Source organism: Trichomonas vaginalis, chromosome IV (genome assembly GCF_026262505.1).
Source record: "Trichomonas vaginalis G3 chromosome IV, whole genome shotgun sequence".
Taxonomy (NCBI): Eukaryota; Parabasalia; order Trichomonadida; family Trichomonadidae; genus Trichomonas; species Trichomonas vaginalis.
The window spans coordinates 14,663,772-14,768,633 of record NC_067206.1 but is presented as its reverse complement, the minus strand read 5'-3'; the positions used below and the strand labels follow the sequence as shown (position 1 = coordinate 14,768,633).

The following is a 104,862-nucleotide window of genomic DNA, read 5'->3' as shown; positions in this document are numbered from 1 at the left end:
TATTTCATTTTCTCATTTCAATTTCGAAAATTTACAAAAATGTCAAAAAATTGAAGCTGTCACTTTGATGGTAATTTCGTATATTACACTGATCGATTTAGCTAAGTTTTATCTTATATTTTACATAAGAATCTTTAAAAAGGGGCGGCGACAAAATTTTTTGCCAGCCAGTAAAGTATTCATTTTTTTTGCATTTTTCTTTAAAGCTTCTATAACATTAAAAAATCATGGGAATTCTCAAAGCGACAAAAGTAGCAATACACAATGTAAAGCTTAAAGGAAAGATAATTCTATTAATACCTTAATTTTTAGTACTTACGCATTTAGGTTTGCAAATTTAAAACATTCTAATACAAATAGAGGCAGTTTCCAAAAAGTAGCATACAGCATGTAAAAGCTAAAGAAAGATAATTCAAATTAATACCTTTAAAGTTTAAAAAATCTTGATTTTTTCTTTAAAAATCACAATAATTTATTAACTTTAATACCCATTAAACAGCTTAAAACCTTATTACTTGTTTTCTCTTGTGAGAAAGCAATCTAAAAGCTAACAAATCCTAAAAAATAAAGAATTAAAATAATAATTTTAATCTAACAAATTTTCTTCTTTATCCTTTGCACTCATTATATTGCAACTCAAATCCATCATTAATTAATATTCCTATAATACTCTTGCCTCAAACAATTGACGAACAAACTTGCTTATTCTTCATTTAATTACAGACCAAAATCTATTCAAATTTCTGAATTTTTAATTTTCATTTCAATCTTCAATGGAATTAGAAGGAAGAAACTATCTTTACTTGTTATGGATCTTTTGTATAAATTTGGAGTGTAAACAAGAAAACAAGCACAGTATGGATAATTGGTGAACGTGATCAGGAAAAGAAAAGATCTCAGATTTCATTCCACGGCAGAATATTCCAAACAATGTCCTGCAACATTTTTTAATTGTTGCAATTCCTTGGAAATTCAAAAATAAATACAAAACTAATCAAAATATTTGAAGAACATGATCATTCCGCCCCAAATGACAAAAGTCAAATTCGTCTGTCTTTATCGCAAATATTTTAGAAACTTACTTCCAAACAGATGACAATCCAAAGACGCGAGTAGCAACAGCCTTAAATGGCATTCACAAGGATCTTGAAATACTCCTTCTTACAGTCCGTCATTCCAGCAGATGTACGCTCAAAAACCAACATAGCAATCAAACGATTTGCAGAGAGAATACATGCTCTTTCAAACTAGAATATTCTCCTGACAATGTTGTTCATTGCAATCTTTGTTCAGCACAGTATACAAGAAGAACATTCTCCAGATTGATCTCATTGCAAATTTGAAGTCTCAGACAATAATTATTGTGTTTCTATTACGCGCCGTTTGAAGGCAAAAGCTTATTGCGCATAGTATTCAAGACCATTTCATATAGACAGCACCTATAAATTGTTGCGATCAAACATTCCATTAGTATGCATTACGGCAATTAATCAAAGATTTTCACATTTTCCCTTTTTTATATTTCTTTTGTCCAGTCAGACAACTTATCAAAACATTTCAAGTATTGCGTGTGGCCTATCTCAGGACGGGTAACAATTGACCAGAATTACATTAGCATGGACTGTGCTCCACAGATAGTCAAGAATAGAAGAAAAGATTCCACAAGCTCAAATACTTTTTTAGTGCGGAGTAACATATTCTTCGTGCAATTTCTTCGCAACCAATTCAAATAAGGTTTTCTTCTCAAGAAAATTTGAACAATTCTATAAATTTTGATTGAAGGATTTTAGTCTTCAAATTACGGATGCAGAACATTGAGGAAGAAGCAATGCTGCCTATGATCAAGTTCTGAGTTGCTCGACACAGAATCCAACAGCATCTCAATACTTTAACAGACAATGGACGTTACAACATATCAAAGATGGATTGTCGTGACAGGCGTAAGGCGACGCAAACTAACAATTATTGCCGAAGCTCATTTTAGAACACTCAAAACATGACTATTTTCCTGATACGAAAAAATCTTCAGAATGATGATGTTATTATAGAAATTATATACAAAAGTGATACCATCTTTTCGTTATCAAACTCAAAATTGATCCAAAAAATTCCAGCAGATGACCGTAGTTATGTAGGGATTCATTGGAAAAAGGCAACTAACGCAGAATATTGATACTCTTGTAAAAGGAACAAAAAAAATTCCGAGAGTATTCAGATGCTCAATAGATTGCTCAATGCTGTTAGTTTGATGACCTCAATAGATCCCACTAAAATATTATCCGCCTTGAAAAGTATTATTACAAAGAACTCATTTTATTTTAATTTTTGATTTTAATTTTAGATTAAATTATTAAATATTTAATTCTTTATTTTAAGGATTGTTAGCTTTTGTTAATGATTGCTTTCTCACAGAGAAAACAAGTATAACGGTTTAAGCTGTATGTATTCAAAGTTATAAAATTGGATTTTTTAAAAAAATCAAGATTTTAAACGTTTAAAGGTATGTAATGGATGATTATCTTTCTGAGCTACGATGCGTGTATGTACTTTTTGGAACTGCTCTAGTGGATTAGAATGTTTTTAAATTTTGCACGCTAAAAAATGCCGTGAATACTAAAATTAAGGTGATAATTATGATTTACGTTCGTTTAGACTTTACATGCTGTATGCTACTTTTGGTCTTTGAGAACATTCCATGATTTTAAGTTAAGAAAGCTTTAAAAAAAATGCAAAAAAAAAAAATGTAATAAAATTAAAAAAATTTTTTAGTATCGATAAATCGCGAGAATATGTTGTTTTACTTAAGGCCGCTCGCTTCGCTCGGCGGCGTTTAGGTATTAGTTTTTACAACGTGTTTTTCGAAATCTTGTTCTTTTTTTAAGCCGCGAAGCGGAGCGGCAGTTGGCTTTAGTTTCGTAATTTCATACAAATTATTTTCGAATTTTGTTCTTTTTGTCAACGCGAGCAGAAAGCGAGTGGCTTTTTTATTTTTTAAAAAATTTTTTCTTTCTTTTCTTACTTCTTTTTCCCTTACTTACAAAAAATTTGATATTAATTACCAAATCCTCTATCATATAATTAAGAATAAATTAATCCATTTTTTGTTTTAAATCCGACACTTTACATTCTGACATGCTAAACTTGTCAGACTTCACTTCACCCTCACATGGGCAAGTCTTGTGCCCCCTCTCTTTAAAATATAATATTTAATCACTCAACAATTTTAAATGTTTATTTTTGCCGAAGTTAGGCTAGGCTTGCCTTCGGGCAAAGCCACATTCCGTAGCCAACTGAGTCCCGAAATTTTATATTAATGAGTCAACATTTTGATATTTCTTCACCTATAATACAATTGTTCTTGCAATGATATATATACATTTCACCCTACAGATTATTACACTTTAATTTAATTCATTTTCTGATCACAAAAAGCTTCGCCATGACATCCCTGTATATATTAATTCCGAAATTGATGTTGATATAATTAAACAATAACATCTGTTAAGAGAAACAAAATGCTTATTTAACATCTATTTCAATGAATACAAACAGGAACAGAATTGGTAAATTATTTTTAATGCAGATATGGATATACGAAAAATCCTTACATGTCACACAAACAATATCACACAATGGCGATTAATGACAAAGAACAATATAAAAGAAATATATTCCAATAGAATTAATCTGAAGTTGCAATTATCTTATTACAATTTAAGATCATGTATGAAGTATATTGCTGCTTTGTGAATTGGTGGTGATATACAAGTGAATATCATTAAAAAGTAGGACATTAGCTTTAACATTAATTATAATGCATGAATTGGGAAAACATTATATATTTCATGAATATAAGGAATAAAATCCAATTAAATCTGGTAAATTGATTAAAAAATCTATAATAATAACAACAGTTTTCTTACTGATATTGTAAATGCTCGAAAACCACTTTATTTTTAAGTCGAAAAATTTGAAAACAAAAAGAAAAATTTTATTATTTTTTGTCAAGACCACGTGGTGCATGTCAAATAACGAACCCATTATCTCAAGAAACTATAAAAAAAAGGCTCAATATATATATTGTTGTGCATGAAAATCGGTTCACTTCACTTTCTGACAAAAAGTGGACAAGTTTTACATGACAAAAATAGTTACATGGTCAAAAATATATAGGGTATTTTTTAAAAGCAGTTATCTTTATATATAAAAATAAAACTTTTGATATATTTTGAAGTAAATGATTTATTAATTAATTTACTCTTTTTTTAAATTCACCAATCATATAAATACCGTCCATAAAATATAACCTCAATCTATAATAGTGAAATAGAGACAAGAGATTAATTATGACTGATTACAATTGTAGACGAGAGCATAAAAGTTAGATAAATTAATAAAATTAGTGTGGAATCAGACAAAGTTTCCCGCGTTGCGAAGTAATTGTTGCATGATGTACTGATTCATGATCGTGCCATCATAGCCAACCAATTCCTTATACAAAGTTTTCAAAACTAATTTTCCATTTTGGCAGATCCACTTCTTGTTCTTTCCATTTTTTTTTTTGAAATCAATTTATACAAATAAAACATTATAAACACAAAAATTATTATTTTATAATATAATTACAATATAGATAAATACATCCGATATGTAAATTGACAAAAATGAATGAACCGAATTTTCATGCATTTTACAAAAGGTTCTCAATTTTGGTATATGTATTTATTAATATGAATCTAGTAAGGGTCAGGTAAGTGCGGGCTTCCAGGCGCGTTTGCGCCCTCTAGTGTAATAAACAGAAATTTCATCAACAAAAAGTGGAACAGCTCTCAATTTTGACATTTGTAAATTCTAAATTGAATTGAGAAAAATGGAAATAATACTAAGCATAATACAAATCTAGATTTAATTTATTAATTAGAAAAAGTTAGTTTTGAGGAGTACTTTTTCCATAGGCATATAGGAATGAAATTCTTTCTGAAAAAAAAAAAAATAATATCACATAAACTCATATTATTTTTCTAATATATAAACTATTTTATATAAAAATCAAAGTCAATGATCTTAAAAAGCGGAAGGATAAACCTCAAAAATTTACGAATATAATGAGTGGGAATATAATGCTTATCTATTCATAAAACCATATGAAATATCAATTTTTGCTTTTACGCTAATTTTTGACGACAATTAGCAAAAAATGGTTTAAAATGTTAACTCTCAGTTCCATTTGAATATGAAAAATAAAATTGATTTTGATTAAATGTTTTTATTTATCATGCAATTCTTCTTTGCGCCAAAGATTTGAATAAAAGTTCAAAAAATAGATTAAGCTTAAAAATAATATACGGTTAGTGTTTACTAATAGATGAATAGAAAAAAAAAAAAAAAAAAAAAAAAAAAGGTAATTGGGGTCCAGGCACTGTCAGTCCTTCTAGCCCTGAAGATGATTAATTATAAATGAAGTTTGTTATTCGTGGAAAATTGTATAGTCTTCTGGGTCGAAAACATTATATATAATGTGTCACTTTTCACAAATTATATTTATGTTCATGTTTTTTGTGTCAAAACATGGAACGTACATGTTTTGTTCAAGACTTCTTCTAAATGTTTGGTCAAGACTTCTTTCGTAAATGGTTTTGTCCAAACCATGAACGTACAATGTTTGTGTCAAGGACTTCATCGTAATGAGTGGTTAAACAGGACCCAAAAAATAATGTTTAGTTGAAAGAGGTGAGATCTCACCCCGTTTTTTCACCTGTTTTTCTCACCCTCTTGAATTTGGTTCAATGATTTCATCGTAAACTGTTTGTCAAGACTTCTTTCTTCGTAATGAGGTGTAAAGGACCCAAAAATATAATTTAGGGTAAGAAAGGTTAGATCTAAACCTCTTTTCTTAAACCTCTTTTCTACCCTCTTGAATTTTCATGATTTCTTCGTAAATGTTTTGTCACTTTTCTGTCACTTCTTCAGGTAAAAACATTTTATTATATTGCTATATAAAATGAATTTTTACAAATACCAGACGTTACCCGTCTCTTTGGAAATAAGAGTAGATGCTATAAGATATTCATATTGCAGAGAACTTTAAGAAACTACCGAGAATGGTCTAACGATTTTGTAGATTTGTTCGCGTTGGAAGTTTTATATATCTCATTTTGTGCCATACTCTGATTTTCCTAGACTCAAAGATTATATGCAATGACTTCGACACTATATGAACCGTCTCAAAACAATACCAGACACCAAACAAATATTGACATAGAGGTTAAAAGAAAAGATACCTATAGGGAAGATGGAACGTATATCCATTTAGAATAAAAAAAATACTTGAAGTCAAGAGAGCGCTTTTGAAAAAAGCAGAGTATATATAGACTGCCCGCATAGCTATATCATTACTAAGACTATTTTATAGTGGTTCTATAAGAGGTTCCATTGACATTGAAAAACACTTGATGTCAAAGTTTTTATATCTTAACTATACAAAGTGTTTTCAAAGAGACATAGAAAATCATACTTGAGCGCGATTAGAGTTTGTGCAGATGTCAATTTGGACAGGTTTTGTATGAAAAATTTAAAGGACAAGGAAATGCTTTTCTTTATAGTGACCCGACCGTTCTATAACACAATGGATTTTCAATTACAAGTAGACTGGACCTTAGCAGACTCTTTAGAAACATTTAGACGTTTACATAACATCCATGCTTTACTGTTACATCCGATAAAAAGTTGGTGTGGAAAAACCCGTGTCATTGAGATGGTTAGAGGGAATACTATGACTATGAGTTGTTAATCGACAAGATAGAATATGAGAGATGTGGTCTTGTCACCTGAACCCGAAAAGTGTCAACAATAAAGAAATTTTATTCCGTAAGTAAAATGTGGTTTTGAAAATAGGACTATACTTCTGTTTTAGGTTTTTTCCATTTGTGCTCATTTATTCTTTGACGTGGAGAAATTACAGAGGATATGAGGATGAACCAATCCATGCAATATGATTCAGCATATGTACTCGTAAGAGATATTTTTATCTAATATTAAATGGACGCCACAGAACTTAGGCGAACATGCACAAGCAACGCTGCGAAGACCAAACCAGAGAATTATTCCAAATGAGTTAGAATACAAACTGCAATGGCAAGACTATGGTAAGCTGCCAACAATGTACCAATCTGGCAAACTGCCATGTCAAATGACCGTGCTTAGGCTTTCCACCATGGTATGCAAATATGAGATGGGAAAGAGTTTTATACAAACCCTGAAGTGCGGATATAAACAACTTTGCCCAGATGACGCCGAACACAGGAGTTGACCCAGAGATATGTTTTCTACCAGATGGAGAAATCAGAATGTATGAGCCCAGTTAAGAAGAATGCTATGGAACTTCAGAAGGAAACGTAAGAGACTAGGCGGACATTAGATTTTTACACGTAGTAACTGGGTTTTCTTCAGTAAATAGGAAACTTTCTTTCGAAAATGTTGGAAGAGGTATATGGAATGGAAATAAATCTGTCGGAAGAGGAGTATGGAACGGTGTCAAAAATATTGGTAAAAGCAGTAGGTCAGTTTGTGTATTATACCTAAAAGGACCCTGAACCAGAAGAGCCAAGCTCCTGTTTATACAATAGCCTGAAACCTTGCACCACAGTCTAGTTGGCCAACAAAATCCAACACCTCAACCGTATTAAAAAAAGTTATATTTACCGTTCGATAGTAGTTGTATATGAAACTAAGTTTAAAGTAAAACGCATGGTATAATGGAATTATTCTTTTTCTTTCCATCTGTAGTAAAAACCATACTTGAAAGTCTGAAGACTTCCACTTGTGGTTCGATGTGAATTCTTTACTGTATCGTTGTATGGATCAGGAATCTTTGTCGTCGGGGTATGAGACATAATATTAATATTGGGCGTATCGATAATGCAGCAAATAGTGAGAGTTTTGTACGTGAGGCGGCTGCATGTGCGATGGATAATACTGTACGCATGAACAATAATAGCATCTTGGTCGAAAACATTTTCATATGTTCATAGGGTTTCGACTTATTAAAAAAGTCGGGAGTGTACTTGGATATGTGCAGGTGATTTAAACATCCTCAGAAATCGTATACCATTGCCAAAGTTGTTATATTTTGTAGAAATATTAAAGTTTTCTCCAAGGTCTTCTATTTTTATGATTTTAACAGTTGCATTTTTCCTGTCATAAATAATTATCGTATGATTGGTATCTCCTTCGTCAATGTGTTATACTGGTTTGCAAATTTCGATATAGATATCGTTTATTTTTTCTTGAAAAAGCATGAAGAAGTTGTTTCTAAGGTTTACAAGCAAACTAACTTGTAAAAGTTTTCCCTTGTTCAAATTTTACTCATACATACGTTTTTCTTATGCCTAACACCTAAATAACGCATCTAATTCAAAACCGACGTAAATGGGAAACCAAAATTGTATGGCTTCTGAAATGAACTTCATTCTACGAAATGCCAATAGCTTTTGTGACGGATGGGTCTTCTTAACCATCTTTAATGGGTAGTTCAAAACGATAGCCTTCATGCTTTACGGTCTCTGTCTCAAACTTTTGACCGACATTAGTAAAAAAGTTTCATCTAATGTTTAGTTGTAGCAACTCTTGAATTTTCTTTTTCTATGAAAAGCATATTTTATCTAGGAATAAATGTCGAAAGATATTGCTTTCCATGAAGAGAAATACCAAACACAACCGACAACTCATTATGCAAGCTCTTAAATAAGACACAACAAACTTTTCAAACTATTTCTAAAAGATTTATCTGAGTCACTTTGAAAGAAAGAAATTTAAACTGACATTAACCCCAATGACAGATGAGTTTCTGTTTCAAGGACAATAAGAACCATACTGTCTGTATAAATCCAACCAAATAGGAACTTTAAAGAAAACCTATTAAATGAACTTTCTTTTTTGAAAACAGATTGTTGGACAAACCAAAGCTGACAAAGAATATGTAGACGTGCAATAGCAAAAGAAGAAGAAAGAGCTAACAAAGCTTAAGCAACAAAAGAACATACTCATCTCCTGAAATAGCAGACAAAACATATTTTTGAAATAAAATGTCAAGTGAAGTGACGAGAGCTTGAAACACGAATTATTCTAAAAAGACTCATACACATTCTATATCTGAAATAACAGACTTACAAGAAAACCAATTAAACAGTAAAAGTTCCGTTGGGACATTACACATACCATTGCAAATATTACAAAACTTACAAGAAACCTTAAACAGGAAAAGTGCCGTTGGACATACCATTACATCTTCTGAAATTAAACAGACTTAAACGTTACCTTTGAAAATAAACAGCAGATAAAAACATTATGTCAATGAAATTATACCAAAGTTTTGATAGGAACAAAAAATATTGAAAACTATTGTTGGTGGAACTTTTCTGTCAAATGAAGAAAATAAATATTTTTAGATGGCAGTTTGTTACAGTCCTTAGAAAAATGGGTTACACGGTATAAACTCAATTCCCGAAAAAATAAACCAATGAAATGTATGTAAGCTTAAAAGAATGATGGTACACAAGTTAAAGTTCCATTAGAACAACAATGCTACTTAAACTTAATTGGAGACGAACAAAAGAAAATATTTTAAGAGTTTTTGAAATGACAGATATGACATTTGCCTGACCAGCTCCAGCACCATATTATTATGGGACTATGAGATGACGTTCAGAACAACCACATGTAGATTGAACAAAAGCTTACATTATATTTAGGATTATTATAGATATTAAAGATATAATGCAATAGAAAAACTGAGAATAGTATACTATTATGAAGATGACAGAAATTAAAATATTATATGTCAAGATTTTACCTACCCGAAAACATAAGATTATATTATAAAAAATACTGACACAAACCCAGAAGGAAAACCTGAAATAGTTGCACTATATTTTTAAGTTCAAAAGAGACAATTCCTATAATGTCTCATTATTGTCTTAATTTTAATGAACCCAGTAGGGTTCTATTTAGTACAAATCTATGGACAAGCAAGAGGTCGTCAAGTAATGTTTGGTGTTGGTGCGATGGGAACAATATAGTCGACCCAGGTTTTGGTATTGTGCAAACTCTGTCAAAAGAAAACCAAGGGTGGAAGTAAAACAGATTTCAGGTGAAAATTTTAACCTGCCACACAGTCACTACAGTAAGATAAGTACATCTCAAGCAGGTTCGGCATAAGCATTAAGATATTTGGGGATTGGTCAGGAATTGACCAAAAAAGGTAAAGGATTGATGATAAAGACGACGTTAAAGTTTGCTAAAATTGTTACTGGAGTGACACTCAGGTGGAGAAGGATAACCATACACATATTTCAGTTTCAGGAATATACAGCAAACAAGGGACAACAGTAAAGAAACATGCCCACCTTACATGGACAGTTTTACGCATTGGGTTATAGAATTGCGTTAGGTCTTCATTTTTTCAACTTCTTTAGCAGTATTCGTCAGAGTTGTCTTATATTCGTTAGGGAACTGTCATTTGATGAAGTGATACCACCTTGAACTTTGACCAAGTTTGAAACGATAGGTCTGCAATAGAGTTTATTTCTTGCTGCGAGTCTGTACATTTTTGCCCATGTTTGCCTAAAACTTCATTAATATTCTCTTGTATTACTTTCTTCTATTATGAACACGAATAGTGAGTACCTGTCGGGTTCCCCATTGTTGTCATAGTCAATTGTATTTTCATATGGGTCGCGTTTAGTATTTCTATTGGTTACTTGTCACCTTTCTGAAGTTTGAAGCCCGGCATTCCTTTTCTGTTTGTCCTCTTTTGACTAAATTAATTAAATATATAGTCTTTCTCTAAGTCAGGAGTTGTTTTTCATTCTTCGGGGAGTGGTTTTCCCAAAACCTTTTGTGTTTACGGCTATTGTAATATTTAAAACTTGTTCATCTTTGCCATGGAGAAGTGTCTATATGTTGTCGTCATTATGACATTTCATTTGCTTCACCCACCTTGTGGTTGGTTTTAAGTCTCTTAACATTTTTATACAACCCGTTCAATGACACCAAGAGCAGAATGGTTTTGTCGACAAATGAAATATTGGTTTACATTTTTTTGAATCGCATTAGTTTTTACATTCATCTTGATTTGAAAGGAACTGTCACAGTCAGATGTCAGTTTTTGGATGGTATTTGTCAACGTAATATTGTCCAAAGCTGCTTAAGATATCTAAAAATTAGCTTTGGCTGTAACTGGTATGGGCTTCACAGTATCTTTGTGTTTGACAACAAATATTAGCCAGTTATTGGAGGTCCATCTTACTCATATACTCGGAATGTTTTCCAGATATCCATAAACCAAGATTTGGTGTTGAACTAAAGATTTTTATTCATAGTGCTTTCTTTGTCGCTTTAGAACATAGGGGTCTATGTTGGATCGTCAGTTTTTACCCTATAAGAAATGGGTTTATTTGGGCGGCATTAGCAGGTTTGCATCTAGCAGTTATTTACCCGCAGTGGAACAATTAGCCAAGAGGTGTATTTGGAGTTGGAAGGAAGAGTTGAGTACATTAGGTATACTTAAAGAGAAGAAAGCACAACCTATTATACAAAACTGTACAGAAAGGTTTGGGAAGTAAGCACGAGATTGCAACCAAATCTTATTCCAAATCTGAAACAAGAGGGAAAAGTTCAAGGGATGGTATGGATCAAATGTTAGGGAAGCCAAGTCAGGAAACTATGTATAACAAAGCAATATGACTACTATAACCAAGCAGGGAACACTATATGGGACCAAGGTGAAAAGATTCTTTAAAAGAGGATAATAACCATGACAAACAAAACAGTGGAGTAACAGATAAACCAACCTCAACCGCCTCAAACGGTTGGGGAATGTAAAGTTTTTTACTGAGAGTAAGATGAACAATGACAGCATGAGTACAAAATGGGTTCAAGATTGGATGTGTTCGACTTCCACAAGTTATCACCACGTGGTTTGTCAGTTCTTCCTATACCGTCAGGAAGTTTAGACGACTTAAAAAACAATACAACAAACTAGTTGAAAACGAAACCAAAACTAAATTTTTACTGAGATGAAATGACCGAAGAAGTTGAAAACGGTTAGATTTGACACCACCAAACAAAAAGTCAGAACCATTGTCAAAACTCGGTCAAAGAACTTACAGATGAAGAGAAAAATTCAATTAATAGAAAGAGTGCCAAGCACGTCTGAAATTACAAACCCTAACTATAAAGTCACTTTTGGAAATGGAACGGCTAGTATCTCAAAAAAGAAACAGACCTCTTCACAAATTAAATATTGAAGTCTGAAGGAGCTTTCAGACAACAGAATGGAAAAGTTTTACTTCACTGACCAACAGTTCATTATAGAACATCTCATTGACTTAGAGTCGAAATATTCTAAACTTTACAACCAAACACAAAAAGTTGAAAGGAAAACAAAACAAATGGCATATGATATTTATGAAGATGTTGACGAACAACTGTTCCTGCAGGTGGAAGTTAAAGTCAGAGGAACCGAAAAGTGACGAAAAACCGAATAGAAGAAGAGAAACCAAAAACTGAAGATTAAACCAAAACAAAGTTTAGTCCAAACTTAAACCCAAGTCAAACCTTTATTGGCTGGTATGGGTTGGCGTCAAAGACTTATGGGGCAGCAGGCCTGGTTATGTAAAGTAAGAAAAAAATATTTTTTTATTTTTATAAAAATGCCCCCATATAGAATGGGATAGGAAAGTCTGCTAGAATAAAAGCAGAGTTTACAAGATATGGTTGGAGGATTTCGAAGAAGTTTAAATTATAGGAAGGGAAAGACCCATAAAGTCTTATGACCAAAACTGGCTGGTCTTTTTCGCAACGAGAATGGGATTTGGAAACAGCACGTGGCCAAATTATCCAAACAGGACTAGAGAGGTTAGAAGAAGAAACGTTCTTATGGACATGCCTTTCGATGTTATGAACCTCAAGTGAAGGACACGACGGGCTTTGCCAGATTCTACTTGGAAAACATTGGACGAAACAATTGCATCCTTTGAGAAGGGAAAACAGGCTAGTGCAGAGGATGGTCCATGCTCCCATGGAAAGAACAAGATATGGCATATGAAAAGTATCGTGAAATTTAGAAGTCAAATTAATCTTAAAACCTACAGTTAAACTTTGACGAAGGAAAGAACAAAGAAGGCTTCATGGGTGTACTTGCTGCCATACAAGACGGAAATAAGAAAGGACACAATTTTCAGAATTGACCATAACGGATTTGGATGGTCACATTTACCTATGCAAATGGCAATGACAAAACAGCTGCAAAACTTCTTGACGCTTTCAAGACTACAAAGAGAGAACAAATGGTTGACTCCGACTCAGACATTTTGAATTGCAATTGAAGGAATTGCAAGTGTCAAGTTCGAATGGTACCAACTAACCCTCAAGCAGTCAGACAACATGCTGGATACTTTCCGTTCATAAATAAGTCTGACATTGACTTTGACAAGGTATGGAATTTACAATTCAATTGAAACAATTGTCAATGAACCTTGCATTCTTACATGTCTCAGGAACTCTGGTCTTTGTTTCAGAAGAGAAGATGAAGTATCTTGATCATGTGTGAAGACAAGGTACATTCTCAGAGGTCAATTGGCAAAATTGCACCGTTGGCAAATGTCAATATCCGAGTCAACATACCTACAGCTAAAGGTTCTTCACATGACGACTATGTTGTTGAGTTCAAATTTACCATGGTTGAAGATTGTAATTGTCACACAACCACTTTCAATGATTGAACGAAAGTACTTAACAAAACCCATTTGTTCGGAAAACAAAAAGGCAAGTGCAAACATGTCAAAGCTGTAAACATTCTTTCGAGAAAGGTTTGTTATATGAACCAATTCCAGATGCACAAGCTGACAGAAACTTTGTACCAAAAGGACGAAACAAACTTTATCACTGTTAGCAAGACCAAAAGTTGTTCCAGACAAAGTTCTTAGTACAAAAAGAAGTACACAATTCCAAAAGGAGTGAGATTGTTCGGATTACCAACCTGAACCAGAAAGAACTTCCAACATAGAGGATATGCAAGAACTTCAAGATGCTATAAACAACTTCCATTAGAGACATCCAATTGACGTCAAATTGTATTGGAGAGCATCTGAGTTAGTGTCAGAAGGTTTTATATGAAACAGGTTGCTTCGACGATGTTTATGAGATAACACAGCGGAGAAGTTTCTCAGAAGATAAGAGACTCACTTGAATTTCCACAAACTGGACCAATTGGTTGCGACAAGTTCGACTCAGATGAAAAGATATACTATGTCGACCTTAACGCTGCATACATGAGTTGTCCAATATATTCCGACTGGAATTCCAAACGAAGATGGTGAGTTCCGGGAAGAACTAACAGTTGGAAAAGTCATACAACAAACTGTATGATATTAGGCGAAAGCTTCAAACCCCCAAACTTGCAATGACACTCAAATTGCTTATGAATTCGACATGGAATATTCCATTAAGAAACCTCAAGAGATGAAGAGTAAACATTTATGAGAAGGTCGACAACTTTTTGAAAGGTTTTTTCCCTTTTGTTTTGAAGTACGAATTCACTCAAGGTCAAAGTGCTTAGTAACCACATTAAAACCTATTGTCGAACATTGGTCTTACCCTCAGTTCGCAAAAGCAGTCCTTGACAACTACAACAAATTCTTCTCCGAAGTCAAATCCAAAGTTGTGGTTTACTATGAGAACATTGACGCACTCATGACGAACGAAGAAGGGTACAACAAACTCATTGAAATGGGTATGGTCAGTGAAAAGATGGGCTGTTTTAAGCTAGATAAGGTATTTTCCGAAGTTCATGTCCTCTCCAAGCGTAAGTACTGGGGCATACTTGAAGACGGCACAGAAATAAACATTGCATGAAATAAAAAATTTTTATTCGAATTTGAATTAAAATGTGGGAATTCTTGGGAAACGGGAAAGGCTTATTTACTTGAGGAACAGGTAAAGGTGGTGGAGGTGGAGGTGGTGGCAACCAGTCCATTTTATATTACCTTCCTAGCTAATTTCCGTTTAATTTCATGGTCGCCCTCGGAGTCTTTGAATCGGACAGTGTCGAGTTACACCATTCTTTGTCTCAAACTCATATATAACCTGTTTTGTCTGTATTTTCGTCGACTATGGCACGAGACACAAACATTGACCAAACGGACAAAAAGTGTCATTTCGGATGGTCACGCAGCCAATCGCATTCGAGCACTTCGAAAAGCCTTACGTTCCAAGGGAGAGGGTGTTCTGTGCAAGGCCGAGGTCATGAAACTCTACGAGCAGTACATCCTCAATGCCTGGAGGACAAATCGTCCTTGGATTGGCAATTCTACCACAACTCCTCTGGGACGACCTCCTACGCAACTGGATAACGAAAGAGCCCAATTCAAAAGGTCGGAAACTAATTTTGCAAATTACCCTTAATTTAACATACTTATCCACAATAAACACCTAAATTTACTTGGGGTTTCCACCTAAATAAAATTTTTTTACTCTTAGAACCACTCGAGGTTCTCCTTACGGTTGTTGAGGTTGTCACCGTCAATGTTCTGACCCTCGTCTTCTTGTCTGGATTTGAACCCATTGCATACGACAAGCCTTCCCATGGAAATTGAACCGTAATTTCGAAGGTTAGGTTCAAGTGTCCCAAGTTGTTGAGGACTGGGTAAGAACCTTGCCTGTCTCCTTGTGCGGATTTGGTATGGGTAGGGCTGGGAAATTTCGTAAACGTCATCGGCAACAAGGGTTGCCCAAACTTCCTTTTCTTCGTGTTTCTCTTCTTCTTCCTCTTCTTCCTCTTCTTCCTCTTCTTGATAATACCTTCGGCAATTCTGTGTTCACGAAGTACGGTGTTGCATGTTCTGTCCTTTCCGAAGTACCTTCCAGATGGCGTCTATTCTCTTCGAAGAAACGGTAGATGGATCGGGCAAGGTTTTGGTTCTATAGTGCGTATTGGCGCAAGGTTCGCGAAATCGTTCAGGACTTTCTCATTGGAAGCTTGGTTCGTGAGGACATTGGCTTTGAGATTGGTCATCTCTGTCATAAAGACTACTTTGGAGAGTCTTAATGGTGTTGTCAGATGAGCTTTCAATTGGCAATTTGAATTTGAACTGGGCGCTTGTCTGACAACCTTGAAAACATCTGCCATTGATTTGCGTTCGGTGCTTGTTCGGACATCGAAAAATGAAGTGGTTTGAATGACGTTTTTACTTCAAAAAGAACTTGTTATGACAGTTATGTCATACAACAAGTTTAAAATAATATCTTGTTCTTCTTCTGAAAGTTTGTTGTCTCTTCCGATAAAAGTTTGGAACATGGAACCAAAAAACGTTTTTGAGATGCGGAAGAGTTCAAGCAAACGTTCATATTCTGGATATGTGGGAGCAGTTCAAAACATTCTGGCTGACTTTCGACAAAATTGGAGACAAAGTCAACAAATTTCATCTTTTGGTCGGACTGCTTTGAAGGTAAGGTCCTTACATTGTAAGTAGCTCTGGTAAAGTCTTCTCATCTCTGCAATAACTTCTGGTAGTATAGCTTCGTAATTTAAGAGTTTTAATTTTTAATTGTCCTTATTCCTCTCTTGACATCTAAACGTAACTATCCATGAGTCAAGAGTAGCTTTGGTTAGCTTTAAGTGGGCTTACTGTTCCTTGACTACCATGCAAATTTTGGTTGCAATTGGTGATTTGGAGCTCCTTCAAGTTCGCCGTTCCCTATGTCGTTCTCAACGTCCTTCAACTCCTATGGCTTGAAAACCCTCGTTTCCTCGTCCATTGAGATTTGGTGTTCGGTACCAAAAGGAAAGGAAAAGAACTATAAGTATATGATTTATACTGAAGAGATGGAAAATGAAGAAGATAAAGATATGGTTATGTTGCATTTAGTCAGAAGAAACAACAAAAGCTTTTACGACCTTGCTAAGATTTACAAATCTGACAGAAATTGGTTCTATCGCGAAAACTTACCGATTTCAATGACACCGAATGAAGATGTGAAACAAATAGTTCAAGATACTTTACCTCAAACACACTATGATATGAAAGGTTGTACAATACTTACCTTCAAAGAAGATTTGCCATTGTTAAAGGAAAAAATAACAGAGTATTTTGACAACTTCAAACAAGCAGAGTAAATGAACCATTTATTTTTCAAGCTTGACACCAAAGATGGCTCATGTAGCTCTAGATGGTAAATTGTCTTGTCAAATCCTTCTGGCATTCCGATACCAAACATACAGACAGAAAAAGTTTTTCCTTCCGACAGAAAAAGTTTTTCCATCCGACAAGAAAAAATTTTCCCGACAACTGGAAAAAATTTTCCTGTTGTCCGTCCGTAAACCATTCAAATTTTCGAAAATTGAGAACTTTTTTCCCGACAACTGGAAAAATTTTTCCTTCCAACAAAAAAAATTTTTCCTTCCGACAGGAAAAGTTTTTCCCGACAACTGGAAAAGTTCTTCCTTCCGACAGGACACAAACGAATGTCCGACGTACCACCAACCGAGTCCATTCCAAAGCCAGAAGAACCGACAGCCCCAGCACCACAACAGACTTACTAAGACTAAACACTTACATTTTTCAAGCTTGACTTTTTACAATTTGAACTTTGTTTGCGTAGATATGAATTCTGAAAGAAGTATGAGGGTCTTGTATGACTTTATACTTCTCCCATAGTTCATGTCTGTCAAACTTACCTGCCATGGACTCTTTCATAAGTTCCATGAAATCGTCTTCGGACAATCCGGGAAAAAGTATTATGTCAGTAAGTATTCTTTTAACATCCTTACTTAAACTCTTTGCTGTCTGTACACAAATGACAACTGAGATGTTAAAGTGTCTGAGCTTCTTAAGAATTCGACACATATCTTGTTCTCTGTTCTTTAACAAAGGATGAGAGGCGAAATCATCTAAGATAAGAAGACATCTGTGAGGGTAAGTCTTCCAATCGTAAGATTGCAATTTCTTCGAAATGTATTCTATCTCTTTCTGTTTGTTTCTGAAGTGTTTCTTCTCTAATATTCTCTGCATTTCCTCATTTGGGTCTTTGAACTTAGAATTTATATACTCATTTATAGCATTGTACTTCAAAACTCTTCTTTGGTACTTCTTTATCCAATCTAACAACTCAGAGTCTTTTATACATACTAACTTAGACTTCTTTATAATATCTTTGAACGAATTGACGGTTTGGTCAAATTGACCAGAAGTACTACAAATGACTACTAACTCATAGAATGGGTTCTTCTCATCTAGTTCTTGTTGTTGTGCAGCCATTTTAAGATAAGTGAAAGTCTTACCCGACCCAGGTGGTGCGATTAGACCTGTTATACCATTCTGAGCAAATAGGAACTTGTCATGTATGGGTTTTATCTGAGCATTTTCCAACTTCCTCTTGTTCTTATTTAAAACATTCTCAAATTTCTTGTCAATGTCAGCAAACTTTTTTTCTAACATATTTTTAGAAAAATTAAAATTTTTATCTTTTTGAAAATGTCTAGCGATTTCGCTATCTATATTCGAGACAAGCTTTTTGACAGCAAAACATCTGTCGACCATAAAATCTTACATAGTGTAAACAAGAAAGGTGAATTTGTTCTAAAGTTCTGTTTCTGGGAATATGACAAGAACCATAAAACATTAGGCAGAGAAGTCTTTAAGTTTGTCAATGACAGACTTGTTGACAGAGATGACGCCTCTTGGAGAGATGAAGTCCAACAAAAGTTCTTAGAATGCAAAGAAGACACATGCGCTGTTCTTGAAGATGAAATAGGAAACAGAATAGAAGAGCTATTAAAGGACAAAGAACTTTTACATAAATATGGTTCTGAGAAATTTGACATAACTCCACCAGAAAAGAAGAAGAAGAGAGAAAAGAAAGAAAAGAAAGTAGAAGAAAAGAAAGTAGAAGAGAAGAAAGAACCTGAACCAGTTCCAGAGAAGGTGAGATATGACATGTAAAAATAAAATTTTATTTTTAGAACATTTCTGGGTCAATGTCAATGTTCTCTTCCTCTTTAGGAGCAAACACTGGCTTAGACTCTAAAATCTTTTTACCCAATTTACCTTGAACTTCAACTATCTTAGACTCATAATATTCATAGTCGTCTGCTTTCTTTGGTTCATAAGGTATAACAAGTTTGTATGCTTTACCTTCTTCGAGTTTTGAGAACTTTCTGTCAAAATTTTCTTTGACTGTCAACAAACCTTCTATGTCTAAGTCTTCAAAAGTTGCACCACTTTTTCTAACAACAGCAAACTTAACTGGTGCAATGTTCCAAACTTTGTCAAATGTAGACTTTTCAAAATTATAGAAGTAAACATTCAAATATGCGAATGGAGCTAACTTATCTTTGACTTCTGTCATGTACTTATTTACTGAGATGAATTTTGCCATCTTTTCTATCGGATAAAAAAAATATTTTTTTAAAAATTTACTCAGAAAAATTATTTCTTTCTATATTTGCCATTCCGAACTTCGAAAAGATGTTTTATACCAGCATAGAATTTTTCTCTAGAGCTTGGTCTTATATCGTTTTCATGACAATATTTTCTATATTCTTCATATAAAGCCTTTTTTTCATACATTTCATAAGGACAATCTAACCAGAATAGCGCATATCCGTTATTTTGCTCCCATCCGCTTAAAACTCTTTTTGTCTCTTTGTTTCTGACTTCAAATGACTCACAACAGTGAATTTCATATTTCTCATCTAACAAACAAGTTTCCCAACGGTCTTCTCCAACAAACTCAGCGTACATTTCAAATAAAATAAAAAAATATTTTTTTTAAATTTACTCAGAAAAATTTTTCTTTGTATATACGCCGTTCTGTACATCCAAAAGATTTTTGACATTTGCCAAGAATGTTCGTTTAGACGCTGCCATATAACCATACTCTTGACAATACTGTTTATATTCATCGTACAATGACCTTTCATCTAATGACACAAAGTCAGTTTCATCTATAAACAGTTCATATACACTCTTGTTTGCTTCTAACAATGTTTGTCTTTCTTCGGTATGTGGAATTTGTCTTGGATTGAACTTTGAAATATCTAATGTCATGAAATATGAGAACAAGTGGTTGTAAAAGTTAGGTGTCAAAGTTTCTGCTAAGTCGTCAAAATATTCTGTATCTTGCATATGAGAATCTGACGTTCTGACAACTACATATCTTCTGTCAGAACTTTCTAACTTCATCGGAACAACATTGTTTGAAACCATGATGAAATTTGCAACATTTTCACAAACTCTTTGGTCTTTATATTTTCTTTCAACAACTCCAACTTTGTCTGTTATAAGACTCTTCAAAGCATCTGAGTTTAAAACCTTTGTTGTATCTATACTTTGAAGTTCGTTACATACTATAAGTTTCATATTCTCTATTGAAGAGTTAAATTTACCGCAGATGTTTTCTAAGTTTGTCATATTAGGGTTCGAATAGCCCTCTAACAGTTTGCACAAAATATCTGTAAAGAATGTGTTCTTACCAGTTCCTTGTTTTCCAATTATAATGAGAGCAGTTTCATTTTTAGCACTTGGATATTGTAAGATGTTTGCAAACCAACATAAGATATACTCATAGACTCTTTCGTTTCCATTGCATATAATTTCTTTGACATGGTCTAACCAAGCTTCTATAACATTTTCTTTCCATTCTACTTGTTCGTATTTATATCCAGTGAAGATAGAATAGAAGTTTGGAGATGGTGTATAGAACTTTATACCACGAACTGAAAAATCTTCTAACTTTGACAATAAGATATCCCAAGCATCTAACATCTTCATACCAACTTGTACGACTTTTATTTTCTTAAGTTTCTGTCTACATTCTTGTTCTGAAACTATTGTTGCTCTTGGTTTGTTAAAGACAACATCCCATTCTTTCATGACATAACATTCTGGGGCAGAGTCGACATAAATAACTAAACGTTTCAAATTCTCGACTGCTTTGTTATAGTCTCTAAATGGACACATATTTCTGAACGCTTGGAAGTCATAAAAATCTGAAACGTCTATTCTGTACATTTTTATAAAAATAAAAAAAAATATTTTTTTTATTCTTGACTTTGTTGTTGCATTTGTTGCATTTGTTCCATTTGTTGTTCTTGAGCTATTTGTTGTTGAAGTTGTTCTTGTAGTACAATACTTTCACCAGTTGCATCTTCCAATTCGAAACTTTCTGCCGTCATTGACAAATACATAGGACATAAAAGTTTTACAGGAACAAAGTTTGCGTCGACTAAGGTTAAGTTTATGTTTGCTAAAGTGTTTGAGTTTACTAAAGCTGAAAACTCTGCATTCGAATGAACAATAGGCAAACCAGCAGAGAAAGTGTTGTTTATACGCATGAGTATCTTTTGGTCATAGTAGTTTCTGTCAACATTCGAATAGCACTTTGAACCTAAGTTTGAAACAAATATATAAATAGGTGTGCTTAATGTCAATGGAATAGACATTCCTTGTATGACACCTTTTCCTGTTATAGGAAATTGTTGGTAGTAAAAACCAGATATAAGTTTTGTATTATAGCTCATATCGTTTATAGTAAACTCAGTCGGACATCCAAACATAATGAAACCTGCTCTAGTTGCAGCACATGTTACATCCGTCCTTAAAGTATTAAATAAGTCAACAAAACCTGTTGGTGGTATATCTGAGTAAGTATCTTCAAAGAAGTATTTTTTACCATTCACAACAACAAAGTCTTCTGTGTCAAAAGAGCAAAACATTTAGTCGTCATTGTGTTTAAAGTTAGTTTACAATATCGTCCTTGAGGACTTTGTAAGTTTGTTGTTATAGAATTATATGACTCAGGGTTTTTTAGTCGTAATAGTATAAACCACTATGTCTTCTGCCATTTACTTAGCAACTAAATTTTAATGAAATGTTGTGGTCGTCAAATATTTTTATAACGTCTGGGAAATATATTTTAAGTTCAACGTTTCACCTCCTTTCATAACGTATATCTTGTCAATGACATTATATGAAACACCACAGCAAGCAATGTCGGGTTCTATTTCTTTGATGTTTATATCGTCTGCCTCTGTCAAAAGTTTCAATAGTTCTTTCAAAACTTCATGAGGTGCGATGACATAGGAGCTCACCTTTACAGGGTTGTGTTCGACCAAGTTTAACATTAGACCTAAAGCTTGACAAATCTTCTCCTGAGTTTTAAGTTTGTCTTTAAGTTGTTGGTAGTCATTTCGAATATCTGCAACAGAACTTAAGTCTCTGCTAACTTCAGGGTATGTTGGTTGTTCTTTTACAGGAACTATTGTTATACCATCTTGGTCTTCGTATGGTTTCCCCACTTCAACATCTCTTTCTTTGACATTGACAACAACACTTTGACTGTTTGTTTGAGTTGGTGAATTTAACTTCACATCTGCCACCGCCATTAAACCTTTTGAAACACTCACGCTTCTATTTTTCGGAAATGACATTTTACTTAGAATAAAAAGATGGACGTATTCGAGTATCTCTTCGAATTGAAGCAGAACAAAGTTTACACACACAAACAATACAAGTTCATTGACAGAATAGTTCTTTACACAAACAATGGAAAATGTTATAGAATAGCAGTCTTTGCTGAACCAAAATATTTTCATAAAGCAAAGAAAGTTGGTATAACCGAGATGGTGAAAGTTCTTGAAGCAGACAAAAATATAACAACAAAACTTACAGATATTTCTAAAGGTAAGTTTATAATACAATTTTATGTCAAAACTGGCGTACTGTCAATATTTGACGGAGAGAAGTCAGTTCAAGAACAACTTACTGACCTGCTGCCAAAATCTGCTCGATGGAAGCTGTCGTTATGCCAATCTGAGGAGCCCCAGCAGGTTTCATCGAACGAATCTTCAAAAGAGCATCTTCCGTGAAAAGTGCTATTGGTTTTGTAAACTTCTTTGCTCTCAGTTCATCTGGACCGTCTCTGTCACCAGTATATTGTATTTGTACAGTACCAACAGTTGAAATACCACCCATAAAGTCTTCTGAGTCAGCAAATGGAATGCCAAGCCAAAAGTTTGAACGGTCTCCATTTGTATATTGAGTTTTTTGACCTCCTGTATGAGTCCATACTTTCACATATGGCATAATAGAACTTTGCATTTCAGGGTTAATGGTTGTTGTGAAGTTGTTGTTAAAGTTCATAGCATCTAATGTCAAGTTGTATGACCTCATATCCTCAACTGTAGAATATTCTTCTCTTGGATAGTATTTGCCATCTATGTTTATATGATATTTAATACCAGGGTTGTAGAAGCAAGAATAGTCATTTATAGTTCGTCTGAACAGTACAAACATAGTATCTGCATGTTTCATTGCAGTTGTTAAGGCAATATCTGTTCTTGCACCTGGGTCAGCACTTTGGTTTCCAACTTCACCTGCAAAGTCTTTGACAGATATTTGGTGTATAGGGAACATAAGTGGAACTGCAATATATTTGGCAGCTAAAGCATTTGAAATATCTGGGTCCAACATATAGACTGCAAGTCTGCTTTCTATTCTCTTGCATTCAAACTTTTCGCATGTAAACTTAACTGGGTCCCAAGCAGTTCCAGCAGCATTGAAATAATAGTTTACTTCAGTGTTGAGGTTTGAGAAACCAAAGTCTAAGTCAACTTTGTCTTTGCAAAAGTCGGCGAATGACATTTTATTTGTTCCCACTACTTCTGTAATAGTGAATGGGTCTTGTGTTGGTGCAATGACTAAGTTATTTTTGCTTGGAGTAAGTTCAATAGAAATTTTTCCTGCCCAGTTTGGCAAGTATCTTAAAAACCTGAAGATGAGGAAAGATGACAAAGGAACTCTAAGTTTCAGTTTTACTTTAGTGACAGCATTTCCATCTGAACCAGAAAGGTTAACATAAACTCCTGGAACGTTAGGGTCAAGTCTTCTTATTTTCTCAATAGTTGCATACTGGTCTGTTTGTTCTCTAGCTTGTGGTTGTACTGAGTTTCTCAAAGCGAACCATTCATAGTTTGCCCATGTTACTGTTTGAACTAAGTCAGAGTTAGAATATATCTTATATCCCATGAAAACTTCTGGAGCATATTGGTATCCGACATAGAAAATTCCATTGCAACCTTTCTTGTCAGACAACTTGGCAGAAGGTTTTATTTCAATGTCTTGTTCCACGTATAAGAATGAGTTGTCAATAGAAATAATATGAAACCTGTCGCAAGCAATATCTACTGTTGTTGAAGAACCTTCTCCAAACTCACCTACGTTTCCATAAGAAACAGCAGTTGTATATTCGTAAGTTCCAGGAACTATTTCTGACCTTCTAATGGCATTGTCGCATTCGTTATACCATTCGGAAACATTTCCATTCATAGCATCCAAAACTGTTGGCGTTATATTCTGAGCGGCGTACATTTCATATGAGTAAAAATATAGAATAGTTGGATTTATATGTCATAATAGAACCCACGTGGACCAAGCTTTACTTTCTTCCTGACTGAGTTTTTAACTCTTCTTTTTCCTTCATTGCCCTCTGCTTGAAGTTGTTGCATCTTTGCATTATGTTCATCTAGTATGTTGCAAATTTCCCATGTCCTTTTTGCCTTTTGGCTCTGGTCGCCCATCTCAGGTAACCTATATCCTAGAAAGATTTTGTCATAGTTTGTATTTGAGTCGTCGCTTATTGTTTGCATGACTCTGTCCTGAGTTTCTGGTTCAAGCTCTTCAAACAGTGCCTGTCCATATGGAATATGCTCGTTTCCAAATATATGTTTTTGTAGCCATTCTGGTTTTCTTTCCATGTTACCAACAATATCTTTTGTGAATGGGAAAGCTTTTACCCAATCTTTCAGTCTTGCGTCGTTTATTTCTGTAGTTGGTTTTATTTTGTCAAGGAACATGTTTTTCAATACTAACATTTCATTTGGTACTGTCCATTTGAGTTTTCTTAAATATTCATCCCTTCTCAGTTCATTGTCTGCAAAGTAAGTTTTTATGACATTTTGCAAACTTTCGTTTGCAAGGTCATGTACAATAGGTTCTCTTCCTTCGCTCTCCCTAACTTTCTTTCTAAACTCTTCACCAAATATACCATCTCTATGGTTCTGTGTAGTTCTTTGAGATAAATGTTCTAGAACGTCAGGTGTTATATTTCCATCAGCCATGTTCATTTCATACTGGTTCAAAATATCTGCATCTTTCATATCTTTCAATGGCATTAAAGCCGCGCTGAAAATACCAGCTACATCTGGTTCACCATTCACTTCCATTGCGTCTACAACTTCTTGGAATTGAGGTTGTAAGTTTATGAACCACCTATCTGGATTAGCTTTATGACCCCATCTCATTGTAGTTCCATCGTCTGCAGAAACAAAAGTAGGTTTGTTTCCATCTTGGCTAGGTTCTGAATGAACTTTAAACAATGTTTCATTTCTATATGTTTTCTTGAAATTTAACCTTTTATTTTCACCGAGTTCATCCGAAGATTGAACGTTAAATGCTCGTAAGTAAAAAGGGTTGTTGTATTTGTGTACATTTTTTTTCAGTTCTTCCATTCTATGCTGAATATTTTCATCTGGTGTTGGAGTCTTTTGTATGTCGGCAAACATTTTTCGATATTCTTCTACTATGTCAGCCGAATTTTTTTTAGACTCTTGGAAATATTCCATATTCTCCGCATACTCTTGTTGAGGGTCAAGATTTTTCGGCTGTTCCAAATCTTCATCTAGTTCTGTGAGGTTAGTTTCCAAAGGAGCGACTTGTTCGTTTCCTTCAGGCTCTTCTAGCTGTTGTTGCTGAACTATTTCTTCCATGTCTGGTTGTATCTGAACTTCTTCCTGTGGAGTTTCTTGTACCTCATCTGCTGGCATTTCATATATTCCGAGACCGTTTTTAACAAGTTCCCTATTTAAGTCATCTGCATTCATAAGCCTTTCTTCTTTCGTTCCGTCTCTATTTTTTACGCGTTTCATGAAGATAGTTGAATCATCATTTATCTCTGACATAAAATATCTCGGAGTAAATTCAGTCATGTCATTTGGACGATATGCTATTAAATCATATCCCTTAGCGAGCTTGTATTTTCCAGGTTTGAAATTATATCCGATTTTATGCTGAGCCATAAAGCTAAATAGGTTCGGGTCAGTATTTTCTTCCTTGAACTTTCTAATAGCTTCTTTATATCTGTCACTAAAGTCAATAGTATCTGGGTAACCATATTTTTCCTTTAGCATTTTTAAGAATTCTTGGTTTCCTTGTTCTCTACTTCTTTTATGTCCTTGCTCTGTTTGTGGTTGTGGTGCAGTGTTTTGAACTGTTGGTTGTGGTGCAGTGTTTTGAACTGTTGGTTGTGGTGCAGTGTTTTGAACTGTTGGTTGTTGTGCAGTGTTTTGAACTGTTGGTTGTTGTGTTGGTTGTTGTGTTGGTTTTGGTGCATGCCTGTGTCTGTGTCCATGTGACGATGTAAATGTTTTAGGTAGTCCTGGTGCAGGTGCTTCTCTTGGAGGGTTTGGTGGTATATAAGTTCCACCAACTGGCACATATGTTCCATCTGCAGCGTAATGTCCTACCTGACTTTTCGTTCTTAAGAAAGCATTTACTAGGTCTGTTTTGGTCTGTTGTAACTCTTTTTCTTGACTTTTCACAACAGTTGCTCTAACGGCGTCATAGGCACTTTGAACTGCCTGTCTTGTTGCTGCATCTGTTATTTTCGTCATATTTTGTGCTACTTCTCTTAACTCGTTGTCGAAACCTTCAGACTTCAGTTTCTTTCCAGATGAGAAGTCGTTCACTTGTTTCACCTTACTATGAAGAGCTTCGAAGGCGTTCTTAAAGTCAGCATTCATTAAAGCTTCATTTGAACTGTCTTCATCCGCTTGTATTTTTGTCCTTATTGACCCTATAAGTTGGGCTGCTTTAGCGTTGGCTTGGGCATCTAACCAGTCATTGTTAGCTTTTATATATTCTGCGCTTTTCATTGCCTTTTGCATAGCCGCGTCGTTATTTTTACTTTCTTGTGCTAAGTTTTCATACTGTACGGTTTGGTTTTGCAACTGTAAAAGTTTTTCTGCCTTTACATTTGCTTCAACTTCTTTTTTATACTCATCGCTATCCATATATGTCTTCAGGGCTTTTTGTTTTATCTCTTCATCTTTCAGTACTTTATATTGAGTAGTATGGTTTTTCAAATTTATAACATCTTGTTCCATTTTTGCTACTTCTGCTGCTTTTTCTGACACTTTTTTTGCATATTCCTCTGTACTTAGTTCTTTCAGTTGTTCTTCTTTCTTCTTTTTCTCTACGTTTAACTCATTGAGTTTCTTTGTGTGTCTGTCATATTCTAGTTTCTTTTCGTTTTCACTTATTTGTTTCTGTATGTCTATGTTTGACTTTTTGACATCTGTTATTTGATTTTTGAGTGAACTCAAATTCATTTGACTTTGAGGGTTATAAGCTGTTCCGTCTGCAGCTCCACCATAGCCTGCCATTTTCGCTAAAAGTGCCGCTCTTAAACCTCCACTCTGTGCACCAACAACTCGGTTTAAAAGCATAGGATTGCTTGACATTTGTTGCAACATAGTGGGGTCATTCAGCATTTGTTGTTGCAACTGTTGTTGTGGTGTCAGTTTTACTATTGGATGTTTCAATGCTCTCTTCCTCTTACGTATATTCTTACGTAGCTTACGTGGCATTTTAAGTGAAGTTAAAAAGCGGTTTTTGACAGATGGAACACATACTTTTTCAGTAAGGACATATGGGGTAGAAATGAGGGTAGAAAACGGGGTAGATATACCCTTCTACCCTAAAATATATTTTTATTGAATTCTGAGTAAAATGACTCGGTCAAAGTGTTGTCAGTTTTGTAAAATAACCGTCTTATCTCCGTGCCTATGACGAAGAAATCTTGACAAAACATTTACGATGAAATCTTGACAAAACATTTACGAAGAAGTCTTGACAAAACATTTACGAAGAAGTCTTGACAAAACATTTACGATGAAGTCTTGACAAAACATTTACGAAGAAGTCTTGACAAAACATTTACGAAGAAGTCTTGACAAAACATTTACGAAGAAGTCTTGACAAAACATTTACGAAGAAGTCTTGACAAAACATTTACGATGAAGTCTTGACAAAACATTTACGATGAAGTCTTGACAAAACATTTACGAAGAAGTCTTGACAAAACATTTACGAAGAAGTCTTGACAAAACATTTACGATGAAGTCTTGACAAAACATTTACGAAGAAGTCTTGACAAAACATTTACGAAGAAGTCTTGACAAAACATGAAAACATATATAATTTGTGAAAAGCGACACATTATATATAATGTTTTCGACCCAGAAGACTAACAATTTTTCCGAATAAAAACTTCATTTTTTACTAAACATCTTCGGGGGCTAGAAGGCACGAAGTGCCTGGAAGCCATCCCCCAAGAAAAAAAAAACTTCATTATACTCATTCATCCTCAGGGCTAGAAGGCACGAAGTGCCTGGAAGCCCCGCTTCCTTTTTTTTTTTTTTTTTTTTTTTTTTATTTCATTTTTCTCATTCAATTTAGAATTTACAAATGTCAAAAAATTGAGAGCTGTCACTTTTGATGAATTTCTGTTTCTTACAAAACAAATCAAGAAATACGAGAAGAACGCAGAGAAATAATCAACAAGAAGAAATTTACGAAAAAGGTTAAAAAGAAACCAATAAAATATGATTATTCCGATTATGATATATCTGATGACGAATTAATCGAAAGAGCTATTATGAGAAGGAGATCAGAAGATTCAGATTCGAAGGAAGATACAGTTCAGGAAGTATATAATGACTGTTATATTGTAATGAGTCGAATTCGTCAAAATGTTGAACAATATTTAGTAAAAGACTATGATAATGGCATAAGTCAGTGGAAAACTATAGATGAATTAAAAGTTATGAAAGATTACAAAAATATTATTTCTCTTTTCAAGAAAACTGAAATAAAAGAAACAAATCTCCGCGAAGAAGAAAAACCAGTAGCTATATCGTTCAGACCTGACAAGTATTTACTGTACAGAGTATTCTATGACTATTTATACTGGGAAAAAGTTTCAGATGATGAATTTGAAAATTTTGTATCAAATATGAAGAGTTTTACATATAAAAATGATAAAATTACACTCAATTTACAAGAATCCAATGAATTATTGCAGAAATTCGTGAATATAAACAATGAAAATCGTTCGGGAATTTTATATGACTCTTTATCAACGCAGAAATATAATTTAGTTACTCGATTCTTAAATACTGCAACAGATAATGGTTGTGGACCGTTTTTGGTTGTCACAACTAAAGAAAATTATTCAAATTGGTATAATTTTTTAGAAAATACAAAATTAGTAACAATTGATTATAGTTGTGATCCTTTAGAACGAAATATAATTCGAGACTACTGCTTTAATAGCTTAGATGAGTTCGGATCCCCTTATCAAAACAAATTTTCTTTTAATGTCATAGTTACAACATATGGAATACTGAAATATGATCTTAATTCATTTGAAAATATTCCATTCCATACAGTTATCTATGACGAACCTACTTTTTCCGAAGAAATTGATTTTCATATTTTTCCAAGAGCATTTTTCTGTTTAAAGTATCTAGAGCTTGAGAAAAATAGCACATACAAGAGTTTGTTATCATTGGTTAATGCTCCTTCTGAAATTTCTTCCGTAGATTTTTCAAATAATTTTGTTATTTCAATAAAACAAACAGTAGCCAACAGAAATCATAATGAAATAGTTAGTCTTAAGCCAACAAACAGTCAGGATGACTGCTTGAGAATGCATCATTTAGATTTACTCCAAAAAATCACAAATCGATACTCTTCTAAATCCCCAGAGGCCATTGAGCAAGAAATATTGAATAACCCAACACAGTTACTGGGATTGAACGAGTATTATTCAAAAATCTTTAAATCAAATGATGATTTTCTTTTGAAGCTTTCCTCTAAGTTCCAATTTATCAAATACCTTGTTAAAACTGTTTACTCAGCCCAGTCAATACTAATTGTTACCAGTAATTATCAAAATATGCAGAGTTTATACTTATTATTCAATCAATATTCGAAATGTTTCAAAATTAATGGGAAAACAAATATTGAAAAACTGCAGAAGACATTTAAAGATCAAAGACAGGAAAGATTCATCATTATTTATCAATATTCCAGCCAAGAAATAGATTTATCTTTTGTTTCAGTAATAATTTATTTAGAACCACAAGAAAATTATCAGGATATCAATATAAAGGTCAATATTTACAATAGCCTTGAAGAAATTCATATTTATCATTTAATTTGCACAGATTTTGAGAAAACTCAACTTTTGGAACAAATTAAAAGAAGAGAAGAAAAAGAAAACTATTTAAGTGTAAGAACAGTATCGTATTTACTTGAAAATACCCAAAATCTCTCTTTTCCTTTGATTGAATCGATTTCTGACTATAATTCATCAAATCCTGATGATATAAAGTGCAGAGAATTGAAATATGATGAATCAGAAACTGATTTCATAGCAAGAATGACATTTAACGTTCAAACTGACGAAGATGAAAAATTAATGTCAGTTGATGAGTCATATTTATGCGTTTATTTCCTGGATTTGTTGGGATTTGGTCAATGGAAACAAATTGGTCTCTCTATTAAGGCTTCTGTTCCTCAAGTTAAAGATTTATGCATGTCTTTGATAAATTATTGCCTTTCGAAGCTTTCGGATACACAAATATCCGATTTACCACATTTGTTAGCGGTTTTATCCAAACTTTCACCAACTTTTTCCCTTGAAAATATTCATACAATTGAAATTGACTTCAGATTGCTAAGATTAGCAAGACATGCCTTCAATAGTTTATGGATAAACGAATACCGTTTCCTTAAAACCATAGAATTGAGGCTTTGCGCAAGAAAATTTTTGAAAAGGCAAATCTCGGTTCAATTTGATATCAAAAAGGATCTTGAGGATTTCGGAAAATTCGGAAAAGTTGATAGGAATGTTTACACTCCTCTTTCTGACTTCAAAATCGCAAATTTCGAACCATCTCAAATTGAAATTGCTGCAATGGGCGATTTGATATACGGGAACCACATAGATCCATTATCACCGATGCAACAATACCTAGAAGAGATGATGAACCGACAATTTTTAGAAAATGATGAAATTATTTTCCATATGAAATGGAATTCGTCAGAATTATACAAGCTTTTCACAGCTCTGAAGAATTTCCCTAACGATGAAAACTTTTATTCCAAGGCTGCAATTGTTACAAAAACAAAAGCTGATATCAAAAACAAAATAGATGAAATAATGGCCAAAAGTTCTAAAAACAAAGATAAAGAGGCCATTATTAAGTATCAAAACCTGTTTTCTTTGATGAAAGAATTTATTAAAGCAAATCCTCCCCAAAATAATATAATTGAATGGACAAACTCTACAATTAGCAAGTTCTTTGAACTTGTTATGATATTCGGACTCAACAGATTTAGAGAAATCCTTCTTGATTCAAGATTTAAATTTGTAAATCTTCTTTCTCAGGAAGAGATCCTTTTATTAAGAAAGAGATCTAGAAATATCCCTAATTCAACTCACTCTTCCTTCTTAACAGTCCGTGGAATCATGGATTTCTTAGGATTGAAAAATTAGTTCACCAATAATATTTTACTTTGTTGTTTATGTTATTTTATCAATAAATGTGTTTATATGTTTTGTACTTTTAATCAAGATAATAATCATTTTCACAAATTGAAACACAAAAATGAAATTGTCCTCTTATAGGTTGTATTCTTGATATAATTCATATATTTGAACATACTCATCTATTTCAAAACAATTTCTACGGCGTTATAAGCAGATTCATATTAGGTATCGAATTAACTAGAAGAGGAACATTCAAAATACTTCATAGATGGATATGAAGTATCGACAATTTATTACCTGGTGCATTAAATTAGCTGTTATAGCTCAAGTAAGTGAAGATACATTATTCGTATAGCTAATGAATTTATCAAGACATAACACACAAGACATATCGTCATTTGTCACAGTTTTTATATTTGAAAAAAAACGTAATCTAAAATATGAATTTATGATTTTTTTTTTGTTTATGCATTATCAGGTTCGATATCATTATCACTATCGCTTTTGCCACCTTTCTTCTTTGATACACACAAAACAATACCTAATATTATGCAACCAATAATAGCAAGGACAGCAATAGTTATTAAAACAGCTACCAAAATTTTCATGTTCTTCAATGCTTGGATGAGATTGTAACTATCAGGAATCTTGTTGTTACAATCAGTTCTTATGATGTTCTTCTGGAATGCAAGCAAATAAGGATATTTATCAGTTACAAAGATTTGTTTTGCATTAACTGAAGAAGTCTGGAAAACATCACCTTCATAACAAAGATTGTATAAGTACTGACAATTTTCAAATGCTCGTAATTCGACACTCTTGACAGAAGAAGGGATAATTACTGTTGTTGTTCCTAATTCGGTTGGATATTCAAGTTCTTCATCTTTGATTGCATTTGAGTTAATGGAGAGCTTGCCAATCACTTCGACAGATGATGGAATTTTGTATTCTTGAGGAAGTTTCCCAAATGTCAAAACCAATTTCTTTGTTGGTTTATAGATTAATGCTTGACCATCGACCATAAATTTATTAGTTTGAGGATTTACAATCTCTATTTTAAGATTGTTAGAATACTGAAATGCATCTGTTTCTATGGAAATAACAGAATCATAAATCTTAAAATGAGAAATTGATGTGTTGTATAATATTTTAGAGTTGATTTTTGTTACACTAGAAGAAAATTCGCATGATGACAAATCTTTACAACTATGGAATGCGTAACTATCTACTTTCTTGCATGAGTTTGGAATAGTAATTGATTTTAATCCAGCACTTGCAAATGCAGATTCTCCAATTGAAACTAATTGCTCGGAAAGAACAACTGAAGACAATTCACAGCAGCTTTGAAAAGCATAATAAGGTATAATTTCTACCTTTGATAAGTTTATTTCTTTGAGTTTGATGCATCCAAAGAAGCAATATTCACCAATTAATGAACATGAAGATAAATCAATTTCTTTGAGTTTGACACATCCAGCAAAACAAAAAATTCCAAGTGAATATACAGGCGACAAGAATTTGATTGATTTAAGAGATATACAATTATAAAAAGTAAAAGATCCGAATGAAATCTGAGCGTTTGTTTCTAATATAAATTTTACAAGGGAATAACAAAAATAGAAGGCATAATTTGAAACTTCAATATAGTGATTTAAATTTATTTTCTTTAATTTTGTTGAAAACGCAAATGCATGTTGATATATTTGTGTTACATCATTTGGTATTGTATATTCTTCGATGTTTGTTGCTGGTGGAAATGCAATTAAAGTGCTTTTATCTTTAGACATCAAAATACCATCGTTATAAACCATGTTTTCGTTATTTTCACACACAAATGATGCCAAATTAGAGCAATTAAAGAAAGGATATAATGAAAATTGATCTACATTTTGGCCGATTATTATCTTTTCAAGCTTATTGCACTCAATGAAGCATTTTTCATCAAAATAAATGTTTGTGTTGATTGTAAGAGATTTCATTTGACATTTTGCAAATGCATGTTTATAAATTGTATTTATTTTATTAAGATCAAAATTGTCTGGCAAATGACATCCTTCAAAAGCATTATAGCCAATAATATTTATATTATCAGTGAATTGAATTGTTTTCAGGTTAGTGCAGTTCATAAAGCAGTAAGGGCCAATTTCCTGAAGCAAACTTATGGAATCAAAAGATACAGCTTTGAGACCTAAACATCCTGCGAACGATCCTTCAGCGAGATTTTGGCAGCTAATTGTAATCGATTCAATTTTTGAACATCCTAAGAAAGCATATTGTTCAAGTGTATATTTTGAATATAGTTTTTCAATTTTGAGAGATGTACAATATGAAAATGAGTTCGATCCAAATGCAATGTGAGTAGTTGTTGACAATTTACTTATATCTTTCAAGGATGAACAAAACGAAAATGAATATTCCTTAATCTTTGAAACATGATCAAATGGGAACGAAGAAAGTTTAATGCAACAATAAAATGCATATGCTCCAATTTCTTCAATCCCTGATCCTTCAACTTTGACTAAATTTGAACAATTTGAAAATGTAGCTTTTGGAATTACTTTAACTTCTAAAGGAAGTTTGATTGATTCAAGACTTACACATGACCCAAATATATTGCTTCCATGAGAATTGAACTTGACATTTTCTGGGATGATAATTGATTTCAAATAAATGCAATTTTTGCAAATATATTCAGGAATTAATAGTTCTGCAGATCTCTCAGCAAATGTAAGTTTTTCAAGTTTGGATTGATAAAACGCATACCCACCAAGAGTAGTAATTGTTGCATCTATTATAAATTCCTTCAAACCTGTATATTCAAATGCATTTGAATCAATTGTATCAATAGAAGCACCTCCTTTATCAAAATTTTTGCGAGAAAGACAACCAGAGAATGCATAAGAATTAATTTTAGTTATCTTACTTCCAAGTTTAACAGAAGTAAGTGATAAACAGTCTTGAAAAGCACTCATTGCAACTTCAATGACTTTATCATTAAAAGTAAAACTTTCTACACCACTTTCGCTAAAGGCATATTCTGATATATTAACAGCTGCTGCCAAATTTATCTTTGTAAGCCGAGAACATGATGAAAAGGCTTCTACACCAACAACTTCTACACTTTCTAGATTAATATCCTTCAAACCAGAATTCTTGAAAGCTGACTGTCCAATTGTCTTTATATTTGAACTCAATTTTACTGTTTCTAGATGTATGCAGTTTTCAAAGCAATCATTTGGTATTGTGTAAACGTTTTTAGCTTCAATATCAACATTGGTAATCATAGGTAATCCGGAAATAGAGAGAATTGATGTAATGTTATCCCCTTTGAAGATTATTTTGCTGATGTTGTTTTTGATTATCAATATTTTTGTAGATGGATCTTCAATATCTTTTTGCTCGGTGATTGTGATCTCTTTTCCATTGATTTGCGGTGCTCGGTTTATAAATACTCTATTTTGAAGCAATGATTGAATAACAGTAAGTTGGCAGAGCATTAAAAAATTTGAATAAAAAGCAATAATATTTGAAAGGATCTAACAATTGAATTAACAAAGAAAAATCGCAATTCAATCTTTTCTTCTGAGGAAAACAAAATGACAATCTGAGTACAATAATGCAAATTAGGACAAAATAAAATGAGATGACTTTTTCAATAGGAGCTAAGCCACATAATTATTGTTATATGATACCAGTAGAAATCATTTTATTTTGGAAGATATTGTCTAACAATGCATAATAGATTATCAATCATCGATTATAATATACGAAAACACTTCATTAAAAGAAGAACTAAATGAATTTTGGTATATGATATCTGCACACACCATTTCTGAAGTAAAATATATAATAAAGAAAGTATAATAAACATCAGGTTTCAAAACATGACGTTTTTTCAATGTTTCGCTTCAAATTAAAGGAGACTCAAAACAAAAAACCATTCAACCACATTCATCATTAATCGGAAATTGAATGATCAATTAGTTCAGTTTGAACTTCAAACAGATAAACATCATTCAATTTTACCATTTATTTTTCAGTTCAGAATAAGCATATGCAATTTTAAGCAGTTATTTTCTCTATTAAGTCAACTTTTTTGAATTGGTCATGTTATGGAAGCATTGATTTACGAATTGAATGTATTTTAAGACTCATAATGAAACTTTTCACTCAATTCATGTATTCTTCTCCAGCATATCTTAGTTTACATGAGTTCTGTAGTTCTCGAAGATTCTTTAATATCAAATCGAGCGAAATTTTCAAATAATGAAATATTTATAAAACAATTGCAAATGAAAATTGACTATTTGCAAAAATAACAACAAAAAAGAACAATAAAAGATGAAATTATTTTGGTGACTTAGAATAACTGCCTTTAACTGGGCTTTGGGTAGGCGATATAGAAATTGAACTATATGATCGAGGATTTACATACTTTGCGTATAATTCATTTAGTTCTTCTTTTAATGACGTGTTTTCTTGAGTAATAGTATTAATAGCTTCTTTAGCGGCTTTTTCAGAGTTTTCTCTTTCTTCTCTTAACTGCCTGATCATTTCTTGAATTTGCCTCAAATTTTTATAAATGCTGTTGGGATCGAAATCTTGTAATTCTGGTGTAATGTTTTGATTTTGCTGACCATCTCCAGTTCCATTTCGTTTGTAACATTCGACTAGTTTCTGTCTCAATTCCATAATTTCTTTTGTTTCTTCAACATGCAACAATAAAAGTTGCTCAACAATTTGTTTAAGAATATATTCATTGGCTGTCATACTGCTTTGGTCCCATTCTATGGCATCAAGCTGTGCTTTAATATCTTCCATATTTTTAAACGGTCACTTTTGGGAGTCTTCTTTCATAAATCTCGAATTTCTAAATGTTCTAATGGAATTTATGAATCCAAACTTTGAAATAAGGCATTAAATGCTATTAGGATGTATTGACGGCTCTAGCCAAAGACAATACAAAGTTATTAATGCCCAATATAGCGAGATATGCTCATCTTTATATTAATCCTTTTCCTTTCTTCTTACATTATCTTTTTCACATTACATTTCTATTGTCCCTTTTATTTGTTGGTTTCTTTTTGATAATAACAATCAATAACTTTGTTGTTCAATTATATGACAGACACACATAACATATAACATATATTATTTCACTGTTAAATGATTTTGTGGCTATTACAATATCATTTTCTTTTTTAGGAACCAATTCTAACATTCCAGAATGATCATTGTATTTTATCATTTGAATTATTCTGGACACTATTCCAGTAGATGTGTTTATTCATTTAATGATTAACTGTATTGCTTGAGAAAAAATTTTAACAAAAATTAAATTCTCTAAATTTTAAATAAATCTAGTTCCATTCAGAACCTTGAGATGGTGTCTATCACTTGTTTGAAAGGCTGTGGAAAAAGCTCTGAAGTACCTTTCTTATTTATAATCTTGTTAATTTTGAATCCTGAATTGAAACAATTTTATGCTTTTTCAGTTATACTTTTCATCATTGACTGGTATTACTTAAAGTAATCATTCCAATCAGTGAGAACTTTCTTGATATCACTTTAATAAAGTTATCTTTTGATTTTTTTAATAGATAATCATCAAAATGACTTCAGAATCGCCGAACATATAATTTTGGGTAACAAATAATCTTTATTTAAAGATACCAACTCAATGAAAATGTTTTGAGCCATAAAAACTCAAATGCAATGTTAAAATGTAAATAAATAAAGCCTGTTACTTATCAAGGCATATACGTTTTATTTTATACTAATCTATCTCAAGAACAATGAAAAAAAAATTAATGGGTCTTTTGTTGTGTTGACTGAACTTTGTATCTCTCTACCCATTCAGGGAGTGGCCTACCGTAGCTTTCTAAATGTTGTACAATAGTATCAGTAACTTCGCCTAAATTATCTATACAATAAATTCCGGGTACATTCTTGTTGTATTTTAACCATGATGAGCACCACGATTTTTGTGGTTGAAATAGAGCTAAAATTCCGTTGAAAGAGTTGCTTACCCATGAATCAATTTCAGTAGCGGTCCATCCACAGTTTGGACATGTAGTTTCATGCTTCCAGACGTCTCTATCTTGGATCAAGCCACAGCCTATGCAGGCAGCCATAGACCTGGATTTCTTTGGGAGAGTAACTGAACGGTCTTCAGCCATATGAATAAATAATATGTCACTTTTGATATGAAATCATGATAGACATTTTAATGATATTATGACACTGTACATCATGGTGATTCTAAATTTTTATAAAATGTTCAATTGCTCTATTTGTTTTGTGAAAATTGATATCAAACTCAGATTGTACAGCCATTCTACAAATCTCATATTTAAAAATTGTTATGAAGAACATATAAATAAGACAAATTCAATGATTATTTAAATTTCATCTAATTTTTTTATTGACCCCTGTAATCCAGAAGTGCATCTTCTAACTATTAAATATGACCACATTGCAGATCCAAAATATTACTTTTCGCTTAAGAAACACTTAATCTGTTTCAATAAGTTCTATAGCTAAACATAACAATCCATACTATATACACAGATAAGATTTACACTCTTATACATAATTTGATCATCAGATGAAGCAAATTAATGATATAGTTGCTTGACGATACAGGAAGTTTGGTTGAAGGACGTTATTTTTTTTTCTATTTCAAGTTTTGTTTAATTATAAAGAATTCATTAATAAGCAAAAGGAAGATTGGCAAAGAGAGGTTATAGACATCTTCAGACTCTTTGATACAAATTGTGAGGGCCAATTACCTCGCGAAGATGCTGTTCGTGTTTTGGAATTGATTAGCATTCCAGGCAATGAATATTTTCATCCATCAAAGAAAATAGTAGCAATCCAACAACTAATTGATGCTATTACAGAACAAAGAAAAAGTATCGCAGAAAATAGTGAAAAGAGATGGAAATATATTTTCCATCTTATTGCGGGTAATAATGATAGCGACACAATAACTGTTGAAAAATTACAGAAATTCTTTGGTAAATTCGGTCATGTTCCACATGCTCGCTTTTGCGAAGATTTTATCGATGAATTTGATAGGAACTGGCTTACAAAAACAGAAATTACTCTTGATGATTGGTTAATGTTTTGCAAAATTCATAGACTTCCATTCTAATTCCATTTTTGTTCTTTAATTGACCCTCAGTAATTAATGAAGTATCAAATAAGTCCCTTATACCATTTGTTCATGGTATGAATCCATAAATTTAAATACAAACAGAATAATTTCTGAAAATATCGAAATACTTGAAAAAATATGTGTGAATTAGTTGTATAGCTTATGTACAATCCAGCTCAATTAAATATTTGTGTTTATTATATTAAATATTACATTTTTCCACATTTGGAATTGGTATTTTGGAATATATTGATAAGATATTAGAAGAAAAATCAAACCTGAAAGATGTTCTTAATTTAATAAAATATGCAAATAAATTTATTGAAAAATCAATTATAACAGTAAATATGTTATAAACATCATATCATCTCATACAGATATCATAGTGGGTTAGCAGTTTATATAGAAAAGTCTTTTGTAGGGAGTTAAACCAAAGATTTATGAAATTTCGTCCAATAAAACAATATTCTTTCAATTTTTCTCATTTACTAAGAGACCTCGGAAGATATTCGTCTAAAAGTATTCATGATATTGCTCCAATATTCAGATTTTAGAAAAAACAAGATTATCAATTTCATTTCTTAGAAATTTTCTAACAAAGGCCTATGAAGGTCAATCGAGGAATAAACTGTATAGTATGAAATTTCTCATTTTCAAATTGAAGAACTTTGTTTGAATTTAGATGAGGAAAACTTCTTATGCTAGTCAAAAGGAGATCTCCGCATCATTTGGTTCAGAACAAAAGCCATTCGCAATATGTCAAACATGCTTCAGACCAATATACGATGAATATATTGTTCAGTGCACACGATGTCATGGATTTATTCAGTGTTTAGAGTGCTTTTCTGAGGGCGCTGAGAAAGGCTGCCACATCAGAGAGCATCCATTCATTGTTGTGAGAACACAGTTACCAGAAATTTTCTCAAAAGGATGGGCTGGAAATGAAGAAATGAAATTATTGCGCGCAATTGAAGAATCAGGCCTTGGAAATTGGAGAGACATAGCTGTAGATATGAATACCAAAACTCCTGAAGAATGTGAGAATCATTTTTTCTCAACTTATCATTCAGCACTAAATGCTCCAGTTCCTGAACAAAAAGTTAAAGAAGATCCACCAACTCCTGCACCATGGCCTGATGAAGATGCAAAACCCGTCGAATCTCATCCAAGTGACGGTGCAGAAATTATTATGCGTCAAAAGGGACATTATGATAAAGTTACGCCAGCGGAATACAACGGATACATGCCCCGCAGAGGTGAATTCGAAACTGAATTATACGATAACGCCGAGGAACTCATAAATGGAATTAATTTCGACGAAATGCTGACGAAAGAGTACTCATCACCCCAGGAATTGGAAGATGAATTCCAAACCCATATCAACCACCTACAAGCCTATAACACAATCATAGAAGAAAGAGAATATCGACACGAAATTCTCAAAGACTACGGACTTCTCGAAGGTCCTTTCAAAGGATTTAGGAAGAACCCTACAGCTGCTGAACAGGAACAAGAACAAACTCTACTTACGCTTGCTCCTTTCGTAAAATTCCAAAATTTACAAAAAATTACGGAGTTGGTTGATAAAAAAGACCAGCTACAACAGATCATACATGAAAAGGAGTACTGGCAACAGATAGGAATCGATAACGAAAGCCAAGGAAAAGCATTCGACCAATTAACCGAAACTTTTCAAAGATCTCGACAAATTACAGAACAACATGTGAAGACATGGAACTCTCTCGTTGATTCTTTGACTACTTGTGGAGATACTCAGTTGGAATACTTCAAAATGCTTAATTCTGATGAAGCTGATATCTGTAATAAGTTCAATATGCATCCAAAGACTTATTTGAATATAAAAGACCTTCTTTTAAGAGAATTCGATGCAAGATCCGAATTATCTCTTCAAGATGCTATTAATTTCATTCCAGATCAAGCTGAACTAGTAACTTCTATATATAATTACATGAAAACAGCTGGATGGCTGCAATAATAATTTTTATTTTTTATTTGTTTGATTTTATATTAGTCTTATAAAATGTTTGTTATTTTTATGCAAAATATACATGAAAATGTTTTCAGATGTGAACGAGAAAAGTTTTTTTTTTGTAAATAAATTCTTATGAAATGAGATTATGAAAGTAAATTGTAGCAATAAAGTAAGCTATAGTAAAATGATGATAGAGGCATATTGCGCAAAAGAATTAAAAAAATTTTTTGTAATGTGAAAAATGGGGAGGTTTTTTGTGATATGGAAAAATGTTCGTTGCTCAATTATCTCACTATTGGATGGACTTTTATCGAGCGAAATTTTGGCTGTAAAGACAATTCTGATATTGGCAACATGGTGATAAGAACAAATAGTCAGTTTGCGTGGTTTATGATGAGATAATTTCGATTTAAAAAAAAACATAAAAATTGATTTTAATGAGCGATTATATTTGAATATGCTCTCCTAATTTGAAGGAACTGGTTAAATCATGAATTGATCATGAATAATTTTTTTTCAAAATAACAATTATAATTTCATATTCATTATAAGTTGAAAATATATCATAAAGACTTTATGAATGATAAATTCCTAAAAAACAAGTTAGTTTGTTTCTGAAAATAATAATAATAAAAACCAATTTAGACCCAATAATTTTTGGCGGGATAATTGAGATGTTTAACAAAAACTGAAAGGTGTCATTATTATCTATGACCAACAAGCAACTGACCTAGTCTGGATTACAATATTCGGTTCATCAAACCGCCAATTTGATGAATCAAGCCAAATTGTAACTGACCTAGTCTGGATTACAATATTCGGTTCATCAAACCGCCAATTTGATGAATCAAGCCAAATTGTAACAAACCAGTTGTTGATTGCATGGTATTATTCATCGAACTGCCAATTTGATGAATTACATTTCTTAGTCATCAAAATAGTGGTCATGTTGTAAACGAAAACGATAAAAACGGCTTGACAGTAAAGTGACACTTTACATGGCAAAAAATAGAGCCTTACTTTTGAGATACTTGAGATTGAAACTGAATCTTATGAGGCGGTGATCTTGAATCACTACCTCATAAGGTTCAGTTTCATATAAAATTTGTTGCAATTTGTTATTCTTTTGCAATTATTTCTTATAAGATTTTACATCTTTTAGCGGGGAATGTTTGTTATCATGTATATATTATAAATATCTACACGATAACGAACATTCCTCGCTAAATTGCTGAGAAACTTTGAGGAAATGTCGAACAATTTCCTCAAAGTTTCTCAGATTTATATAGATCACTAGAGTCCCCTAGGCACTGATTCTGGTTCAGTACCTAGGAGGCTCTAGTTCTCTAACGAACTGATAAAATGTTTTTAAATTTTTGGATATTGCTACCTGTGAAGCACTGACTTCAAGTCAGTACCTCACAGGTAGCAATTACATTGAAAGATGGGAGAAACTTTGTCCGAATGTTAAACTATTCGGACAAAGTTTCTCCATTTGTAGTGGAGATGGAAGGCTTTGAGGTATATTATATTAATATATACCCCAAAGTCTTCCATCTCCACTTGAAAGTTCCAAAACTTTGGGTTAATAGTTTGCAATTAAAAAGAACTTTCTAGAAGGAATTGCAGGGTAAGAGGTACATATTCATACTATGTACCTCTTACCCTCCAATTCCTTCCTTAACATAAACAAATTTGGAGTTAATTGTTTGCAATTAACTCCGGGTTTGTTGACCTCCAAATGAAAATGAAAGGGTAAGAGGTATATAGTGACCCTATATGCCTCTTACCCTTTCATTCTCATTAATTATGGGAGAAACTTTGGCCGAATGTTAAATTATTCGACCAAAGTTTCTCCCATTTTTTGAAGGGATTGGAGGCTATGAGATACTGATGCAATGTCAGTACCTCATGGCCTCCAATTCCATCCTGAAACTGATCAAATTGGACCTTACATGCATTTGAAATTTGCCATGTAAAGTCCACTTTTTGAGAGAGAGGATTTGACTGCGTCAAATTCTCTTTTTCGTTTACGAGAGTCATGTTACTATTCGTTAGGTTAAATTACTTTTAATGCCCATTCAAGGAAGTACATGTCAGTTACAGGGTTTATAGTTTTACTCGAATTGAGTAAACCTCTTGGAAGCAATTACCACAAGAGCCAAGACTTCTCGTTTACAGACTTTGAAAGCCAGGAAGGAGCCAGGTAACAATAATGGGCTCTCTTATGATATTTTGGGATATTTATCAACAATTTGAGTTTCTACCTATTGTCTTCAATGAGGATTTTTTAGGCCAGAAGTACAATACCTGTACAGTCTAACTACTAGGGCAATGTAGTCAAACTGTGCACGTATTGAACTTCTAAGGCTATTATTTATCTGCTATTGACATCATTCTTTTACATTACCGTCCTCTGGTCCTTAGAGGACCATAGATTCTGAAATTACTTGTGCAGAGCAAAGTTCTTCCGAGATCTCTCTATCCTTCGTAGATCTCGGAAAAACTTTGCCTTAAACTACTGCATTAATGTTTCCTAGTATTCAAAGAGCTATGAATTCTATAGTTGATCTTATAAGGTAGAGTTTTTCCTAACTTTCTCATTCGTTGAAAGGTTTTCAACAAAGCTATACCTTAAAAATCTGTGCTTGTTATATCTGATCATTTGTGTGTTAGGGGAGGTAAATTTATTCCACTAGAGCAAATTTTTTCCGAGGTTTCTCATCGAATGAGAAACCTCGGAACAACTCTTCAATAGTGTAATGAATTTGTGGTATTTGTCCTGCAAACAGCGAGAGAACTTGTCTGTAATTCGTTTATGATGAAGTTATCTGGATGTCTCTCAGATGAGGAAGGAAGTCCAGAAAACTTCACCATAAGTTAATACTTGTGTATTTCTATGACTCTCTTCACGTCAGAGAATGTAAATTTACTCGAATAGGGCAAAGTTCTGCTCAAGTTTCTCATTTGATGAGAAACCTCGGAAGAACTTTGCCCTAAGGTAATGTATATGTGATTGTTGGCCCGCAGAGAAACAAGGAATCTGTTTGTATTTCGTTTATGGTGAAGTTCTCGGATGTTCTCTCAAATTATATGGAAAATCAAGATAACTTCACCATAATTTGTTGTAGTTGTGATTCTCTGGCTCTTTGCCGGCCAGAAAACTAGAAAATAGTTTATAGTGGGAGTATGCTCGATGAATACCTACTCACTAAAAATATACGTTATTTTTTGTTTTCCTATGGGAAAATAGTTTTGATTTTTATACTATCGTATGCTTTGTTATTGCATGAATTGTCTATTTTCTTAATAAAAACTCATTTTTCCGTGTGATTCTGAATCAATGCATTCCAAAAAAGCGTTTTCCGAGTAGGTGCCAAAAGTGCTTACTCTTAAACAACCGTCGGATTTCCGGGTGAAATCGTGACACACTTTCGTCTTTCGTAGGCGGTGGTGGTTGTTACAAAAGGTAACTTCGAATGTAGCGTGAAATCTGCAAAAAAAATTCTGAAATTTGAATGGAGAACACAAAAATTGAATAGTTTACGTCAATAAAAAAGAGAAAAATGAAGTCAATGTGTCTCGAACCTAGGACTTAGAGCAGCAATCACAATGTTTATCTCATTACACTACATGCATCTCTCACCTCAGTCAATGAGGTCAAGTATATGATAACTTTTTCCCCATTATATTCTTGTGGAAAAGTGACAAATAGCAACTTTGACCCTCTCTCAGCGTTTTCCGCCTTTGAAACGTGAAAACACACATTGCATGAAGAATCAGAGAAGATTTTCTAACTCGAAGAATTCCAAAAAAAACCAATTATAGTTTTTTTATCGTGAAAAATTTACTTTTTAACTACGAAATTTTTAAAACGCGATTTTTTTGGAGATTTTTAGAAAATTCAAATATGATAGGCATGTGTTATTTTATGTGCTCTATGAGCTTATCAGCTTAATTTGGAGTTATTATCAAATTTCAATAAGTCTAAAAAATTGAAAGATAGAAAATCTTCTCTGATTCTTCATGCAATGTGTGTTTTCACGTTTCAAAGGCGGAAAACGCTTTTTTGGAATGCATTGATTCAGAATCACACGGAAAAATGAGTTTTTATTAAGAAAATAGACAATTCATGCAATAACAAAGCATACGATAGTATAAAAATCAAAACTATTTTCCCATAGGAAAACAAAAAATAACGTATATTTTTAGTGAGTAGGTATTCATCGAGCATACTCCCACTATAAACTATTTTCTAGTTTTCTGGCCGGCAAAGAGCCAGAGAATCACAACTACAACAAATTATGGTGAAGTTATCTTGATTTTCCATATAATTTGAGAGAACATCCGAGAACTTCACCATAAACGAAATACAAACAGATTCCTTGTTTCTCTGCGGGCCAACAATCACATATACATTACCTTAGGGCAAAGTTCTTCCGAGGTTTCTCATCAAATGAGAAACTTGAGCAGAACTTTGCCCTATTCGAGTAAATTTACATTCTCTGACGTGAAGAGAGTCATAGAAATACACAAGTATTAACTTATGGTGAAGTTTTCTGGACTTCCTTCCTCATCTGAGAGACATCCAGATAACTTCATCATAAACGAATTACAGACAAGTTCTCTCGCTGTTTGCAGGACAAATACCACAAATTCATTACACTATTGAAGAGTTGTTCCGAGGTTTCTCATCGAATGAGAAACCTCGGAAAAAATTTGCTCTAGTGGAATAAATTTACCTCCCCTAACACACAAATGATCAGATATAACAAGCACAGATTTTTAAGGTATAGCTTTGTTGAAAACCTTTCAAATAAAGAGAAATTTAAGGAGAAATTTGCCCGTTTGATGTATGGTGAGAAGCATATTTGAGAGTTTGGAGAGGCAAAGTGCAATCACCTATCAATATTGCACTTTGCTTGTAAAAAGTTCTTCGCATCTCTTGAGGTGTGAGGAAGTTTCTCGACAGAGGAAACTTTCATATCGAATGTTGCCTCTGTCGAGATGTATGTGACAGGCAAAGTGCAATCACCTATCAATATTGCACTTTGCCTGTCAAAAGTTCTTCGCATCTCTTGAGGTGTGAGGAAGTTTCTCGACAGAGGAAACTTTCATATCGAATGTTGCCTCTGTCGAGATGTATGTGACAGGCAAAGTGCAATCACCTATCAATATTGCACTTTGCCTGTCAAAAGTTCTTCGCATCTCTTGAGGTGTGAGGAAGTTTCTCGACAGAGGAAACTTTCATATCGAATGTTGCCTCTGTCGAGATGTATGTGACAGGCAAAGTGCAATCACCTATCAATATTGCACTTTGCCTGTCAAAAGTTCTTCGCATCTCTTGAGGTGTGAGGAAGTTTCTCGACAGAGGAAACTTTCATATCGAATGTTGCCTCTGTCGAGATGTATGTGACAGGCAAAGTGCAATCACCTATCAATATTGCACTTTGCCTGTCAAAAGTTCTTCGCATCTCTTGAGGTGTGAGGAAGTTTCTCGACAGAGGAAACTTTCATATCGAATGTTGCCTCTGTCGAGATGTATGTGACAGGCAAAGTGCAATCACCTATCAATATTGCACTTTGCCTGTCAAAAGTTCTTCGCATCTCTTGAGGTGTGAGGAAGTTTCTCGACAGAGGAAACTTTCATATCGAATGTTGCCTCTGTCGAGATGTATGTGACAGGCAGAGTGCAATCACCTATCAATATTGCACTTTGCCTGTCAAAAGTTCTTCGCATCTCTTGAGGTGTGAGGAAGTTTCTCGACAGAGGAAACTTTCATATCGAATGTTGCCTCTGTCGAGATGTATGTGACAGGCAAAGTGCAATCACCTATCAATATTGCACTTTGCCTGTCAAAAGTTCTTCGCATCTCTTGAGGTGTGAGGAAGTTTCTCGACAGAGGAAACTTTCATATCGAATGTTGCCTCTGTCGAGATGTATGTGACAGGCAGAGTGCAATCACCTATCAATATTGCACTTTGCCTGTCAAAAGTTCTTCGCATCTCTTGAGGTGTGAGGAAGTTTCTCGACAGAGGAAACTTTCATATCGAATGTTGCCTCTCTCGAGATGTATTACAAATAAAAAAGAATTCCATCCCAATTACACTCTATAATACAACACTATCAATATGATCAAATCACCTCAATATTAAAAAAATTTTTTTCTGAGTTCTGATGAGTTGGTTGAGGAAGATCTGAGTTCTGATGAGTTGGTTGAGGAAGATCTGAGTTCTGATGAGTTGGTTGAGGAAGATCTGAGTTCTGATGAGTTGGTTGAGGAAGATCTGAGTTCTGATGAGTTGGTTGAGAGAGATCTGAGTTCTGATGAGTTGGTTGAGGAAGATCTGAGTTCTGATGAATTGGTTGAGGGAGATTTGAATTGGTTGAGGGAGATTTGAATTGATTGATAGGTGATTGCACTTTGCCTGTCACATACATCTCGACAGAGGCAACATTCGATATGAAAGTTTCCTCTGTCGAGAAACTTCCTCACACCTCAAGAGATGCGAAGAACTTTTGACAGGCAAAGTGCAATATTGATAGGTGATTGCACTCTGCCTGTCACATACATCTCGACAGAGGCAACATTCGATATGAAAGTTTCCTCTGTCGAGAAACTTCCTCACACCTCAAGAGATGCGAAGAACTTTTGACAGGCAAAGTGCAATATTGATAGGTGATTGCACTTTGCCTGTCACATACATCTCGACAGAGGCAACATTCGATATGAAAGTTTCCTCTGTCGAGAAACTTCCTCACACCTCAAGAGATGCGAAGAACTTTTGACAGGCAAAGTGCAATATTGATAGGTGATTGCACTTTGCCTGTCACATACATCTCGACAGAGGCAACATTCGATATGAAAGTTTCCTCTGTCGAGAAACTTCCTCACACCTCAAGAGATGCGAAGAACTTTTGACAGGCAAAGTGCAATATTGATAGGTGATTGCACTTTGCCTGTCACATACATCTCGACAGAGGCAACATTCGATATGAAAGTTTCCTCTGTCGAGAAACTTCCTCACACCTCAAGAGATGCGAAGAACTTTTGACAGGCAAAGTGCAATATTGATAGGTGATTGCACTTTGCCTGTCACATACATCTCGACAGAGGCAACATTCGATATGAAAGTTTCCTCTGTCGAGAAACTTCCTCACACCTCAAGAGATGCGAAGAACTTTTGACAGGCAAAGTGCAATATTGATAGGTGATTGCACTTTGCCTGTCACATACATCTCGACAGAGGCAACATTCGATATGAAAGTTTCCTCTGTCGAGAAACTTCCTCACACCTCAAGAGATGCGAAGAACTTTTGACAGGCAAAGTGCAATATTGATAGGTGATTGCACTCTGCCTGTCACATACATCTCGACAGAGGCAACATTCGATATGAAAGTTTCCTCTGTCGAGAAACTTCCTCGAAACTCCAATTTTTCTTTAGAACTACAATATCTTAACAATTAGCTCATCAAAACACAACCTATAAACTTTAATTTTTACTTTTGTTTTTTTCAATATATGAACTAATTTTTTTTTTTCAAATTACTCCCACACTGGGAAAAGTATTTTAACTCAGATGTTGCCAGCCTCTTCATCATTGCATTAACAAGTGCTTTGACTCAGAGGTTGCCAACCTCTTCATCATTGCATTAACAAGTGCTTTGACTCAGAGGTTGCCAGCCTCTTCATCATTGCATTAACAAGTGCTTTGACTCAGAGGTTGCCAGCCTCTTCATCATTGTAAAAATGTATTACCGCTTTTTTTTTAATTCAATCGTAACATCTCAATTATCCCGCCAAAAATTATTGGGTCTAAATTGGTTTTTATTATTATTATTTTCAGAAACAAACTAACTTGTTTTTTAGGAATTTATCATTCATAAAGTCTTTATGATATATTTTCAACTTATAATGAATATGAAATTATAATTGTTATTTTGAAAAAAAATTATTCATGATCAATTCATGATTTAACCAGTTCCTTCAAATTAGGAGAGCATATTCAAATATAATCGCTCATTAAAATCAATTTTTATGTTTTTTTTTAAATCGAAATTATCTCATCATAAACCATGCAAACTGACTATTTGTTCTTATCACCATGTTACCAATATCAGAATTGTCTTTACAGCCAAAATTTCGCTCGATAAAAGTCCATCCAATAGTGAGATAATTGAGCAACGAACATTTTTCCATATCACAAAAACCTCCGCCGTGAAAAATATACAAACAATAGTTTAAACGTTTCATGAGATTAATTGGGATGAATCATATAATTAAGCAGCATTTTGATTTTTCAACTTCGTTCTTTTCTTCGACATTCGGATTTGTAGTTTGTTGATTTTGAGGAAGCTCTGGATTTAATCCAATTTCTCCGCTTACAATTGGTACAAAGCCTTCTTCTTGCGGTTCGTCACTCATTAGTTCGATTTTTGAAGATGGATCTGGTTTTTTCTTTTCTTCTTCGTGAGATTTATTTTGTTTTAGAGAAGAAGATTCGCTTGAGCTCTCTTCCACTTCCTCTATGACTTCTACAGGCTCGTCTTCAATTTTGAGTCTTTCTTCAGTCATTTTTTTTCCCCAATTTTTAAGGGTCCATTGTAAAAATTGAAAGTCTCTCAAAATTGAGAGGCGATTTGCAATTAATCGTTATCGTCTTTTTTCGAAAATCCACTTTTCCTAGTGTTCTGATTAATATTTTGTGAATGTAACAATGAAGTATATGTTTTAGTAAGATGATAATATATTCTATCACTTCAAATCACATAAAAATTGCAAAATCAGCGAGTATTATAAGAAAATGATTTTTTCGAATTTTTTCGCTTCTGGATGCGTGTTTTGAAAAATAGATATTTTCGAATTTTGATTTTAATTTAAGTATAAATTTTATATTAGGAATTTTTTGACCTATTTCCAATCATTAATTCCTAAGTTTTTCTAGGAATTTAATTGAGAAGAAATTAGGAAATTCGCTTTAATGCCATTACATCCTAATATTGTGATGCATGTAGTTTATATTTATTGAGGCTAATGCCGGAATATCGTGCATTTTATAAAAAATTCAAAGAATTGACAATTGGATAGCACAAATTTAATTCTCTAGACAAAGTATTATTGTTTATATATTCAAAGCATTATCCTTAGTTTTGAAATGTTGGACAAAAATTTTCGTGTTATTTTTTGTGTTTCAGCATAAATTATGTATTGACTTATGAAAGATAAGCATTTTATTCATTATCATAAAGATATACCAAAACAAATTGATAAAATTTTAAAAAAATGTGTATTTTAGTGGGTATTATTCTGGCTAATGCCCATTTCTAAACGATTTAATATTGACCATATCAATAGACGACTCAATGTAAAAATTTAGATATTATTTTTTTTCATTATTCAAACTTTGATAAATTTTAGTATAATGAATGATTTTGTTTCGTGTATGATACAGAAATGAAAAGCTTAATTAATATCATTTTGCATTTTTTCAAGAATGTTAGAGTACATCTACATTAAAAAATCGGATTCGAATTGCAATACTGCATCAAATTGTTGCACATCTGATAAGGATCTCAAAAGAGTAAAGTTAATTTTTTGTGTTTTTTAAGTTTTGGGCCTTAGTAAAAACACCCTCTTGAGCAATATTTTTGAGACGACGATAGGCCTTATTTGGCCTTACAGTGGACCCTTAAAAAACAAATTTTATTAGAAATAATGTTGAAATTATCTGAGCATAAAAGAAAACAATAGGAGCCTATGGGGCTTCAATACAGAATCAGTGATTTGTAGGTTCATATGCCTAATATGAAGTTCGATGCATTTGTGCCAAAGTTTTTCAACTTTCTTGAGAAAATTAAAGGATGAGAGATATATGGTATATCTATATTTAATTCCAACTCTAAAAAGGTATAACATACAAGTAAAATTTCTCCCATTTAGGGATGGAATAGGAGTCTACGAGGAACCAATATAGAATCAGTGCTTTTTATGCTCCTATTGTTAATAGAAAGTTCGAAAATTTTGTTGCAAATGCTTCTGATTTGAATCGTTGGAGATTAACCAATGAATTTTCTATATTTTTGACTTTGTAAAATTCGAAATGTATTATCCTTAATCAGGGCAACATTTCAATCTGTCTAAAATTAAATTGTTTTATTAAAAAATAAACTAGTATAATGTAAAATAATATAAATGATTAATGCCTGCTACGACGGAATGATCTTCTCATTCCTGGGCGATTTTCACGCTTCGGCTTTATATTCAAATTACGTCCACTAAATAGATGATTATTAAGACTATCTATTGCTAACTGAGCAGCTTCTTTTGAATCAAATTCAATATATGCATATTTAGGAGCGTGTGGATTTTGCTTTGTAGGGATTGTCAACTTTTTAATTTTACCACAGCAGCTAAAATGGTTTTCGAGCTTTTCTTGCGTTACCGAAGCATCAAGATTACCTACCCAAATTGAATTTTCATCTTTTGGTTTTTCAACTTCAGCATTTTCTGCTTCTGCGGTGTTTTGAGCTTGTGGAACAACAGGAACTATTGGAGCTTGATCCTCTTCCTTTTTATTATTTTGAACAATTGCGTCCAATCTCTTACGGAGCTCAGCAATTGCGTCAGCCATTTATTGGCGGGATATTTGAAACACACTCTTTCAATTTTTAAAATCATTTTCGCTTTTGCTGATAAAATGCCTAATCTCATTCACTTTGAATATCCAGGACTTCAAAATAGCATTAGATAGAGGTGTTCTAAATTCTCCTTGTGATCTAAAATAAAAAATGAAACAGATGAGTTAAATCATGTCAAGAACAATTCGTTGGCATTTTCAAAGCAATAATTTGTGAAACGGATGAGATAGTATATCATCTAAAGAACAAAAAATGATATATCACAATTGATTGCAAATTTAGTTTTGAAATAACAGCTGATGTGAGATCAATTTTAATGTCCAAGCCATATGTTTGAAAATTCAAAATCAGGAAATTGTATTTGATAGCACGTTATTCAAGAATAAAGATATTGATTATCTGCAATACACTTTGAGGATGAATTCTTTTGTACAAATGGATCAAAAGCAATTTTCGTGTGATCTGTTGTTTCAACAATAATAAATTATGAATATCAAATACATACGAATTAATAATATAGTATTTACATGAACACAATGAGTTTTAATGAGCATAGGTCAGTAATTCACAATCTGAAGTTTTACGAAGTTCCAAAACCTTGATAATTTTAAGGATTTTGAAGAAAGTTTTTTAGCTTTCTCGTGGGACTTGCTCCTTATGAGGTATATCGTGACAACATATACCTCATAAGGAACAATTCCCTACCAGAATCGAGAAACATTGTTCTAAATGTCAAAGAATGTCGAAAAAGTTTTCTTGTTTTTGGTAAGAAACCAAAGGATGTTGGTTACTTATAATATGCTTGTGCCTCACAGCCTTTGGTTTCCTATTTATATAGAATTGTTTGTTGATCGACTGAAATCTTTCTTTTCATAGCAATCATCAATTTATTTCACCATAATGGTCTCATCAAAATAGATAAACAACTTCAAATAAGATATTATTTATCGAATGATAGAACTTTACATATTTCAAGTTTAATTATGACAACATTACCTTTTTTAGTCCTAAATGATAACACAAAATTAATACATATTTAAATAAAATATAAAATATAAAATTAAACTTCTTGGTTAAATCCTGGGAACATAGCGCAAACATAGTATTTCTTTTCGTCGTTATAAAGATCAAGCCAAACAAAGCCCTGATCAAGTAATGTTTGAAGTGCCGCTTCAAAACGCTTTTGAGACATTCCACTTGCATCTTTCTCAGTGAAATATCCCTTGCCTTCTGCCAAAGCAAGAAGTGTTGTCTGGTCTTCGTCGATATCAAAAGATGTTGTCTTCATGAACTTCTTTTTACCAATTTCGACAATACAGTAGCCCGATCCCAAAACCTTGAGATTTTTAAGAGCTTGTTCAATGTCTTTTGTATTCATCTTTGGTGGATTTTTATATGTTGCTTGAACTTGTTTCAAAACGTCTTCTATAGGAAGAATGCCACCGTTAGCTTTCTTTTGCTTTAAGCAAACATCAATAACTTTGATAGATAATTCGTGATAAAAATCGCCGACACCAAGAATTGAAGACCAAAAGCCTTTTGTAGATTGAAGAGGATCGACACCAAGGTTAAGACACATGTTATTAAAACTTGATCTGAACTCTGGATCATCTTTAAGATCCTTCTTATGGTTGATAGCGAATTTTTCAAGGGCTTCCTTAAAAACTCTCATTTGTTCTTTAGCTGCTTCATTTCTAGTATTTTCGATAAGATCACGAGCTTGTTCGAGATATTCTGCACGAGCTTGATTCGCTTGGATAGCGCCTAAACCTTGCATTTTTTATTGATGTTGATTTCACCGGACTGTCACTTTTGTTATAAAAGTGACACTATCATGATAGAAAATTACTATCTAAATATAGACAAACAGGGCAAAAAGTGTAAACCTCGTTATTTAGGAGCCAATATTAATATCATTAGTATACCAAATGTTCTTGAACGAAGGATCCGCTAGATATGTAGCAAACAATATGGCTGTTATGCTTTCCTGCTATGAAAATAAAGATATATCGATTTTTTATGATCATGTCAGGAAGTGGTAAGTGCACCCTTAAGAAAAAGTACAAAAATTTATTTTGCTAACAGATGACTTCTTTTAGTTACTTTTGAGCATGACTATTGATTTCACTGATATATTTCTGTTTGTATTGATTTGAAAATTCAATTCATTATCACCAAAGTATTGGAACAAAATTGTATTAAAGCATGGCATTATCTAATTAATATCTTTTCTATGAAACACATTTGCAAATACAATCTATATTATTAAATTTTATATAACTAATCTAATTAAAATCTAATCTAAAATAAGATAAAACATGTCAAAAAAATAATAGTGTACCATAAATCTCAAACAATCTGCATTAGATTCCAGTTCTATGTCTCTTATGATCGCGATGCTTCCGAGATTCCCTTTCAGAGTTATCATCGCGAGACTTTCTACTTCTTTCCTTTTCTTCATAATATCTGCTGTCTTCGTAGCGTCTTCTTTCATCGCGATCACGATGATGGTTATGTCTTTCATGTCTTTGTTCACTTGATTTGTGGTGAGAAGAGTGTGGTGTAGGATCTCTTGTAGTTTCTGATGATGCTTTATGCGTGTCTTTTGGATCTTGAGGTGGTAAAATTTGTTCTTGTGGAGGCCGGTATAATTCGATTGGAGGTGGCTTTGGAATTGTAATTTGTGGTGGATCTTGTGGTGTTTTTGGCCTTGGAACGTGAATTGCGTTTGGATCGGAAGACATTTGAGATCTTCTTGGATATTTAACGTAAGCTGGAGGTTCTAAGCCTTCTTCTCGACCAATGATATCATCTTGTTCTTCATATAATAAGTTCTTTCGGACTCTTTGAAATTCTGATTCTTCAAATTGCGTTACAACAAGGATTTTATCACCAAATCTCTTTCCATGTAATGATCTTATTGCTAATTGTGCTGATTCTTTTCGTGCATATTGAATGAAAATTTTATCTTTTCGAAAACCTCCTTTTGTTGTTGCAATATCTATATCAATAATACTTCCATACTTGCAAAAAGTGTCCTTGATTTCCTTTTCACTCATTCTTTCATCAAGATGCTGCACAACTATTCGAGATTGATTTGCATCACTCAGCATCTTTTGAAATGTTTTGATATTTAAAAGAATAATTCATAATGACATAAACAATTACTATCAAATTTTAGTGCAAATGAAATTCACTATGTAATATGGAATTAAATTCGCTGAAATTATAAGATATAAACTTTTAAGTAGAAGAAATGATATTGGTAGAAGATTGTGAGATAAGGCTATTATGAGTATTTAAAATATATCGTATTTTTTATATTTGGAATTTTATGTAAAACGAAAATATAAGATGAGAGTAAGGATATGGTTGGTAGTGTATGGGTTGTTAATGAGTTCATTGTAAGTAAATGAAAATAAACAAATGTAAAAAATATAAAATTTTTATTATTAATTTTAGAAATTGTATTTGTAGGTGTGTTATTATTTTGGGGGTGTATTGCCATTTCATAATTTGAGGTGGCCATATTCCTCAAAAAATGTTGGGAACAAAAGGAAAGCGAGATATGAGAAATTGGGAAAATTAACGTATATAAATAAAAGTGCCGAGAACCATTCAATTGGTCATAGGATATTTTGAGAGGACTTTTCAAAGAACAAAAAAGTGAGGCCCTAATTTTTCAGGTTTATAAAGGGCTCGCGTGTTATTGGCGTGTTGACGTAAAGTACTCAATATTGAATACTTTATGGCGTCACATGCCAAAAAATTCAATACCGAGGCGTCATAATTTACAAAGTAATTTACTTGTCAGATTTTTATTGTTTTATCTTTTCACTCCTTCGGGCGCCAGGGAGCCCCTTCCCGGTCTATCTGGGACAATTTGGTTCTCATTGCGAGTGTCTGCTGCGAATCTCGGCCAGAGCAGCAGACACTCACAATTGTAGGTCGCAGTAAGTGCTCCTGCTGTGCCAGAATGCACTTGCCGCGACATTTGCTTAATGCAAAGATGATGCCGGAAGGAGCGGTAATTCTGGTAAGAGCCACTCCTTCCGGCGCCAGAAAGACCAGAAATGGAATTAGGCATTAGCCAGTATTTCCCAGGGAATTACTATCGCTGACAAGAGAAAAAAAATTGACACTTTATATGTGACACGGCCCTTCTCAATTTTCGCCAATATGACGCGAGGTTTATTCAAAATTGAGAAGTTTACACTAAAAATTGAATAGTTTACGTGACACGCCACTGTGACGCCAATTTTTCACTAGCCCTAATTTTTCGGGAACAGGACAAATTTGCCACACGGCACTTTTTTAAAAAAATTAATGGAGCGGAGCGATACTCTGCTGCAGGAACCCCAAGGCTCCCAATCATTACGAAAGGGAGCCTCAGGGCTCCTGAGAAACCATCAGCAGAGGCCTTTTCATTTGGCCTCTGCTGATCAAAGATTCGGCGAAGCCATTCTTCGTCTCAGGAGCCCCAAGGCTCCCAATCATTACGAAAGGGAGCCTCAGGGCTCCTGAGAAACCTCTTTGAGAAGGTTTTCTTAAAGAAAACCTTCTCAAAGATGATTGTCAGCATTCACTCAAAATCTACCAAGAGTTTCAAAGTTTCAAATCTATCTGAAATGAAGCTTTGAATCTCTTGTATATCTAATTGTAGAGGTACCTTTTCAAAAATGTCTTCTATTGATTAAATTTAATCAGTAAAAGTCATTTTGAAAAGGTACATCTCTATAATTGCTATTGAGCATTCACTCTTGGAACCTTGGAGCTCTTGTGTAGTGCATGAAAACTCCAAGATTCTAGCATAAAACATATATCATAGACATAATTTCTTCAAATATAATTTAAGGTTATTTTAAAAAATTAGAAAAGCGTAATTTAAGGTTATTGAAAAAGTGACACTTGGCAAATTTGTCCCGCACTCTAATTTTTCCACGGTTAACCTTTATTTCGTGAAATGTAGAAATAGAATCAAATATGTGATAAAATGCAATAAATATTAAGCCAAAAAATTATATAAATAAACTTCTCAATCTGGAAAAAGAGTCATTTTGTTTTGCGCGAAAATACGAATCTGTACTTGCGAGTGGTCTCAGAAGTAGGGACAACTTTTTTAGGAAAGAAGTTTGGCATTGTTGGGGCTAGGAAGCCTTCAGGCAAGTTAAGAACTGCTTCCCGTAAAGGTTTAGCTTTCACGACATTCTCGAACTCGTAACTCATTGTAGAAAATGAAAATAAAATGGCGGGGATTTTAAATAAATTAATGTTTAATAATATAGATAGAATGTTTCTTTATGCATCTTTTTTATATATTGACAAAAAATTAATGGTCTCACGTAAATCATTCAATTTTGTGGAGTTAAAACATAAAATTCAATGAGATATTATCGTTATCGTTCAAAAAAATCTACTCTCCCGCTTCTCTTCTTTTGCGTTCCCCTTTTTATTTAGAGAGGCCTCGAGTGGGAAGAAATGGGGAAGAGAAGAGAAGTAGGAGCTCGAGGTCTCTATTTTATATAAAATAAAATTTACAAAATTGTCAGCCTTCACTGCTGTGAAAGCCGTCGCGACGGGCAGTTTTAGTAATATATGCGTTTTGAACTCCAAATTGCAATTATTAAAAAATCTTTTCGCATAAAATTACAAGAAATTGATAGAAATTGAACGGCTTTCATTTTTGTGAAAGCCGTCGCGACGGGCGGTTTTAGTAATAGCAATTCTATAAAGTTTTTTCGTTTTGTTGCATTAAAAATTATTTTTGTGAAAGTTTGTTTGGTCTAATTCATTTTTAGGTTTCACTCATGCCATTCCCGTAAAATCACGTTGATTAATAGAATTAACATGTTCACCAATTGGATAAGAATAGAACCACTTTCAAAAGTGATTTTTTCCATGAATTGAGCACCTCAAAAGTTAGTTGATCCAGAATACTGCAGCATACTGTAGCATGTTATTTTGGTATGTCTCTTATGCTTACGATGAAACATTCTAACTTTTCAATAGAATATTACTCAAAATTGTACTCGAATCAAGTCAAAAGAGTATATAAGAATTTCCGAAAAAGTGACACACAAAAAGTGACACTTTCAATAGGGGGTAACACTTAAAAAGTGACAATTTAAAATTCACAATAAATAAAAATAATAAATTTTTTAGTCTATTATTTTCCATATTAAGTTCTGTCAAAATGTAAGCTATTCAATTCTATCGTCGGGGGAAGTATCACAAATCTATCAATTTTTTTTGTAAAAGTATACAAAAACATATGGTGTTCAATTAGTTTATAATAATATAAATATTAAGATTATCCAAAATAAGAAAAACTAGGTTTTGAGAACACTTTTGAGATGATAATCAAAATATTTTGATTGAAAAATAATATATTATGTATCAGATATAGAATGGATTTTTTCAAATTTAAAAATTCTGAAAAATAAACAGTTTTGTAAAGTAAAAAAATGAACGAAAACTCGAGACCTCGTATTCCAAATGAATGGGTAAGATATATGTATGAAAAACTTGAAAGTGGTGAGTAAGGATGTCAATTTGGAAGAAAAGTGAGAAAATTCCTAAAATGCTAAAAATGAATTTTCCAAACGTATTTTTTTATCTCATTTTTTTGATTTTGAAAAAAATTTGGAGAGAAGAACTCTTCGTTTTTGAATTTTATCACGATGGTTTTAAAGTATATTAGACACATGTATTGATATTACTATTTTTGTATATTTTGAGAGAAAATCCCTAAAAAGTGAGAAAATCTAAGACGGTTTGAGAAAATATATAAACTATTGAAAATTTGAATTAAACTTCTAATTTGGAAAAAAGAAATTTGGAAAGAAGAAAATTCAAAAATCGAGATTTAGACTCAGCATCAAATGGAGAACAAAATGTTTCTTCATATGAAGGAAAAAAATTTTCTTGTGAAGAAATAGAGTTTTGAAAATTTTATTGTATGTAATGAAATAAACAAATATTAAAATTATTTTTTGATAACAAGAAAATTCCCAATAGAAAATTGTTATAGACCGAAAATAGATTTTTTCGGTTTTCTCTTCAAATAATTGAAAGAATGATACTATTATAGGTTTATTATATTATATAGCATATAATCATGCTATAGCCGAAAATTATAAGTTTTGAGAAGATTGAATATAACACAAATAAATTTGAATGTAGGTTAAATTGCTTGTTGTTTTTAATATCTATTTAATGAGAAATCCAATATTGCAAAATTCAAATTGAATGATTGAAAGAACAGAAAAAGTCATTCTTTTCAATTTCGAATATGTTTCATTGTATTTATAATTATATGGCAAATAAGATATTTAAACTTGATTTTTGAAGGAAAATTCACAAAATTGAATAAATTCAAATAATTTTTATTCAAAAATAAACTAGTTATTTGAGTTTAATACAAATTATCTATTCAAACTACAAAGTTTGTAATTTAAAATATTTTGTGAGATCAGATTGAATTAATTCAAGGTTCTTTTCAATTAATATTCATGACCATATTACGCATTTTCGAACATTCTAAACCAAATATATAAAAATGGGAGACGAATGTTAAATTTGCTAGACATGGGGGAGTTGTCTGCAAAGTTTTAGCTCTTATCTCTAACAAAAAATTAATTTTTAAAAAAAAAGACCGAATACGTTTCACAGCGAGAAAAAAATAAAAGGCAAGATAGAATTTTCTAGACATAAAGAAGTTGTTTACCGAGTTTTAGCTCTTATCTCTAACAAAAAATTAATTTTTAAAAAAATGACCGAATACGTTTCACAGCGAGAAAAAAATAAAAGGCAAGATAGAATTTTCTAGACATAAAGAAGTTGTTTACCGAGTTTTAGCTCTTATCTCTAACAAAAAATTAATTTTTAAAAAAAGACCGAATACGTTTCACAGCGAGAAAAAAATAAAAGGCAAGATAGAATTTTCTAGACATAAAGAAGTTGTTTACCGAGTTTTAGCTCTTATCTCTAACAAAAAATTAATTTTTAAAAAAATGACCGAATACGTTTCACAGCGAGAAAAAAATAAAACTGTACACTGATTTTAATTTTCATTTCCAGTCACTTTACTTATTATTTTTTCTTTTTTTCATTTTAATTATAAATTATTTCATAATACGTTTATTTACGTTACCATTTTCTTTATTCTTTTGAATTCCATACTAGACACTTATAGAATATTTTGATTGTTAACGTACTTCATTAGAATGAATCCTTACAAAGGGTATGTCGATCGAATTTACCTAATTGGTATTTCCAATCAGATTGAAGAAGGTAAAATGACATGGGAAGAAGCTTGCACCCATGTTCCCATCACCCCAACCCTTCAATCAAATGATTTCAAATATTTAGATGTTTCAAAATCTTTTTTACAAAATCAATTTAGCTTACAGAATATCCCATTGCCTAAAGGCAAGAAAGGTCGTAGGGTCAATCCCTACGACCAAATCAAAGCTCTTGCTGTGATACATGACCACTGGGCCTTTCCCTGTGGTCAAACAAAACAATGGAAACGTTTGAAATTACAACAAATTGATGTATCTTATAGAGAAGTACGCAGATACTTCAAATAAAATCATTTCACCAAGACGCGATTAGAGCATGCCGGGCCAGAAACAGCAGTAAGATATTGGGCGCTTTCCCCCAATCTTATCTGGCACGCAGATGTTCATTATTTTAGGGGTGTTCGTGGCCAGTATATTTATGGCATATTCGACGATTTTAGCCGCAAAGTCCTAGCGTGTATACAAATACCAGATATGCTGGCAGCGACGACAGCGAACGTTGCGGCTTCCGCCTTCATTGAATTTGGCGCCCCTTATTGTTTCTGGACCGACAACGGTTCAGAAATAGGGGCGCCTTTCAAGATCTACTTGATCTTTGGGGCGTCCAATGGCGGCATACAGACTCTCATTCTCCCTACCAAAATGGGAAGATTGAGAGATTCTGGCCGACATTGGAGCGCTGCCAAAGCATTCAGGCTATTCCTGCCTTTATTTGGGAGTACAATAATAACACACCGCATGAAGATCTCCCAATTAATCCATTAACTGGAACAAATTACACGCCAAATCAAATGTATCAGCTGAAACCGAAATACACAAATGCAGATACAGAAAGGTTGTGGCAAATATGGGATACAGATACAGGCATGACCGCTGTTGACACATTCACAGCGTAATAATAAACATAATTTTTTAATTTCATTTTTAACAAGTTTTTTTAAATGTATGTAATGAATAATTCATTAGAATATGATAATGCACATTGTAACAGAATAGAACAATCACCAAATTTTTTTTTTTGAAATTAAAAAATAAAAGTAAAAAGTATAAAGTAATCTAACCAAAAAAGATATTTAAAGAATTTTGGAAAAAACAGAATAAGGATAATGATATTATTTTAGATACACAATCGATGTACTGAAGAATAATCCGGTAAAATGATGATATAAAATTAGAATATTTTACAAGTAGCTAAAAGAATAAAACTATAATATAAAATAAATGAAGTTTAATGAAACAATAAAGGTTAAATAAATAATAAAGATTTTTATTTTATATCAGTATTGAGAAGAAGTAACAGCTGACACTTGGTAGACAACTTCTTTATGTCTAGAAAATTCTATCTTGCCTTTTATTTTTTTCTCGCTGTGAAACGTATTCGGTCATTTTTTTAAAAATTAATTTTTTGTTAGAGATAAGAGCTAAAACTCGGTAAACAACTTCTTTATGTCTAGAAAATTCTATCTTGCCTTTTATTTTTTTCTCGCTGTGAAACGTATTCGGTCATTTTTTAAAAATTAATTTTTTGTTAGAGATAAGAGCTAAAACTCGGTAAACAACTTCTTTATGTCTAGAAAATTCTATCTTGCCTTTTATTTTTTTCTCGCTGTGAAACGTATTCGGTCATTTTTTAAAAATTAATTTTTTGTTAGAGATAAGAGCTAAAACTCGGTAAACAACTTCTTTATGTCTAGAAAATTCTATCTTGCCTTTTATTTTTTTCTCGCTGTGAAACGTATTCGGTCTTTTTTTTAAAAATTAATTTTTTGTTAGAGATAAGAGCTAAAACTTTGCAGACAACTCCCCCATGTCTAGCAAATTTAACATTCGTCTCCCATTTTTATATATTTGGTTTAGAATGTTCGAAAATGCGTAATATGGTCATGAATATTAATTGAAAAGAACCTTGAATTAATTCAATCTGATCTCACAAAATATTTTAAATTACAAACTTTGTAGTTTGAATAGATAATTTGTATTAAACTCAAATAACTAGTTTATTTTTGAATAAAAATTATTTGAATTTATTCAATTTTGTGAATTTTCCTTCAAAAATCAAGTTTAAATATCTTATTTGCCATATAATTATAAATACAATGAAACATATTCGAAATTGAAAAGAATGACTTTTTCTGTTCTTTCAATCATTCAATTTGAATTTTGCAATATTGGATTTCTCATTAAATAGATATTAAAAACAACAAGCAATTTAACCTACATTCAAATTTATTTGTGTTATATTCAATCTTCTCAAAACTTATAATTTTCGGCTATAGCATGATTATATGCTATATAATATAATAAACCTATAATAGTATCATTCTTTCAATTATTTGAAGAGAAAACCGAAAAAATCTATTTTCGGTCTATAACATTCCCAATAGAAAATATTTGAGAGAAAGAAAAAAAGAAAATTGAAAAATATTACTCTCCTTTATATTTCATGAGATTTTAAATTTATTCTCATAAAATTGACAATTTTATACGTTTAGATGAAAATAAGTGATTTTGGTTGAAATAGAAATTATTATTTGCTTACAGCTATCAAATAGATTTTTGCTATTTTGATTAAAATTTGTTAATCAAATTAATAAATTTTTTCTAAATATCTTAAATATCTGGATCACTCACATATACAATGAATTGAACGATAAAAATAATACAAACTCAACTAAGTTTCCTGTCTTTCAACTAAAAAAATTATGCAAATTAAATTAAATTGTTTATTCAAATATAAAACAAAGATGAAGTAATTACAGTTATCATAAACTTTATGAATAACTCTGTAATTGGTTCAGATTTTCGTAAAATATTTTTATTAATATCGATAAGAATACGTTTACCTACTATCACAACATATCGATAAACAAGAGTAGAGTGATTTTTTCATCGAAAATTTTTAAAAGCTGTAAGCTGGAAGTAAAAATCTTGTTTTTTCTGAGTTAGTTGTAGAAACTATTGATGCACGAGTTATCATTGTGATGTAGAAGGATGTCAATGTACTGACTGAAGGATATGAAGTGAATTGAATTTCATTGAATTTCAATTTGATCAAAATTTGTTGAAATGATATGAATGTGTCAACATCTGTATCACTCTCTTTCACTCCTTCCCTATTCTTTCGAGAACGAAGCTAGCTCAGCTTTCGCTGAGCGAATTGACACTTTTGATGTCCTAAGCGTACATGCTCTCAAATTTATCGAAAAAAATTATACCACCTAAACCAGTATATTCTTATTTTAAATATGATATTATCCTTAGAATCCACACTAGAATATATTTAAATCAACTTTTAAAAAAGTTTCGAATCCTGCGCGTGTCACTTTTTAAATTTTCGAAAAGGAAAATTATATTCTCCTAAATGAAACAATTTTCCGAATTGACATCCTTATAGTGAGTTAACATACGCAACAGTTTTGAAAAAAGTTCCATATTCTTATCAAAATGTTACAATTTCAAACAAATTTCAAGAAATACTCTCAAAAAAGCATTCAAAGAAATCGGTGGTACACCAAAAATTAAAAGTGGTCCTCCACAAGAGGAATTAACTCCAGAATTAATTTTGAAGGTTCAGAATTCTTATGAAAATTACAAATGTGGGGTTCAAAAATTGTATTGGACTCTCAATATGAATCCAAAACAATTTCAAATCAGTTACAATGCAGTTATTAAGGCAGCAAAATTTCTGGGAATTTACAAAGAAAAAGATAAAAGTAATCCAAAAGCATATTATGTGGATTATGAAGCAATTCTTCCAAATACAATCTGGCATGTGGATATTCATTTTTTGAAAGAACCAGAAACTTTACCGGTTTATGGAATAATTGATGACAAAAGTCGTTATTTGTTAGCATTGAAATTGCTTCGTAACAAAAGTTCAACAGAAACTTCAAAAGTGGCAATTGCAACAGTTCAAAAATATGGAGCACCTTTCTGTTTCTGGTCAGATAACGGTAAAGAAAATGAGGGAGAGTTCACAAAATTTTTGAGTACTTATGACATTCAAATCAGAAAATCAGCTCCATACATGCCACGTCAAAATGGCAAAATTGAACGCCTCTGGCCATCACTGGACAAAAATGCTCCAAAGTCTTCAGAATTTGAGAGCATCAATCAGGAATTGGAAGAATTCAGGCAAAAATACAATGACATGCCACATGGCGCTCATCCAAAAATTGGAGTTCGACCATACACTCCAAGAGAGGTTTACAACAAATTTAAGAAATGGACCAAGGATGATAAACCGCTCTGGAAAAAATGTGTTAATAAGCAGTGGGAAGTTGAAGAGATTCCAAACTATTGAAATATTCTATATTTTTTCAAAAATTCTCATTCAAATTTGAATTTGGTTTTCAAAATTATGAATAAACATTATTTTTATTAAACTTGATTTTTAGCTCTGAAGAATCAAAAGAATTTAGCGAGAAAGAATATGCAGCTCACATAGGGGTAGATAAAGATATATCTCGAAAAAAATTGAATTTATTGTAAAGAATGAAGAAGTTCATTTTAAGATTGAGTTGATTTTCAACCAAAACGAGAGAGCATGCAGGCAAATGAAATTCGAAAAGTGAAAGGAATGACATATGCAAAAGAAAAGATTCAAATAACGCAAGCGAAATATAGATCAGTTAAAATCAGAATAAAATTTCGATCTTTTCTACAGGGAACTAAAGGCTATGAGGCACTGATATAAGGTCAGTGCCTCATAGCCTTTAGTTCCCTACTGTTGTAAGACGAGTTACGGAAAGTGAGGTGAACCGAAAAAGTGACACTTATTTGGTCGGATAAATTCCCTATATATTTACTTGTCAAAAAAATCAGACTTTTTTTGCTTTAAAAAATTTATAAGTTAATTATTGAGAACGAAGGTGAAAGGAAATGGATATCTCTTACCTTTCATTCCCTCGAGAAAGTTCAAAAACTTGGGTGCAATCAGTTCTGATTGCACCCAAGTTTTTGAACTTTGTATAAGGAATTGTTGGCTATGATGCACTGATCATGAATCAGTACATCATAGCCAACAATTCCTTCGCAAACAGCGGGAAACTTTGTCTGAATAGTTTAACATTCAGACAAAGTTTCCGCTGTCAGAGAGGGAATGGAAGGGTAAGAGGTATATATTCATAATGTATACCTCTTACCCTTTCATTCCCTCGAGAAAGTTCAAAAACTTGGGTGCAATCAGTTCTGATTGCACCCAAGTTTTTGAACTTTGTATAAGGAATTGTTGGCTATGATGTACTGATCATGAATCAGTACATCATAGCCAACAATTCCTTCGCAAACAGCGGGAAACTTTGTCTGAATAGTTTAACATTCAGACAAAGTTTCCCGCTGTCAGAGAGGGAATGGAAGGGTAAGAGGTATATATTCATAATGTATACCTCTTACCCTTTCATTCCCTCGAGAAAGTTCAAAAACTTGGGTGCAATCAGAACTGATTGCACCCAAGTTTTTGAACTTTGTATAAGGAATTGTTGGCTATGATGCACTGATCATGAATCAGTACATCATAGCCAACAATTCCTTCGCAAACAGCGGGAAGCTTTGTCTGAATAGTTTAACATTCAGACAAAGTTTCCCGCTGTCAGAGAGGGAATGGAAGGGTAAGAGGTATATATTCATAATGTATACCTCTTACCCTTTCATTCCCTCGAGAAAGTTCAAAAACTTGGGTGCAATCAGTTCTGATTGCACCCAAGCTTTTGAACTTTGTATAAGGAATTGTTGGCTATGATGTACTGATCATGAATCAGTACATCATAGCCAACAATTCCTTCGCAAACAGCGGGAAACTTTGTCTGAATAGTTTAACATTTTGGAGAACGGTTTCGACGTTAATACCGCTTTGAATAGTTTAACATTTTGGAGAACTTATACAAAGTTCAAAAACTTTGTCTGAAGAATTCTTCCATCTGTTAAAGGGACATTTTGGAGAACGGTTTCGACGTTAATACCGCTTTGAATTTGTTGATTAGCTTGATTTAACCATTCTAAATCAATTAAATCGAAGATTCTACCACTCATTGGAAAATTATAAGTTTTGAAAAAAACCGTAAATCATTATTGAATCTAAAAATATTTATGTACAAAAAGTCGGTATATATTCTATAATTATTTAAAATAATGAAAAAGTTGATTTGTGAATCATTGAAATATTAATGCTGTTATATATATATCAGATGATATAAGATGATTTTTTTAAATAAAAAATAAAATTTAATTTTTTAATTGTTAAAATAAGAATAGTAAGCTTGACAAGTAATTTAAGTTTTTGCTTTGTAAAGTTATTTGGTTGGCAAATGCATTGTGTCACTTTTTGTTTGAGTTCACTTTCCGTAATTTGTCTTATGATATTATGATGCATACATTATAAATATATACATCATAAGGAACAATTCCCTCTAGATAGCTAGGAAACCCTAAATTAACTATTAATCTTTGAGATATTTTTATTGAGGTTAATACGTTTTTCTAAATAATTAAAATGTAAAATTTTGATTGTGAACTCATCTCTAATATTTTGGCTCCTTAATATATTTGAATCATGATCTTTGAGAAGAGTTCTCAAAAGTATTCACAAAAGCTATTTTTCCTTGAAATTTAAAAATCCTGTTTATCATATATTACCGAATTCAATTCCCTACATATTTCAAAATATTCTATGAACATTTCAATTTTTGAAAAAAACATATTTTTTCCAAATATATTTATTATCATATTTCTAATAATATTTCCTAAAGCGTCACTTTTTACTTCCTCGACGATTATTTCCCTCTCAAAAAATTCAATAGCTTACATTTTGACAGAACTTAATATGTAACAATTAAATTATTCTTTTCTTTGAAATCCTCCAAAAATTCTTCGAAATGTTCTAAAATATAATCTGGAGAATTATAACAAAATTCATTAATTTCTAACATATACGTATCTAACAATTCATTTGGAATTTCAAACGATCTTAAATATGTAATTGAATTTTGTATCTTCTCATTTATTTGAGAAAGTTTTTCTTCAGCATTTTCCAATAAAAATCTTAATGGATTCAAATTGGCTTCTTGATTCTGAACAAAATTTAATACTTGGTATAAACGTGATTGAACTTCTCTTTTCAATTTTGTTTTATAATCTGTCAATCAAGGCTCGCGAATTCTAATTGAAGGAATAAAACCTGTTTGAAGTAAATCGTTTTTAATACGATAAAAGTAATTGGGTGCAACTTCTTCTAAAAGATTTTTTCTCGTAAACGAAAAAAGGGATTTGACGGAGTCAAATCCCCACTCACAAAAAGTGGACTTTACATGTCAAATTTTATATGCATGTAATGTCCACTTTTATAAGTTTTAGGAAGGAATTGGAAGCCATGAGTTACTGACATTGCATCAGTATCTCATAGCCTCCAATTCCTTCAAAAATGGGAGAAACTTTGTCCGAATAGTTTAACATTCGGACAAAGTTTCTCCCATTTTAAGAAGGAATTGGAGGGTAAGAGGTACATAGTATGAATATGTACCTCTTACCCTGCAATTCCTTCTAGAAAGTGTCCAAACTTTGGGTTAATTGCAAACTATTAACCCAAAGTTTGGACACTTTCAAGTGGAGATGGAAGGCTTTGGGGTATATATTAATACAATATACCTCAAAGCCTTCCATCTCCACTACAAATGGGAGAAACTTTGTCCGAATAGTTTAACATTCGGACAAAGTTTCTCCCATCTTTCAATGTAATTGCTACCTGTGAGGTACTGACTTGAAGTCAGTGCTTCACAGGTAGCAATATCCAAAAATTTAAAAACATTTTATCAGTTCGTTAGAGAACTAGAGCCTCCTAGGTACTGAACCAGAATCAGTGCCTAGGGGACTCTAGTGATCTATATAAATCTGAGAAACTTTGAGGAAATTGTTCGACATTTCCTCAAAGTTTCTCAGCAATTTAGCGAGGAATGTTCGTTATCGTGTAGATATTTATAATATATACATGATAACAAACATTCCCCGCTAAAAGATGTAAAATCTTATAAGAAATAATTGCAAAAGAATAACAAATTGCAACAAATTTTATATGAAACTGAACCTTATGAGGTAGTGATTCAAGATCACCGCCTCATAAGATTCAGTTTCAATCTCAAGTATCTCAAAAGTAAGGCTCTGTTTTTTGCCATGTAAAGTGTCACTTTTTCTGTCAAACCGTTTTTATCGTTTTCGTTTACAACATTTTGACAAAAACATCAATTCTTTGATTTTTAACGCAGCCAAAATCGTGATATTTTATCTTTTTAAATAAAGATTCAGAAACGTTATTCACAACGGTTAATTCATTTGGTCTGGCAGCGGCTATCCACTGTTGTTTATGAATGTCCCACTGACGTGTAAAGTATTGATTAAATTCCAATTGATCTTGAATTTTATCAATAATGTGCTCTTTATACATTTTTGCAGCATCTTCTTCTGTGCAATCACGATAATAACATAAAATGTTCATAAATTTTTCGACTTCTGATCTAATCTCTTCATCATTTATCTTTGAGAGATTCTTTTTAAGTGCGCGTATTACATGTAGCGCGCACCAAAAGATATTGCACTCCGGAAATGAATTCCTAATCCCATTGAAAATGTTTAGTGCACAGTCAGACATGATAAATTCAGGTTCTGTGTGAGTTGTTTCAAAATATTTACTTAAGCAAAAAGAAATATTTTCACTATTATCTGGATATATTATAAAATAACACAAAGGGATAGAATGAGTATTAGCAAATTTGGTAGCTAATACATAAAAAGGAAATCCATGAATAATTAATTTAAACGTAGAGTCTAAGTGATAAATTGGTGGTTTTTCATGAATTTGAGAGATCATATCATTATCAGAGTAAATAAAAACCAATTTGTCTGGAAAATCAGTATCTTCACCTTGAATGTCAAAATAAATAAGGTCATCATGTTGATCTTCCCATTGATTAACATAGTTTTGTAAAGATTGAAATTGATTTAAAGATATGTCTGGTAAAGATCTCATAAGATCTTTTTGTTGTAAATAATATTTCAATTGATTGATTGCAGTTTGTTTCATAGTCATGTGAATACAAGTATGATCTTTAGGTATTTCAAGCGTTTTGTTGACTTCTTGTGTTGCATTAAGTGGACTTCCGTGATTCATGAGAAATTTTTTAATCCAAGCACGGTAAGTACCACTTGTAGGTGTATTTTTATGTTGTGGTGGTGGTCCTGAGTGAATATGAGTTAAGTTTGCAGATTTAAAAATGTAATTGTCGAAATTTTTAATAAATTTAAAGCCTGCTGGGCAGCCTTCGTATTCGCATCGGTGGTAGATTAATACTCCTGTTCCAATTGATAGTTTTTGTGGGTCTTTGACAAATCTTATGTTACCATGCAGCTCTGCAGCTATAACAAAACGAGAATATTCTAAATATCCTATGGCTTGATCAACCTCGCATGGAGGATCGGGTGGAGGATGTTGCATTGAGCAGCAAAAAGGAAAAATAAAATTGAAAACTCACATTGAAAAAATAACGGTTTAATAGAAAATATTTTTTTTCTTCTGAAAAAGAATTATCTTTGAGTATCTAAATTGGGATAAAGGATATAGAATAGATAACTAGTACTTAATATATGATACATGTACACGAAATGGAAGAATGTGTACTAAAAGAAAGAGAAATTTTAGCTTAATATTTTACATACGAATCAATTATCTTTGGTTAAAAGGTAGAATTGTTGGCTATGATGTACTGATTCATGATCAGTACATCATAGCCAACAATTCCTTATACAAAATTCAAAAACTTGGGTGCAATCAGTTCTGATTGCACCCAAGTTTTTGAACTTTCTTGAGGGAATGAAAGGGTAAGAGGTATACATTATGAATATATACCTCTTACCCTTCCATTCCCTCTCTGACAGCGGGAAACTTTGTCTGAATGTTAAACTATTCAGACAAAGTTTCCCGCTGTCAGCGAAAGAATTGTTCCATCTGGTGCATAGAGTGTGAATCTATGCACCAAATGGAGCAAGTCCCTCGCGAAATTGCCAAACTTGCGTCGCATTTCAAAGATTGCGACCCAAATTTTGGCGATTTCTAGTAGAGATGGAGTATTTTGAGTCACTGACCTATATGCAGTGGCTCAAAGGGCTCCATCTCTACTTTGAAGCAAGGAAAACTTTCCTCGAAATTTTGATAATTTGAAGAAAGTTTTCAAGCAATTAACAAAGGATTACTCGCTATGAGGTAAAAATTCTAGATTTTCACCTCATAGCGAGAGCTTCCCTTTCATTGCTTGAAAACTTTCCCCAGCTTCAAAATTGGGGAAAGGGCTGTAAAGTCGACTCCGATACCAGCAGGTACCAGAGTATTTAAAAGAGAAGCCCTCGTACGAGTTTCTATGAAGACCTTCTCATTCAAGAAGATCTTAATAGAAAATCGTACGAGGGCATTGGAAACTCGCGTCTGGTACATGTTGGTACCAGAGTGTTTGAGATTTGAAGACTCTGGTACTAACATGTACCAGAATTTATGATGAATTTAAGATGGACCATTATAAAATGGTAGCGGTTTGTTTCAAAAAAATTTAGATGAGATTTGCATAGATAGAGATTATATGATTTATACATATGAAAAATAATATATAAAAATATAATTTTGAGATAATTATGTAAATAATATTTTAAATATTTGAATTTGAGGTATAATTTTATAGTAAAATATATTATAAAGAGTATTTATATAAATATTGTAAGATAATATAAGTAATAAAAATTGAGACCCCTCTCAGTTTTTGATGTTTTGTCACTTTTTCGGTAATTCTTATTGTTTCTGTTATTTTGGTATGTCTCTTATGCTTACGATGAAACATTCTAACTTTTCAATAGAATATTACTCAAAATTGTACTCGAATCAAGTCAAAACTCCAATAGCTTAGTACCATTTAACTTTTTATCATAAGACGAAATGGTGGAAGTGAACTCAAAATAAGAGTAATTAGGTTATTTTGCCGACCAAATATATTTACAAGGCAAAATATCATATTACATGTCAACCTATTATCAGTATGTTTTGATAAAAAATTTTTATCAAATATCATATTAAAATTAACATCTATATCTATATCAATATCTACACTATAAATTTTTTTATTCAATATCATAGATTTCAAAAATTTATTTCAATTTTAAATTAATTTATGGTTTTCATCAAAATTGTTTTTTATTAAAAAGCATGTTTCACAATTTTTACGGTTTCTTTCAAAAGTTATAAAAAGAGAGTCAATAAGAAATTTCAACGCTTCAAGAAGGAATCAAAGAAATTGACGAAGTTCCAGAATTTTATTCAACAATTCTTAATCAATTAACAAAAACTATACCGAAACTTATCTTACCATCCAAATCAAATCACATTGTTGCATGCTAAGTTCGGTCAACGATAGAAATTGAGTGGAAATTAATCGTCGAGGAAGTACGATTATGTAAAGTAAAAAATGTTGTGGGATTTTTAATATTATATATTATTTTATAATAAATTTTTTGAGTCATTTTAAGAAGCACATATAATTTTTTGAATTTAAAAATTAAAGTAGTGTCAAACGAATTTATCACTTAATTTAATACTCAGATTTCTTAAAATTAATGAAAAAAAGGTTTTCTGAGAACTTTTGAGAATGGTTTTCAAATTCCATTATTGAAAAAAAAAAAAAAAAAAAAAAAAAGGTAGTGGGGCTTCCAGGCACTTCGTGCCTTCTAGCCCATAAGAAATTTTTCCCAAGACCCAAGAGGAGGACCGAACCCCAGCCGACCAGCCGTTGACTTTTTTGTCAAGACTTCTTCGTAAATGTTTTGTCAAGACTTCTTCATCGTATATGATTTGTCATGATTTCTTCGTAATGAGCGTAAATGACCCAAAAATAATGTTTATGTTAGAATGTTAGATCTAACACCTTTTCTAACATGTTTTCTAACCTCATGAATTTGTCAAGACTTCTTCGTAAATGTTTTGTCAAACATGAACGTATATGTTTTGTCAAGACTTCTTCGTAATGAGCGTAAATGACCCAAAAATAATGTTTATGTTAGAATGTTAGATCTAACCTCTTTTCTAACCTCTTTTCTAACCTCATGAATTTGTCAAGACTTCTTCGTAAATGTTTTGTCAAGACTTCTTCGTAATGAGCGTAAATGACCCAAAAATAATGTTTATGTTAGAATGTTAGATCTAACACGTTTTCTAACATGTTTTCTAACATCGTAGAAAACTCATGATTTCATCGTAAATGCTTTGTCAAGACTTCTTCGTAAATGTTTTGTCAAGACTTCTTCGTAAATGTTTTGTCAAGACTTCTTCGTAAAATCAGACAAAAATAATGTTTATGTTAGAATGTTAGATCTAACCTCTTTTCTAACCTCTTTTCTAACCTCATGAATTTTCATGAACTTTCTTTACAAAGTCTTTACGATGAAGAACTTTACAAAGTCTCAACAAAACATTGACAAGAAAGTTCATGAGAAAGACTTTACAAAGTCTTTACGATGAAGAACTTTACGAAGAAATCTCAACAAAGTCTTTACGAAGAAGTCTTGACAAAACATTTACGATGAAATCATGAAAATTCAAGAGGGTAGAAAACATGTTAGAAAAGAGGTTAGATCTAACATTCTAACATAAACATTATTTTTGCTGAATTCCGTATGAAATTTCATGAGTTTTGTATGTTTTAGACCATGTTAGAAAACATGTTAGAAAACATGTTAGAAAAGAGGTTAGATCTAACATTCTAACATAAACATTATTTTTATTGAATTCCGTATGAAATTTCATGAGTTTTGTATGTTTTAGACCATGTTAGAAAACATGTTAGAAAACATGTTAGATCTAACATTCTAACATAAACATTATTTTTGGGTCATTTACACTCATTACGATGAAGAAGTCTTAACAAAGTCTTTACGAAGAAGTCACAATAAAGTCTTTATGAAGAAGTCTTGACAAAACATTTATGAAGAAATCTCAACAAAGTCTTTACGAAGAAGTCACAACAAAACATCTGTCAAAAACCGCTTTTTAACTTCACTTAAAATGCCACGTAAGCTACGTAAGAATATACGTAAGAGGAAGAGAGCATTGAAACATCCAATAGTAAAACTGACACCACAACAACAGTTGCAACAACAAATGCTGAATGACCCCACTATGTTGCAACAAATGTCAAGCAATCCTATGCTTTTAAACCGAGTTGTTGGTGCACAGAGTGGAGGTTTAAGAGCGGCACTTTAGCGAAAATGGCAGGCTATGGTGGAGCTGCAGACGGAACAGCTTATAACCCTCAAAGTCAAATGAATTTGAGTTCACTCAAAAATCAAATAACAGATGTCAAAAAGTCAAACATAGACATACAGAAGCAAATAAGTGAAAACGAAAAGAAACTAGAATATGACAGACACACAAAGAAACTCAATGAGTTAAACGTAGAGAAAAAAAGAAGAAAGAAGAACAACTGAAAGAACTAAGTACAGAGGAATATGCAAAAAAAGTGTCAGAAAAAGCAGCAGAAGTAGCAAAAATGGAACAAGATGTCATAAATTTGAAAAACCATACTACTCAATATAAAAGTACTGAAAGATGAAGAGATAAAACAAAAAAGCCCTGAAGACATATATGGATAGCGATGAGTATAAAAAAGAAGTTGAAGCAAATGTAAAGGCAGAAAAACTTTTACAGTTGCAAAACCAAACCGTACAGTATGAAAACTTAGCACAAGAAAGTAAAAATAACGACGCAGCCATGCAAAAGGCAATGAAAAGCGCAGAATATATAAAAGCTAACAATGACTGGTTAGATGCCCAAGCCAACGCTAAAGCAGCCCAACTCATAGGGTCAATAAGGACAAAAATACAAGCGGATGAAGATAGTTCAAATGAAGCTTTAACAAATGCTGACTTTAAGAACGCTTTCGAAGCTCTTCATAGTAAGGTGAAACAAGTGAACGACTTCTCATCTGGAAAGAAACTGAAGTCTGAAGGTTTCGACAAAGAGTTAAAGAAGTAGCACAAAATATGACGAAAATAACAGATGCAGCAACGAGACAGGCAGTTCAAAGTGCCTATGACGCCGTTAGAGCAACTGTTGTGAAAAGTCAAGAAAAAGAGTTACAACAGACCAAAACAGACCTAGTAAATGCTTTCTTAAAAACGAAAAGTCAGGTAGGACATTACGCTGCAGATGGAACATATGTGCCAGCTGGTGGAACTTATATACCACCAAACCCTCCAAGAGAAGCACCTGCACCAGACTACCTAAAACATTTACATCGTCACATGGACACAGACACAGGCATGCACCAAAACCAAACACAACAACAAACAAACCAGCACAACAACCAACACAACAACCAGCACAGCAACAACCACAAACAGAGCAAGGACATAAAAGAAGTAGAGAACAAGGAAACCAAGAATTCTTAAAAATGCTTAAAGAAGAGTGTGGTTTCCCAGATAGTATTGACTTTAGTGACAGATATAAAGAAGCTATTGGAAAGTTCAAGGATGGAAATACTGACCCGAACCTATTTAGCTTTATGGCTCAGCACCAAAACGGATATAATCTCAAACCTGGAAAATACAAGCTCGCTAAGGGATATGATTTAATAGCATATCATCCAAATGACATGGATGAATTTACTCCGAGATATTTGATGTCAGAGCTAAATGACAATTCAACTTTCGTCATGAAACGCGTAAAAATAGAGACGGAACGAAAGAACAAAAGCTTATGAATGCGGATGACGTAGATAGGGAAATTGTTGAAACGGTCTCGGAATATATGAAATGCCAGCAGATGAGGTACAGAAACTCCACAGGAAGAAGTTCAGATACAACCAGACATGGAAGAAATAGTTCAGCAACAACAGCTAGAAGAGCCTGAAGGAAACGAACAAGTCCTTCCTTTGGAAACTAACTTCACAGAACTAGATGAAGATTTGGAACAGCCGAAAAATTTGACCCTCAACCAAGAGTATGCGGAGAATATGGAATATTTCCAAGAGTCTAAAAAAAATTCGGCTGACATAGTAGAAGAATATCGAAAAATGTTTGCCGACATAAAAAGACTCCAACACCAGATGAAAATATTCAGCATAGAATGGAAGTACTGAAAGAAAATGTACACAAATACAACAACCCTTTTTACTTACGAGCATTTAACGTTCATCTTCGGATGAACTCGGTGAAAATAAAAGGTTAAATTTCAAGAAAAACATATAGAAATGAAACATTGTTTAAAAGTTCATTCAGAACCTAACCAAGATGGAAACAAACCTACTTTTGTTTCTGCAGACGATGGAACTACAATGAGATGGGGTCATAAAGCTAATCCGGATAGGTGGTTCATAAACTTACAACCTCAATTCCAAGAAGTTGTAGACGCAATGGAAGCGAATGGTGAACGAGAATAGCTGGTATTTTCAGCGCGGCTTTAATGCCATTGAAAGATATGAAACATGCAGATATTTTGGACCAGTATGAAATGAACATGGCTGATGGAAATATAACACCTGACGTTCTAGAACATTTATCTCAAAGACTACACAGAACCATAGAGATGGTATATTTGGTGAAGAGTTTAGAAAGAAAGTTAGGGAGAGCGAAGGAAGAGAACCTATTGTACATGACCTTGCAAACGAAAGTTTACAAAAGTCATAAAAACTTTACTTTGCAGACAATGAACCGAGAAGGGATGAATATTTAAGAAAACTCAAATGGACAGTACCAAATGAAAATGTTAGTATTGAAAAACATGTTCCTTGACAAAATAAAACCAACTACAGAAATAAACGACGCAAGACTGAAAGATTGGTAGAAGCTTTCCCATTCACAAAAGATATAGTTGGTAACATGGAAAGAAAACCAGAATGCTACAAAAACATATATTGGAAACGAGCATATTCCATATGGACAGGCACTGTTTGAAGAGCTTGAACCGGAAACTCAGGAAAGAGTCATGCAAACAATACGCGAAGACTCAAATACAGACTATGACAAACTCTTTCTAGGATATAGGTTACCTGAGATGGGCGACCAGAGCCAAAAGGCAAAAAGGACATGGGAAATTTACAACATACTAGGTGAACATGAGGCAAAGATGCAACAACTTGAAGCAGAGGGCAATGAAGGAAAAAAAGTTAAAAACTCAGTCAGAAGAAAGTAAAGCTTGGTCCACGTGGGTTCTATTATGACATATAAATCCAACTATTCTATATTTTACTCATATGAAAGTACGCCGCTCAGAATATAACGCCAACAGTTTTGGATGCTATGAATGGAAATGTTTCCGAATGGTATAACGAATGCGACAATGCCATTAGAAGGTCAGAAATAGTTCCTGGAACTTACGAAATACAACTGCTGTTTCTTATGGAAACGTAGGTGAGTTTGGAGAAGGTTCAACAACAGTAGATATTGCTTGCGACAGGTTCATATAATTTCTATTGACAACTCTTTCTTATACGTGGAACAAGACATTGAAATAAAACCTTCGCCAAGTTGTCTGACAAGAAAGGTTGCAATGGAATTTCTATGTCGGATACCAATATGCTCCAGAAGTTTTCATGGATATAAGATATATTCTAACTCTGACTTAGTTCAAACAGTAACATGGGCAAACTATGAATGGTTCGCTTTGAGAAACTCAGTACAACCACAAGCTAGAGAACAAACAGACCAGTATGCAACTATTGAGAAAATAAGAAAACTTGACCCTAACGTCCAGGAGTTTATGTTAACCTTTCTGGACAAACTGCAGCAGCAGTAACCAAAGTAAAATTGAAACTTAGAGTTCCTTTGTCATCTTTCCTCATCTTCAGGTTTTTAAATACTTGCCAAACTGGGCAGGAAAAATTCTATCGAACTTACTCCAAGCAAAAATAACTTAGTCATTGCACCAACACAAGACCATTCACTCTTACAGAAGTAGTGGGAACAAATAAAATGTCATTCGCCGACTTTTGCAAAAACAAAGTTGACTTAGACTTTGGTTTCTCAAACCTCAACACTGAAGTAAACTATTATTTCAATGCTGCTGGAGATGCTTGGGACCCAGTTAAGTTCACAATGCGAAAAATTTGAATGCAAGAGAATAGAAAGCACTTGCAGTCTATATGTTGGACCCAGATATTTCAAATGCTTTAGCTGCCAAATATATTGCAGTTCCACTTATGTCCCTATACACCAAATATCTGTCAAAGACTTTGCAGGTGAAGTTGGAAACCAAAGTGCTGACCCAGGTGCAAGAACAGATATTGCTTTAACAACTGCAATGAAACATGCAGATACTAGTTTGTACTGTTCAGAACGAACTATAAATGACTATTCTGTTTCTACAACCCGGTATTAAATATCATATAAACATAGATGGCAAATATTATCCAAGAGAAGAATATTCTAACAGTTGAGGATATAGGTCATACAACTTGACATAGATGCTATGAACTTTAACAACAACTTCACAACAACCATTAACCCTGAAATGCAAAGTTCTATTATGCCATATGTGAAAGTATGGACTCATACAGGAGGTCAAAAAACTCAATATACAAATGGAGACCGTTCAAACTTTTGGCTTGGCATTCCATTTGCTGACTCAGAAGACTTTATGGGTGGTATTTCAACTGTTGGTACTGTACAAATACAATATACTGGTGACAGAGACGGTCCAGATGAACTGAGAGCAAAGAAGTTTACAAAACCAATAGCACTTTTCACGGAAGATGCTCTTTTGAAGATTCGTTCGATGAAACCTGCTGGGGCTCCTCAGATTGGCATAACGACAGCTTCCATCGAGCAGATTTTGGCAGCAGGTCAGTAAGTTGTTCTTGAACTGACTTCTCTCCGTCAAATATTGACAGTACGCCAGTTTTGACATAATATTGTAAGATAAACTTACCTTTAGAAATATCTGTAAGTTTTGTTGTTATATTTTTGTCAACGTCAAGAACTTTCACCATTTCAGTTATACCAACTTTCTTTGCTTTATGAAAATATTTTGGTTCAGCAAAGACTGCTATTCTATAACATTTACCATTGTTTGTATAAAGAACTATTCTGTCAATGTATTTGTATTGTTTGTGTGTGTAAACTTTGTTCTGCTTCAATTCAATAAGATACTCGAATACGTCCATCTTTTTATTCTAAGTAAAATGTCATTTCCGAAAAATAAAAGCGTAAGTGTTTCAAAAGGTTTAATGGCGGTGGCAGATGTGAAGTTAAATTCACCAACTCAAACAAACAGTCAAAGTATTGTTGTCAATGTCAAAGACAGAGATGTTGAAGTGGGGAAACCATACGAAGACGAAGATGGTATAACAATAGTTCCTGTAAAAGAACAACCAACATACCCTGAAGTTAGCAGAGACTTAAGTTCTGTTGCAGATATTCGAAACGACTACCAACAACTTAAAGACAAACTTAAAACTCAGGAGAAGATTTGTCAGGCTTTGGGTATAATGTTAAACTTGGTTGAGCACAACCCTGTAAAAGTGAACTCATATGTCATCGCACCTCATGAAATTTTGAAAGAACTATTGAAACTTTTGACAGAGGCAGACGATATAAACATCAAAGAAATAGAACCTGACATTGCTTGCTGTGGTGTTTCATATAATGTCATTGACAAGATATACGTTATGAAAGGAGGTGAAACGTTGAACTTAAAATATAGTTTCCCAGACGTCATAAAAATATTTGACGACCACAACATTTCATTAAAATTTAGTTGCTAAGTAAATGGCAGAAGACATAGTGGTTTATACTATTACGACTAAAAACCCTGAGTCATATAATTCTATAACAACAAACTTACAAAGTCCTCAAGGACGGTATTGTAAACTAACTTTAAACACAATGACGACTAAAGCCTGTTTTGCTCTTTTGACACCAGAAGACTTTGTTGTTGTGAATGGTAAAAAATACTTCTTTGAAGATACTTACTCAGATATACCACCAACAGGTTTTGTTGACTTATTTAATACTTTAAGGACGGATGTAACATGTGCTGCAACTAGAGCAGGTTTCATTATGTTTGGATGTCCGACTGAGTTTACTATAAACAATATGAGCTATAATACAAAACTTATATCTGGTTTTTACTACCAACAGTTTCCTATAACAGGAAAAGGTGTCATACAAGGTCTATCTGTTCCATTGACTTTAAGCACACCTATTTTATATATTGTTTCAAACTTAGGTTCAAAGTGCTATTCGAATGTCGACAGAAACTACTATGACCAAAAGATACTCATGCGTATAAACAACACTTTCTCTGCTGGTTTGCCTATTGTTCATTCGAATGCAGAGTTTTCAGCTTTAGTAAACTCAAACACTTTAGCAAACATAAACTTAACCTTAGTCGACGCAAACTTTGTTCCTGTAAAACTTTTATGTCCTATGTATTTGTCAATGACGGCAGAAAGTTTCGAATTGGAAGATGCAACTGGTGAAAGTATTGTACTACAAGAACAACTTCAACAACAAATAGCTCAAGAACAACAAATGCAACAAATGGAACAAATGCAACAACAAAGTCAAGAATAAAAAAATATTTTTTTTTATTTTTATAAAAATGTACAGAATAGACGTTTCAGATTTTTATGACTTCCAAGCCTTCAGAAATATGTGTCCATTTAGAGACTATAACAAAGCAGTCGAGAATTTGAAACGTTTAGTCATTTATGTTGACTCTGCCCCAGAATGTTATGTCATGAAAGAATGGGATGTTGTCTTTAACAAACCAAGAGCAACAATAGTTTCAGAACAAGAATGTAAACAGAAACTTAAGAAAATAAAAGTCGTACAAGTTGGTATGAAGATGTTAGATGCTTGGGATATCTTATTGTCAAAACTTGAAGATTTTTCAGTTCGTGGTATAAAGTTCTATACACCTTCTCCAAACTTCTATTCTATCTTCACTGGATATAAATACGAACAAGTAGAATGGAAGGAAGATGTTATAGAAGCTTGGTTAGACCATGTCAAAGAAATTATATGCAATGGAAACGAAAGAGTCTATGAGTATATCTTATGTTGGTTTGCAAACATCTTACAACATCCAAGTGCTAAAAATGAAACTGCTCTCATCATAATTGGAAAACAAGGAACAGGTAAGAACACTTTCTTTACAGATATCTTATGCAAACTGTTAGAAGGCTATTCGAACCCGAATATGACAAACTTAGAAAACATCTGCGGTAAATTTAACTCTTCAATAGAGAATATGAAACTTATAGTATGTAACGAACTTCAAAGTATAGATACAACAAAAGTTTTGAACTCAGATGCTTTGAAGAGTCTTATAACAGACAAAGTTGGAGTTGTTGAAAGAAAGTATAGAGACCAAAGAGTTTGTGAAAATGTTGCAAACTTCGTCATGGTTTCAAACAACGCCGTTCCGATGAAGTTAGAAAGTTCTGACAGAAGATATGTAGTTGTCAGAACGTCAGAAGCTCATATGCAAGATACAGAATATTTTGACGACTTAGCAGAAACTTTGACACCTAACTTTTACAACCACTTGTTCTCATATTTCATGACATTAGATATTTCAAAGTTCAATCCAAGACAAATTCCACATACCGAAGAGAGACAAACATTGTTAGAAGCAAACAAGAGTGTATATGAACTGTTTATAGATGAGACTAACTTTGAGTGTTTAGATGAAAGGTCATTGTACGATTCGTATAAACAATATTGTCAAGAGTATGGTTATATGACAGCGTCTAAACGAACATTCTTGGCAAATGTCAAAAATCTTTTAGATGTTCAGAATGGTGTATATACAAAGAAAAATTTTTCTGAGTAAATTTTAAAAAAAAATATTTTTTTATTTTATTTGAAATGTACGCTGAGTTTGTTGGAAAAGACCGTTGGGAAACTTGTTTGTTAGATGAGAAATATGAAATTCACTGTTGTGAGTCATTTGAAGTCAGAAACAAAGAGACAAAAAGAGTTTTAAGCGGATGGGAGGGAAATAAAGGATATGCTATTATGAGGATGAGTGGGAAACGCTATTTTAAACATGTTGTCATTGCAACTCATTTTATACCGAACCCTAACAATTTACCTTTTGTAGACCATATAAACCGTATAAGAAACGACAATAGACTTGAGAACTTACGTTGGGTTACTCGTTCTGAAAACAATAAGAACAGAGGCAAATTTGGAGATATAGTATTCGAATTTGTCGACGAACTAGAAGATGAAGCAATTGAAATTACAGACTATGGTAAGCATACGTTTGAGTTTTACTACTATAGCGAAGAACAAGACTCTTTCTACTTTTATACCGGTGTAAACTATAGAAAATTACAAGTATATTTTACTAAGGCGGACTATGCTTATGTAAACGCTAGAGATACAGATGGAAAATACGTTCAAATACTTCTTAACAAATTCAAGAAGCTATATGGCATACCATTTTAAAACGTTTTAAAAAAAATATTTTTTTATCCGATAGAAAAGATGACGAAATATATTTCAGTCAACAAATATATGTCAGGACTTAAAGAAGAACTAGACCCATTCGCTTATTTGAATGTTTACTTCTACCATTTTGAAAAGTCTACATTTGACAAAGTTTGGAACATCGAACCAGTTAAGTTTGCTATTGTGACTAAAAATGGTGCGAAATTTGAAGACTTAGACATAGAAGGTTTGTTAGCAGTCAAAGAAAATTTTGACAGAAGGTTCTCAACCTTAAAGAAGGCAAAGCATACAAACTTGTTATACCTTATGAACCAAAGAAAGCAGACGACTATGAATATTATGAGTCTAAGATAGTTGAAGTTCAAGGTAAATTGGGTAAAAAGATTTTAGAGTCTAAGCCAGTGTTTGCCCCTAAAGAGGAAGAGAACATTGACATTGACCCAGAAATGTTCTAAAAATAAAATTTTATTTTTACATGTCAAATTTCTTTTTCTCTGGAACTGGTTCTTTCTTCTCTTCTTCTACTTTCTTTTCTTTCTTTTCTTTCTTTTCTCTCTTCTTCTTCTTTTCTGGTGGAGTTATGTCAAATTTCTCAGAACCATATTTATGTAAAAGTTCTTTGTCCTTTAATAGCTCTTCTATTCTGTTTTCTATTTCATCTTCAAGAACAGCGCATGTGCCTTCTTTGCATTCTAAGAACTTTTGTTGGACTTCATCTTTCCAATCGGCGTCATCTCTGTCAACAAGTCTGTCATTGACAAACTTAAAGACTTCTCTGCTTAATGTTTTATGGTTCTTGTCATATTCCCAGAAACAGAACTTTAGAACAAATTCACCTTTCTTGTTTACACTATGTAAGATTTTATGGTCGACAGAAGTTTTGCTGTCGAAAAGCTTGTCTCGAATATAGATAGCGAAATCGCTAGACATTTTCAAAAAGATAAAAATTTTAATTTTTCTAAAAATATGTTAGAAAAAAAGTTTGCTGACATTGACAAGAAATTTGAGAATGTTTTAAACAAGAACAAGAGGAAGTTAGAAAATGCTCAGATAAAACCTATACATGACAAGTTCTTATTTGCTCAGAATGGTATAACAGGTCTAATTGCACCACCTGGGTCGGGTAAGACTTTCACTTATCTTAAAATGGCTGCACAACAACAAGAACTAGATGAGAAGAACCCATTCTATGAGTTAGTAGTCATTTGTAGTACTTCGGGTCAATTTGACCAAACCGTCAATTCGTTCAAAGATATTATAAAGAAGTCTAAGTTAGTATGTATAAAAGACTCTGAGTTGTTAGATTGGATAAAGAAGTACCAAAGAAGAGTTTTGAAGTACAATGCTATAAATGAGTATATAAATTCGAAGTTTAAAGACCCAAATGAGGAAATGCAGAGAATATTAGAGAAGAAACACTTCAGAAACAAACAGAAAGAGATAGAATACATTTCGAAGAAATTGCAATCTTACGATTGGAAGACTTACCCTCATAGATGTCTTCTTATCTTAGATGACTTTGCTTCTCATCCTTTGTTAAAGAATAGAGAACAAGACATGTGTCGAATTCTTAAGAAGCTCAGACACTTTAACATCTCTGTTGTCATTTGTGTACAGACAGCAAAGAGTTTAAGTAAGGATGTTAAAAGAATACTTACTGATATCATACTTTTCCCCGGATTGTCCGAAGACGATTTCATGGAACTTATGAAAGAGTCCATGGCAGGTAAGTTTGACAGACATGAACTATGGGAGAAGTACAAAGTCATACAAGACCCTCATACTTCTTTCAGAATTCATATCTACGCAAACAAAGTTCAAATTGTAAAAAGTCAATAAAAATAAATGGTTCATTTACCCTACTTGTTTGAAGTTGTCAAAATACTCTGTTATTTTTCACGATTTTCATGAGTTTTAGGCTAGACCGGTAAAAGTCGGTCTAGAGAAATTTCATGAAATTTCATACGGAATTCAGCAAAAATAATGTTTATGTTAGAATGTTAGATCTAACATGTTTTCTAACATGTTTTCTAACATGGTCTAAAACATACAAAACTCATGAAATTTCATACGGAATTCAATAAAAATAATGTTTATGTTAGAATGTTAGATCTAACATGTTTTCTAACATGTTTTCTAACATAACTATTTACAAGCGTTTTACATGGTATATGTTGCGATGGTTCATGACTCTAAACAATTTCGTAGCTTCTATTTCTTCTGTCAGTATGTCAAAAGTTTTAACGATACCGAAAGTTTCTTTATACTTCTTCTTGACATCTGAAAGAAGGAAATCGTTAGCGGTTGGATAGTTTTTGTTTAGAAATGTCAACATGTCCATTTTATCTTCTGCTGGCTTTTCTGCTTCTTTCTTTAAGTCAGCATAGTCGTTTCGCATACGTTCTATCTCTTTGACGGAGTAGTTATATTTCCTCATTGCTGCTTTACATTTAGAACATTGTGGGTTCATTTTTGCGTTATATTCTGAAACCTTACCTGCTAGTATGACTAAGGCGTCAATGGTTTTCTTCATCTCGAACATAGCGGGTTTTATTTGTTCGTTCCATACCTTACCCCTACTATCTTTATCTCTTATTTCCCAAACACATTTTGCAACTAACGAAACAAAGTTGTCGTAGGTCTTAAATTCTTCGGATTTGTAAAGGTCAGAGATGTTCTTATATACCATGTCGCAATCTTTGTCCATAACCTTATGGTTGCAATGAAAACCAAGGAATTCATAATTTACCTTTCGTATGAACTTCTTTATTTCTACTGAGTCAGTTGCTTTGACTTTTATTTCGTCAAATTCGGGAATGGTTAGTTTTTGTTGTTGGATTTCAGGCAATTTGGGTAAATGGTCAATAATGTCCTGCATTTCATAAAGATACTGTTCATTTGTTTCATCTTTCGCACTACAGTCTAAATTACTTGTTAAAAGTTCTTGCTTTATCTTCTGGATTTTTGTTTCGAAAGTATATGAAGAAGGAATGAAGCTTTTCATCTCTACTAACATTGAAGTTGGGTTCATAACTAGCGAGTTTGGTGCTGTAGTTGCTAACATGTTCTTACAATAAAAATAAAAAAATATTTTTTTAAAAAAACCAACTTTATTTTTTATTTCGGGAAAATTCATGAAAATTCAAGAGTTTTAGACCATGTTAGAAAACGTGTTAGAAAACATGTTAGATCTAACATTCTAACATAAACATTATTTTTGGTGTAAATTTCATGAAAATTCAAATTGTAAACGGTTTAATAGAAAAAGTGTCATTTTTTCATGTCCGAAGACTCGAAGGTGCAACACTTCCAAAATACCGACGAACTCAGAAGAGCAGCATGGCAGTATGTTCTTGACAACTTCTTTGAGTTCTCCAGGAACACCTTGGAAAATGCTGAAGAACTCCGACACAGAGAATTTGGAGAAATTGCACTCCAATACTACCTTGACAAACAAAGGGTAAACAAAGGGTAAAATAAGACTAAAAACTTAACGTTTAAAAAGTGACATTTTTAATGAGCTCCGAGTCACCGAGAAAACTTGGTCAGATGTTAGCAGCTTACTTCCCTGAGGAGGATGGAAGCGTTACATACGTAAGGTTCAAAAACAACGAACCTGGAATTGCGTACCAAATTCGCAATTACATGACCATGGAAGAGTACGAAAGGTTTCTACAAGAGAAACCAGCTCTAAACAACTCAGAAAAGAAAGAGTAAAAAGTTTAACTCGTAATTGTTTATTTTTTTACTTGTATGGGCAAGCTGCAAGAATGAAGTCAACTATCTCCGTCTTTGTCTTGACCAGTTGGACTGCTCTTGCGAGTACGTCTGTTTTGCGGTCTCCAGCTGGTGTCTGACCTTCGTAATTGCGCATGTTCTTGAGAGCTCCAACTGTAAATGGTTGTAGGATGAAGAGTCTCTCAGACTGCTTGAGGTAGTCTTCACGGTCACGAACCGAATCTGTGGTACGAGTCGAATCGGTCGACTTTAGGGAAGAGACTGAAAGCCTGTCATCTTCCATAGGGGCTGTGGCATACTCTTTGCGTAAACGGTTCAGACCTTCCTCGAACTCTTGGTCTCTCTTGGATTGAGATTGGAATTGGAATTGGGGTGGAGGGTTTGACATGAACATCCAAGGGTTAGGGCAGTAAGGCATAGGCTGAGGAGGGTAGTTCGGGAAGCCTTGTGGTGGGTAGTAACATTGAGGTGGAAATTGGTAGTAATTTGGTGGAGGTACTTGCTGGAACTGAGGTTGCTGAGGTGCAGGGGCTGGTGCTTTAGGTTCCTCTGGCTTGGGAATGGACTCGGTTGGTGGTACGTCGGACATTGTCTTGAAACAATAAAAGACTTGTCTTGAAAAAGTAAAAGACTTGTCTTGAAAAAGTAAAAGACTTGTCTTGAAAAAGTAAAAGACTTGTCTTGAAAAAGTAAAAGACTTGTCTTGAAAAAGTAAAAGACTTGTCTTGAAAAAGTAAAAGACTTGTCTTGAAAAAGTAAAAGACTTGTCTTGAAAAAGTACGGGTATCGTCTTCAATCAAGACCACTGTTCTCAAATTTGAGAACTTTACACCAAAAAATTTCTTGAAAAATTACGGGTCTTGTCTTGAAAAAGTAAAAGACTTGTCTTGAAAAAGTAAAAGACTTGTCTTGAAAAAGTAAAAGACTTGTCTTGAAAAAGTAAAAGACTCGTCTTGAAAAAGTAAAAGACTTGTCTTGAAAATAAAAGACTTGAAAAAGTAAAAGACTTGTCTTGAAACAATGACCGACATAGACCCAGCAGATGAGGCAATCTACCTTATAGAGATAAATGAGCTAGTTAGGAACTACCTGAGCCATCTGAAGTCAAACAAGACCATTGCAGGCTGGGTGTCTGGAAGAAGTGCGCTTAAAATTGAAATTGACACTGGAATTGTCCTGCAAATACCAGAAAACACTCCTTTCGACGACATAAAAGAGATGAAGAAAGAAGTCCTCTTGAAGTTCTTTGCCAAGCGTCCTTGGATACTACTTCCAAACAGAGAGAACCCAACTGTACGAATTGCCCAAATTCTCAGAGGACTCTTACACTTCTCGGGTCGGGCGTTCTTCATAAACACAGAAGGCGACATCGTACCTTTACAGTAAACATCTCATTTTAACTTCACTTTTTTATGTTTTTACTCACACTCGTACTCAACAGGTTGTGTACAACTATTCAACTGTGAACCTTGTATTGACCGGTCTTCCTGCAAATGCAAGTTCGGTCAATACACAATTTATGGTGGCAAGAAAGACAGTGGGGAATGTTATTCTGACATCTGTTGTTGCGCTCGAGAGAGAATTGAAATTCCAGACCCAACTCCAACACCAACACTCAAGTTGCCAAAGACTCATGTGAAGAAGAAGCCTTCTGGTAAGTTTCTTATAGCCATATACATGGCACGCTTTGAGTAAAAACATTTTTTTCATTTTTTGAATGAAGCAAGTTAAATTCGTCCCACACCAATCTCAATGGACCGATGAAGAGTTTCAAGCTATGGTTGAAGGTTGAGAACGACATAGACGGCGAACTTGAAGGAGCTCAAACCACAATTGCAACCAAAATTGCACAAGTCAAAGAAGAGATAGCTCCACTTAAAGCTACCAAAGCTACTCTTGACCTCATGGATAGTTACCGTTTAGATGTAAGAGTGGAATAAGACAATTAAAATTAAAACTCTAAATACGAAGCTATACTCCAAAAGTTAGCAGAAATGAGAAGACTTTACCAGAGCTACTTACATGTAAGGGACTTACCTTCAAGCAGTCCGACCAAAGATGAATTTTCTGACATTGTCCCAATTTTGTCCGAAAGTCAGCTCAGATGTTTCGAACTGCTCCCAACATATCCAGAATATGAACGTTTGCCTGAACTCTTCCGCAATCTCAAAAAACGTTTTTTGGTTCTCATGTTCGAAACTTTTATCGGAAGAGACAACAAACGTTCAGAAGAAGAACAAGATATTATTTTAAACTTGTTGTATGACTTAACCGTCATAACAAGCTTTTTGAAGTAAAACCGTCATTCTCAAACCACTTCATTTTTTCGATGTCCGAACAAGCACCGAAGCCGAACACAATGGCAGATGTCCTTTCAATGTTGCCAGACAAGCGCCCAGTTCAAATTCAAATTTTGAATTTGAAAGCTCATCTGACAAACACCGTTAAGACTCTCCAAAGTAGTCTTATGGAAGAGATGAAGGGACTTAAAGGTGAGTTCCTCATGAACCAAGCTTCCAATGAGAAATGCCTGAATGATTTGACGGAAACCTTGCGCATTTACGCGAGAGAGAACCGAGACCTTGCCAGACTCATCTACCGTTTCTTCGAAGAGATAGACGCCATCTGGAAGGTACTCGGAAAGGACAGAACATGCAACACCGTAATTCGTGAGCACCAAATTGAAGAAGGAATTTCGAGGAAGAAGAAGGAACACGAAGAAGAAGAGGAAGAAGAAGAGAAACACGAAGAAAGGAAGTTTGGGCAACCCTTGTTGCCGATGACACTTACGAAATTTCCCAACCCTACCCATACCAAATCCGCAACAGGAGACCGGCAAGGTTCTTACCCCAGTCCTCAACAACTTGGGACACTTGAACCTTACCTTCGGAATCGCGTTCAATTTCCATGGGCAAGCTTGTCGCAATTCAATGGGTTCCAAATCCAGACAAGAAGACGAGGTCAGACACATTGACGGTGACAAGCTCAACAACCGTAAGGAGAACCTCGAGTGGTTCTAAGAGTAAAAAAATTTTATTTTAGGGGGAAACCCCAGTAAATTTAGGTGTTTAGTTGCGTAAGCGGCTTAAATTAAGGTAATTTGGACAAGTAGTTCCTGACCTCTGAATTGGACTCTTTCGTCATCCCAGTTGCGTAGGAGGTCGTCCCAGAGGAGTTGGTAGAATTGCCATTCCAAGGACGATTTGTCCTCCCAGGCATTGAGGATGTACTGCTCGTAGAGTCTCATGACCTCTGCCTTGCACCAGACACCCTCTCCCTTGGAACGTAAGGCTTCTTCGAAGTGCTCGAATGCGATTGGCTGCTTGACCATCTGAAATGACACTTTTTGTCCGTTTGGTCAATGTTTGTGTCTCGTGCCATAGTCGACGAAAATACAAACAAACAGGTTATATATGAGTTTGAGACCAAGAATGGTGTAACTCGACCTGTCCGATTCAAATTCGAATAAAAATTTTTTACTTCATGCAATGTTTAACTATTTCACCATCTTCTTTAACACCCCAGTACTTCCTTTTCGATATTACATGAACTTCGGTGAAAATTTTGTCCAATTTGAATTGACCCATCTTTTCACCAACTAAACCCATTTCAATGAGTTTGTTGTACCCTTCTTCGTTCGTCATGAGTGCGTCAATGTTCTCATAGTAAACCTTCACTTTGGATTTGACTTCGGAGAAGAATTTGTTGTAGTTGTCAAGGACTGCCTTTGCGAACTGAGGGTAAGACCAATGTTCGACAATAGGTTTTAATGTGGTTACTAAGCCACTTTGACCTTGAGTGAATTCGTACTTCAAAACAAAAGGAGAAAACCTTTCAACAAAGTTGTCGACCTTCTCATAGTGTTTACTCTTCATCTCTTGAGGTTTTTTAATGGAATACCCCCATGTCGAATTCATAAGCAATTTGAGTGTCATCGCAAGTTTGGGGTTTGAAGCTTTCCTAATATCATACAGTTGTTGTATGACTTTTCCAACTGTATAGTTCCTTCCTGGGAACTCACCATCTTCGTTTGGAATTCCAGTCGGGATATATTGGACAAACCTCATGTACGCAGCGTTAAGGTCGACATAGTATATTTTTTCATCTGAGTCGAACTTGTCGCAACCAATGGGTCCAGTTTGTGGAAATTCAAGTGAGTCTCTTATCTTCTGAGAAACTTCTCCTGTTATCTCATAAACATCGTCAAAGCAACCTGTTTCATATAAAACCTTCTGACCTAACTCAGATGCTCTCCAATACAATTTGACGTCAATTGGATGTCTCAATGGAAGTTTGTTTATAGCATCTTGAAGTTCTTGCAACCTCATTGGAAGTTCTTCTGGTTCAGGTTGGTATCCGAACAATCCAACTCCTTTTGGAATTGTGTACTTCTTTTGTACTAGAACTTTGTCTGGAACAACTTTTGGTCTTGCTAACAATGAAAAGTTTGTTTCGTCTTTTGGTACAAAAGTTTCTGTCAGCTTGTCATCTGGAATTGGTTCCAACAAACCTTTCTCGAAAAGAATGTTTACAGCTCTGACAATGTTGCACTTGCCTTTTCCGAACAATGGGTTTGTAAGACTTTCGTTCAACATGAAGTGGTTGTGGACAATTGCAATCTTCAACCATGGTAAGTCTTTGTCAACAACATAGTCGTCATGTGAAGAACCTTTAGCTGTAGGTATGTTGACTCGGATATAGACATTTGCCAACGGTGCAATTTTTGCAATTGACCTCTGAGAATGTACCTTGTCTTCACACATGACTCAAGATACTTCATCTTCTCATCTGTAACAAGACCAGAGTTCCTGAGACATGTAAGAATACAAGGTTCATTGACAATTGTTTCAATTGAATTGTAAATTCCATACCTTGTCAAGTCAATGTCAGACTTATTTATGAACGGGAAGTATCCAGCATGTTGTCTGACTGCTTGAGGGTTAGGTTGGTACCATTCGAACTTACACTTGCAATTCCTTCAATTGCATTCAAAATGTCTGAGTCGGAGTCAACCATTTGTTCTCTCTTTGTAGTCTTGAAAGCGTCAAGAAGTTTTGCAGCTGTTTGACATTGCCATTGCATAGTAAATATGACCATCAAATCTGTTATGGTCAATCTGAGATTGTATCCTTTCTTATTTCCGTCTTGAATTCAAGTACTCCCATGAAGCCTTCTTTGTTCTTTCCTTCGTCAAAGTTTACTGTAAAGGTTCGACCAGATGTAATTTGACTTCTAACTTCACGATACTTTCATATGCATATCTTGTTCTTTCCATGGGAGCATGCGTCTTCACCTTTTCCTTTTTTCCTTCTCAAAGGATGCAATTGTTCGTCATGTTTCCAGTAGAATCTGGCAAAGCCGTCGTGTCCTTCAACTTGAGGCTCACTAACATTGAAAGGCAAGTTCATAAGACGTTCTTCTTCTAACCTCTCTAGTCTGTTTGGATAATTTGCACGTGCTGTTTCCAAGTCCATTTCGTAGCGAAGACCAGACAATTTGTCATAGACTTTTATGGGTCTTCCCTTCCTATATTTAAACTTCTTCGAAACTCTCCAACCATATCTTTGCAACTCTGCTTTTATTCTAGCAGATTTTCTATCCATTCTATATGGGGGCATTTTTATAAAAAGAAAAAAATATGTTTTTCTTTACTTTACATAACCGCCTGCTGCCATAAGTCTTTGACGCCAACCCATACCAGCTAATGAAGGTTGACATGGTTTAGTTTGGAAACTAAACTTTGGTTTTGGTTTATCTTCAGTTTTTGGTTTTTCTTCTTCTATCGGTTTTTCGTCACTTTTCGGTTCCTCTGACTTTACTTCACTTGCAGGAACAGTTGTGTCGTCAACATCTTCATAAATATCATATGCCATTTGTTTTTGTTTTCCTTTCAACTTTTTGTGTTTGTTGTAAAGTTTAGAATATTTCGACTCTAAGTCAATGAGATGTTCTATAATGAACTGTTGGTCAGTGAAGTAAACTTTTCCATCTGTTGTCTCGAAAGCTCCTTCAGACTTCAATATTTTATTTGTGAGAGTCTGTTTCTTTTTTGAGATACTAGCCGTTCCATTTCTATGAAAAGTGACTTTGTAGTTAGGGTTTGTATTTCCAGACCTGGCACTTTCTATTATTGAATTTTTCTCTTCATCTGTAAGTTCTTTGACGGGTTTTGACAATGGTTCTGAACTTTTTGTTTGTGGTGTCAAATCTACCGTTTCAACTTCTTCGGTCATTTCATCTCAGTAAAAAATTTTAGTTTGGTTTGTTTTCAACTGGTTGTTGTTGTTTTAAGTCGGTCTAAAACTTCCTGAGGTATAGGAAGAACTTGACAAACACGTTGTGTAACTGCTGGAAGCCGACAAATCCATCTTGAACCCATTTGTCTCAATGCTGTATTGTTCATTTCATCTCAGTAAAAAAACTTTACATTCCCCACGTTTGAGGCGGTTGAGGTTGGTTATTGTTTACCCATTGTTGTGCATGGTTATATCCTCTGTTAAAGAATCTTTCACCTTGGTCCATATAGTGTCCTGCTTGGTTATAGTAGTCATTTGCTTTGTTATATAGTTTCCTGCTTGTCTTCCTACATTGTCCATCCATCCTTGAACTTTTCCTCTTGTTTCAGGATTTGGAATAAGATTTGTTGCATCTCGTGCTACATCCCAACCTTTCTGTACAGTTTGTATAATAGGTTGTGCTTTCTCTTTAAGTATACCTAATGTACTCAAAATCTTCCTTCCAACTCCAAATACACCTCTGGCTATTGTTCCCACTGCGGGTAAAAATCTAGATGCAACTCCTGCTAATGCGCCAAATAAACCCATTTCTTATGGGTTAAAAAATGACGAATCCAAACAAGGACCCCTATGTTTCTAAAGCGACAAAGAAAGCACTCATGATAAAAATCTTTAGTTCAACACCAAATGCTTGGTTTATGGATATCTTGGAAAACATTCCGAGGTATAGAGAAGATGGACCACCATACTGGCTAATATTTGTCGGTCAAAACACAAGATACTGTGAAGCCATACCATTATGGTCCAAAAATATTTTAGATGTGAAAACTGCTTTGACAATATTCGTTGACAAATACCATCCAACAAAACTGACATCTGACTGTGAAAGTTCTTTCAAATCAGATGATATTAAAAACTATCTGCGTTCAAAAAATGTAAACCAATATTTCATTGTCGACCAAAACCATTCTGCTCTTGGTGTCATTGACGGTTGTATAAAAATGTTAAGAGACTTAAACCAACCACAAGGTTGAGGTAGATGAAATGTCATATGACGACAAATATAGACACTTCTCCATGGCAAAGATGAGACAAGTTTTAAATATTTACAACAACCGTAAACAAAAAGGTTTGGGAAACCACTCCCCCGAAGAAATGAAAAACAACCCTGACTTAGAGAAAGACTATATATTTAATAATTTAGTCAAAAGAGACAAACAAGAAAGAATGCCGGGCTTCAAACTTCAGAAAGGTGACAAAGTAAAAATAGAAATACCTAAACGCGACCCATATGAAAATACTATTGACTATGACAACAATGGGAACTCGACAGGTACTCGCATTCGTGTTCGTAAAAATAGAAGAAAGTATACAAGAGAATATTATGAAGTTTTAGGCAAACATGGCAAAATGTACAAACTGCAAGCAGAAGATAAAACTACTATTGTCAGACCTCGTTTCAAACTTGTTAAGGTTCAAGGTGGTATACTTTCAAAGACAGTTCCTAACAAATATAAGACAACTCCTGACGAATATGCTAAAGAAGTTGAAAATGACGACTAAGCAATTCTATACCATGCGTAAACTGTCATGTAAGGTGGCATGTAGTCTTTACTTTGTCCTGTTGTTTGCGTATACCCTGAAACGCGATGTGAATGGATTCCTCCTACATCAGTGTTATCCCAGTAACAATTTATAGCAAACTTAACGTCCTCTTTAACATCATATCCTTTACCTTTTGTCATTGCTGACCAATCCCAAAATCTATGACTATGCAAACCTGCTTCAGATGTACTTAAATTTACGTAGTGACTGTGCGCAGGTAAATTTGCACCTGAAATCGTTTTACTTCCACCTGTTTCCTTTGAAGAGTTTGCACAATACAAAAACCTGTCGACTATTTGAGTCCAAGTTCCAAAACCCAGAACTGTTTCTGGTTTGGTAGAGTTCATTGACGTGTAAATAGAACCTATAGGATATAGTGTTTGAAGTATTTCTGTCTTTAATGTTTGAAGCTCTGTTTTGTCAGCTTTTTTATCATATAAATCTTGAGCAGTGAATTTAACTTTTTTTCATCCTCCATGACATAGACATTTCTACATTTAATGTCTTTCATCGTTGTTATGTCATCCTCCGATGTTAAACCTTGTGGAAAGTTAGGAGGTTTCCAATTTAATACATCCCCAGTTTCTTCAACCGTTCCTTCAATATTTTCTATACCAACAGTTGCGAAGAAATCGTGTGTATGGTTCTTATCTGCCTTCTTTTCAAGGCTAACGTTTAAGTCTGTTATTTCAGAAGATGTATGTGTATGTCCAACGTCACTTTTCCTGTTTAAGGTTTCTTGTAAGTTTGTAATATTTGCAATGGTATGTGTATGTCCAACGTCACTTTTCCTGTTTAAGGTTTCTTGTAAGTTTGTAATATTTGCAATGGTATGTGTATGTCCAACGTCACTTTTCCTGTTTAAGGTTTCTTGTAAGTTTGTAATATTTGCAATGGTATGTGTATGAGTCTTTTTAGAATATTCGTTTTCAGCTCTTGTCACTTCACTTGACATTTTATTGTCAACATATGTTTTGTCTGCTAGTTCAGGATGAGTATGTTCTTTTGTTGCATATGTTGCATCTGCTCTGTCATGTTCTTCTTGAACTTTTTCAATGACATACTCTTTGTCAGCTTTGTTGTTAACATCTGCTTTTGTTGCATATGTTGCATCTGCTCTGTCATGTTCTTCTTGAACTTTTTCAATGACATACTCTTTGTCAGCTTTGTTGTTAACATCTGCTTTCAAAAGAAGTTCATCTATAGGTTTCTCGTTTAAAGTTCCTTTTGTTGGATTTATACAAACAGTATGGTTCTTACTGTCTTGAAACAGAAACTCGTCTGTCAATGGGTTTAATGTCAGTTTTAAGTTTCCTTCTTTCAATGACTCAGATATCTTAGAATAGTTTGAAAAGTTTGTTGTGTTCTTATTTAGAGCTTGCAAAATGAGTTGTCGGTTGTGTTGTATTTCTCTCATAGACGCTGTTTCTTTCGACATTTTTATTCTAGATAAAATATGCTTTCAATAGAAAAAGAAAATTCAAGAGTTGCTACAACTAAACCATTAGATGAACTTTTTACGAATGTCGGTCAAAAGTTTGAGACAGAGACCGTAAAGCATGAAGGCTATCGTTTTGACTACCCGTTAAGATGGTTAAGAGACCCATCCGTCACAAAAGCTGTTGGCTTTCGTAGAATGAAGTTCATTTCAGAAGCCATACATGGTTTCCCATTTACGGTCGCTTTTGAAATTCGATACTATAACAAAGAGAAACGTACGTATGAGAAATTTGAACAGGGAAAACTTTTACAAGTGAATTTGCTTGTAAACTTAGAAACAACTCTTCAAGCTTTTCAAGAAAAAATAAACGATATCTATCTCGAATATGCAAAACAGTACAACATTGACGAAGGAGAATACCATCTCGATATTATATATGACAGGAAAAATGCAACTGTTAAAATCAATAGAATAGAAGACCTTGGAGAAGACGTTTATATTTCTACAAAATATAACAACTTGGCATGGTATAGATTTTTGAGGATGTTAAATCAGCCTGCAGAATATCCAGTACACCCGAACTTTTATGAAGTCGAAAACCCTAATGGAACATATGAAAATGTTTTCGACTCAGATGCTATTATAGTTCATGCTTCATTTTCTGGTGCACAAAACTCTTTTTTATGCTTGGCAAATGACTTTTACGAAAAACCTACAAAGCTATACGAACCACCGAGTGGAAGTATTTCAGACTTTCAAGTATGGTTTACTACAGATGGAAGAAAGAGAATAATTCCATTATACCACGCGTTTTACTTAGAACTTAGTTTCATATACAACTACTATCGAACGGTAAAAATATGATTTTTTAATATGGTTGAGGTGTTGGATTTGGTTGCCAACTAGACTGTGGTGCAGGTTCAGGCTGTTGTATAACAGGAGCTTGCTCTTCTGGTTCAGGGTCTTTAGGTATAATACCAACGAACTGACCTACTCTTTTGCCAATATTTTTGACTCCGTTCCAAATTCCTCTTCCGACAGATTTTATTCCATTCCATATACCTCTTCCAACATTTCGAAAGAAGTTTCCTATCTTACTGAAGAAACCCATTTTACTATATGTAAAAATCTAATGTCCGCCTAGTCTCTTACGTTTCCTTCTGAGTTCCATAGCATTCTTTAACTGGAGCTCATACATTCTATTTCTCCTCTGGTAGAAAACATACTCTGGGTCAACTCCTGTGTTCGCGTCATCTGCATAGAGTTGTTTATATCCCACTTCGGGGTTTGTATAAAACTCTTTCCATCTCATATTTGCATACCATGGTGGCAAACCTAACGCAGCGTCATTTGACATGGCAGTTTGCATTTGTACATCTGTTGGCACTTGACCATAGTTTGCCATTGCAGTTTGTATTCTAACTTCATTTGGAATATTCTCTGGGTTTGGTTGTCCAGGTTGCTGTGCATTCGCTAAGTTCTGTGCGTCCATTTAATATTAGATAAAAATATCTCTTACGAGTACATATACTGAACATTTGCTGGCATTGGTTCATCTTCATATTCTCTATATCTTTCTGCCACGTCAAATAAATAAATGACACAATGGAAAAAACCTAAAACAAGTAGTCCTATTTCAAACCACATTTACTTACTAATAAAATTTCTTTGTTATGACACTTTCTCCAGTTTATAGGACCTCTCTCATATTCTATCTTGTCATATCTAAACTCATAGTCATGTATGTCCTCTAACCATCTCATGACACTTTCCAAACCACTTTTATCGGATGTAAAGTAAAAGCATGGATGGTTATGTAAAACGTCTAAAGTTTCTAAAGAGTCTCTCAAAGTCCAGTCTACTTGGTATTGAAAATCCCATGTGTTATAGAACGGCGGGTCCACTATAAAGAAAACATTTTCCTTGTCTTTATATTTTTCATACAACTCTGTCCAATGACATCTCACAAACTCTATACCCTCAATATATTTTTCTATGTTCTCTTTGAAAACATTTGTATAGTTAAGATATAAAACTTTTGACATAAGTGTTTCAATGTCATGAACTCTTATAGCACCACTATATAATAGTCTAGCAGATATACTATCCCAGTCAATATACTCTGCCTTTTTCAAAACCTCTCTGACAGTATTTTTCTTATCTAATGGTATACGTTCCATCTTACCTATAGGTATCTTTTCTTTTAACTCTTTCAATATTTTGTTTGTGTCTGGTATATGTTTGAGACGGTTCATATAGTTGTCGAAGTCATTGCATATAATCTTTGAGTCAGGAAATATTGTATGGCACAAATGAGATATATAGAAACTTCCACCGAACAAGTCTACAAATGTTAGACCATTCGGTAGTTTCTTAAGTTCTCTCAATATAATATCTTTACATTTACTCTTATTTCCAAAGAACGGTAACGGTGGTTTTGTAAAATTCATTTTATATATATAATAAAAATGTTTTTTCCTGAAAAGTGACAGAAAAGTGACGGGGGGCTAGAGGGCACGAAGTGCCTGGAAGCCCCACTACCTTTTTTTTTTTTTTTTTTTTTTTTGAAAATATATAGGTATTGTATGAAATTCAAACTCTATATTTATTAAAATTCTAAATTTTTAATAAAATAACTTTTCAGAGGAGTATGATTTTGAATGGTTGATTAATAAGTATAAAAATGTCTACGATTTTAAGGAGGGAATTGTTCCTTATGAGGTATACATCATAACTATATACCTCATAAGGAACAATTCCCTCTTGATAGCTGGGAAACTTTCTCTGAATAACTTATCATTTGGAGAAAGTTTCCCAGCTATCTATTAGAAACTAAAGGCTGTGAGGCACTAATATATAATCAGTGCCTCATAGCCTTTAGTTTCTTATTAAAAACGAGAAAACTTTTTCGAAATGATAAACAATTTCGAACAAGTTTTCTCGTTTTAAGGAGGGAATTGTTCCTTATGAGGTATACATCATAACTATATACCTCATAAGGAACAATTCCCTCTTGATATCCTGGATATTTTTGAATATTTTTTTTAAATAAAGTTCTCAAAAGTATTATCAAAAGTGATTTTTTAAAAAATATCTCCAATTAATTAACTAATTAAAAGTATTATATTTTTAAAATTAAATAGTTTTTTCAATTTTTTTGAAGGAATTGAGATACTTCCCACGACAAAAAATTGAGAGGTTTACATTATGACTGATCTTAGCATGCAACAACATTACATACGGAATAAACATTTAATCTTTTACCATTAAAATTATATTTATACGTTATTTAATTTTTTTACGTCTAAGTTGAATAGGATAATAGCCGAAGATATAAAGTAACTATAGTTTACAAGCTAAGGAACAAATCAGCATTGAAACTAAAAAATAACGTATTTGAATAATTTCGTAAAAAATTAGAATTACTCGATATTAAGCATATTGCTTTTCTATCATATATGCTTATATTCTACAATAGTGTTACCAAACATCGGGCAACATCATACGTATAATACAACTTTTTAATACTTGAACGTCAATTTGACAGACTCAAGTTTCGAATTAGAGACCAACTTTCATCAGCACAGTATATGTGCGCAAACTACTGCATAATTGTATGCTTATCTTTTCATTTTAAAAAATAACGTATTTGAATAATTTCGTAAAAAATTAGAATTACTCGATATTAAGCATATTGCTTTTCTATCATATATGCTTATATTCTACAATAGTGTTACCAAACATCGGGCAACATCATACGTATAATACAACTTTTTCGTACTTCTTTATCGAATTTAAATAGAACTAAGTTTTTATTTTAAATAAAAGAGAAATAATTCTAATTTATAATCTCATTATTAATTTATTCTCATTTTAATATTTCATCGATTTTTTATTATCGATATTCAATACAAATGAATTCATATTATAATAGTATCTAGTATAACTAGGTATTCTATCACAGTATTTCTTCAATTTATTATAATATTTCAGCATTTTTTAGTTTCAATGCTGATTTGTTCCTTAGCTTGTAAACTATAGTTACTTTATATCTTCGGCTATTATCCTATTCAACTTAGACGTAAAAAAATTAAATAACGTATAAATATAATTTTAATGGTAAAAGATTAAATGTTTATTCCGTATGTAATGTGATTTGATTTGGATGGTAAGATAAGTTTCGGTATAGTTTTTGTTAATTGATTAAGAATTGTTGAATAAAATTCTGGAACTTCGTCAATTTCTTTGATTCCCTCTTCCTCGCAATACAACTCCATATCATTAACTTGTATTTAAAGGCTTCCATATACAAAACTATATATAATGTTTGAAAGTTAAATCCAATCTTTTTCTATTTCTAAAAAAAATTGAGACCTAAACACGAGATAGCTTTCAGAAAATTTTCAGGGACATTTTTAATCATTTTTTTATTTATTGTAATATCTTTGTTATTAAATTTAAATTGTTTAATATTTGAATGTAAAGAATTGAATAGTAATAATTTTAGTTTTAATACATAGCTAATTGCTAAGCAAAATAATTAATTTATTGTAATTTTGACATGTAAACTAAAGGGGAATTTAGCCGGCCAAATATATGTCACTTTTGACTTCACCTCACTTCCACCATTTCGTCTTATGACATTTTTTATTCAAATAAATCATACTTTTTTTTAAAAAAATTCCCTTAATGCAGTTGTATTTTTAACTTTTTTCTTGTTTGCTTGTTTCTATATCTGAACATAAACATTTGAGCCCAATAATATAATCATTAAGCCGAAATCAAGTTCTGAGCATATGGAAGATTCCAAAAAATTCAAATTTTTAAAAAATAACAAAAGAAATGAAGTTTTTACCGTCAAAATCATAAAAATGAAAAAATTTGGAAAATCAAAATATCAATAAATAGATATACCTTAGGATCTAACATATTTTATGTTCAAATTGCCGGCTTTTTAGAAAATGCAATAATTAATTAGACAGCGGAGGTCAGATATTATGAAAATTCTAAGAACAATAGACTCATATGCAAAATATACTCTGAGTAAACATTTGGTTTACACGGCACTGAAATATATGTCAAGTAAAAAAGATGATGACAGTAAATAGTAGTAAGATATTTTTACTTTCATAGTTACAAAATGATTTCTCTTAAGAAATTTTCGAAGTATTCTATAATAAGTTTAACAAAATAGTATATTCTAAGATCTGAGTATCTAAATGGGTCTGTTCCATTTTTTTCTTATCGTTCAAAAATTTTCCATTTTTTTTTCTGCCAAAATCGCTATTTCGCCGCTGGATATATCTGGAGCCATAATCACAGCGGCATTTGTCTTACCCTTGTGTGGATGAGCATCTATTCGTTTTTCGCGGATGTTGACTCTTTATATAACCTATCAAATTTTGAGATTAGGGGAAACAGGTTCAATATTTAAGGCGTTAACAAGGTTTGCCTTTGTGATTATGGTTGACATATTGGTTTGAATAAATTAGATGTATAAGTTAAAAATGTGAATTGCATCAAAGAGTGAGAATCGATAATATATGTGTTTTAGATGTCCATATGGTTGGGCTATGCTGGTAGAAGTTGGATATAGAATGAATATTAGAAATAATTAAAGAATCAGAAAGTTAAGATGTGAATTTAAGAGAATAGAAGTGGGAGGGGGTCGTTTCTCAAGGTCAGGGCCCCCTTCTAGTCTTTCTGGTGCCGGAAGGAGCGCTTCTGACCGGTCTTGGCGCTCCTTCCGGCATCATCTTTGCATTTCCCAATTGTCGCGGCAAGTGCATTCTGGCACAGCAGGAGCACTTACTGCGACCTACAATTGTGAGTGTCTGCTGCTCTGGCCGAGATTCGCAGCAGACACTCGCAATGCGAAGCAAAGTTCGCCAGAAAGACCGGGAAGGGGGTCCTTTCTCAAGGTCAGGGCCCCCTTAGTTAGTATCTAGTAATTCGGTACCAAGGGTCTACGCCCCTCGGAACCAAAATTACTAGAATTTACAAAAACCGTTTGGCACGTAAAATACATTCGACATTTACAAAAAATAAAAAATAATTTTTAAAAAATAAACTTAAAAATTAACGTTAAAATTTTTGACACTTTACAAAATAAAAAAATATTTTTTTAAAAATAAACTTAAAAATAAATTAACTTAAAAATTTTTTAAATTTATTTTTTAATTCTGTATATACCAAATTTTATCATAAATGCTAAATTAATTTTAGAGTATATCTAACCTCATTTCTAACCTCATGAATTTTATCATAAATGCTAAAATTAATTTTAGGGTAGATCTAACCCGACATCTAACCTCATTTCTAACCTTGTGAATTTTCAACAGTAAATATGCTGACATGAATCAGGTATGTCATCATCAGTGTCATCCACATACGTTAAAGATTCATACCATAAACGAGCTTCACGGGAGATGAGGAGTAATGAAACGATAATTAATAATTTATTAGTAAAATTCATTTTATATAAAAATAAAATTTTATATTAATCTGATTTTTCGAATTCTTCTAACTTCTTCTTCAGTTCTGCTATATTATCTTCATATAATTTAATCTTTCTAAAATCCATTTTATTTAATGGCTGCTTAATTTTTCTAAATTGAACTCTACCATCTTTCATTTGATGAACATAAAAACCTTCTGGAATAGTTCCTGATTTAATGTATTCAACTAAAAACTTTTGTTTTGTTGCTTCAGTAATTTTAGTACTTATTTTATTAAAAGTAAAAAATAAAAAATATTTTTAAAATTAACTTTATTTTTTATCGTCGTTTTTTCCTTAATTCCTGCGGATCAACTAGGTCGGTTGAAGGTCTATTACTTTCTTTATAGTGCTTATAAAGTTTATAAGCCGCCATATGATAAGGATAATTAAACCATAAATACGCTTTACCTAAAGTTTTCAATCGATTATATAAATCATTATTGTTAGGCGTTTCAGGTGGTGCAGGGTATTCGAGAACATCTCTAACCATTTAATTACTTTAAAACTCTTGGTTTCTTTTTAGTTTTTAACAGTTTCTTTGCTTTTGCGATTTTAGCTAAAATATATCTTCGACCGTAATGGAACCAATTCTAACCTCCTGTTTTGGGGTCAAAAGGTCTTCCATAACCGCCAGGGTCATATGGTGCTACCGCAGTTACTGGTGCTGGTGATGGCGCAGGTGCTGAATTAATCGGCGGTGCCTCAATTGGTGGATATTCTGGCTGTTTCTCCTTTTCTTTAAGCGAATTTAATTTAAACTCTTCACCATTCAACTGACCTTTAAAATCTTTTAGCTGCTTAGATATTTCATTATCTTCACCTAAAAGGTTTTGCGACTGGTCAGCGACCCAGTTACCTAATTTCTTTAACTTTTCAGATTTTAATTTTCTGGCAGCAGCTCCCACAAGCATTCCAGCATTATTTTTTAAAGCTTTTGATACAGCTCCACCAGTTAAACCGTCAATAGCTTTATAACCTCCATACAAAGCTGATAGTGTTGAAAATACCATTTAATGCTTATTAAAATCATTTCTCATAATGATTAACTCATAAAATTTTTCATCGGAGCTAAACGTTAATGAAACTCTGACTTTTTCACCACTGAACCTCTTTATTAGTTCATTAATTCTATCAATTATATTAGCACACTCACTTACATCATCAATGATAGTAATATCATCACAAATTATTTTTACATTTAACGACGTCATTTATTACAAATTAATTTCTTCTATTCTTTAAATAATTAATAAAAGACCTAATACGTGTGAGTGGTTCGCGGTTCCTTTCCTGTGTCGGGCTTGTTTGAATCGGTGTAGATTTTTTCAGACCTGTTGGAATAAGATCAGCCCCGGCAGTTGAATTAATCGGTGTTCTATATAAATTTCTATATAAATATGGTCCCGCTACAGCACCAGCAGCTAATAAAAGACCTACAGGAATTACAATTCTATTATAATTCCGCGGTTTAGGATCTTCATCAAAACTAGCCCATGCGCTTTCAGTCGTTGAACTCATTTATATATAATTAAATTTTAATAAGCGATTAATATGAGTTCGATAATAATACTATCTTTTCTGTCATCAGGAAGGACAATATCTTTTAGGCTCGATGGTTCAACTAATTTTATATTAAATTTATTAACATAATTAGTTATTGAATAATGCTTCGGCGGAGAATATAAACAGTTTGATAAACATAAAATAGAATCTTCAGCGAATTCACTTATACTTGATTTAATGATTGCCGCTTCTCTGGACCAAACACCATTAAATGAAATTGATGTTAATAAATAATCATCATTTTTAATGGAAATTGATTTTGGTAAGTACTCCAGGAGGTCATTTAATGTTATCTGTTCTGCTCCGAACTGAGCAAATCGATAAAAGCATTCATCATTATTAATTCCTGTAATCTCTTGAAAATTTTTATTCGTGTATATATTTTCAATCTCATCACCGACAGCACCATCTTTTAAATCAAATATGAAACCAGCTTTTGAATTTGAATTAACACGAAATTCTATTGAATTAGTTTCAAAACTATAAAACATATCAACTTCATTAGGTTGAGGATATCCGGCACCTTTTAACTGTTCAATAAGAACCGATTTAATCTTTTTATTAAATGCTGTCATATCATCTCCTGTGTCTAAATCTATATAAATCTGTAAATCATATTGATGATTATCTCTTATTATTCCAAAGTTATATAATTCAATGGTTCGTCCTGCAGGAATGGTTTTTATCTGTCTTATTTCAATTGCTTTTTCGCCAGTGTTATAATCAACCCAGTGTTTAGGGTATTCATAAATGTATTCACCATTGATTATTTTAAACGGTTGTGAAAATATGTGCTCATAATAGATTTTAATACTTTTATCATTAAGACTGGGAACGGTATTAACAAAATTTCTGACTTGCATTTTTAATTATAATAAAATGAAACATTTATTTGAAGAAGTAGATGAAAAAATGAATGAAAAATCTGATAAACTCAATAGTTCATTAATTCTTCCCTTCAGTAAGGATTATCAGTTCTGTTCAAACGGTGTGTATTTCTATTGGAAAAATGGGTTCGGGAAAGACTTTTAATTTAATTCGTCATATTTTAATTACTGAACGTTTAGGTCTGATTCATATTATGACCAAATCATTATATCAGCAACTTCAGATTCAATGGATTCAACAGCGAAGACGTTTATGGTAAAGTTCAGGCATCAGTAATTAAAGTTCCGGATATAGCGAATTAATTTCTTTTCTTCAACGTTATATAAGAAGAAAGAAGAAATATTATGCAATAGTTGAATTTATACAATCAGGAATGCAAAAGACCTCGGAAGAAATGGAAAGAATTATTGATAAACATCATTTGAGACAGCAGGATGGTACGTATGATATGAAACGATTGACAAACTACATTCTCTCAAAACTTTCAAAATATCCTTTTAAAAAATATCCATCAAACACTTTATTAGTTTGTGATGATTTCGCTGGTAAAGGTTTAGTTTCAAAACCAGATTCACCATTAGCTAATTTAATAACGAAAGTCAGACATTACCACATGACTGTAGCAATACTTATGCAAACGTGGAGGTTTTTAGCATTAAACATAAAACGTTTAATTACTGATTTCGTTATATTTCAAGGTTTCTCAAAATACGATATAGAATTAATTTGGAAGCAATCAGGTATAACATTACCTTTTGATGAAATCTGGGATGCTTATAAATCACTCATTTCACCACGTTCATATTTAGAAATTCATATAATGACTAATACAATTAATGTTAAAAATATACCTTGGGAAAGACCAACATTATTTTAAAGCTTTATTTTTAGATGAGGTTGTGAATAGATTCCATCCATCTCTATCACCATTTCTGTTTATATTTTTGGTGTCATTCATGTCCACACTTTCTGGATCAGTCAGTTTTTGAGGATAAAATTCATGTCACACACTTTCTGTTTGCTTAAAAAGTAGCATTCAAATAAGTTTTCAAGACTTGTCTTCATGTGGAATTATACTGCAAAATCCAATGAATAGAGTCATATAATTCTCAAAGAAAAATAATTTGATATTATATTATGGAATATCGAATTGTAAATAAAAATTAATATACTTTGATATATCAATGCACATTGAGGTGCTTTTCATAGGGGAGATATTGTTTTGAATTATTACAAATCTATCGTAGAGAATCAAAATTGATATTTAGAAAAATTGAAGAATTCAAGCTGAAATAAAGGGCTAACGTGTTAAATCATTTGGTTGATATAAGGGTAAAATGTTTTAATATAATTATAAATAATTGAAGAAAAAACCTATATATTTGATTTTGAAAAAATTGAGAAAAAATAGAAAATAAAAAATTGAAAAATAGATAGTATATTAATAGATAAATGCAATTATTAAAAAAACAAATTTGAATTTTGATATGGGAATAAAATTATTCTCACAAATTGTAAAGATTTGAGAGCGTTTTGAAAAAAATCAAAATTATCAAAATGGATAAATTATGAAAAGATTAATTGTGCATTTAAGTTAAATAAAAATATATTTGTAATTGAGATAATATAGGATAATTCAAAATTTGCTT

At 33.1% G+C, this 104,862-nt stretch overlaps 38 protein-coding genes and 9 pseudogenes across 47 annotated transcripts, besides 45 other annotated features; 19 read left to right on the top strand and 28 right to left on the bottom strand.

The window, feature by feature from the left end:
• Nucleotides 1-141: 141 nt before the first annotated feature.
• Nucleotides 142-3,187: a mobile genetic element.
• Nucleotides 3,188-4,410: 1,223 nt separating this feature from the next.
• Nucleotides 4,411-4,511: a mobile genetic element.
• A 64-nt stretch (nt 4,512-4,575) lies between these two features.
• Nucleotides 4,576-4,622: a mobile genetic element.
• Nucleotides 4,576-4,622: a terminal%2Cinverted (terminal inverted repeat of LTR141 transposon ID:TVAGG3_0093690).
• A 743-nt stretch (nt 4,623-5,365) lies between these two features.
• Nucleotides 5,366-28,553: a mobile genetic element.
• TVAGG3_0093680 lies at nt 14,752-14,918 on the top strand (annotated as a pseudogene). Its single transcript has one exon. A coding segment is annotated over exon 1 (167 nt).
• On the bottom strand, nt 15,593-16,215 carry TVAGG3_0093670 (annotated as a pseudogene). The gene has a single exon. A coding segment is annotated over exon 1 (623 nt).
• Nucleotides 16,883-17,173, top strand: TVAGG3_0093660 (uncharacterized protein; the record flags this gene model as incomplete). Its single annotated transcript, XM_051222523.1, has 1 exon — nt 16,883-17,173. One exon carries the CDS (start codon nt 16,883-16,885, stop codon nt 17,171-17,173), a length of 291 nt encoding a protein of 96 aa, XP_051107509.1.
• On the bottom strand, nt 17,619-18,494 carry TVAGG3_0093650 (protein of unknown function, DUF4106 family; the record flags this gene model as incomplete). The annotated part of the gene is made up of 1 exon (XM_051222522.1): nt 17,619-18,494. The coding sequence occupies one exon, from the start codon at nt 18,492-18,494 to the stop codon at nt 17,619-17,621; it is 876 nt and encodes a 291-aa protein (XP_051107508.1).
• Nucleotides 18,531-18,998, top strand: TVAGG3_0093640 (uncharacterized protein; the record flags this gene model as incomplete). Its single annotated transcript, XM_051222521.1, has 1 exon — nt 18,531-18,998. The coding sequence occupies one exon, from the start codon at nt 18,531-18,533 to the stop codon at nt 18,996-18,998; it is 468 nt and encodes a 155-aa protein (XP_051107507.1).
• TVAGG3_0093630 (protein of unknown function, DUF4108 family) lies at nt 19,015-19,434 on the bottom strand (the record flags this gene model as incomplete). The annotated part of the gene is made up of 1 exon (XM_051222520.1): nt 19,015-19,434. The coding sequence occupies one exon, from the start codon at nt 19,432-19,434 to the stop codon at nt 19,015-19,017; it is 420 nt and encodes a 139-aa protein (XP_051107506.1).
• TVAGG3_0093620 (uncharacterized protein) lies at nt 20,119-21,068 on the bottom strand (the record flags this gene model as incomplete). Its single annotated transcript, XM_051222519.1, has 1 exon — nt 20,119-21,068. A coding segment is annotated over one exon (950 nt), but the record flags the coding sequence as incomplete, so codon positions are not given.
• TVAGG3_0093610 lies at nt 21,906-22,441 on the bottom strand (annotated as a pseudogene). The gene has a single exon. A coding segment is annotated over exon 1 (536 nt).
• Nucleotides 22,818-24,425, bottom strand: TVAGG3_0093600 (protein of unknown function, DUF4106 family; the record flags this gene model as incomplete). Its single annotated transcript, XM_051222518.1, has 1 exon — nt 22,818-24,425. The coding sequence occupies one exon, from the start codon at nt 24,423-24,425 to the stop codon at nt 22,818-22,820; it is 1,608 nt and encodes a 535-aa protein (XP_051107504.1).
• On the bottom strand, nt 24,458-24,811 carry TVAGG3_0093590 (protein of unknown function, DUF4106 family; the record flags this gene model as incomplete). Its single annotated transcript, XM_001305128.1, has 1 exon — nt 24,458-24,811. The coding sequence occupies one exon, from the start codon at nt 24,809-24,811 to the stop codon at nt 24,458-24,460; it is 354 nt and encodes a 117-aa protein (XP_001305129.1).
• TVAGG3_0093580 (protein of unknown function, DUF4106 family) lies at nt 24,900-27,700 on the bottom strand (the record flags this gene model as incomplete). Its single annotated transcript, XM_051222517.1, has 1 exon — nt 24,900-27,700. A coding segment is annotated over one exon (2,801 nt), but the record flags the coding sequence as incomplete, so codon positions are not given.
• Nucleotides 28,554-28,591: 38 nt separating the features above from the next.
• Nucleotides 28,592-28,628: a mobile genetic element.
• Nucleotides 28,592-28,628: a terminal%2Cinverted (terminal inverted repeat of Banshee-A3 transposon ID:TVAGG3_0093560).
• A 142-nt stretch (nt 28,629-28,770) lies between these two features.
• TVAGG3_0093550 (helicase protein) lies at nt 28,771-31,677 on the top strand (the record flags this gene model as incomplete). The annotated part of the gene is made up of 1 exon (XM_001305129.1): nt 28,771-31,677. One exon carries the CDS (start codon nt 28,771-28,773, stop codon nt 31,675-31,677), a length of 2,907 nt encoding a protein of 968 aa, XP_001305130.1.
• Nucleotides 31,678-32,112: 435 nt separating this feature from the next.
• On the bottom strand, nt 32,113-35,168 carry TVAGG3_0093540 (antigen BSP-related family; the record flags this gene model as incomplete). The annotated part of the gene is made up of 1 exon (XM_001305130.1): nt 32,136-35,168. One exon carries the CDS (start codon nt 35,166-35,168, stop codon nt 32,136-32,138), a length of 3,033 nt encoding a protein of 1,010 aa, XP_001305131.1.
• Nucleotides 35,169-36,006: 838 nt separating this feature from the next.
• TVAGG3_0093530 (uncharacterized protein) lies at nt 36,007-36,525 on the bottom strand (the record flags this gene model as incomplete). The annotated part of the gene is made up of 1 exon (XM_001305131.1): nt 36,019-36,492. The coding sequence occupies one exon, from the start codon at nt 36,490-36,492 to the stop codon at nt 36,019-36,021; it is 474 nt and encodes a 157-aa protein (XP_001305132.1).
• Nucleotides 36,526-37,420: 895 nt separating this feature from the next.
• TVAGG3_0093520 (positive regulation of DNA-templated transcription, elongation) lies at nt 37,421-37,850 on the bottom strand (the record flags this gene model as incomplete). The annotated part of the gene is made up of 1 exon (XM_001305132.2): nt 37,479-37,850. The coding sequence occupies one exon, from the start codon at nt 37,848-37,850 to the stop codon at nt 37,479-37,481; it is 372 nt and encodes a 123-aa protein (XP_001305133.1).
• A 1,299-nt stretch (nt 37,851-39,149) lies between these two features.
• TVAGG3_0093510 (positive regulation of histone acetylation) lies at nt 39,150-40,826 on the top strand (the record flags this gene model as incomplete). The annotated part of the gene is made up of 1 exon (XM_001305133.1): nt 39,513-40,826. One exon carries the CDS (start codon nt 39,513-39,515, stop codon nt 40,824-40,826), a length of 1,314 nt encoding a protein of 437 aa, XP_001305134.1.
• A 240-nt stretch (nt 40,827-41,066) lies between these two features.
• Nucleotides 41,067-44,191: a mobile genetic element.
• Nucleotides 41,069-41,501: a mobile genetic element.
• Nucleotides 41,069-41,501: a terminal%2Cinverted (terminal inverted repeat of MuDR-N3_TV transposon ID:TVAGG3_0093500).
• A 4,417-nt stretch (nt 44,192-48,608) lies between the features above and the next one.
• Nucleotides 48,609-49,043: a mobile genetic element.
• Nucleotides 48,609-49,043: a terminal%2Cinverted (terminal inverted repeat of MuDR-N3_TV transposon ID:TVAGG3_0093480).
• A 54-nt stretch (nt 49,044-49,097) lies between these two features.
• TVAGG3_0093470 (uncharacterized protein) lies at nt 49,098-49,400 on the bottom strand (the record flags this gene model as incomplete). The annotated part of the gene is made up of 1 exon (XM_001305134.1): nt 49,098-49,400. One exon carries the CDS (start codon nt 49,398-49,400, stop codon nt 49,098-49,100), a length of 303 nt encoding a protein of 100 aa, XP_001305135.1.
• Nucleotides 49,401-49,420: 20 nt separating this feature from the next.
• Nucleotides 49,421-50,513: a mobile genetic element.
• Nucleotides 50,514-50,651: 138 nt separating this feature from the next.
• Nucleotides 50,652-50,712: a mobile genetic element.
• A 309-nt stretch (nt 50,713-51,021) lies between these two features.
• TVAGG3_0093440 (positive regulation of polynucleotide adenylyltransferase protein) lies at nt 51,022-51,456 on the bottom strand (the record flags this gene model as incomplete). Its single annotated transcript, XM_001305135.2, has 1 exon — nt 51,022-51,456. The coding sequence occupies one exon, from the start codon at nt 51,454-51,456 to the stop codon at nt 51,022-51,024; it is 435 nt and encodes a 144-aa protein (XP_001305136.1).
• Nucleotides 51,457-52,269: 813 nt separating this feature from the next.
• On the bottom strand, nt 52,270-53,285 carry TVAGG3_0093430 (protein transport to vacuole protein; the record flags this gene model as incomplete). The annotated part of the gene is made up of 1 exon (XM_001305136.2): nt 52,524-53,240. One exon carries the CDS (start codon nt 53,238-53,240, stop codon nt 52,524-52,526), a length of 717 nt encoding a protein of 238 aa, XP_001305137.1.
• Nucleotides 53,286-53,488: 203 nt separating this feature from the next.
• Nucleotides 53,489-53,517: a mobile genetic element.
• Nucleotides 53,489-53,517: a terminal%2Cinverted (terminal inverted repeat of tvBac_53III transposon ID:TVAGG3_0093420).
• A 35-nt stretch (nt 53,518-53,552) lies between these two features.
• On the bottom strand, nt 53,553-54,611 carry TVAGG3_0093410 (RNA binding; the record flags this gene model as incomplete). Its single annotated transcript, XM_001305137.1, has 1 exon — nt 53,827-54,576. The coding sequence occupies one exon, from the start codon at nt 54,574-54,576 to the stop codon at nt 53,827-53,829; it is 750 nt and encodes a 249-aa protein (XP_001305138.1).
• Nucleotides 54,612-55,655: 1,044 nt separating this feature from the next.
• Nucleotides 55,656-55,697: a mobile genetic element.
• Nucleotides 55,656-55,697: a terminal%2Cinverted (terminal inverted repeat of MuDR-1/TvPhantom-1 transposon ID:TVAGG3_0093400).
• Nucleotides 55,698-55,744: 47 nt separating this feature from the next.
• Nucleotides 55,745-55,778: a terminal%2Cinverted (terminal inverted repeat of MuDR-4N1_TV transposon ID:TVAGG3_0093390).
• Nucleotides 55,745-56,393: a mobile genetic element.
• Nucleotides 56,365-56,393: a terminal%2Cinverted (terminal inverted repeat of MuDR-4N1_TV transposon ID:TVAGG3_0093390).
• A 1,115-nt stretch (nt 56,394-57,508) lies between these two features.
• Nucleotides 57,509-57,538: a terminal%2Cinverted (terminal inverted repeat of MuDR-2/MuDR-2B_TvMULE3 transposon ID:TVAGG3_0093380).
• Nucleotides 57,509-57,632: a mobile genetic element.
• A 2-nt stretch (nt 57,633-57,634) lies between these two features.
• Nucleotides 57,635-57,673: a mobile genetic element.
• Nucleotides 57,635-57,673: a terminal%2Cinverted (terminal inverted repeat of ISTv3 transposon ID:TVAGG3_0093370).
• An 813-nt stretch (nt 57,674-58,486) lies between these two features.
• Nucleotides 58,487-59,328: a mobile genetic element.
• Nucleotides 58,487-59,328: a terminal%2Cinverted (terminal inverted repeat of Banshee-A1 transposon ID:TVAGG3_0093360).
• Nucleotides 59,329-60,925: 1,597 nt separating this feature from the next.
• Nucleotides 60,926-60,954: a mobile genetic element.
• Nucleotides 60,926-60,954: a terminal%2Cinverted (terminal inverted repeat of ISTv1 transposon ID:TVAGG3_0093350).
• Nucleotides 60,955-61,301: 347 nt separating this feature from the next.
• Nucleotides 61,302-62,138: a mobile genetic element.
• Nucleotides 61,302-62,138: a terminal%2Cinverted (terminal inverted repeat of Banshee-A1 transposon ID:TVAGG3_0093340).
• Nucleotides 62,139-63,159: 1,021 nt separating this feature from the next.
• Nucleotides 63,160-63,992: a mobile genetic element.
• Nucleotides 63,993-64,646: 654 nt separating this feature from the next.
• Nucleotides 64,647-65,587: a mobile genetic element.
• A 56-nt stretch (nt 65,588-65,643) lies between these two features.
• On the bottom strand, nt 65,644-65,796 carry TVAGG3_0093310 (uncharacterized protein; the record flags this gene model as incomplete). Its single annotated transcript, XM_001305138.1, has 1 exon — nt 65,644-65,796. The coding sequence occupies one exon, from the start codon at nt 65,794-65,796 to the stop codon at nt 65,644-65,646; it is 153 nt and encodes a 50-aa protein (XP_001305139.1).
• A 757-nt stretch (nt 65,797-66,553) lies between these two features.
• Nucleotides 66,554-66,595: a mobile genetic element.
• Nucleotides 66,554-66,595: a terminal%2Cinverted (terminal inverted repeat of ISTv3 transposon ID:TVAGG3_0093300).
• Nucleotides 66,595-67,007: a mobile genetic element.
• Nucleotides 67,008-67,579: 572 nt separating this feature from the next.
• On the bottom strand, nt 67,580-69,247 carry TVAGG3_0093280 (annotated as a pseudogene). Its single transcript has one exon. A coding segment is annotated over exon 1 (1,668 nt).
• A 1,323-nt stretch (nt 69,248-70,570) lies between these two features.
• Nucleotides 70,571-70,598: a mobile genetic element.
• Nucleotides 70,571-70,598: a terminal%2Cinverted (terminal inverted repeat of MuDR-2B_TvMULE3 transposon ID:TVAGG3_0093270).
• A 324-nt stretch (nt 70,599-70,922) lies between these two features.
• Nucleotides 70,923-70,971: a mobile genetic element.
• Nucleotides 70,923-70,971: a terminal%2Cinverted (terminal inverted repeat of ISTv2 transposon ID:TVAGG3_0093260).
• A 2,136-nt stretch (nt 70,972-73,107) lies between these two features.
• Nucleotides 73,108-74,613, top strand: TVAGG3_0093250 (annotated as a pseudogene). Its single transcript has one exon. A coding segment is annotated over exon 1 (1,506 nt).
• Nucleotides 74,614-75,769: 1,156 nt separating this feature from the next.
• On the top strand, nt 75,770-75,976 carry TVAGG3_0093240 (protein of unknown function, DUF4106 family; the record flags this gene model as incomplete). The annotated part of the gene is made up of 1 exon (XM_051222516.1): nt 75,770-75,976. One exon carries the CDS (start codon nt 75,770-75,772, stop codon nt 75,974-75,976), a length of 207 nt encoding a protein of 68 aa, XP_051107502.1.
• Nucleotides 75,770-75,976: a mobile genetic element.
• Nucleotides 75,977-76,095: 119 nt separating this feature from the next.
• Nucleotides 76,096-93,918: a mobile genetic element.
• TVAGG3_0093220 (protein of unknown function, DUF4106 family) lies at nt 77,294-77,632 on the top strand (the record flags this gene model as incomplete). The annotated part of the gene is made up of 1 exon (XM_051222515.1): nt 77,294-77,632. One exon carries the CDS (start codon nt 77,294-77,296, stop codon nt 77,630-77,632), a length of 339 nt encoding a protein of 112 aa, XP_051107501.1.
• TVAGG3_0093210 (protein of unknown function, DUF4106 family) lies at nt 78,009-78,545 on the top strand (the record flags this gene model as incomplete). Its single annotated transcript, XM_051222514.1, has 1 exon — nt 78,009-78,545. One exon carries the CDS (start codon nt 78,009-78,011, stop codon nt 78,543-78,545), a length of 537 nt encoding a protein of 178 aa, XP_051107500.1.
• TVAGG3_0093200 (uncharacterized protein) lies at nt 79,063-79,356 on the top strand (the record flags this gene model as incomplete). Its single annotated transcript, XM_051222513.1, has 1 exon — nt 79,063-79,356. One exon carries the CDS (start codon nt 79,063-79,065, stop codon nt 79,354-79,356), a length of 294 nt encoding a protein of 97 aa, XP_051107499.1.
• On the top strand, nt 79,385-80,206 carry TVAGG3_0093190 (uncharacterized protein; the record flags this gene model as incomplete). The annotated part of the gene is made up of 1 exon (XM_051222512.1): nt 79,385-80,206. A coding segment is annotated over one exon (822 nt), but the record flags the coding sequence as incomplete, so codon positions are not given.
• Nucleotides 80,656-81,240, top strand: TVAGG3_0093180 (His-Me finger endonucleases family; the record flags this gene model as incomplete). Its single annotated transcript, XM_051222511.1, has 1 exon — nt 80,656-81,240. The coding sequence occupies one exon, from the start codon at nt 80,656-80,658 to the stop codon at nt 81,238-81,240; it is 585 nt and encodes a 194-aa protein (XP_051107497.1).
• On the bottom strand, nt 81,715-82,062 carry TVAGG3_0093170 (uncharacterized protein; the record flags this gene model as incomplete). The annotated part of the gene is made up of 1 exon (XM_051222510.1): nt 81,715-82,062. A coding segment is annotated over one exon (348 nt), but the record flags the coding sequence as incomplete, so codon positions are not given.
• TVAGG3_0093160 (protein of unknown function, DUF4106 family) lies at nt 82,411-83,082 on the top strand (the record flags this gene model as incomplete). Its single annotated transcript, XM_051222509.1, has 1 exon — nt 82,411-83,082. A coding segment is annotated over one exon (672 nt), but the record flags the coding sequence as incomplete, so codon positions are not given.
• Nucleotides 83,393-84,307, bottom strand: TVAGG3_0093150 (organellar and viral DNA polymerase type B; the record flags this gene model as incomplete). Its single annotated transcript, XM_051222508.1, has 1 exon — nt 83,393-84,307. One exon carries the CDS (start codon nt 84,305-84,307, stop codon nt 83,393-83,395), a length of 915 nt encoding a protein of 304 aa, XP_051107494.1.
• On the top strand, nt 84,760-84,960 carry TVAGG3_0093140 (uncharacterized protein; the record flags this gene model as incomplete). Its single annotated transcript, XM_051222507.1, has 1 exon — nt 84,760-84,960. The coding sequence occupies one exon, from the start codon at nt 84,760-84,762 to the stop codon at nt 84,958-84,960; it is 201 nt and encodes a 66-aa protein (XP_051107493.1).
• On the bottom strand, nt 84,989-85,570 carry TVAGG3_0093130 (uncharacterized protein; the record flags this gene model as incomplete). The annotated part of the gene is made up of 1 exon (XM_051222506.1): nt 84,989-85,570. One exon carries the CDS (start codon nt 85,568-85,570, stop codon nt 84,989-84,991), a length of 582 nt encoding a protein of 193 aa, XP_051107492.1.
• TVAGG3_0093120 (uncharacterized protein) lies at nt 86,002-86,367 on the top strand (the record flags this gene model as incomplete). The annotated part of the gene is made up of 1 exon (XM_051222505.1): nt 86,002-86,367. The coding sequence occupies one exon, from the start codon at nt 86,002-86,004 to the stop codon at nt 86,365-86,367; it is 366 nt and encodes a 121-aa protein (XP_051107491.1).
• Nucleotides 86,699-86,904, top strand: TVAGG3_0093110 (annotated as a pseudogene). The gene has a single exon. A coding segment is annotated over exon 1 (206 nt).
• TVAGG3_0093100 lies at nt 87,341-88,001 on the top strand (annotated as a pseudogene). Its single transcript has one exon. A coding segment is annotated over exon 1 (661 nt).
• TVAGG3_0093090 lies at nt 88,050-88,312 on the bottom strand (annotated as a pseudogene). The gene has a single exon. A coding segment is annotated over exon 1 (263 nt).
• Nucleotides 90,716-91,214, bottom strand: TVAGG3_0093080 (uncharacterized protein; the record flags this gene model as incomplete). Its single annotated transcript, XM_051222504.1, has 1 exon — nt 90,716-91,214. A coding segment is annotated over one exon (499 nt), but the record flags the coding sequence as incomplete, so codon positions are not given.
• Nucleotides 93,919-94,278: 360 nt separating the features above from the next.
• TVAGG3_0093060 (uncharacterized protein) lies at nt 94,279-95,127 on the top strand (the record flags this gene model as incomplete). Its single annotated transcript, XM_051222503.1, has 1 exon — nt 94,279-95,127. The coding sequence occupies one exon, from the start codon at nt 94,279-94,281 to the stop codon at nt 95,125-95,127; it is 849 nt and encodes a 282-aa protein (XP_051107489.1).
• A 4-nt stretch (nt 95,128-95,131) lies between these two features.
• On the bottom strand, nt 95,132-95,374 carry TVAGG3_0093050 (serine threonine-protein phosphatase family; the record flags this gene model as incomplete). Its single annotated transcript, XM_051222502.1, has 1 exon — nt 95,132-95,374. The coding sequence occupies one exon, from the start codon at nt 95,372-95,374 to the stop codon at nt 95,132-95,134; it is 243 nt and encodes an 80-aa protein (XP_051107488.1).
• Nucleotides 95,375-95,392: 18 nt separating this feature from the next.
• TVAGG3_0093040 (uncharacterized protein) lies at nt 95,393-95,755 on the bottom strand (the record flags this gene model as incomplete). Its single annotated transcript, XM_051222501.1, has 1 exon — nt 95,393-95,755. The coding sequence occupies one exon, from the start codon at nt 95,753-95,755 to the stop codon at nt 95,393-95,395; it is 363 nt and encodes a 120-aa protein (XP_051107487.1).
• Nucleotides 95,756-98,290: 2,535 nt separating this feature from the next.
• Nucleotides 98,291-98,319: a mobile genetic element.
• Nucleotides 98,291-98,319: a terminal%2Cinverted (terminal inverted repeat of ISTv1 transposon ID:TVAGG3_0093030).
• Nucleotides 98,320-100,762: 2,443 nt separating this feature from the next.
• TVAGG3_0093020 (uncharacterized protein) lies at nt 100,763-100,990 on the bottom strand (the record flags this gene model as incomplete). The annotated part of the gene is made up of 1 exon (XM_051222500.1): nt 100,763-100,990. A coding segment is annotated over one exon (228 nt), but the record flags the coding sequence as incomplete, so codon positions are not given.
• Nucleotides 100,991-101,352: 362 nt separating this feature from the next.
• TVAGG3_0093010 (protein of unknown function, DUF4107 family) lies at nt 101,353-101,772 on the bottom strand (the record flags this gene model as incomplete). Its single annotated transcript, XM_051222499.1, has 1 exon — nt 101,353-101,772. One exon carries the CDS (start codon nt 101,770-101,772, stop codon nt 101,353-101,355), a length of 420 nt encoding a protein of 139 aa, XP_051107485.1.
• A 211-nt stretch (nt 101,773-101,983) lies between these two features.
• On the bottom strand, nt 101,984-102,280 carry TVAGG3_0093000 (uncharacterized protein; the record flags this gene model as incomplete). The annotated part of the gene is made up of 1 exon (XM_051222498.1): nt 101,984-102,280. One exon carries the CDS (start codon nt 102,278-102,280, stop codon nt 101,984-101,986), a length of 297 nt encoding a protein of 98 aa, XP_051107484.1.
• A 20-nt stretch (nt 102,281-102,300) lies between these two features.
• Nucleotides 102,301-104,209: a mobile genetic element.
• On the bottom strand, nt 102,509-103,188 carry TVAGG3_0092990 (uncharacterized protein; the record flags this gene model as incomplete). The annotated part of the gene is made up of 1 exon (XM_001297822.2): nt 102,509-103,188. A coding segment is annotated over one exon (680 nt), but the record flags the coding sequence as incomplete, so codon positions are not given.
• TVAGG3_0092980 lies at nt 103,442-104,087 on the top strand (annotated as a pseudogene). The gene has a single exon. A coding segment is annotated over exon 1 (646 nt).
• Nucleotides 104,210-104,862: the final 653 nt, after the last annotated feature.